Below are 144,179 nucleotides of genomic sequence, written 5' to 3'. Positions count from 1 at the left end.
TATTTAAAATTTCATGTTAAAGTCTTAAGAAAATAACTTAAGAATGATCTTGGTTATGAAAACGGAAAACGGAGAACGTTCTTAGTTTTGGAAACAGAAAATGGAGAACGTTATTGGTTAGTTAAAATCACAGTTTTATTTTATCTATTTAACTTGATAATCAAAATGACTGAAAGTAAATAGAGATAAGAAAGACATACCACACAAAGATATATCGTAGTTTATCCAACTCGGGCTACGTTCAATCCTCACAACTGTGAGATTTTCTACTAAATGTTCAAACGGATAACGTTTTTCGTTTTACACAATTTTTGTCAAGATCAACCTTGATCTGTAACATCAATTCTTTCCCACCCAGAAAGGATTCAATCAAGTCTCCTATCAATCTTGAGAAGATTTTACATTTCACTTTTTAACCATAAAAGGATTTTTACAACAATACTCAAACTATAAACAATCCTTATAATTTTGAGTTTATACAATAATGATTTAGAGATATTGGTAGAATATAACTATGCTCAACTCGTGTTGGAGAATAGATTCTTGATAAAAGAACTCAGTAATATGATCTGGATATATGAAAATAAATTCAGAACTGATTCTTTTCCAAATAAGAAGCTTTCAAGTATGTAAGTGTGTGTGATTGATGCATTTTCTTAGCACTTGAAGTTCTGCATTTTCCTTGAGCTTGGGGTTTATTTTATAGGCTTCAAGGAGGATTATGGCAGCTATTTTGACCATTGAAAAGGTGTCTGTTGTCATGTGTCAGACTTGACCAAAGACCAGACTTTTAGAACTTTAAATGTTACTGTTTTGAACATTGTGCATTTCTACTTGTGTGTTAACCATGTATGATCTGTAGCTTTTCATCTGTGACTGTGATGATCCTTTGTTTATTGCATACAAGCATCCCAGAGATGTGCTTAATCGATTCAGATTAAGACTGTCTTTTTAATCGCGCAAAACAAGCTGGAGAATGATGGTCAGTAAGCTGGAGAGTGTTTGTATCATTATGGATTGATATCATCATGCTTGGAGAATGATCTTGATCATTCTGGAGATAGTTGTTAATCATTCAGGAGAAAGATATTTATTATTGAAGATCATGTGTAACATGTTGGAGAATGTTTATCAATATGGAGACTGATGTTACACTGTTGGATAATGATCATTTGACACTTTTGCTTTGAGTTGTGCCTTTGATCCTTTAATCCTTTTGAGTGATTCTTTTGCTCATATGAGAGTTGTACATTCCTAGTTTATGAACAGGAAATTCATTCGCGATTTGCAAGAGTTTTCTTTGCATTAAAAACTGATTTGATCTTGCTTGTTGAAGAAGACAGAAATGTCGAGAACGTTCTTGGTTTTTCAGATTATGTCAATAACGTTCTTAGTTCAATTTTGTTCATTTTTAGCTTTTTCTTTAAACTGAACTTCTCTTGCATTTGCTTTGTACCTAACTTGAATTATTACACTAAAAAACACATGTTAAATTAACACATAATTTAGAATCATAATTAGAGTCTTTATTTAACTTATTATTTGTTTACTTCCAAACATTTATTTGAGATTTTGCCTCAACAGCGTATTTTCTAGTCATGGACAGTAAATAAGCCTTAGTAATGCATTGTGACTAAGACAACAATATGTCCAAGTGATTCACAGTCCTTCTCTAATAATGGACCACAAATCTAGTAGTCCATTTCCTAAATGTTTTTATTGTGGTAGAAATTGTTGAGACAAAATCTCAATTTAATGTTTTGATGAAAACAAACAAAAAGTTAATTAAGAGTGTTAATTATGATTCTAAATGTTATGTTAATTTAACTTGTGCTTTTGAGTGAATTTAATTAAGAACAGAATCAAGCAAAGCAAAGAAAACAACAACAAGAACATTAAAACAGAGAAAGATCTCCAGCTTAAAAAAAGTTCATCACAGCATGTTGATCAAACTTTTTCTACCTCTTTAACAAAGAGTCTGCCCTGGAAATTTGTTCATATCTAATCAGTACATGGCAAAGAACAAGTAGGATTCATCTAAGCTCAAAAAGGCTATTCGATCTCAAAAATAAAAGGACTCAAAGACAGACAAAAGTCATGACAGTTTGCAAACTCCAAAAATCAAATGTCAAGAAAGTTCGATCAATCTTAACATATGACAAGACAATTGCAAAGGAAATCCAGAATGATTAAAACGGGAACTCCATAATGATTATTGAAGCTCAAGAAAGTTCAAACTGACAAACAAGAACGTTAATCAATCTCCATTTTCTGCACAATAACAGCAGAACTGCATCTCCTCTGAAATAGCTTGTAATTCCTCTCCAAACTTCTCTAGCTACACTCAAGACAGAGAATGTACCATCCAATATCAATGAAGAAACGTCAAGACTACTTTCTAAAAAAGGACAGAACTGCTTTAAATGCTAAACCAATAAAGTCAAAAATCTATTTCAAAGAAGAATTATTTTTATTCTGAAATAATGTTTCAGTCATTTTTTAAATAAAAAATGTTGTTTTCCTCAAAACAACATTTACAAATTTTACACATTGATCTTTTTGGGATTCTCAAACTATGGGTTTTGGTGACAATTATTATGCACTTGTGATTATGAAAAATGAAAAATGACGTTATTGGTTTAGCAAACTTGCTAAGGTTATTCAAAATGAAAAATGTTTAAAAATTGCATCTTTTTGAATTGGTCACATTGAGTTTTAAAATGAGGCTTTTTTTTATGAAAAAAGAATAAAATATACTTTATCTTCATTGAGAACTTCACAAAAAAATAGAGTAGTGGAGAGGAAGAATAGGTCTCTAGAAGAACTAACAAGGTCGATGCTCAATGAAACCAACCTTTCTAAGTATTTCTAGACAGACACGACAAGCAACACATGTTATGTGATGAATATAATCCTTATAAGATCTATTCTAAAACTAACACCCTATAAAATTTACAAGGGAATGAAGTCTAACATCTCCCATTTTCACGTGTTACGTGTTCGAGTACAAATACTTTGTGTTAACCCAATTCAACTTTTATCTTATATTAACACTTCTCGAAATACGAAAACTAAGACCGTCTTCTTCCTTAGATTAATTGGTATTTCATTGCATTGGATGTATAACTCCATACAAAATCTCTACAAAGACACTAAACTTCAACAAAGATGAATATTGAAATGACATGGATTGCATCACATAATTTAGAACACTCATAATACAACTTTGAGCAGGATTGAACGAACACCCATAAAAAGTATATTTGATTCTCACATTGATACTTTGATTTTAACTTAAAGCACAATAAAATAATAATATGATTTCTTGTTTTTACGACCAATAATAATTGGAATACCTAACTACTTAGTAATATCATTTGTAATATTAGTAGTAAAAATATTGTTAATTGAATTTGCAATAATTTGATTAGTGTTATTAGAAAATAAAATCATAGATTTTGAAAGACTTTGAAAGACTTGCTTCTTGACCAGAGTGCATATTAATAAAATCCAAAATATTTTTTCTTGATAGTCTGATCAATAAGCTTCAAGCACATGAATAATATCATCAAACATCAAATGAGACATTGTTGATCCACTGCGGTTTAACCTAATAAGTCTCTATGAATAATCCCTCTTGACATAAAAAATACAATGAATAAACATTTCCATAAAAAGATAAAGTGACAGAAGATCCTCTTATTTGAATCGACGAATAAGAGAAAAAAAAGAGGATCTATCGTATCAATTAATGTTCATTTTAGAGGATGACATGAAAGCCACAATAATCTTGATTATGTGAGATGGCAGTGAAAAAAGATAAGAAATTCTATAATAAAACTCCATTCCAATTTATCATAAGCTTTGACAAGATCGAATTTGATGACCTTTGTTAGATTGCATAGTATGGATGCTTTCCTAAAAGATAATAGTATTGTGAATCGTACTCCTCCCTCCCAACAACTAAACCATGTTGATTGGGCAAAATGATTTTCGACATCTCATCCTTGAGCGTATTATGGATTTGCTTTGGTCATATCCTTACAAATCATATTGCAATGAGTAATGAGTCGAAATTCAACAGTCGAAGAAGCCTCAATAGATTTAGGGATATGAGTTAATTATGTGTTGTTTAACACTGCTATTAATTACATCCTGATTCCATTTATAACTAAAAATATATACTTTCACACTCATTAAATACTACCACTGTCCATTTCTAGAAGCATCAATTACTTTTTAAATTTATATTACAAAAATATGTAGTAAATTTAATTTTTCTTTTTTATATATTGATTTTCATAAAATATCTTTTGTATTTTAATAGGTCTAATTTACCTTTTTATATTTCAAGATAAATTAATAGTATTAATAAATGATATATTTAAAAGAAAAATAAATACATACACTTGATAATTTGAAAGAATGCTTCTTATTTAATGACACGTTTTTATCCCAAAAAAAATATCTTACTACTAAATGAGATTTAGTTATTTATGGGTCTAATAAAAATTGTAACCTTTTTACTTATAATAATTGAATCCAAAAGAGAGTACCAAATATATGGTGAACAATGATTCTACCTTTTAAAGTCAATTGTCCCGAAAATATCACTGGGAAAAATTGGACTATTCTCAGTTCTAACTCCGCATTTGTTGCTCACTAAATTACAAATATTCAATTCATTCCAATCCCCAAAATAACTCAAGAACAGTAAATTCACTCCAACAATTCAGTTAGCCTTCAGTGTGATCTCCCTTATAATTCAGTTGTCCTGCCCAAGTACAAAGACAGAGCAATAGGTGCTTTAGACGATCACTTATCACTCATTTACCTATTCAAAATTATTGAAAAAACTTTCACTAAAACATCTTGCTAAAATGAAATATTCAAATGTCAAATAAATTAATAATTCAAAAATAAATCCATTCACTAATCAATTTTGAATTTTTTTATGGTCTAACTTTTTCAATAATTTCAATTTTTTAAAAAATCAACAAAAATCTCGATCCAAAACATGGATATTTATTCACCGAAAATTAAAAATACAAAGAGCAGCTGAATAAAAAAACATACACTCGACCGACAAATTTAGATCTAATGAAAAGGCTAAACTAACAAAATAGTGAACCGAATTCAAATACTGAGAGTCTATGGAAAAAAATACACATTTTTAAGACTTAAGCAAGACAACGTCTTTCCCAATTATATTATTACTCCGTAATTATTTGCAATAGCAACAATAAATTCCCGCCACGAGTAAATGGTCAAACTGATTATTTATTGACTGTCCGCGTTTTCTATCAAAAATAAAAGTTAAAATACCATTTTGAAATCGTTAACTGGTATTTCAATTTTGCAAATAATACTTTTATTTCATGTTACACCCAAAAAAATTATTCTTATACATAAACTGAATTTCCGTATATTTTTAACAGTTTATGTAGTAAATTCAATTTTCATAAAAATAAGATGCAAAAACATCCCATCATTTGTTCACATAAATTGTTTGGGTGTAACTAAAAATAAAATTAGGTAATTAGCAAATTGAAAACATTTATCAACCCCACTGCCCCGTTCCATTCCATCCCTATCCTGTAACCACGTGCTCCTCAACAAACCAACAAAAGCTAGTTTGATAAGCCCTCTTTCAAAAAGGACAATGTTGTGGAAAGTTTTTTCTTCGGTCATTATTAATTTAAGTAAATAAAAACCACAAGAAAAAAATAGGTTTATAGTGGGGTGGAAAATCCAGAGGAATGAACGCGGTTGAGGACTTGCATTATACCAAGCCCCAACTTGCTTTTCTACACTTGAAATTGCACCAACAAGGCAACAACGGAACATGTATCACCAGTGCTGCCTTCCCTGAGAACTGCCACCACCTTTGTTCTTTGCAAAAAAAACATTCTTGGATTTTGACTTAGGTAACTCATGGATGTCCATCACCTGAATTGTTCTTTGCTTTTTGGCTATAAATAAATAAACAAAACACACGAAAATACAAGTCAGTTTTATTTTATTTTAGATATAAAAGAGAAATTGCATAAAAATGAAAAATTATAGAAAGAAAAATTCAACCATTTTCAGCCTCTTTGTAGTTTGCTTGAAGCCGTTTCCTTGCAGAAGCAAGCCTCTCCGCATCAAAATTGCTCTCTTTCTGTTCTCTCTGTCTCTGCAATCGTTTAACATTATGTCAGTATCTCTTTAGACAATCTTTCGTATTACACAATGACAGTGAATTTACTAGAATCAAAGTAAACAACCGTGCTTTTTGACAATCTCATTGTGATACCAAATATGCAGTAATCTGATAACACTCGGGACATGACAAAACACAAATTTCCACTCTATGGTTTTAGCAACCACATTGAGGAAACCAAAATGGTAATTAAATCATAACCGTACGTTTTGAAGAGTGGAAGTAGGGGCAGTAACTGGGGGTGATGGTTTTAGTTTTGGAGGTGGTTCTTTGCGAGGAACTGGCTTTGGTTTCGGTTTTGGTTCTGCTTCCGAGTTGTTACGGTCAGAACCAGAGCTACCGTCTGTGTCAGCAAAAAAGCATATCAACAAACAAATTGCAAACAAAACAAAATATCAACAAGAATATTTGAATTAGATGCTATTCTCACTATGTGGATTTGGAGAATACGCAAAATCAGGAATCTGCAAAACAAATAAACTAAAATAAACATTAGCAACCAAATGCAAAACTTCAACCCTTTAACTTTCCAAAGGAACAAAAAGCAAATAGAATAAAAATATTTCTATGACCTGATGATGATGCCCATTTTGGTTGGTTTTCTGAAGAGGAGAGTCTCCATCAGCTGCAAACGTTTTAATAATACTATTAATTTACCATGAACGAATTTCACACGAATATTCCAACCCTTTTACTTTCTATTTTTTAACTCTTCGACAAAAAAAATCCCCAAATATTAAGATTACCCATGAGAGTGTTGTTTCCTCCTTGTGGATTCAGCCTCACCCACTCATCTACAATTTCTTTCCACTTCCTGCAAATAACAAAAGCAGCATTCAAAAACTCTACTAAAACCACAATTCTCATAAAAAATACCACATTAATTTCTTCAAACAAAAATAAAATCATGTCTCTTCCATTACTTGACAAGTAGCTTCACCAATCTGCGAACATCGTTAGATGGATGTTTCCGCAACTGATTCACGTTCCTCCCTATATCAGTCTCCTACATGAATCAAAAATTAAACTATCAACAAAAATAAATAAATAAACACGCACATGAAAATAACCGTTTGAAATCATAAATATAATAATAATCACCTTCAACTCTTGAAATGTAATATCAATATCCGCCAGATTTTGCAGTAACTCCAACAATGAATCTTCAGACTGAAAATTAAAATCAAAATGAAAAGTTAAAAATAAAATTAAGCATTCATAATTCATAATTAAATAAAAACATTAATAATTCATTTAACAAAACCTGGCGAGGATCTTCTAGAAGTTCTTTAATTTCTAGAATCTTCTTCTGTTCATCTTCGAACAAACCGCCGTAAGGATCTAATTCCTCGTCATCGTCGTTATCGTTTCCGAGAGATTGCGGCGTTGGAGGTGAGGAAGCACCGCCGCGGCGTTGATGTTGTTGTCGTTCGGGGCTTAGACTCGGACTGCTCTGTTTCTTGATTTGGTTGATGTTTTGACGGTTACCGCCGTCGCAATTTTGGCAAAGCGGAGGAGACGTCGTGGCAGCGTAGAGACGCTCGACGATTCCGTCTCTTCGGCGCTTTAACTCGGCGGCGTTATCTTGAGAAGCAACGGATATTGCGGTGTCGATGAACATCCACACGTCAACGCCCGCCGTATCCAATATGGATCGGAAATCGTCCAAATCCATCGGCGAAGCGCGTGCGTGCGTGGACTTTTTACAGTTACGAAATTGGTTCAATCGGAGAGTCCGATTCAGAGATGAAAACGATTTGTTATTTGTTTTCTCTCACTTTCTATCTGTTTTGGTTTGTGAAGTGAAGAAAACGCTAACAATAAAATCGGAAGATTCGTTGTTCCGTTTTCGTAGAAAGAGATTAGGTTATGATCTTACATCACGAGATCTAAACGTAAACGGCAACCGGTAGATAGAAACGACGAGATAGAAATGAGAATTAAAAAGGGCGTAGATCTAAGGTTGGTGAAATATGTGAAATTGAGATTGATACAGGTAGTGGGTATATTCCAGAAGAAAACTCTTATAATATTTTATTAATATTTATTTAATTGATTTGATTATAAGACTTGTTAATTTGATATGTATGGTATGGTATGGTATGGGTAAGGAGGGAAGAGGAGAGTGTTGTTTTTGTTTATAGCCGGTGGTGCGGTGCAAATTTTCTAATAGATGCAAGCACCCACCCAAAGCCAACTTGGGGCGAATGTTTTTGGTGCGAAGCTGCTTTTTGTTTTTTTTCAATCTTTCGTTTTGTTTTTTTTTGCTGTAACTGTGGGCTGCGGGCTAAGGGAGGTGAACGGACGTAAACAGAGGCATTTTTTACTTTTATTTATTATGATGACATGGGATGTCATTTTTTTATTTATTTATCTCATTTAATTATAGTTTTTATCAATCTATTTTACTGGTTCATAATATTATTTTTAATTTTAAAAGTTAATATATATATATATACAAATATGCAATTTTTTTCTTCATATTTTAAAATTAAAAGATATTAATTTGACTTATTTTAAATAATTTAACGTTTAATTTTATAATATCAAATTATTTAAATTAATTAATTATTTATATATTATTAATTAAATTACAAAATATAAAATTAATTTTTTTTATCAATTTTCTTCATTTAATTCACCGAAGGAAAATTAATTAATTAGATTAAATAGAATCAAAGTAAATCTGTTCCGCGTGGCCACTACTCTACAGACCACATTCGACATACGATAAATGCAGGAATATGGAGACGTGTGCTGATGTGTGTTTTGACATTGAAATTGGCACTAGTCTTCTTTATTGTCCCAAAACAAAAATAAGAGTTGTTTGAAGTTTTTACATAAGTAATGGTACTTCAAAATTTATTAAAAAAAAGAATTTCCATTTTATCAACACATTCTTGTTAATTATTGACATACTTTTACTATTATAAATAACAAGTATCTAAAAGACAGTGTTAAAAAATTGAAAAAAAAATTATATTAAAATTTGGGTTTTCAAATATAAAAAAATTGTTTATTTAAATACATTATGTTTTATTTCCTTAACAAATGTTCTAAGAATATTTATAAACATAATCCAAAATCAAACTTGTGTTTTGGAAATAGCGTATATAATATTAATTAGATGATATAGTTAAAATAAATAATTGAAGTTCGATTAAAATTTTAAAAGACATTCATTTTGAAAAACACAATAATTTTTTAAATTGTCATATAGCTATGTTTGATGGTACCAAAAGACATAGAAAAAAAAAAGGGAGAATAGAGACAGATAAGATGACATTAAGGGGAGAAAGAGACCAAAAAGAAAGAGTAGGGTCAAGAGATTGAGAGAAATAGGAAAAAAATTAAGGGGAGAAAGAGACCAAAAAGAAAGACTAGGGTCAAGAGATTGAGAGAAATAGGAGAAAATATAGAGGGACGGAGATAGGAGACAATAGAGAGAGAGAAGATAATGATAAAGATGTTAGAGAGTAGAGATAAATAATAAATTTTTAGTAGAAAATAAAAATAGTATTTGAGTATTTCTAGTGGTTTGTACTCGAGACAATTGAGACAAACAATTGTCTAATGGTTTAGTGTGGATCAAGAATTCTTATTTATGTTCAGTCATTTACTCGTTGTTTAGTCTTGTTATCTAACTAGTTTCTAAATTAAAAATTAAATATGATACAATAAAAAAAATTGTTATGTCAAATTCTTTATTTTTTTTAATTCAAATCAAACACACTTTAAAAGATTAAAGTTGAGTCATTAATTAACTCAACTCAATTAAAAACTCATAAACTTATTAGTAATTTACTTGTATTTTTCGTTGGTAAGTTTAACTATTGATAGTTGAGTACATGGTGTAAATTTACCTATTACAAGTTTAATTATCATTGATAACAATGTTTGTTTGTCTTTAACAATCCAAATTTGGTTGTGTATAGTAGATGATGATACAGATGCGTTCTGGCAAGGAGTGAGGGTTAAGACTGCTAAAACCTAACATTGCTTATTTGTTTACTTATTATATTCTTTGTTCGGTGTTTATTTGTTGTTATGAAGTTATCTTTGTTTTGGACTTATTATATCCTTGTTCTGCTAATCCCTCTTAGCTAATAGTAGTTTTCTTAATATTTATAGTCTAGTCGAAATTGTTTAGATATTTAAATTTGTTGATTGATTATATATATATATTATTTTTGTGAAATATTAAAAAAAAAAATTGATACTTTCAATTTGATTAAATAAGTTGATCTATATCGACGTTTTATAATGGGTTAAATAAGGCATGCTAACCCATTTTATCATTCTATAGAGAACATATGCATAGAGCCGTTTTTGCCATATCATATACAAGATGGAATATTCATAAGAAATATAATAATTCTATGTGGCAACGTCTTATCTTTCTAAATAATAACCATCCATTATTTGTATTTGATTACTCATACTTTGATAGGTCAAATCCCCTTAACTTCATTCATTTTTCTATTTTTTAACGATTATTCATAATAATAACAATACTTATTATAAAAATAAAATTAAAATTAAAATAATTTGAAAGAATGACAAACTATGGGCTAATACACAAGTGATATGGCAAAAAATATATTGTCATAACCCTCCAATTTTTAAAGAAAATGAACTTCAATAATTTAGAGTTCTTACAAAAAATAAAAGTAAAATCAAACCGATAATAATAATTGTTCACATTATAATTTGAATTCATATTATTCTGAATGATTGGTTTTCAAAGGACACTCATTTAACTCCAATTACTTTCTCATTTTATTTGTTTGATTTGAGTTGTTCACAATTATTAAGAAAATAATTAATGTTATTGTTTTTAATGATAAAATGAATTTCATTTACACAACTACTTTTATTAGTTGAAATTGGTTGAGAAGATAAGTGAATTGAGATACAACAAATATGGGTATATTAATGGAGAAAAAAAGTAATTAATATTATAAAATAATAAATAATTTAAGACCAAAAAAATAACAAATAAAACATGAAATGAAAGGAGTAAATGATATGGCAAATCATTTATTTATACCACTAATCTATAATTTGTGATATTTGATCATTGACCTACACCCACACTATCATTTTAGTGTATTATTATTGTCATTATTAATAATACGCGATTGCGAATAAATTAAGAATATTATTCTAATATAATAGGTTAGTAGTCATTTTTTAAATATAGGCAAAGGAAATCACAATTTATCTCTTATTTAATGATAGTATATAAAAAATATCATTTATTTAATTGAACTCTTTCTATTTTTAATAATCCAATTTATTGATCATGGACATGGAGGGTAATTTAGAAAATAGAATTAAATTTTTATTGAGATCACATAGATTAAATGTAATTAACTATATTTCTTAATATGTGAAATTTGATTTGTTTTCACTTATTATTTATTTAAAAGGGAATAATATTTATTGAATAAACAATATAAATTGGTTTAAAAAAACTAATATAATATAATAGAATACTCCAAAAAAGGTCGTTTGGAATTATTTTTGTTTTGAAATTTTCAAAAATTAAAACTAATTTCAGTTTTGAATTTTAAATTTCAATTCAGATTTTTTAGTTTCAGTTTTTTATTTTTGAGTTTATCTTCACTATACATTTACCAAGATGTAAAAAATATTGACACATAAAAATGACAATAACAATAATAATTATTATTATTTATGAAAATGACGATGATTATTATTATTATAATTGTAATTATACATAAATAATAAAAATATATAGATTTTAAACATTCCAAAATGTCAATAAGTTGATATCACTATAATGATTATTATGTTACATTAAATGCATTCTATAATTGATGAGCTAATCCATCTCAAAAATTGTCATTCTATTGAATTTTTCCCATTTTAATCTTCATCTTTTAACTCAATATTTTTTTTGTGATATTGTCTATATAGAGGACCATCTTGCATCTCCGTTTTAATAAAATTATGAAAAATACAAAATGTAAGTAGTCTTCTCTAGGCATGTGGCAACATTGCTTTCAGAATAAGAAAATGTGCTTTCAAAACTCCAAAACACTTTTCAATCATATTACGCAACCAAGAATACACATAATTGAATAACTTTTTAAGATCATTTGGTGCTTGTGATATGTTCTTCACAATATGGTGAAAAAAAGCCAAACATATTGGTGTATCTAGATTCCACAAAATAATCACATCACAACGGATACAATTGAGAAAGGCTAGGTCACGATGGTTTTGGAGTTTACACTTCAATTGTAAGGGAGAAACGTATTTCTATTGTTTTCAGTTTTGAGTAAAAACCGTTTCAAAATAACATTCAAAACATTTCGACTCTATTTTAAACGAACACCGTTTTGTTTTCAAAATAAAAAATCATTACGACCATCTCCAACATAATCTAATATAATAGAATAATATTAAAATATAAATTTATATAATCAATATCAAAGTTGTACATATTAAGACTCTTTTAATCAATTTATAAATATTAAAATTGTTATTAATTTTTTTTTCAAAATCATTTTTTAATTATGAAGAGAGAGAAAATAGTAAACTTTTTTAATTTTTATATTTAATTAAAGATATTTTTATGAAAAACTAATTAATAATTTTTATAATTTGAAATTTCATATAAAAAAAATTGACTTGTATTGTATGCACGGCTTACTCCAACTTGGCCGACAATGACTCGTGTGTCTTAAATAGTAGATAAGATTGAATTTATTGTCGAAAGAAATTCATATACTTCCTCTAACATGAAGCACACAAACAAAATCTGACATTTATGTTGACTTTGAAAAATTGTGAATTAATTATTTACAATAATTAAATAAATTACATGTGCTTTTTTAGTTATATTAAACTTAAAATTGCAAAAAAAAGCTATTTGAGTACACTTAATAAAAGTTTAATATTAAAAAAAGTTAACAAAATATACACAATTGATTTTAATTTGCTGTCAATAATCTATCTACAATTTTTAAAAGACAATATATAATTTAACTAAACAAAAGTGTATATGAAAATTTGCCGTATTACTTTAGTCTCATATATATATATATATATATTTAAAAAAATACTAACAAAATTTGTATTTAATTCAAAATTGAATCTAAATATATTTATATTTTGGATCAATAAAAACATCATTAAAGAATTTAAATAAATATTAATTTTATTCGATAGCTAACAATTTAAAAAACACTTTTAATTGTTTTTTCGTTCACTACTATCATCCAAAAAAGAAACATAGTTTTCAATTGTCATTCAATAAGAGATAATTTTTCTAATTTAAAAGTAATCATATCATCTAAATGTGAATCATGTACATTATCTACTGATGTTTCAAAAAAATTATCTCGCCTTCTTTATTTCTTTGATTTTAATAGGATATCTATTTACAAGTATCCGTAAAGTATTGTAGAAATATCAAATATTAATTTAAAAATAATAATAATGATACTTTAAAGATATGTATCCGCAAGTATTTAAGAAATATCAGATACAGATATGCAGGAGTAGATCTTTTTAGGGATGGAGGAGACCACGACCACCCCAAAATTTTATTATTAGATAAAGATAACTATATCTTCAATAATATTTATCTTTATTATATGAAATACATAACAAGTATTTCTTTAACTACTTCAAATTGTGAAGTATCTCAATTGTAACATAGGCTTTTATAAACCTTATGTTTGCGGTTTTCTCTAATTTGTCAACATGGGTATTACTGAAATATTTATTAAAGTTGACTAAATTAATAATTTTGGTACATTTATCTATTCAATTTAGACCAAAATATTTAAATAAATTGTTTCTATAATTGAAATTAAAATTATAACAAAAAAATTATTACAAAATAGACCCATAAGATAAAACTTAAAAAATTTAGTGGTATTAAATTTAAAATATGGTCAAACTCATTCGTAGATAATATATATATATTAGTGATTCAATTTGATAATACCAAAACATATTGATTTTCAAATGTACCATAAAATTGTATATAATCTATTTTGTATTGGCTTCTCAATAAAATTTATCAAGATCTGCAACTGCGTGTACGCCTCTATTTTTAGAATATTCATGTTTCATAACCCCTAAATAACTACTATTTATTTGTAAATTAACGAAATCGAATGTATAACTTAAATATTTAGAGGCCTAATGCCCTAGCTTCACTTGTAGTGGACTTGAGCCAACCCTGACGTGATATATATTTTAAATCAGCAATATCAATTTTTTATAAATATTTTTGCATATATTTCATTTTGGAGAGAATAATATATTTATCAAACTTTTGAATTTTATATTGTTTTGTTTATTCAAATAAATATGTGAAAACTCACTGAGAAAATAAATGAATTCACCCGCGGAAGTTAGAAGCCAAAATCCACACCAAGAATTTCCAAAAGAAAATTATGACAAACCAAAAGAAATTATATTCATAATTTTACTTAGAACTATATGCTATATAAAATATCTTTTAGATTTGTCTGACCGATTTATTTAAATAAATATGTGTAACATTTTTTATTAATATTATAATTGTTATATTAAAATTTGGATTTTTTTTTCAATATTAAACTTTTAGTAATTTAAATATATTAGTGTTATTTAATTTTTAAAGTAAGATATCATATAAAATCAAATTCTTTTAAAATATCGTGTTAACTATCAAAATATAACTTAATTTTATTAACATGCTAACTCATTAATTTAATTAAAGATATGTCTGATAATTTATTCAAAAATATTAAAATTAAATAGACTTTTAAGTATAAACTAACATGTCTATCAAATCCTAGTCTCAAGGATAAACAAAAAAAACAAACATATAACATGCTACATGTAGGCTTAAACTTTAAATTTTTTTATTGAATAAACTCAAGTCTTACAAATTTTAGCTTGGTTCAACTTATTTTTACCTTTATTTCCAATTTTGCACCAAATTCTTTTGCGATTTATCATTTATCAAAGCACCATTGTTTACCTCAGCCATCTTTGATCCCGCACACACTTTCATGATTTTTTTTTCCTTTGCCTCATATTTTATCGCATATCCCTAAATTTATACTCCTACTCCATAATCCATACAAATCTCTTGTTTTTTTTCCTCTACCATGACATATGTAATAGATATTATTTGATTATTCCAATTTTTACACATTACTGCCATGAGTTGACTACTATACTCACCTTTTAAGAAACATGCATTCAATTTAATTAAGACTTTACATATATAAGTAAATGTTATCTTACATGCGTTAACACATACATATATTCTTTCAAATATGGGGTCACTATTCCCATTAGCATATTGAATTATAATTTTACTATTTGAATTTGACCACCTTAATTAGTTCTCATACCTACTTTGTAAGTGTGACTATTATTCATTAGTAGCTATTTGAATTATTTCAATTACTCTTCTTTTTGTCTTATATGCTTTGGTCGCGAGTCAATTTAACACCCTATATTTCAACCACTTCATTAATTAAACCTCTTATTTTTTATTTTAGACGTATGCCTTAAAATATCTATGTACTTATTTTCTAACCATTTAGTATTGGCTTTCATATTTTTTAGTGTTCTATGACATGTGTGATCTTTAATCAAACTTACAATTTGTCTAATAATTTGATGAAACCCTTTTACTAAACCTCAAATGAAAACGGCGTTTATTCTCACAATTTACCACTATCCTCATCCTATCATTTTTATTCAAATTCAAATTTTAATTTCCCTCCATAGCATACTATTTTACAACATATTTTACACTGTGTTAAATTTCATTTCTAAATTAAATTTTATCCCCTCGTTACCTTCAGACATCTTAAAATTTGGAAACTTTTTTCCTAAGTCATCATCCTCATCACTATTTGGAGGTGTTTCAAGTTGATTAGATTCATCATCATCATCACAATCTGCTACATTTTTTGCTACTTTTTCAGCATCCTTGTCAACTAAAGGAAATATATTAGTTCAATTGATATCATCTTCACTTTCATGTTGACATTCCATTTCCAACTCATTTGGTCAACATGACCTTGAACATATAACTTGCAAGGATGATTCACAAATATGCCACCATGATATATATTCTTAATCTAACTTTTTGCAGAATATATTGTAAAAAAACAAGCATTTAACTATTCAACCAACATATACCATTTAAAAACAAACAAAACCATTTTTAGCCACAAATGCTAAACAAACAAAACCATTCATTTAAAAACAATGCCATTTTTTTTTATAGAAATGATAAACAAACTAAACCATTCAAGGGGAAAAAACTTCAGTTAAACAAGTGAATAGGTCCCCAGTTCTGTCTCAGAATATCTATAATAGGTGGTTTAAGGTGAACGTAATTCATGATGTGGGTGATAACAATGTTAAGGTTTATATTGATGGGGATCTCAAGTATGATGAAGTTGACACTAACCACTTCAAGTTTTTAAAAAGTAGAGAATAGAATGCTTTTGGTTTGAGTTTAATACTAAATAAATAAAATAAAATTGAATAAGACAGAACAAACCGAAGACTTTTGTTAACATTGATTGACATTTAATAATACTTGAGTTCTGTTTCAAACTATTAAGGTTGCACTTTGTTTCTTATCTTTGCTTAGTATAGGTACGATACGAGATTCAGTATTTAAAATAATAAATGAAGGTATAATTATATCAATAAAAATATAAATTTATAATATAATTTCATTAAAAGAGTTAAATTCTTTATTTGAATCAATTCATAATACAAAATCAAAATCTATAAAATTATAAATTATTTGATAACAAATAAACTGAAATACACAAATATATTATATTAATATATAAAAAAGTTATTAACTCACAATAACATAATACATAAAAACATAATACATATAAATACGGTACAAATATCGATACCAGATAAATATTCAATGTAATTACTTCATCATTTTAAAAATACTTATTCTTGGTAGTTGGTTCGTAACTTTAATATGAATTTTTACAACTAACTTGTAAATATTATAAAAATGCTAAAACACCACAAACGTGTCTATTCCCTGATTTTATGTGTTTATTTATTATTTAAAATGTTTTGTCATAAAAGAAGAAGACTCTTCTACTAAGTATCTTATTTATAAATTAATACTAATTTGTCTCAAATTATTTATCTTTATATAATACTGATTGAAAATTAATTTTTATTAATTTACTAATATATTTTTATTTATACATCTCAACTCATTTAACTATTCCACTAACTACTTAATAAAAAAAACTATTTCACTAACTACTCTAGAAAAATGTCCAAAATTACTTTTTATATTATTAATCAAACATTAATTTTTTTTTCTATCATATTTGTTACTATTTATTACTTTATCTTCTTCTAATTCTATTGATTTTTCTTTTTTATATACCATAATATTTAACTACAAAATTTTAATTTGTGTGAAATAATGGAGTAAATTTAATTTAGGATGGAACAAGTATTAATAAAGATAATATATATATTAGTAAATAAAATTTATTTTATCAACTAAATTAATATAATTAATATTTTTTTACTATAAGATAAATGATTTTTGACAGCAAACATATGTCACTGAAAAAAATATATAATTGTTTGAAAAAATATTTGTCCTAATAAAAAAAATGTCTGCTGCATGTCATTAGGATATGTATTGTTGCGAAAAGTTTACAAATATTAAACATCGTTGTTATAACTAATGTTTATACAATTATAATTGTAGTTACCTTACTTAATATGTCATAATGAATAAAGTTATTGCAATAGAGTTTCTTTTGTTAACAAATAATCTCGTTGTAATAAGTTTTTTTCCTTCAATAGTTATACCTTTATACCTCAACAATAAATGTAGTTGACATAGAACACATATTTCCCAATATTTTATGTCACTTAATAAAAATTTAAATATATATTTATAAACTATTCTTTTTAAAATATGTATAAGTCACATTTAGAATTTAAATTTTCATAACTATTAAAAAAAATGATTACACTAAAAGTCACAATATTATTAATGTAACAAAGTAGTAAATTATAAATAGTCTTATACTCATATTATACAAATTATACAACATCAATAAGATGAAAGAGGTATAATATATTATAAATGGCCTTGTCTTCATATACAAGAGACCAAAAATTGATGCAATTAACAAATATAATTGTAATTCCGACCAGTAGCATTAATTATTAATTTTTCTGTATAACTTGACTTTGAACATTTCTTTATGGAATACAGTTGAAACAACCTGCAATTTTAACAGAATAAAAAGTTATTAATTTAAATTAAAGAAAACATGGATAAAAATAGTTGCGTAGACAAAAGCACCACTCCGAATGGCCACAACTAGCATGATACAATAGGAAATAGAGGAAATAAGAACTAGAATCATGCAATAGAAAATAGGAAATTGGAACTAGAATTACAATACAAAATAGGGGAATACTTATTTTCAAAAAGACAAGAACAATACAATAAAAAATAGAGGAAATTTTCAATTTGAATAGAGAAATAACAACAACCACAAAAATTGCAAATATTTAAGAACCCAAATTTAAGATGCACACATACTATGTGTTTAGATTATTGTTTGCAATTATATTTTTGGAAAAAGCTTCATTGTACTTTTACTTAAAAAATGAATTTTTTCTAAAGTAATTTATGTTAGAATATTTTTCTTATAATATAATATAATATAGCGGAGGAAATAGGGATATTTTTAATCTATATCCATTTTTCAAAAAATGTCAAATATACTTTATTTTGAAATTAATATATTAAATTATTTTTTTTTTTTTTTACCTTCAAGAGGTTGCAAGGTCTGATGCTATCATCTCGAAAGAAAGAAAAAATTTTCCTACTTTAAGAGGTCGCAATGTATTGTTTATTTTTAATTTCTTTTAATAAATGAAAAAATATTAAACTAATAAATAAAATATAGTTAAAATAATTTTAAAAAATCAAATAAATTATATTAAATGAAAAGAAAAAAAACATCAAAATTAATATAGTTTGAGTAATTGTTCCTCCTAGTTTGCAAGTGATTGCCTCTTATTTTACTAGCATGTTCATGTTATTTGTGTTTATGATATACTCAAATTTTGTGTCTTTTTAGTGAAAACAATAAATATACATTTATTTATATTGAAAATAAAATAAACATTAAGAATAACATCCACTAACTATATATGTGCATTTTAATTTTAGATGTACGTTCATTTTTTTTTTTTTGAAAAGAAACACAATTTGAGTGTATACATAAAGATCGGATATGCTAAAAAAAATTGAATGTGTTACATTGTTTAAACAATCATATATATCTTAATTTATATTTTGATAGATAAAATTCACCCTAAAATAGGAGGTAGTCAGCTACAAAATACGTCAGAGTTAATTGTAAAATATAATGGAGTTGTTGATTTAATTTCAACAGACTGAAAGAATTAGGAGGAATTGTTAAAATAATATAGCACAATATTTTCTTTTGCACATTTATTCAATCATATTAATTTTGATGTATTTCGTTTGATTTTATCGATATAATTTAATTTAATTTATTAATTTTATATTTATTGTTTATAAGAATAAGAATAATAATAATAATAATAATAATAATAATAATAATAATAATAATAATAATAATAAAAAATAATATAAACAACACATGGTTGTATTTCTATAATGCAACATTATGACGTAGGAAAAAAAATCAATTGATCGCAATTCTGCTTTATGACTTTAAAGATAACAAATATATATATATATATATATATATATATATATATATATATATATTTGTCCATTGGTTTTAAAATAGTGTATATTAAAAAAAATCAAAAAGGGATATAGATAAAAAAAAAAGTAAAAAATATTTGAGGAATTAGTACATTAACAATTCTTCATTCATATAATCGAAGAACCAGTAGGTGAAGATAGAATGAAGACACATAGCTCATGTCAAAGTCCTTATATATCATTTTACAATTTGGCGTGGGACATTTTTTTAACATGGTATTGAAATTGGATGAACACTCTAGTTTCAGCTTTCTAGACAAGGATAAGGAATGGAATAACGGATAAAATTAGATTTGCAGCTTTGGAACAAAAATGAAGACGAAGAATTTTCTTTATGTGAAAGATGGAAAGACATGAGTGAGAACAAATTGTATAAGTTTTTCTAGCATACAGTGTCGAAAGTAATGTTTTGTTGGTAATAACATCAATTATTGGGTTCAAGTATTAGAAATGAAGTCTTACATTGACTAAAAACATTTGTTGCTATCAATGCTCCCTCAAACTCATCAACACAAATAATGTAATAATGACAGAAAAAAATACTATAAATAATTTAGCTGTGTAGATTTGAATATATTTTATAGGCAAATGTTACTATAGTTATTACATTTGTTAGGAGAAAAAATGTTAGTTGTTACATATTTGAACCCTAAATCCGGACCTCTTGCATGTAACTCTTTCGATGTCATTAACTAATCCCTAGGCTACTCGTTCAATGACAATTTGGATAACATATATATCAAAAATGCTACCCACACCACTCTTTTTTTAAAACAAATTATCCAAAATATCCTTACCTATTTGTTGAATTTCTAACTCTAGTCTCATTCATTCATCTTCAACTTCAAAATCCTAACCTCTCTCAATCTTCATCTTCATCAACATAAAAAAGGAATATAAAAAATTCAGGATTATGCAATATTGATCCATGAACTCAGTTCAAGTACGTTTACGTGAACTCATATCACGTACTACCTGAATTTTTTACAATTTTACAATGTAAGTGAACTCAATTTAAGTAGGCTTACGTGAACTCAATTCAAGTAAGTTTATCTGAGCTCAGTTCACGTACTACCTGAGATTTTTACAATTTTACAATGTAAATGAACTCACTTCATCTACGTTTACGTGAACTCAGTTCACATACCACCAATTAGTCTCAAATTTCATTAATTACGCAATCTTAAATTATGTACATTTACGTGAACTTAATTCACGTATTACCTAAGATTTTTATAATTTTACAATGTACATGAATTCAGTTCACATAATGTTACAACGTACGTGAACTGAGTTTACGTAAAATTCTCAGATTTTGAAAAAAATTATGAGCTCAAAAACATAATAATAAATATACATTTTTGAGTTACTTTAACCACAATGTGAAGAAGGAACTGGTGGAGTGCAAATTATAAGTGAGCGATGTAAGTTTTGAATGATTATGAGTTATGATAGATGAGTTATGGTGATTTTGTGATATGTGAGTTTTGAATGGTTAAAAATGGTTATGAAGGGATAAATGGAGTTAAAAAATATTATAAATATTCTTGAGTATAATTTGACAAGTATTAATATAAGATTATCGTATTCACGAGAAATAATTTGACAATTATCAAACTAATCAAAATTTTATATTATTTAGATTAATGAAAATTATAGTTGATTCACAATCATGAAAGCGCTCTTATCATGATTTCACTTGTAACATCTTACATTCTAGTTTTATATAAATTCTTATTTGTTATCTCAATTTATCAACCTCTTCTAAAATATCAACAAAACTTGATAATTAAATATAATTTTTTTTTTGAAATTAATTATTTGGTTGATCATACAAAAAAATATATTTAAGAGCAAATTTTAAATGATTAAAAGATTATATATCACAATTTTATTTAAATAAAATTATCCTATAAATCTACCGATTAATTATAATTAATCATTAGTTAATTGTGATGAATAAAACAAAATAAAGTTAGAAATTGAAATAAAAATATAAACTACTTTGTTTGATTAAATTATAAGATGCATTATTAAATATTTTCCTCTTATGTGCCACCCTTATTAAAATCGTATTTTATTTCGAAAGCTGAGAAACCTTTTCTCATTAATCAAATATAATTTTATTTGTCCTGCAAGTGCAAGATGAATGGAATAACTGGTCAATTTCATTCAAGTTTAATTTGAAATCGACCAGTTCGACTGCTGGTTCAACCTCAATTAAATTGTACGCTATTCAAACTGAATTTTAATTTGGTTGGTTGAACCAATTTAATTTTTTATTTCAGTTATTTTTTCATTTTATTTAACTTTTATATGTTAAAAATAGTTTGATTATTTGACCCATGCATCACCTACAGTTCTGGCCAATTTAATTTTGTGGTTTTTTTTTTTGTCGTCTCACGGTGTATTAATTTATCGTTTTGGTATGACATTTTATTCGTCATCTTAGTGTGATATTTTGTTTTTCTGTCTTGTTAGGTGTTTTTTGGTTCAGTTCGACAAATCAACTGTGACTAAATTCAATAAATGATTTTGATATAATCAATGTTATAAATCTGAAAATATGAGTATGTCATACAACTCAGATTTATCTTATATGTAGATTTGATCACATCGTTGACATTTCGATATTATGTGCCGTTTAACTTGTGTAATGTGAATTTATTCACATGTTAATTATTTTTTATTTTTAATAATTCAAAATTATAATATTTTCAGTCGATATAATTTTTCTCATATTCGTATTGTAGTAAAAAGAAATTAACTTAACTAATTGATCAGTAATTAGATTGACATGTTACAAGTGTAGGGATATATTTCCTAATTTGAAAATTTCATAAACTATCTTAACCGATGCCACACAATTTACTATTCACTCGCCTAAGTGCTATGCTTCTGCTTTCTCCTCAAGTTGAACCAGTTCCTCCTTATAGACAGTTTATTATATATTCACAATATAATACAAGTCTTAACTAATGTATAAGCTTAATTATAAATTAAATATAAAAACTAATGTATAAGCTTAAACTTCATCAAAATAAAATGAAATAAATAAATAAAAATTAGGTTTATAAATGTTAATATTAATATTAATTAATGCTGGGCGATGCCAATTAATGGTTTCATCAGTTTTTTTCATAACAAATTATCTTAATTAATGCTGATGGTTTATTTTTGTTGTTTCTCTTTCTTGTCAATTGTCATCATATATCAGCTAATGTTTTTATCCGTTCGATGCGCAAGACAAATTATAAGAGATAGATAATATTTTTACTATTTTTAAGAAATTTAAATTTGAAATTGAAATACATGTTTATATAAATAGATAAAATATATATAAATAATAAAGCTATATATATATATATTTAATTAGTAATGTAAATAAAGTATTACGTAAGATATCATTTATGATGGAATAAATGATTTTATCATTTTAACATATAAAATACACTTTTCGAAAAAAATCTAGTGGACACACTTGAAATAAATAACACAAGAAGAAACACATGTTTATTCTTTACAGAGTAAATATATTTTAGACGAAATATATTAGATAATACTTTAAGTTACACCAGTTTAATTTTTTGTGTTTTTAAAATTACAATGTTAGAATTATTTTTAAGTATAATCTCATTTTAAATATTTTTAATTAAGGATTTTTTAAATTTTAATATGAGTTTTGTTATCCATGGAACAACATAATAAATATTAATGTAATTTCATCAACTGAATTAAAAAAAATTTACATTTTATTTCATGAAATTTGAAATGTTTCTCACTTGAAATTTCTCAAGTTAAATTATTTTTTAAAATATTAGTTAAAAATTTATGTTCTTATATGATTGTTGTAATTTAAACTCTTTAAAAATTAAATGAGGTTCAATTAGTTGTTTTGAAATCAAGATGATCGATAAAACATTTACAAATGACTAACTTAAAACACACAAAAAAGATTAATTAAATAATAAATTTTAAAATAAATTATTAATATATTATTTTAACAACTGTATAATATATTTTTTATACACCAAACGCTTTTCTTTCTTGTCATCTTATATGAGCCCACTTCTTTAGAAAATGATTGCATTACCATTCTAAAAGAAAAATCATACGAAAAGATTTAAAATATTTTTTACTTCATCTTCCTTTTGTCTACCATGTACTTGTCATTATTATAATAAATAATAAAGGTAGCTGAGAAATCCATTTATATGATTCACGTATAAAATTAAGAATAAAGGGTTCAGGTATGTGATTGGTCAATGGTACACAAATCCACTTATATATCTTGATCTTTGTAATAATTCACAAACTCTCAAGGTATTTTTGTAATATTATAGATTGAGCGGTTTTTGTTTTTTTTTTTAGCTCTTTTAATTAGTTGTTATTTAGGAGGTTGTTTCATTATAAATTGTTTTGGTTGATTGTATTTTGATTATTTTAACATTTTCTATATTGGTTTTAATTTAATTTTAGCTTTTTTAACCAATGTAGCGTTGAAAAAAAAAATTATTTTAATATTATAAATGACAAAATAAGAATGACGGCGTGTGGTACACATGTGAGTGACATCAATGAGCCAGGTATGAATATTGAGAAACAAAATTGAGGTTAGATTCGAAGTAGGAAATGGTTGGATCAAATGTAGTAAAAAATATATTAAAATTTGGCCCATGCAGGTCTCGAACCTGCGACCTACAAATGTAGTAAAAAATATATTAAAATTTGGCCCATGCAGGTCTCGAACCTGCGACCTTCGCGTTATTAGCACGACGCTCTAACCAACTGAGCTAATGGGCCATTTGATACTTGTTTATTATAAATCACATATATTAATGTAGTATATGTATACTAGCATCGAGTAATTTCAATTTCTAATTAATATCATCATTCAATAAACGTAGCAAAAATAAAAAAATCAAATACAGAAGAGAGGGAAAGGAAATAATAGCATATGTTATATATTATTTATTATTAGAAGACATGACATAACTATATAAGAGTGGAAACTTGAACAACAAAAATTAGTCATTGGACATGATAGGGCCAAGCGCATTAACAGTGACAAATGGTGGCAGCGATTTGTTGACGGATGCAATACCATCGCAATATCCACGTAGGAGTTCAGCTTCTTCAGGTGTGAGGCCCAAAGAAGTAAGCATATTGGGCCAGCATTGATGGGCTATAGTGAGAAGTGCATTGCAACAGCCCGATCCAAGTTTTGTCTCGCCGTTAAGAAAAAAGAGGACAATCTCGCCAGTACAATGTTGAAGCTCAAACATTGTCTCCCAACATTTGTTGTTCTCGCCAACAAATAAACGTGTTGCAAGGGTTGTTGTGGAACTAATTGGCCTAGCCATAACCATTGTTGACAATGAAAGAATAACAAACAGCTTCAAAATGATAGCCTTGGCCATTAGGGATGATGACAATGATATTGGGAGAGAGGGATTGGAATGAAAAGGGATGAAATGATTATGGTAATTTATATAGCATGTGTTAGGCTATTGAGTTCTATGAAGCCTTTTACCACTAAAACGCATGACCATTGTGTTTCCAATATTTATTTTCAGCTAAGAAATTATAAGTGTAACCGTGGAAGTTAGAAGGTGAAAGCAACTCTCGGATGTTATGAGCTCTTTTTGAGCTCTATTTGAATAAAAAAATTAATTAAGAATTTATTTATAACTTGAACATATCATATAAGTAGTATTTTTATTTAAATGATAAATTATCTGACGAGTTATTAAAATTAGTTGCAAATAACTTCTAAATATTTTAAAAATCAATAATCACGCTGTGTCTAAAAAATAACAAGTACTATGATTGCATTTGAAAAAATTGAAAACTCCAAAAGTCTCAATGAAGGTACTCTTATTGTCTCTAATCTTTAACTTTTTTAAACTTAAATATATAGAATAAACAATCATAAAACCAAATAAATTTAGACTCATTTAACCTTGTTTATTATTATTCTAAAACTTTTCACATTTTCCCCTAAAAAAAAACTGCTCCATGTGCACTTAGTTGCTCCACATAAGGAAGAAAAAAATTGTAACAGAAAACAATTAATGTCAAGGAGATTTATTTATTTTATATGGATGTGTGCGCTTTATGTCTTATCGCCATCAGTTGATTATCTTTTACAGGATTGTTTGTGACAATTAAACTACGCGTATCTATTTTCAATTCTTAACACATGGTAAACATAAATTTATTTAATACATAAAATTTGATTTTCTAAGAGTATAAAAAGAATATAGGCATAATTATGTCTTAATTTGTTGAAATGGGATATAAATATTAGAATTGCTATAGTCATTTGAAATGGGATCTTTAATTGTAAGTGTGTTCACTTGCCAAATATTTATGAATATGTAATCATAATTACTAGTAAGTGGTTGTTGTTAAATGTATAGTGGATCTACTGTAACAAACTCAATTTATTAGTATTGATTTGTTGGCTCTTTCGATATTTATAACACTTTACATGTTTTTTTTAATATTTAATTGTAATTTTTGTTCAACTGTTATTATTAATTTATAGATATAATTTTTTATTTTAAAAATCGATAATTTTGATTTTTTTTATATTTTTACATAAAAAAATAACAATTTGATATATTTCAAATGATGTGACATACAATTATCATATATAGAATTATTTAGATACAATAATTATTTATATGTTATTAATTAAATTAAAAATATATGAAGTTGAAAGTTAAATTTTTACGCTGTTTTATTTCAATTTCATGGATGTTAATCATTCTATATTATTGTATTATATATCACGTTATTTAAAAAATCAACCATTATCATTTTTTAATTAAAAAATTAGAGTGAAAAATCAAAATTGTTAACTTTTAAAATAAATGGACAAATTTCATGAAACAATAAAAATAGAAAAACCTAAAACTGCAATTAAATCTTTTCAAAATTTCTATATATTTATTTTATTCAATTACACACACACACATATATATATATATATATATTATAACAATAATAACAATAAATGTATAATTCACCAGAGAGTATAATGCATTAGAGGAGGTCACGTGTAAGAATTTTTTATTTACCTAGTAATTAACCTTACTATAGATAGATTGTCATTTTCAGGATTCACGGTTAAGGGTTTAGGGTTTAGTGTTTAGTGTTAAGGTTTAAGATTTAGGGTTTAGGTTTTTTGGTTTAGTGTGTTACGGTGTTAAGGGTTTAAGAAATCACGTTTAGGGATTAAGGTTTAAGGTTAAGGAATTAGGGTTCAGTTTTTAGGGTCTATGGTTTAGGGTTTAAGGTTAAGATTTTAGGGTTTAGAGTTAAGAGATTTGAGTTTAAGATTTAGGTTTAGGATTAAGGATTTAGGAGTTGGGGTTATTTTCGTTGTGAAATATAACTACAAAACAAATATACTAATAACATATTATAAAATAGAATTCTTTAATAAAGATGTAATTATTACTTTGTTTGAAAATTATATTTTATTATATGTTATATCTTAGTTTGGAAAAACAATAGAAAACGAAAATCATAATAACGTATAATACAATAGAGTTGTCAAATAAATATGTAATTATTACTTTATTTGACAATTATATTTTTATTATATGTTATTATTATCTTCGTTTTATAGTTTTACTTTATAACGAATATAGTAATAACATATAATAAAATAGAGTTGTTATATAAAATAGTAATTAGGTTCAGAATTTAGGATTTTGGGTTCGGGGTTTAGGGTTTAGGTTTATATTCATTGCGAAATGTGATCACAAAACGAAGATAATAATAATATGTAATAAAATATAGTTGTAAAAAAAAGATATAATTATTACTTTATTTAAAAATAATATTTTTTTGTATGTTATTATTATCTGCGTTATGAAAAACAAATACAAAACGAAGATAATAATAACATATAACAAAATTGAGTTTATTTTGTTATATGTTATTATTATTTTTGTTATTAAGTAGAATTACAAAATGAAGATTATAATAACATTTAGTAAAATAGAGTACCCTAATAAATATGTAACTTAATATTTTATTTGACAATATTATTTTATTATATATTATTATCTTCGTTTTATAGTTTTACTTCATAACAAAAATAATAATAACATATAATGAAATAGAGTTGTCATATAAAATAGTAATTATATATTTATTTGATTGCTGAATTTTGTTATATGTTATTATTATTTTTGTTATTAAGTACAATTACAAAATGAAGATAAAAATAACATTTAATAAAATAGAGTTCTCTAATAAATATGTAATATTATATTACTTTATTTGACAATTATATTTTGTTATTATTATCTTCGTTTTATAGTTTTACTTCATAACGAGGTTTAAGGTTTAAAGTTTAAAATTTTAAATTTAGTGTGTTAGAGTGTTTAGGGTTTAAAAACTCATTTTTATGTAGTTTTTTAATACTTCGAGATTTAGAATTTGAACGGATTTGTTTGAATTAAATTTCAAACATGTATAGATAAATATTTATAGAACCACAAATATTTTTAGTATAGATAAATATATTTATTTCAGTTAATATATTTTCTTGACAACTAAATACAATTAACAAAGGAATGATAATTAAATTATAAATAAAAAAATAAACCATTAACATCTATAGAAAGTAGAAACACCAAACACAAACAATATTACCAAATAATAAACCTAAAAACGCAAACAAATATATGGACGGCACCTCTCATAACGGCAAGAATATTGCGTTTGACGGTCAATTGACACATGAAATTAGAGTTTAATTTGTTTGTTTTTTGGAAAAATATATTGTTCGTAAATGGTAGTGTAATATGTAACATGATGGTTAATTTTGGTTCAAAAAAAATCCTTTGTATGAATGATGTAAGTTTATTACTATAAAAAATATTTAAATTTATGCCAACTAATATGTACAGAAAAAAAAGTATGATTAAAAATAGGATAATAATTTAATAAAATTTAAAAAATTAAAGTCGTCATTTTTTTAATAGAAGTTCTCATTAGTATTGCAAATAAAATATTTGTTTTTTTTTAAATAATATATTTGATAAATACAAACCATGAGAATATAAATTTATAAAAAAAATACATTATATATTTATTAAAAAAATTAAAAGTTTGAAACTAATATGAACAGTAAAACCAATTTTTTTAAATAAAAAATCAGATTACATATTAAATCACTTAAATATAAAAGTCACTACACTTTTTTTGAGTCATTTTAGAATTTGTAGATGAGACAATTTTTTAAAATAAAAAATCAGACAACCTATTAAATCACTAAATATAAAAGTCACCACACTTTCTCTTAGTCATTTTAGAATTTATAAATTAACGTTTTCTTTGCCATTGACGATTCTTGCAATCTTATAGAAATATATTTAAAGAGAAATGTTTAATAGTATATTTTAAAAATATGATATATATTATTTACCAAATAAAAAAACAAATAGCCAATATATAACCACCACCTTCGAATCCGTCAAAATCCTTTCAAATGAAGGTGATTTGTGCAGGGGTTTGAAAACAATATAAGAATCCAAAACATCAAAAAATAGAAGAAGACAAAACAGATCATGGGGAGTGCATGTAACATTAGAAATCAAAACAATATAAGAATTGATAACCATTTGAAAAAGCAACATGCATAAACATTTAAAAAATTAAGAATTGTAAAAGAAAATAAAAGGAAATCGAAATAACGTTGAAAAGGGACAAATAAAAACTCGATAGCATATTTCTAGTACAATTGTATCTTTAATTATGATGGAAATTAGGGTTTTAACTATTAGACTCCTATGTGGCCCAATTTAGTTTTGTTTTTGCTTTTTTTTTTAGCTTGTGTCTTTTGATCTTCACAATCTGTATTTTTTTATTTTATTTTAAAAGGTTTATTTTTCCAATTTCCAGAAAACAAAATTGAAAATGTCTTCGTACATTGACTGCAAGTTGTCCAAAAACTCTTGGAAAAAATGTGGTTAATATTAATAAATTATTAATGATGATGTGATTAGGTCAAGCAATTGAAAATTATTAATTATGAATAAAATAAAATGAGAATTACAAAAATTAGTATTTAGATGTGTTTTTGTCTAAGTTCATTTGAAAATGTGATTAAGAAAAAAATATTTATGTGGATTGACGATTATTGTCAAACATGTATTTACAATTATTATCCAAATTCTTTCAACGAAACACGTCATAAGTCACCTTATAGAAAATTAGTTACGACAAATATGAGTTTTTGAAAAATATTTTTTGAATAAGCATAAATTACTTTTTTTTTCTTCATATTTAAACAAGTTTTTAAATTTTTCTAACAATCCTATCTAATATCAAATATTATTAATAAAATAAAAAATACAAAAAGAAGCAAGGAAGCATCATCCAAATCAAAAAACATAAAATAATAATAATAATAATAATAATAATAATAATAATAATAATTAATTAGACAAATCTTATTTCTAAAAAACTTGTTTGCGATGAAATTAAATATTATGCTCTATCACACAATCACCGGTTAAAAATACCCAAATTAACCAATAAATTAGGACAAAAATTTTCCTCCCTTAAAATGCGATAACAATTATACCTCGTTTGTGAGGTAAGAACAATATAATTTTTTCATCTACTTTTAAGTCTCTAAATGACAAATTGAACATTATAAAAAACAACAAGAACTAAACTAAAAGAGCATTCTAACAAAATGCTATGTCACTCTTGCTCAAAAGTTGTATCAATCGCCAATATAGCACTCATTATTTCTAAAGTAAAGCATTGCGAGTATCAAGAGTCGTAGTAAAATGCCCAAAATAAGTGACACTGTATCCTTCAAAAGACTACCACAAATCGAAGGTTCAAGGTTGTCTTTAGCATTTCATTTATACTACACTTAATCTTTTAGTAAAAAAGGAGTTCTCATATGACCTACATAACTCTGATTAAATAAGTGACATATAACATAGAAATAATGCACCACATAAAACTTAGAGAAAGGAATAATATGTGAGCTGAGAGATACATTTTCACATACATAAACACATTAGAAGCAACCAGAAAAATTGCCTATTGAAGAACACTATTCTTGTTGAAAAATATATTGATTCCGACAAAACCAAATACACCATAAGACATTAATCAGGAGATATATGACATCATTGCACATTTGAAGGCTCCAACTAGACTTGCACAATGTAAAACTTTTATATAGAGCAATTTTATTTAGGAATCTATGAATATGAATAAATTTAAAGTTTATATTTTGTAAAACAATATTTTTATCTATGAACATAAATAAATTTAAAGTTTAATTTATATGTAGAGGTGTTGTAAACAAATTATGCCCATATTAAATTAGATCTCGTAATTTAAATATAATTTGATATTACTTAATTTTTTTTAGTATTAATTATCTAGGTAAATAGAGTTAGAGAATAATTATTCTAGTTAAAATTTAAATTTGAGTTCGTTTAAACAAAATGTGTTTAATTGAAACTCATTAACAAAATCAAGTCAACCACTCAGTTACTTATAAAAATATCTATATAAATATCTAAATGATAATAAAATATAGTTTAATATTTGTGTAAAACTATTTTACTACTATACAAACTAAATTCATAAATTAATTTTTTTGTCTATAAATAAGATAATATAATCATATAAAAAATTTATACACAACTGTAATGTTTCAGATTCAAATTCGATATATGACGCTCAACGTAACATTATCGTTATTTGTCAATTATATTATATTATGAGTTAACGACAATTCACAAACTAATTAATTAACAAGAAAAAAACTAATTAGACCTAAGTCTTGGTAGGAAAAGCTCCGTGCTAAAAGAGAGAAAAGGGTAAAATGATGCTTTGCACTTGCAAGACAGTGGCAATGAACTGGCACCCTTTTTGCAGCTAAATGGCCCATTTACACAACATGACAAATATGCTCGAATTTTCTTTATCTATTTCTTTTGTTTCGGATATTTGATTTGATGTTTACTGTAGCCACACAAAGTTCATTTCACTTCACTTGCATGACTTCACCTTTACAACGAATATCAACATTCAACGCAATCGAACTAATTTGCCAGCCCCAGCTGTAGCCTCTCCTTCTTATTGTCCCATTCCAAAATTTTGAATGCATGGGTCAATATGGGTCCCCACACCGCTTGTATCTTGTATACTTTACTTGCTGTCAGAATCTTCGACTGCACGTATTTCTACAGCAATTTCTATCGCAGCATTCTCAATTGTTAGATTGATCCATCGGCTGAGACGTTTAACTTATAGCAAAGTATCAAAATGTATAAATAATTATCCTTCCATCAATCTATGGAGAAATTATGTTTATTTTATTTTTTATTTAATCCTCTGTTTCTCGACGATATAATATAATAATTCAGAGTTCGATAAAAAATAAATAAAAATTATTTTTATTTAGAATTTGGATTAAAATTCTCCAGAACAATGTGTTATTAACTAAAACTTACTTATAGTTCGAATTCAATTACTTGGTTTATGGAGAAATGACATTTAGACACAATTGAACATCGACATTGTATAAAATATAGTTTTTTATTTTTATTTTTATATATTCTATTTTTTATTTCTTTTGATGTTTTTTGTAACTCAAGTCCGACACTTACACTCATGATTCACGGATATATGGTGTCGATTTCATCAATTTTTTTTTTGTTATATGAATCTAAACTAAAGTGAAATAGATTAAACTTAAACATAATTACATAGACAAAATTTATTAAATGTTTGATTTCATCGTTGACAACTTGCATTGTGTATGATACTTAGTTCGAAATTTTTATTGGTGAAAATTTGTCATGTGTATGGTAATTATTTTAATACTTAATTGTAGTTTTAGTTTCCCTTTACTGATTCACGAAATTGATGATCTTATTTTAAAAATCAATAATTTTAGTTTCTCTATATGACTTTTTAACTGAAAAATGATGAAGTGAGATATTTTAAATATCGCGACATCTGATAAAATGATGTATAATGATTAACACCTATAAAATTAGATTAAAATACCATAAAAACATAGATTTCAACTTCAATTTTTATCATATTTTTAATTTAATTAATGCATATAGATGATTCTGTATCATATAATTGCATGCTACATCATTAAAAACATATAAGATCCTTATTTTTTTAGTTAAAACATACAAAAAAGGTACAAAATTGTCGACTTTTAAAATAAGGAAATCAATTTCATGAATTGGTAATAATAAATGGACAAAAATTACAATTAAGCCTTATTTTAAAAAATTTACCAATGATAATTTGTCTCGTGTATCATATGTCAATCTTATAAGTAACAACTTATCCCGAATATGACAATCATTTTGAAATTTTTATCAACAAAAACTTGTTATGTATATGATAGTTCAATCTCGTGAGAGATAAATTGTCATGTCTATGATAATTATTTTAAATTTTTATTAATGATAATTTGTCTCGTACATGATAGTTCAATCTCGTTAGTGACAAATTATTCTTGTGCCTCATAAGTATTTTAAAATTTTTATTATTGAAAATTTTCTCTATGTATAATAGATCGATATCATAAGTGTCAATTTGTTTTTTGATAGTTCAATTTCGTACGCGACAACTCGTATAAAATTGTTATTTTGAAATTTTTTTCGGTAAAAGTTTGTCCTATTTATGATAGGTCAATCTCATAATTGTCAACTTGTCCCATACAACTATTCTATTTGTTTAGGTAGATTATTAAAAAAAAAATAAAGAATAATTAAAATTTTAAATTTTACATTAAATTAGTCTTGTTTAATATTGTTATTAAATATGATGGATAAAAAAAACGAATTTGACTTAAAAATTTAGGGGAATATAAAAAAAATGATATAAATAGATGAAGGAAATTTTTATAGCTATAATTTTTGATTTTCGATAATCTTTCTTCTTGAGTGATCATAAAAAAGAATGAAGAACTAAATTAATGATTAAAAAATAGAACATTTTAATTTTTTTTAATGTAAGGCAATATAGTGTAAATTTTTAAAAAAAGAATATAATAATAAAAAATACTCCTTCAGTGATGGTAGTAAGGTTTATTTTGTCATACTTTAGTTTCTTTTGTTGTTGCTTTTCTATTTTGTTTTCCCTGACTTGTTGGCCAAATACAATAAAAAGATCAGGAATGAGATATTTTTGAATAATTTTTAAATAGAAATATATTTAAATAAAAAATTCATAAGCATAAAGTGTTTTTAGAGAAAAATATAAAGCTCTAATTATTAAAAATAAAAAGTAAATATATGTCAACTTGTCCCATACAACTATTCTATTTGTTTAGGTAGATTATTAAAAAAAAAATAAAGAATAATTAAAATTTTAAATTTTACATTAAATTAGTCTTGTTTAATATTGTTATTAAATATGATGGATAAAAAAAACGAATTTGACTTAAAAATTTAGGGGAATATAAAAAAAATGATATAAATAGATGAAGGAAATTTTTATAGCTATAATTTTTGATTTTCGATAATCTTTCTTCTTGAGTGATCATAAAAAAGAATGAAGAACTAAATTAATGATTAAAAAATAGAACATTTTAATTTTTTTTAATGTAAGGCAATATAGTGTAAATTTTTAAAAAAAGAATATAATAATAAAAAATACTCCTTCAGTGATGGTAGTAAGGTTTATTTTGTCATACTTTAGTTTCTTTTGTTGTTGCTTTTCTATTTTGTTTTCCCTGACTTGTTGGCCAAATACAATAAAAAGATCAGGAATGAGATATTTTTGAATAATTTTTAAATAGAAATATATTTAAATAAAAAATTCATAAGCATAAAGTGTTTTTAGAGAAAAATATAAAGCTCTAATTATTAAAAATAAAAAGTAAATATAAAGCTAGGGTATAGCAAAAGGCAAAAGCCGAAAGATCCCAAATCCAAAATAAAATAGTAAAAGTGGTACAGTGTACATACCTACGATTCGCCACTCCACTTCGTTACAAAGTACAAACTATACGTACTGTATGTAACAAAAAAAACTACACGCACTGTGACTGTAGGCTGTAATGCTGTATAACCTAGAGATAAGAGCTTTTTAAAGGAAAGACATAATTTACATCGCGTGAACAGATCCTACTGCCCGGTACTTCTTTTTCTCTCTCCTCAACCTTCAACCTATACTCAAAATAAAAACCCTACCTAAACACTCCTTTTCCATTTAATCCGAATTTTTAATTCCAGCTCAGCTTAACTTAGCTCGAAAAAATAGTAAATTAATAAAAATACCATACTTGACGTGTTAATTTTGATGAATTCAATTCATGTAGAAAAATGAGTATATTCCAACCAACAATCCAAAAAGTAAAAAGTTTTCACCAAACTCCGTTGGGGGCAAAGCCTGGCCCCCGCGCCACCACCTCACCCTGGGCCCCATCCAGTCTCTTCCCTTCCCCCTCTCTAATCCATGCTTAATTTTTAATTAATTTAATTTAATCATATTAATGTATTAGTTTCCCTCGTCCCTTTTTTCTATAAACCAATAATAATCTCTCTCTCACACTCACTTTCATTGATCCTCCTGGATCGCTTTTCACCATTTTCTCTCTTACGCGCCTTCGTCTCCACACACACACACACACACACACACACTATACACTATTATCTACTCACTCGACATTATTTCTATCTCTAAATTTTCCAGAGAGAACGAGACTTGGCGTGTGAGAGAATCCAAACACAAGCACGCCTAATTCACAAACCCTTGCATTTTAGTTTTAATTTAAACAAACATTCACTCTTTTTGTTTAAATTAATAACAGTCATTTCGGATCCGTTTCGGTTCGGAGTCTTGTCCGCTGTATAAAAGTGGCGGATTATTGGTTTTGAGTTAATTTCGGATACTGTGTTGTGAGTGATGAATACTGGAGGACGACTCGTTGCTGGTTCCCACAATCGGAACGAGCTCGTGCTCATCAATGCCGAAGAAAATGGAAAGGTAACTCCCAAATATCCATCCCTCCTTTTCATCTTCTGGGTTTATCGCTAATGCAAAACCACAATCAATCTCTCTACATTTTTCTCCGATCTGCACGGATATTTCCCTTTAAATTTTATTTATTATTTAATTTTCGCTTTCTTCGCCGTCGGTGGTCTGTGATGCACATGGTTGGGCATATAGTTGTGTTTAGATGGAGCTTCGGTGGTTACTTTACTGATATTTGGTTTTATGCAAAGTTTTTTAACAATTGGGGGTTAAGGGTTTTTCCCATTTGGTTTTTTATTTTATTTTATAACAATTTGGTTTCTTTTACACTTCAAAGCCGAATTGATTGTTGTACAGTTTTACCGTTCTGCAGTTTATAGTGATGCATAAAAGTTTGTGGGAATTTTTTAGTTAAATTTCAAGATTAGTTGATTGGAAAGGGTGAATCGATTGCCATGATTTTGTCACACATATTTGGAGATTTCCTATTTTCCTTGGCAATATATGAGTATAGCTTATGTAAGATCAATGAAGAGTTTGGGCATGGATTTTTCGTCTTCTCTGTCTTACAGTGGACAATTTTATTAATCTTAATTGCAATTTTGTATCATTTTGAACGCATTTGGTAGCTCAGGCATCTAAGGTGCAAGGACATGTATCATTTTGTACTTGGTTTGACTTAGATGCCTTCCTAAGAATGTATATGATATGTATTTGTTTGATTTCACTCATCAAATTTAGATAGAGTACTAAAATACAATCTCCTTAGGGTATCTGTAATTAACAAAACGTGTTTATGTTGGATTTTCCCGATAATATATTTGAATTAATTTTTAATTATAGATTAGTGACTATAAAATTAGTAGGCGTGTATAGATAGAAGAAACGAAATTGGTGGCGAGGTAGTATTTGCCATGGATCTGAAAGGTCATTACATTGATGGTTATGGTTATTGAATGTTCCCTCACAATTAGCACATTGTTTAATTTATGCCTATGGTAATGGCATTCTCCGGATGTCGAATGGCAGGGCATGCTTGTGTGCCAAAAGCCATTCTTAGTTTTTACAAAGATTGGCACTTAGAAAACCTCAGATAGCAGTAACTTCTATTTTTCTTTTGTTTGGTTTTTATCAGATTAAGTCTGTCCAAGAATTGAGTGGACAGATATGTCAGATTTGTGGGGACGAGATAGAGATTATGGACCAAGGGGAGATATTTGTTGCCTGCAATGAGTGTGCTTTCCCTATTTGTCGACCTTGCTATGAGTATGAAAGACTAGAGGGGAATCAGGCTTGTCCCCAGTGTAAGACCAGATTCAAACGTATCAGAGGTAAATTTATTTCTACATTATCCTTTTTGAGTTTTATAACATACTGTCATACTCTACTATAGGCTTACAATTAACAAATAAATGAAATCACAGGCAGTCCCAGGGTTGAAGGTGATGAAGAAGAGGTTCAGACTGATGACTTGGACAAAGAGTTTGGTTATAAAGATTCTGATGCTTCGGGCCAGCAACCTACTTCAGATTCTAATTCTAATACATGTGGCATCCCCACAAATTCAGAACAGGATGCTCATCTTAATCCCAAAATCCCACTTTTGACTTATGGGGAGGAGGTATGTTTGTGAATTGTCCCTTTGCTGTGTTTTGCTTTTCTCAATGTGCATTACTGTATGCTTGTGAATTGTCCCTTTGCTGTGTCTTTATAGGATCCTGATATATCTTCTGATCGACACGCTCTAATTGTCCCCCCATACTCGAATAATGGAAGCAGGGTTCATCCCATGTCTTATACTGATCAGCCTAATTCATGTAAGTCTAACAAAACTGTTACATTCTACAGTTCTACAACTTATATTAATCTGTATAAACCTTATCTTGGTGCTTCTGCTGTCATAGTGAAACCCAAGTCAATGGTTCAGGGGAAAGATATTGCTGTGTATGGGTATGGAAGTGTGGCTTGGAAATATCGGATGGAAGAGTGGAAGAGAAGGCAGAATGAAAAATTTCAGGTGGTAAATCTTGAAGGGAGTAACCATAGTGGAAATTTTGGTGATGAGTTGGACGACCCTGATTTCCCCATGTAATAAATCTCTTACTTTTGTTCCCTTATATCTTTGTAAATTACACTTGTACTCTTTGAAGTTATGAGTTTTAGATAAGGGAAGGAGAGAGAATTACGACCAAAATATGATTATGATTGATGATTAAATGATTCAAAAAGATTAAGCACGTTTTAACAGAGTGCTTCTCTGCATGTGATTCTATTTAATGTTGAGGCAACACATTTTGCCATATACATTTAGTTTATTTGATTTGAAACATTTTTTTTTGTCTATATACTCTATTAGGATGGATGAAGGCAGGCAGCCACTGTCACGGAAGATACCCATCCCTTCAAGCAAGATAAATCCATACAGAATAATTATAATCCTCCGTCTTGTAATCCTTGGGCTCTTCTTTCATTATAGAATTCTTCATCCAGTTAATGATGCATTTGGCTTGTGGTTAACATCAGTCATCTGTGAAATATGGTTTGCTGTTTCATGGATAATGGATCAGTTTCCAAAATGGTGCCCAATAGTTCGAGAAACATACCTTGATCGTCTGTCGCTGAGGTACCTGAGACTTATGCTTTTGTTGCATAGTTTGTTTTAAGTCCTTACTCATTGTTATGCTTAATATTAACATATTTTGTGCTATTTTTCATAATCAAATTCCTAGTGTGTCGCCTCCTTATTTACTTCATATACACGCTGCAGGTATGAAAAAGAAGGGAAGCCATCTGAGTTGTCCAGTGTGGACGTCTTTGTCAGCACAGTTGATCCTTTGAAAGAACCTCCCCTGATAACCGCAAACACTGTTTTGTCTATCCTTGCAGTTGATTATCCAGTTGATAAAGTTGCATGCTATGTCTCAGATGATGGTGCTGCCATGCTTACTTTTGAGGCACTCTCTGAGACATCTGAATTCGCTAGGAGATGGGTGCCATTCTGTAAAAAATACAGTATTGAACCTCGGGCTCCAGAATGGTATTTCAATCAAAAGATGGATTATCTGAAAAATAAAGTTCATCCAGCATTTGTCAAAGAAAGGAGAGAAATGAAGGTTTCTATTTTCTTTCTATTTTAACTTCTCCTCTATATTGAGCCCTAGTCAACTTTTTAGTTCCATTTTTATAATTAATTTTAGCCCCTGCCTTTTCAGTATGTTCACTCTATAAACCTATTGCACCCAATATGGTAAAAAACATTGTCCGATATTTTTTGTAAAATGGTGGCTAGTCATTTTGAAAATTTCTTTCATCTAAACCAATTACATCATCAACTATTGGTGCATTACCATTTGGCAAACCAAATGATATTTGGATCGAAAATCATAGCAAGGACAGCATTGCATGTGGTTGGTAAATTGAAAGAGACTAACAAATTGAAAAACTAAAGACTAAAATGAAAAGATAAAAAATTTCAATTAAACCACACATAGATGTCTATGTCTACAACATGCACTCAAGGTTGTAAATGATAATAAAATACTTGAAACTACTAACCCTTTATTCAATGTTGCTATTACAGCGAGAATATGAAGAGTTTAAGGTGAGGATAAACAGTTTGGTTGCAACTGCACAAAAGGTTCCTGAAGATGGATGGACAATGCAGGATGGAACACCATGGCCTGGAAATAATGTGAGGGATCATCCTGGCATGATTCAGGTAAGGTTATATCTGTCAAATGGATACCTTCAGTGGTTTATTTTAAATTAGTTTTGGGTGCTTGGGATCTGGTGAGATGCTGAGGTTTGGATCCTCTAAAATGCCAGTATATGATTCCTAGAATTATAAGAAATGGGGTAACAAGGGAGAGGCACGACCGTGTGAAAAGTTTGTTTTTCAGAGGGTCTAAATCCTAATGTTAATACAATATTCTATGATTTTTGTTTTAATCATAAGAATTTGCTTCTGTAAAGGTTTGAAAAGTTACATTGTGGTTATCAATGCCCGTTTTTTGTTGTAGTTAAACTGATTTGCAGATTAGACTTAGGGTCTGTTTGTTACGGATTATAAAAAAAGTGATTTTGAAATTCCATAATTATGAATGAAGATTTTTACCTTTACCCCCATTTTGAGTGAGATATCTCCATCAATAATTATTTGAATAAAATTGATAAGAGTAAGATATTTTAAGTGCTCAACGTTTGAAAGAGATTTTGTATATGTATCTAGAGAAAAGTTAATGAAAATAGTTATTTTATTTTCAGCATAAAAATCATTTTTTTAACAAAATGATTTTCAAAAAAAGCTTACACACAAACATTACTAACACCTGAAAAATGATTTTTTAGAATCTTAAACAAAAGGACCCTGATTTAAGCCTTTATTTAGATGACTTGGATTCTAGTAATAACTAATAACATTGCACTGACTTTTGAAGTTGGAAAATTGTAATTTTTTTACAGGTCTTTCTTGGTCATGATGGTGTTCGCGATATTGAAGGAAATGAGTTGCCTCGCTTGTTATATGTATCTAGAGAAAAGCGACCAGGCTTTGATCATCACAAAAAAGCGGGGGCAATGAATTCTCTGGTAAGCCTAATCTTATTTTGGTTCTGATTCTAGTCAACTGACGATTCAGTGATCTCAAATGATGTTTTTTTTTTTGTTGTAAAAATATTAAAAAAATTATTTGAAGATACGAGTGTCCTCGATAATATCAAATGCGCCTTATCTTCTGAATGTTGATTGTGATCACTACATCAACAATAGCAAGGCACTTAGAGAAGCCATGTGTTTCATGATGGACCCTCAACTTGGGAAAAAAGTTTGCTATGTACAATTTCCTCAAAGATTCGATGGAATTGATCGCCATGATAGATACTCAAATCGGAATGTTGTATTTTTTGATGTAAGTTCTAAATTGCTTTGCTTTGATTTTTTTCGGCTTTTCTTTTTATTATGATTTGTTCTAACTCCTGAATTGAAAACAGATCAACATGAAAGGATTGGATGGAATACAAGGACCAATTTATGTTGGAACTGGATGTGTTTTCAGAAGGTATGCACTCTATGGATATGATGCACCTGCCAAGAAGAAGTCCCCAAGCAAAACCTGTAATTGTTGGCCAAGATGGTGTTGCCTATGCTGCGGCTCTCGAAAGAAAAAGAATGGGAGCACCAAGGAGAGAAAAAAGGTGAAGCACAGGGATTCATCAAGGCAGATACATGCACTTGAAAATATTGAAAATGGATTTCAAGGTGAGAAATTTGGATCATCTAGTTGTCTTTGCAGACTTAAACTCTATCAGGTTACAAAGTTTCTTGATGGTAACACTTAGTTGATTCTGTTTTAGGAACCATTGTGGATAAGCCATCCAACTTGACTCAAATGAAGTTGGAGAAGAGGTTTGGGCAGTCTCCTGTGTTTGTAGCCTCCACTCTTCTTGAAAATGGTGGAGTTCCACTTGGCATAAGTCCTGCATCACTCTTAAATGAAGCAATCCAAGTCATCAGCTGTGGTTATGAAGACAAAACCGAATGGGGAAAAGAAGTAATGGCGAATGACTGTTTTTTATTTTTGAAAAAGTATTGTTTATCTAATTATTACATTTCTTCCTTTTTTTTTGTGCTCTTATTTTGGGTTATCATCACCAGGTTGGCTGGATATATGGTTCGGTGACAGAGGATATCTTGACTGGATTTAAAATGCATTGCCATGGTTGGAGGTCTGTGTATTGCATCCCTAATCGGCCTGCATTCAAGGGGTCGGCACCTATCAATCTTTCAGATCGTTTGCACCAGGTTCTTCGGTGGGCCCTTGGATCTGTTGAGATACTTTTGAGTAAACATTGTCCTATCTGGTATGGTTATGGTGGCGGGCTGAAATGGCTGGAAAGGTTTTCATACATAAATTCAGTCGTATATCCTTTGACTTCCATTCCGCTGATAGCTTACTGTACTCTACCGGCTATATGTCTTCTGACTGGAAAATTTATTGTACCTGAGGTATGCTTGCGTGCAGTATCTATTATGTCTGTGCCTATGAAAAGAAACCACTTTGAATTACCCATTCCTTGGGTCTGTTAATAATTTTTGTAGACATATCTACATATTTGTGACTTTGACTTTTCGAGATACCAAGTGCATGCACTTTTCATTAATTAGTGCATTTTTTCTCTCTCAATAGGTTGGTTCCTTTTAACAAAACCCTTTTTCTTATAGTTCAATGATATTGGTTGTTATTCTGTCATTTTTTGGTCCCTTTCACAATTACATTCAACTTAAATAATTAGCTAAATTGTAGGTATGGCTTCTAACATACATTTTTATATTTTGATGTGCAGATCAGCAATTATGCGAGTATTGTGTTCATGGCCCTCTTCATATCCATTGCAGCTACCGGTATTCTTGAGATGCAGTGGGGTGGTGTTGGTATAGATGATTGGTGGAGGAATGAACAGTTTTGGGTGATTGGAGGTGCTTCTTCACACCTTTTTGCCCTTTTTCAGGGTTTACTAAAGGTTTTAGGTGGTGTCGACACTAATTTCACAGTTACTTCGAAAGCAGCTGATGATGGAGAATTCTCAGAGCTCTATATCTTTAAATGGACATCGCTATTGATTCCTCCAACAACTCTATTAATCATAAATATTGTTGGGGTTGTGGTTGGAATCTCAGATGCCATCAACAATGGGTATGACTCGTGGGGCCCACTTTTTGGTAGATTGTTCTTTGCCTTGTGGGTGATCCTCCATCTTTACCCATTCCTTAAGGGATTACTTGGTAAACAGGATAGGATGCCTACCATAGTATTGGTTTGGTCAATCCTACTGGCCTCCATATTGACTCTCATGTGGGTGCGAGTCAACCCATTTGTTTCAAGAGATGGTCCTGTGTTAGAAATATGTGGATTGAATTGTGATGATACATGAATTAAGAGGCAAACAAGATTTTCCAGCTACATTTGGTTGCATCGTGGAAGAAGCAAATTCATTGGATACGGCACTTTTACCGATGTTGCACGAATTTTTGGACGGTAGTTTTATTTTTAGGGTGTGTAGATATGGGGGTGGAGAGCTGAACAAATTGTTACCTATAATTAGAGGTTTTTCATTTATTCTTTCATTACATTACTGTGAGTCCTAAGTGTTATCTTTTTCCTGTTTTATGCATTCTTTTAAGAAAGTGAAGTGAATCATAAGTTATTCCCTCCTCTAAACGAGGGATCATCAGTATCAAGAATTAGTTACGATCAAGTCTTGAGATGTTCTTGCTTAAAAACTTTGAAGTTTAGGAACAATGGCATATAACTTATTCATTTGTGACACCAACAATTATGGATATTAAAGCTTCTCTCTCAATGATGTAATTACCCTTCATGACTTGTATTAAGTTTGCAATTGTAGAGAGATCAAGGTTTTAGACTCTGATCACCTTCACATCCAAGACAATTGTCATTTATATACCAACTTTAATGTAGAATTGGAATTAAAATGGAAAATAAGGGCAAGGTGAGAATGTAATGGTTTCCTATGTAAGCTTGTGGACTGTTGAATTACTACTAACCGAACGAGAGGTGCAATGCAACACATCTACTAGTTAAGCTTGGAGTACTAAAGATGATTACTTATTTGATCAACCAAATTATCAGGAAAATAAGAAGTGGAAAGAAATAAAGTGCCAAAGGTATGTTCACAATGAAAGTCCTAAGAATTTTTTGGTAAACAAGACCGGTCCTTTCCTTCGAAATGATGAATGAATTCACGTTCTCAGCCTGACATATTTTCATTTGTGTGTTAGTACTTTGTTTGAAGTCAATTCAAGCTTCAAAGTGATTTTGTAATAGCGAATGAAGACAATTCAAGCTTCAAAGTGATTTTGTAATAGCGAATGAAGACAAATCTGAATTATCATTGACCGGTCAATGACAATGATACTTTATTCTTACGGTAATAATGGAGTAATAAAAGTAATACCTTCGCAAAGTAAACCTGTAGTGCTTAGCATAGAAGTTTCAATTTGTCTTGTCATTCACTCTAGTATACATATAATACTTGTCTTTATTTTTTTTATCATTTATTAATTACGATACACCTCATATAAATTAGCCATATTAACAATTTTTATCTGCTTTTGTAATTTAAAATCGCTGATATAAGTTTGTATAATTAAAATATAGTTGAACAAAAAAAAAGTTGATTGTTGGTTGGATACTGTTTTTCTGTCACGAGTTTATAATAATTTCTGAAATGTTATTTTCATTACCATTTGAGTTTATATCGTATAACATATTATATTCTCTTTTATTTTTATTTTTATTATAATAATTGAAATATAAACATTAAAAAATAATAATATTATTTTATATTTATTAGCTAATTCAACTATTAAATTTATAATATACTTTAATTTCAATCAATTAATCTATCAGATATGATTTATTCAATAGATTTATTAGCTATTTTTTTTTTACCAATCCGAACTTTGTTTTACCAATTTCAATTTTCAGATTTCTTTCCTTTTTTTATTTATTTAAAAAATGTCAGTTTCAATTTGAAGGTTGCCCCTAGTGGTAAAAGTGGACTGCCATCTCCTCATGAAACCAAAATCTTTTTACTGGAAAAAAATTGAGAGGAATTATAAATATAGACCCACCCATGTCAGACCAATGTAACAAACAGTATTAGAAGCGTTTCCAAATTCTAAAGGCCACAAAATTCCAATTTCCATGACTAACTGCTACGGTCAATTAGGAATAAGTAACATTAGCAGAAACTCTATAGTCTCCTTCCGAAAAAACAATTGACCATTCAGTATTTTTGGCAAAACACTAGGACTAAGTTTTTTCTTTTTAAAGAAAAAATCAGATAAACTAAAATAACACAATTCAGTTTTGTGGCTTTTGAAATTACTTTTAAATGTTTTTTTTTATTGATTTACTTTCAATATTATATCTATATATAAAGAAATAATGCAAAAATTATAAATACTAAAAAGTAAATAAATTAAAAATTAGTATTTAATACATATAATAATTAGTCCAATTGACAATGTCAATATTATTAAACAAGACATTTTTCATAATTATTCAATTTAAATCCAAAATATCTACTTTATACATAATTTTATTAATGATTTTCGCTACATTGTTTTCAAACTCAAAAAAATCTATGTGTACTATCTTAAATACTATTTAAATAAATATTTAATTTATATATATATATATATATATTATAAATAATTTTTTTAATCATTTAAATATATTAAATTATAATTTAATTAACAAAAATCGATATATTTAATTATACACCAAATATATCAATGACTAAATTATAGCACAGCTATCTTTTTTATAAGAAGAGTAGAATAATAATAAAACAAAACAAAAGTTTGATTACTGCCTTAAATAGAAACACGTGTATAATATTCTTTCTTAGAACCAATCTCACAGTTTTCCTTCTTATTTATTTATTTCTCTTCTCACAAATTAACCAGATCAAAAACTGACGAAACACCGTGGAAAACGAAAACGCGGTTCAAACCAAAACCAAAAGCACGCATTAAAAGAGTTGAAAATTAACATCAAGCAACGTTCACTATTCCATCCATCATCATCAAATGGCAGAAGCGCGTTTTAATAATTTACGGAAAAGCACAAACGAGAATGAGATAACTGAATCAGACATGGAAGTTGCTCGGCAACTTATTCAGCTCAGCCATGAAGATAAAATCACTCGCAAGAGAAATAGAACATTGGAGGAAGATTTAAAGGTTGTTCAACAAGGGATAATTAGCACCAAAGCAATTAGTAATCATAAGATTAAATCTCACCCGAAGAATCAGAGGAAATATCGCTCTCTTCTCAATATATACAATGCTACAAAGGAATCAAAACCCTAATTCAAGGTATTGTTAATTAACTTAGTTACTGCTACATTTTTCTTTGTATATATACTGAAATGCTTAAGTCTTTGTTAATTATTAATTAGTTATATTGTTGTTAGTTTTGTGATAAGCAATTAATTGGAAACCCAAAATATCATATTTGTTTCATGAAGAACATAAAATATAACACTCAAAACGGTAACTCGTTGGGTATATGATTCCCCTCATTTTATTCTTCCAAGTTCCAACAATATCTTCTACTAAATGTAAGTTCATCGGTTCAATTTATTAGACAGAAGCTTTTTCGTCCACGTACACTTGAGTCTAAAACTCACATGGAATCTTCACATTGTACTATAGGAGGAACTATTATATTCTATTTGATTTGAACACATCTTCAACCAACTAAAATTTTAAGATATTAGATATATAAATACTGTTCGACAACAGTGCTACTGTCGATGTATTAGGATGTAGAAATATTATTGTTGCTATAATTACCAGTACTTCAGTTTTGTCAACATATGGTTTAGATACATACTTGGTTCTTTACAAACTATTGATTATTGAAGCAAATTATAGCACGTTAGCATAAATGCTGTTAGCCTGTTAGTACTTGATATAGGAGTATTATTACTTTTTTCTCTCGATCCAGTGCATTTCAATCCCATTCACTTGTGTTTTCTGTTTAAACAAGTGTCTAATTTCAAAATATTTCGTGAAAGGTTAATCTCGTACTATTAAGGTGTGGCTATTGAATGAGAATTATGCTACCAAACCAAACCAATATGTAACTTTAACTTTTCAATATAAATTTTGCTATATCTTAGAATTCATGTGAATTAATCCCACCACATCATTATATGGGTTTCAGCTATATTTAGTATAATTTATATGAATTTTAATCAATGTAATGAAATGATTCTTTTAAGATAAATTTTTTTAGACAACTAGAAAAATTAAGATTTAGTATATATAAGTGAAAAAAAAAACAGAAAACTATAGCATAATTTTTGGAGATATTGAAATGGTGATTTGTTCTTATGATTTGATGGACGAAATCTGATCTTTACACTTGGAATGATTATTCTTTCACCTATGATAGATGTAAAAGATCATTGATATATATAATGTATCAAAACCAAGTTACGAAGTTCCTATATAAATTCCCATATAATATATAGTCTTACTATCCCCCACTTATTGTTTTGAAAGTAAAATTGCTTTTCAGAAAGAAAAAAAAAATTGATAGACATCCAATTACCCAATTACACATTGAGTGAGAATAAAATAAAGAGAATTATTCGATAGATGTAATATGTTAGATGATGTGATTAAAAAAGAAAATATATAAAAAATTTAAGTATACATTTATCATTGTTGTATTCTTATTATGATCTTAATTAACTTTTCTAGTTTATAAGGAAAATAATTCATAATAATTTAAATCGTGGCAAGAGTTCAAATTCAAATTCTCTAAACAATCGGTCCATAATTGAATTATCAGAAGAAAAATAATTGGGCACAGATACAAGTTTGCCTCTTGACAATTGTCCACTTCCATGAACGCCATCATATAGACTCCTTTGATCTTGCAGCCTTCACAAATAAAATAGAACGATTAAAAATAATCAAACGGCTGGAATGCAATCTAAAAAGCATGGACCCATTACACCGTCCATATATTATAATAGTATGTATCAGGTACTTTCCAAAGACATGAAATCATGGTTAATTGATTTCTTCCATCATGACGTATAAAGTTGGACCACAACATATAACACCATATTGCAAAGCCTAATATTGACTCAAACCAGTTTGGTATCATTTAGATTTGAAAAAGAAAACATGAAAACAAAAATTAAATAGAAAAACAATGACATTAGTAAACCTATATAAAATTTAACAATATTAGTATCAATATCTTTTAAGAAAAATAGGAGTATCACTTATAAGGTGGTTTGGAAAGTTGAAGTGGTAAAGAAACTAAGTGTTTAATTTCTTTTTCTATCAAAATTAACAATTAATTATTAATATTGACTATTTAGAAAATAACATTTTGAAGAAAAATAAACACTATCTCCAAATTAAAATATAAACAATTTTTTTTAATTAATATATTTTATCTAAAATTTAAACAAATTTTCAAGTAATTTTTTTATTAATATTTCATTCAGGAGTACTAAATTTGACCAAACATACTAGAATGGTTGAAAGACAATAAAAAAACTATGTAATAATCAGTTAAAAAAGGAATACAAGATACGATGTATTAGACTTTGAAGCACACAAATAATATTGTACTCTGTGTGTGATTCAATTATAACCAAAAATACTTACTTTTATTTTTATTAAAAATGATAGTTATGTGTTCCTTAAATCTAGTTCTTTAATTAATGAATATGATTCTAAGTGATGGTAATGCATATAGTCAAACTGAATATCTACTTTGGAATATACTCATAGAACCAAGCTTCATCACGTGTGCACACAAAAAGATATACTATGGGAGATGATCAAACAAGCACATAGTAAAACCCTTAAGAATCATGACGTTCTGATTGCGGCTCAAAAGCTTATGCAACTCAAGAAAGAGAAGACAATCTCTTTTGTACATTTATTTTCTCCCTCTTTCTCTATATGTAGCCTGTAGGAGATAATAACTATTCTTCAATAATAAACTATTGGGTCATCGGCCCACATTTTAACGGTTGTAAAAATCTCGTGTTGCTATGTATTTAGTTGTTTTTAGGGGTGTAGGGGAATTTATGAGAGCACTTTAATTATATATTATTAGCTTAATCATCATCAATTTGAATACCATTATATTTAACAATATGTCTATATGTGTGTGGATATTGTTGTTTTTTTGAGTTTATGGTATATAATAAAACCTTTCAATTTTTGGTTATATTTTATGATTTCCATTTGTGCATAATATGGTCGATTTTCTTGCTCAAAATCTGATATTGGTGATGGCATAGAATACTAGAACTTCATTACTTTTTAGGATGAAAATCAATGGGAGACAACTTATATGTTTATTCATTTCAAAAGTTGAGGTAAAATTGCATTTTGACTAGGCTCATTGTTTGTTGATTTCATCGGTACGTATTGTTAAAGTTCATGTTACTCATGCTGGATTGATCTTTTATAGTGCTATATTCGTCTAATTTAATTATTTTATACAAATTAAAAAAATATATAAATAAAAATTAATATTATTTTTATTAAATTATTATTATAGGTATTGTTACATCATCAATATCGTAACTGTATAACGAAATATATTATTTTGAAAATGATGCAAGTAATATAATTAATTAAATAATATAACTGAAAAAATAAATAAAAAACTAAAAGAGTTGTTTATTTCAAAATAAATTGATTTTGCAAATGAGTTCCTTATTATAGGAGAGAGGGAGGATGAAATATATATGTACATATGCACTTCATCCATATGCGTTGCAAGTTATAACTAACTATCAACTATTAAGTATTATTTATTTTTTTGGTACAAATGAGGGCCGACGACCCAAAGAAAAATAAACGAAAAAAAAATTAAGTCATTAAACCTACGTTTCTAGACATGCAAGCCACGAAAATTTAATTTTGTTGCCTTCACGTCAAATGTGAGTACACTGAATGTGCCTATAATTTTTAATAAATTATTGGATACTAGAGGGGGTTGTGGCTTTTGAAATTTCACTTGTTTGTGACTATGTTAATAAGCACCTTTGAGTCACTTTTCACGATTAAGTGAAATAAACCTCCAACACCGTGACAAGTCTTAGGTACATATCCTATATCTTAGCATGCAAAGAATCACATGCTTGAATCTTTCACCTAAAACCTTGATACATCTGCCATCCGAGTCACGGAGAAAACCGCCACACCCTGCAATATTACCACGCTCCTTACACTCCCATCACAATTAAGATTCATCTAACCATGTTGAGATCTCTACGATCCAATATAGACAATTTCTCGATTTCAAGGAGAACTCTATAGATGAGTATAAATGCTTTCAACAGTAATCCTGGCAAAACTTTGGATGACATTGGTGGAGTTGTTAGGCTGTTGGAACCCTTATTATGAAATGAGAAAAACGAGTCATTAAATTTGGAGGAACAAGTCTAACCCATACATGTTTTGCAAAATTGCAATCACGGAACACATGGAGAACCTTCTCGACGTCTGTCCCACAAGAAGGCATAAGTGTTTGTGTTCTCAAAACTCAAATTGTAGGCATTGTGCACAGTAAAATGATGGTACTAGTGCCTCCCCTTTCTAAAGTGTCTACTGCATTTGCGTCGTTGGGAATTGAGAAAGCTATGATCCTTATCACAATGTTAGTAGGCAAGTTATCAAAAACAAAATTAAAGTCCCAATTACCATAATTATTTACCATATATTTAACAATAAGAGTGGTGCCAAGTAAAGACGAATTAACAACATTGATGAGAAGAGTGTTGCTAGGCTATCATCTATCCAACCAAAAGTTGGTATGAGTACTATCTCTAATTTTTCCCACAACATTCCTTTGAAATTTATCCCGAACCCCTGCAAGAGTTTTTCAAAAATGAGAGTCATAAGTTTGAGAGCTAATATAATCAACCAAATCATTGTTCCTGTCATATTTACTATGAAGAAACTTACACCAAAGTTATCTTGATTAGTAGTGAGGTTCCAAAGAATTTTCATGAGAAAAGCCAATATTCTTGGAGAAATACACATCTGTCTTCTGATAATTAATTTGTTGTCTAGAAGCTTGATATAACATATCCAAATAGTGCAAAATACAATGGGCTTATTCAATACAGACTTATGCAAACAAAAGAAGATCAGAGATTTGGGGACCATTCCTACTTGCAGGAGCAGATATTCTTAAGAGCAGAGGTGACCATGATCACTCCAAAAGTTTTCTTATTCTATACAAATATATCCATACTTACAATAATATTTCTGAATTATATGTATTATATATATGAAATGTTTTACCCAATAAATTAAAATGCGAAGTGGTGCACTGGTAACAAATCATTTTGTAAATTGTAAGTCTACGGGTCAGTAATAATATGAGACAATCTCTAAACGCATATCTAGATGTGTGCTATTCTCTGCTGATCATTGACGGTGGAACATTACTCTATAACGTTATACATAACAAAAGGAATAGACATCAATGATTCAAGGGGTTATATCGTAATTGAAAAGTGCTATTTTCTTATTGATATGAAGAATAAGTGTTTCGTTAATGCATCAAATTTCATACTATCATCTCCGATCTTTTAGATACTCAACTTTCTATATTACTACTTAGCATAAACAGTACTACTTTTGTATCTAAAAATAAGACTTTGTTAATTAAATTATGAGAAAAAATGTAAAATAATTAGAGATAAATTGATAAAAATAATAAATTCAATTGGAAATCTATAGAGAGTCTTATAAAAAGGGACTAGAAAACTTCTCAAGATTAGAATATAATAATTACAGCATGTATATTACATAAATAAGGATCAAGAATATGTATACTTTTGGTTGGATCTATGATAAAGTTTTGATAGAGTAAGCAAGAGGGAAATGTGCTCTAAAAATTGACATCAGCAAGACTTGTGATAGAGTGATTTGAAGTAGTCTCTTAACCTCCATAAAAAGAAATAGGTTTCATTTAGAAATAGATATGTTGGATGAAGACGTGCATCACTACAATGAGCTACTCTATTACAGAGGAGAATGAAGTTCAATCTCTTTGTAACTTGCTTGATATGGTTGCAAGTGTTTCTAGACAATGCATAAACCTTTAAAAATATGATTTTTTTTATAGTAGAAATGTGGAGGCCCACGAAACATGCCATCACTCAGATACTTGAAGCAACATCAAAAAGTGGTACTAGATGGCATGATGAACTCTTTTGGGGGTTTCAAAAAATGGTGCTAGAGGTAGTAATAGGATGAGGTGAGATACGCTTACTATGAGGACGAAGGAGTTTGGAGGTTTTCGTTTTTTCAATTTGAATGACTTTAATCTCGCAATACTAAACAAAGGTTGAAAATTTATGACCTACGTGAATGTTATGGTTACACAGTTTCAAAGTCAAATATTACCCGATAGACTATTGTTGGAGAATTGACAATGATATAAATATGGAAATTTGAAATAATTCTTAGCTTTGGTGTATGGGGATCTATATATCAAAATTGTATCACCTATACATTACCAATATTTGCTAGTGAGGCACCTTATTTATCATGATGTTGAGGGATGGAATGAGCAGTTAATTCAATCTATAATTGTGATTAGAGATGATGAGATTCTTAGAATCCCTTCGCTCAACTTGGCTTACAATAATACTATGCTTTGAATGTTTGACAAACAAGACATGCATAGGGTGAATATCACTTATAAGGTGTATGTGGAGAGGATAGTAAACAGAGACGAGTTGATCTTGCATGTAGTATTTTCTGATGCCACCAAAAGTTCGTACTTTTCTTTGGCGATTTATTCGAAATTGCTTGCCAAGCGTATTTATTTGCAACGTATAGGTGTCCATTGTCTTTATGGTGTGTTGATTGTGACAAGTCCCTTGAAAACCATTGGCACATATTTCTTGTTTACCCTTGTAGTGTTGCATGTTGTCTCATGTTTTTTCAACTGTTTGATAAGGAGCAACTAGTCTTTTTTGCCATGAATTTGTGGAGTCTTTGGAAGATAATATATACAGTTTTGGGAGAGTATAATTGTGGAGAGTCGTAATGCTGATGCTCAAACATCTACCAATTACACTATTCACATGTTTGCCGAGTATTGCTCATTTTAATTGGAAGAATATTTAATGATACGACTTTGATTTTGCTAGCGGAAAAAAACCCAGTGAAACATGGAAAAACTTGCTGCAAATTTGCAATAATTTCTATAAGAGAAAATTGACAATTTCGACTTCTTTTTTTCAAAGTCTAAACATTATGCCTAACTCAACCTGCCGAGCTTTAAATTATAGATGTTACAAAGGAAAGAACTGCAAAAACAAAACTGCAGTGGCAGCAACACTAAACGCTTCAAATGATATATCAAAAGTCCAAAGTAAAAGTAGATCTAACAAATAACTAAGCAGAGAGGCAACCCTCTTCTAACGGAACATATACACGACAACCAACATTTAAGTGATCAAGCAGCTGCTTCACGGCCTGCATTGCGACCACGACCACGGCCCCTTCCCCTTCCACGACCATGGCCTGCACATCATAAAAAAAAAAAAATTACTACATCATCCTTAAGTAACTTGCAGGACAAGTTTAAAATGTTGAAACAAAGCATACAAGAGACAAACAATTACTACAGGGAAAACAATTGGGGAATTCAAATTAAGTAATTTTCCCATGAAGCCTGATTTAATAGGTAGCATCGTGTAATGCAAAAGCACAACAAAATATTAGAGTGGACTACAGGAAGCACAAATCTATTCAAGGCCAACACATAACTGTATTAATCGCATTTGATCAGATAAACAATGGTAATTTACACATAACTTATCTATATATCCTTAAACCTGAATTTAATGGACTCATTGTGCTTACCGCGTAGGGCCGGTGGTGCATCATATTCACCGTAGTCATAGTACGTAACCGGCTGGGCGCCATAGCTTTGTCCTCGTCCCCGAAAAGCACGGCCGCGTCCTCTGCCACCATAGCCGCGTCCACCATCCCAACCATCACCATATTCCATACCCCCGTTGTACATTCCTAAAAAGAATAGATTGGGTAGTAATAAGCATTTTTTTTTAATAAAAACATAAAAGAGTTCAAGAAAGCACTACTGATCATTCTATTATCTATACTGCATCCAGTTACAGTTAGTATGCAAAACAAAGTAAGCAGTACCTCTACCTCTACCCCTACCCCTTCCACGACCTCGCCCCCTTCCTTGCATCCTTGGTGAGCCTTCTGTTTCAAAATTATATTTAAAAACTAAACATGCATAATAATAATAAGTATTCACTCTTTAGAAATATGTAAAGAAAAGGCATTTAATTCACCTCCTTCGTCTTCATACTCGTTCAACGGTTTTACTTGATCAACTGGAAGAGGAGGTTGATATCTGCGTGAGGAAAAACAATTTGGATCTTGCCAACAGAGAATACAATTAAAAATAAAAACAAAAAAAGAAATTTTAAATTATAACATGGAAGCCATCCAAACATGTAAATCATGACTGAGTCTTAATAGTTAACAGAATCTATGCATTAGTATGAGTCAAAAATTGGTAAAGCAAAAAATGAAAAGCGCAAAGTTATAAACACCACAGTGTGATAAACTACAAAGCTAATGAAATCAAACCTATCGTTAGTCAACAACAAAGTCAGGTAACAATAAGTACAGCAGCACAATAGACATAGTATTTACCACACTCCTAGAAGTCAAAGGTCTAACATGTTCCATTGTCCTCAATGCAGTTTTTGAAAAACCAAGTACAAATTAAAAGTCAAATGCAAAAAGACACATGTAGGTAAATCTTTATGAACTTATACAAAGCCACCTTGTTTGTAAAATAACACTCCGATCTCAAATATAAGCAAAAGTACGGTTAAAAAAATTGATGTATCTAGTTTAAAATTTGGACTAGATACATCAATTTTCTTTGACCTACTTTTGCTGATATTTGAGAGCGGAGGGAGTAACATAAACAACACTAGATTTTGAATTTGAAGATACAAAGGGGGATAAGAGATAAAATTTAAGAAAAAACCTCTCATATGTTAGAAACTTGGAAATTGTGATTGAATTATTGAAATAAGGAATTTAAAACCACAGAAATTACATAATTGATTCAAATGTGCTTCAATAAAACCTTAGTGCTTTCTCATTTCTGATTAGACAAGCTATATAAAACTTGTGTGACAATAAAAGGGTAAAAATTATTCTGGACATTCATAGCTAGTTATAATGATGTATTTACTTCAAAAACAATGTAACATAATGGAAGTTACTAAATTTTAGCACTTCATTTCCACCCCCAAAACTTACAGAAGTACAACAGCAAAAAGAGATGCTCACCAACCTATTATAATTGTATTGATTATAGAAACAAATAAACTTTGAATAAGTGATTTAGCACGGGGGGGAGGGGGGCACTTATAAGTGAGTACAACTCAGCAAAATCATGAAGTTCATAATTTCTAGTTAAAAAAAAAAATGAAAGTTTGTAAATTTAAAAGAGACTAATTAAGCCAAACTTAACAAGTGATGAGGTGATTTTCTTCAAAAATAACTAATCGCATTAAAGGATAAAGCATCTAAACACATAACTTAGAGAAAAGATGTCATACAATATCATGAAAACTCTTACCCTGTAGAGGATGTATCCAGCTCTTTCTTTGACAAGGTAATTGTGACCATTGAAACATGACGAGTAGTCTCCAAACTGAGCAAAAAACACAACAAAACAATCACACCCATGCATGCATATATTAAATTATTTGACAAGGCAGCATAGAGGACACAATGACTCATACGGAAGAAGGCCTTCTTCTAGTGGTTCCCATGTGTCGGTTATATCAGTTGATCCAATTTGAGTGTTCTGATGCAGACCAACAATCCTTCTCTGAAACAAGGAGACAGATCAGTTGCAATAGTAAGACAAATAAAATGCCAACCAACTTAATCCGAAGAGATATTGACACTCCCACCTTTATTAGCTCAGTAATCATTACAGTCTTATTGATTGCTCGTCCCATTGCTTTGAGAATGATGTCATCAGATCCTTTCTCCTACAGAAGATACATGTAGGGCAATATTAAATGTCACATAAAATAGTAAAATATCAGTTAACTCTAGATAAATTGATACTTGCATGCATGGATCACAAATAACAAATTATAAGAGAAAAGTGCAGCATAAAATCATTGTAAAATGATTAAGTAAACATTAAACAAAATAAGGATCTGCTAACGAGGATATTGAAAAAATCAAGTCTCACGTCAACTCGAGATAGTTTTTTTTAAGCCGGTATTGATCTTTGTCTGGTGCGTATGGAAAAACATATGTCAGGAGAGGTCAACCCTTTAAGTGGATCTAGTAACCTCGAGGATTTATCTCCGTAATTGTGTGCTGGAATACCTTGTTTACCCAAAAAAAGAAAAACCTAAGATGGTATCTAATCTTATCCAAGATCCGTTGTGGGGTCACCTACCATACTATCCACTTGGGCCAATAGTATTTGACATGAGGGAATTTGTTTAGGGAAGGTATACGGTATACCCCCCCTCCAACACTTACGGCTTTACAAGTCAGGGAATTAATGCCCTCTTCCTACATTCTATCACTCTGGCAATCAGTCTTTGCATTTGAAATTCCACAATAGTCTATTTTGAATATACCTTCACTCAGTCTCTCAATAGTCTATCTCAGACTCCGTATGCTCGTGTTTATCACTATGACTTGTTTGGCCATTTCTTTGTTTTCTCTCTCTTGCATTAGGTTCTTTACCTGAAATTGTTTTTCAATACATTATTTTCTAGGTTTAGGGTTTTATTGTAATTCTAATGACGCTACGTTTCAATCAGCTGGTTTAATATAAACGCGAGTCTTTGTAAACACTCCTCCATTCTGATTCGTTCGTATGATACTCAATTCATAAGCATATAGAACAAAGTATGGAAGTATTAAAAACAGTTATGATAATACTGACTTGAAAGAGAGTGGTGGCATAAGTGATGTAATTTCTCATCCTTCCTTGAGTAGTAATACGGATCTCGTTCTCGCTTATAGGAGTTTCTGGTTTAGGCTTCTCTACCCTTTGATACCTATCCATCTGAACAATCAAACAATAAATCAATCAATTAACGAAAAACATGAATTGAAGCATTCAATCTAGGGTTTATATTATTGTTGTAGAGAGAAAGTGATACCGTTTGTGTTATGCGAGGTTGGGTGGGTTTGGGTGAATATGGCAATGTTACTTAATCAGTTAGTTGACAGGTTTTGGGGATATTGATTTTAATTGTGGCTTCAATTTCAGGCAGAGAAGGAAAAAGAGAGAAAATTACACGCAAACAATTGCACTCTCTTTCTATGGAATGCAAAAGCAGAACAAAAAGCCTGATGAGTAGGATTACGTGGCCGCGGTCTCATCGCCGTTTAGACCGTAATAAGCCCATCTTAAAAATTACCCAATGGGCTCTGATGTACCAGCCCACCAATCACGTCGTACAGTATCTTACTCAACTCAATGGGCTTTTAAACATCTTCCAAAAAAAATGTATCTCAATTCAAGAAAGAATAGTGAAATATTCAATGGAAGCGTATTTTTAGTAGTGTATTTAGCATATTTGAATAAAAATACAGGGCCGAATAAGCAATTACTTAACGATTTGCCCTGGGTAAACTGTCTCCTACAGGACTGAACAAGCACCCAAGGCCCGAATGTACCCAATAAAGCTGCGGCCCAGTTATCCTAAATGGGCGAATGTACCCAATCGCTACTCTCAATTTATTATACTTCATTGTTTATTTATGATAATAATTAATGTATAGTAAATGATAAAAAATCAAATTTTGTTAGGCTCGCCTATTTATTTATTTATTTATTGTGTTTCATGCTGAGAAATATCAAACAACTTAAAAAGTTGTTAGACGGATGAAAACTAAGTGTTATCATGATAGGCCTTAAATCAATTGAAATTGTAAATAATTAAAAATATCTTTTTTATTAGTTATCATTTTCTAAGTTTAAAAACTTACAATATCGTGGTGGCAAATAATTTATGACTGGTTAATTGGGCATTTAGTTAAAGAGACAATAAAATGACCGTACATAAAATTTTGTCTTTAGCAACATTTAGGATCAATATGATAAACTATATATGATTATTTGAGGATAAACAATGATTTCAGTCTCAAAATGTGTGAGGTGTCACCATAGTTTATAAATGTATTAAAATTGTAAATGTATTTACAAATATCTTTTTTATTAGTTATATTGGTCCTCGAATATGTTTTTACAGATCAATTTAGTCATCAAAAATATTTTTCGTCAGTATATTTAGTCCATAAAATTATTAATAAAAATATATTGTGATATGCATTTATAATTTTGATACATTCAAGACTATAGTGACAATATCTCAACCATTTAGAAACTAAAATGGTTATTTATTAAATTATTTAATGAAACAAATGCTACATTTAGAATACCTGCAACATCAGAAGGACTATTAAAAACTAATGCAGAAATATGTTAAAAGTTCGTATAATTGCATCATTATGATAAAATGATATATCATTCAAAATTATTGAACATTATAGGACTATTAATCCTTTCAAAAACAATCTTTTAAATTAAGTTTCACATCTCTAAAATTGGTCCTATGAAGAGACACAAATCTAAATACGTAATTGAAATGTCATTTTTCGATTGATGCAATCAAGAGTAAACTAGACTAAGTTATAGAAAACCGAAGCTTGACATGTCATACAATTTAAGACTTTAACTTAATCTATAAGACTTTTCTTAGTCTTCTGCCCAACCACAATTTTAAATATCATTAACCATGATTTTTAGATTTTAAAATGATATTCATTACCAAATTATGTCCGAATGTACAATTGGAACCGTGAATAATAGCATTTATTAGAGCGTATCAAAAGTTTGTGACAAAAATAAAAGCTTATGCAGCTAGTGAAGAGGAGTATAAAAATTGAGAATAAATTTCATTTGTGGAGTAAAATCAAATTACAACAAACTGGAATGCAATAGTGTAAATAGAGCACAAATGGCTGAAGCTACAACTAAACAGTTGCATACCACGAGACTGCGATGGTCAAATTTTGGGACAGAACAATGCTAAACCTGCCGAATTTAAAATTATAGATGTTACAAGGAAGCAAATACAAAAACAAAACTGCAGGAACATGGCTGCAAAACAGTGAACCCTTCAAATAATACCAAGATAAAAGCAAATCTAACAAATAACTAAGCAGAGAGGCAACCCTCTTCTAACTGAACATATACATGACAACCAACAACCAGGTCATCAAGCAGCTGCTCCTCGGCCTGCATCACGACCACGTCCACGGCCTCTTCCCCTTCCACGACCTCGGCCTGCAAATCATAAAAAGAAAATTAATACAACATCCATTTCAGTTTTTGTAGAAAAAGGGCAAAGAATAATAAGCAAACAGCAGCACTAGTGCTTGCAAGTTTCACGACAACATCCACTTAAGTAACTTGTAGGACAACTTTAAAATGCCTAAACAAGGAAACACAAGGGACAAAAGAAACAAACAAATACGATAAGGAAAACAATTGGGAATTCAAATTAAGTAATTTTCTTCAGTAACTTGATTTAATAGGAAGCATCATGTAGTGCAAATAGCACATAGCAAAACTATTTGACTGGACTAAATACACAAAATCTATTCTGTATGCCAGCAGATATCTAGTATTTATCAAATTTCATCTGATAATACAATTAATCAAATTTGTGCCCTTGCATGCTTACCACGTGGGGCAGGAGGTGCATCATATTCACCATTGTCATAATACCCCACAGGCTGGGCACCATAACCTCGTCCTCGTCCCTGGAAAGAACGGCCCCATGCACGGCCACGCCCTCTGCCACCATAGCCACGTCCACCATCCCAACCATCGCCATATTCCATACCCCCATTGTATATTCCTACAGCATAAATTGTGTAGCAATAAGAAAATTTGGTATTTTAGAGGAAACCATATGGGGGTTCAAGAGAGCATGTATGATCATTCTATAATCTATACTGCATCCAATTACAGTTAAATAAGCGAAACAAAGTACTGAGAAATACCTCTACCTCTACCTCTGCCCCTTCCACGGCCACGCCCCCTTCCTCGGATCCTTGGTGAGCCTTCTGTATTAAAATTTTAGTCAACAACTAAACATACCATAATAATTACAAGTTTTCACTGTTGAAATATAAAAGAAAAGACTATTAAATAACCTCCTTCCTCTTCATATTCATTCAAAGGTTTTACTTGATCAGCTGGAAGAGGAGGTTGATATCTGCACGGGGAACAACAACTAAGATCTTGAGAGCATATAATACAATTAAAGCAAGATATAATAATATATTTACTACAAAAACAAAGTAACACCATGGAAGTTACTATATATTTAGCAGTTTATCAGGACCCCGAAACTTACAGAAGTAAAACAGCAAGGAGAAAATGATTACCAGCCTATAGCAGCACTGGTTATTGTTAGATTGTTCAGATCTCAGTTTTTAAGATCATGGAAGCACAGTAAAGAGATAGAGAGAATGAAGAGTAAAACTTCTAACTGTATTATCTAATCTGTTTTCTCTTGCATGAATAGAAGGGAAGATTCCCTTTAATAGAACTAGACAAACACTAATTGTCCCATTTGAAGGCTATCGTGTAGGCACTTAGGCAGTTTTAACAAACTGTAACTGCTTCAACTAACTCAAGATAAGTACAATTCTATTCTCTGATAATTATAAACACAAATAAACTTTGCACAAGAAGTTGTAGCAAAAGAGAAGAGGGAAACAGTTACTAACGAGTACAACTCACCAAAATTGTAAAAATAATTTATGAAACAAGACAAAGCCACAATCTTAACAAGTGATTGAGTAGTTTGCTTCAAAAATAACTAAGCCTATTAAAAAATAAAGCACCAAACAGCATAATTTAGAAATGCAGATGTCATATAACATCATGAAGTGACATACCCTATGGAGGATGTATCGAGCTCTTTCTTTGACAAGGTAATTGTGATCATTGAAACATGACGAGTAGTCTCCAAACTGAGCACATAAAAAAACACAACCATTAAAAAAAATCACACCCAAGCATATATAAATTATTTGATAGCGTAGCATAGTGGAAAAATAAGCCATACGGAAGAAGGCCTTCTTCTAACGGTTCCCACGTGTCTGTTATATCAGTTGATCCAATTAGAGTGTTCTGATGCAGACCAACAATCCTTCTCTGAAACAAGTAGAAAGAGTGGTCACAACAGTATGACAAACAAAATGCAAACCAATTTAATCCTTAGAGATATCTACCCTCCTACCTTTATTAGCTCAGTAATCGTTACAGTCTTATTGATTGCACGTCCCATTGCCTTGAGAATGATTTCATCAGATCCTTTCTCCTACAGAAAATATACGTATGGCAATATTAAATTTAAACATCATAAAAAATAGCAAAATATTAGTTGATAATAGATATATTGATAATTCCATGTATAGATCACACCAAACAATAAAAGAGAGAAATCCTAAGACCTATGTTGACAGTCTCAGATAGTGGCGTGGAGCACTGTACCCCAAAAATGGGATAGCAGGATGACTGCAATTGTGAAAGCCAAATAAAAGTATATAAACTAAGCATAAAATACAAACAGTATAGAAAAATACTGCAAAAAGCAAAATACACAAAATTAAATGTGTTATCATACTTCATAACCAAAATCCAACATCAAAATCAAGTTCGAAACTCTAATAGTAATCCAAATTAAGTTCCAATAGTAATAATAATAATAATTCACGAAGATGTGTACACGATGCTGGCTGTGAAAAGGGGTTAGTGGGTTTATATATTAATAACATAATTAAGGCTTAAGGGGGGCAAAAAGACCAAATGCCCTTAATGAAATAAAAAATTTAAAAATGTGTTTTTTGAAAAACATAGGAGCGGGTCAGAACGCAGGTTGGGCAACGACAGTGACACACAATTAGGGCACAATTTGCGGCAATAAGCGCCGCACCCATTGAAGGTGTTTCGACGGCCAGACGCATCCCAGCAAGGCCCTCCACCATACAAGGATCCCGGGATCGCGCGCGATCTCACTGGGATCGACAACAGAGCCTAAGACCAGCATAAAACAATGGTGAAGTAAACATTAAACAAAGTAAGAATGAAAATATACCGAGCAAAATATAATACATGTTTTCTTAACTAAATATAATACATCTTAATGAAAGTAATATAGTAGTATTAATAAAAAATATTTAATACATTTATTCACAAATAAAAAATTTACAAGGATGTTAGAGAAATGGGGATAAGGAGAATAAGGTGAAAATGAGGGTTAGTTTAAGAATATGTGCGGCTAGGGAAGATAGAATGGGTGGGTGCTTGAAGCATAAAGCACTCCTGCAGCAGATCTAACATCCTATTGTTCTTCCCATGGTTATAAACCAAACCTTTCTTCACTACCTCGGGGTTAATAAATAGCACCGTAAATAAAAAATATGCTGGTTTGCTTCACCGACAACCCCACCACTTTCGTACTCCTCCAACACGTGAAGGCAAGTTTAGTATACATTAGTTGCAGTGGGAATAAAATTTTGATTTCTGGCATAGTGTGAGTTGAATGGTAGTAAACAAATGTACATGCATATAAATGACTTAATATATGGATTTCTCGTCCGTAAGACAGCTACAAGTCCCACATTGATGACTTAAGGAAGCTACAAGTCCCATATTGATGGCTTAAGGAAGCTACAAGTCCCATGTCAAGTATAAAATGCAGTAGCGAGGCACTTTCAGGTTGAACAGTGACAAACAGGCCGATAGTTGGTTTTGTCCAGCTTTTATGGTTTTAAGCCGGTTCTCTGGTTTTACTGCTAGGCAGTTTTCACGACTAATTGAATCAGATGCATGTTCCTACTAGTCTAATTGGTCAATCCGGTTTCAATTAGGTTGCTAAACATAGTGAAAAGTTTCTCCCTTAAAATTATAAGATTATCATAACAACTGCAACTTTGATGTAAGCACAAGTTTCACTCGGCATTAATCCTATCCAACATATTTACAACAATTATGATTACGATGTGTAGAGAGTAATACTAACTTGAAAGAGAGTGGTGGCATAAGTGATATAATTTCTCATTCTTCCTTGAGTAGTAATGCGGATCTCGTTCTCGCTTATTGGAGTATCTGCTTTGGGCTTCTCTACCCTTTGATACCTATCCATCTGAACAATCAATCAAACAGAGAATCAATCAATTAACGAAAACATGAAATTGAAGCATTCATTTTAGGGTTTATAAAATACTATAGAGAGAAAGAGATACCGTTTGTGTTGTGCGTGAGTGAAAAGAAAGAGAGGCTGGGTGAGTGGGTTTGGGCGAATATGTCAATGCTACACAGTTAACAGGTTTTGGGGATATGGATTTTATTTGTGGTTTCAATTTGAGTCCCAGAAAAGAAAGCAAGTAAGCTACACACGCAGGGTAAAAACGCTGATGAGTAGGGTTATGTGGTCGCGGTCTCATCGCCGTTTAGATCGCTAAACACATCTGGATCATTCCAATTCTAACAATTGCCCAATGGGCTTTTATGCCCCAGCCCACCAATCACATTGTTCAAAAATGTACTACTACCTTTATTTAAAAATAAAAAATACTATCTAAGCCAGCTACTCCATACACCACAAACTGCCGCAAATTTTACAATAAATAATTTAATATTGTCTTAGTTTTTTTAATTTTTTTCAAAAATATTTGGAATAAAGTTTATTGTGATCTGAATTTTTTTATTCCATATTTTCATATTTTAAAAATTGGGAAATACAATTGTGTTCTGCACTTGTTTTTTTTATTAAACATTTGAAATTCTAATTGTTTTATCAAAACTAAATGTATAATGATCTGAATTTTAAAAAATAGGAAAATTCTGGAATTTCGAATTTTTCAAAAGCTAAAAAGATATGGAATAATTTTTCATGTGACCAATGTTATAAAAACCATGAACTTGAAAAAATATGGAATAAGTTAGGATCAATCAAATCACCTTTGATATGAAGAAAGAACTATTCATGGTCATAAGTGAGGGTGCTGTAGATGAAGAAATGACTCGTTACTCTCTTTATTTTTGGGTATCAAAACTTCAAAAATTCTCAAACATATTCTTCTCTATAATTGCGGTATCAAAACTTAAAAAATACTCAAACATATTCTCCTCTATAATTGCCTTCAAAGTCACTACAAAAAGCTTATGCTAAATTTTCAGAATTTACTACAATTTGTAATGATGTATCATGTTATAGATTTATTGTCGATCAAACTGACATGATGGTTGACGTTAATTTTTAACAAAAACACAGAAAAATACATATTTATGTTCTAAATTGTTTAAAATGTGAAATCTTAAACTCTAATATAATTTTTTTTCACTTTTTGTATTTGTTGGATATTTATTATTAAAATATGAGGCGAAAATGGGATTTATAAAAAATATAGGAGCATGAGAACTTCACTCTCGCTCTCATTATTATTATCATTGTTATGCACACAAAAAGGTCTCCCATTCCATATTTACTTTTTCATTGTGTTTGGTGCCCTGGGTTATTTAACTATAGTAATATTATAGGTATTATGTGTATGTGTGATGCTTTTGGAGGCAAGGGGTAAAGTATTCATACTGCAAGGAGTTTGCAAAAATTTCTACTGCTGAGAACTAAAAAGTTAAAAATGAATTGGTAGGAACTTAAGACTTCAAGAGATTCTCAGTGAAAAAAATATTACAATTGGTGTACACTACAACTTTAAAAACTAAAATGATAAACATCGGTCTTTAAATTTATAAAATATCAAATTGATCCCTTAAATTAGTCAAATAAAATGTTTCTTTCGTCAACTATTTTATAAAAGAAAATTGCCTACATGTTAGAAATTTCAAGACACATTTTGACCAATATTATATACAATTTAAGAAAGCAAGTTACTATTTCGAAAAATTGAGAACCCAAATTGACCAATGCTTAGTGTTTAAATGAAACGTCAACTACAACCCAATATTTGAAAAACTTACATCAATAATGTCTATAAAAAGAAATTTAACAAATTCGACTTTTTTTTTCCAAAGTCTAAACAAATGAAATATATCTAACTCAACCTGCCGAACATAAAATTATAGGTGTTACAAGGGAATGAACTACAAAAACAAAACTGCAGGAACATGCTGCAATACTGAACGCCTCAAATAATATAAAAATAAAACAAATAACTAAGCAGAGAGGCAACCCTCTTCTAAGCAGCACTCTTCTAACCAAGCAGAGAGGCAACACTCTTCTAACTAAGCAGGTGCTCCACGGCCTGCATCACGTCCACGACCACGACCTCTTCCCCTTCCACGACCTCGCCCTGCAAATCATAAAAAGAAAATTACCAATACAAGGAAAACAATTGGTGAAACAGCAGCACAAGAAGTGCTTGCAAATTTTACTACAACTCCACTTAGTAAGGACAACATTAAAATGCCGAAACAAGAAGGTAACACAAGGGGCAAAGGAAACTACCAATACAAGGAAAACAATTGGTGAATTCAGATTAAGTAATTTCTAGCTTGATTTTATAAGAAGCATCGTGTAATGCAAATCACACACAATAAAATATTACTATACTGGACTTAAAAACATGAATCTACTATTTCAGCACATAACTCGTATTAATCAAATTTCATTTGATATTTACAATTTTATCAAATTTGTGCCCTCATATGCTTACCACGAGGGGCGGGTGGTGCATCATATTCACCATTGTCGTAATACCCAACTGGTTGGGCACCATAGCCTCCTCGTCCCCGTCCTTGGAAAGCACGGCCCCACGAGCGGCCACGCCCTCGGCCTCCAAAGCCACGTCCACCATCCCAACCATCACCATATTCCATACCCCCATTGTACATTCCTACAAAGAATAAATTGCATAGTAATAAGAAAACTTTGTATTTCAAAAGAAACCATAAAAAGGCTCAAGAACACATTTCAGATCATTCTGTAATCTATACCACACGCTGTTCAGTTATGACGTCATAAATAGAATATTTGATAGAGAAATTATCTTTCTTATTTTCTTCTATGTAAATAGTCCATTTTCTTGCATATATCTCTAATGTAATTAGTTAGATATATACGAGATTTAATTCATATGCTAATGGGATTTCATTTGTATAGTTTTTCATTATCACTACAAAATGCTGAGAGCAAATCTCTCAAACTATTCAGCACCAAAATCTAAAAACTTATTGTCATTTGTCAAGTCATCCAATTACATTCGAATAAGTGAAACAAAGTACTAGGTAATACCTCTACCTCTACCTCTGCCCCTTCCACGACCACGCCCCCTTCCTCGCATCCTTGGTGAGCCTTCTGTATATAAATTATAGTTAACAGCTGAACATGCCATAATAATGACAAGTTTTCACTTTTTGAAATATCAAAGTAATGACTATTGATTCACCTGCTTCCTCTTCATATTCATTTAAAGGTTTAACTTGATCAGCTGGAAGAGGAGGTTGATATCTGCATGGGGAAAAATAACTTATATCATGCCAGCAGAGATTACAATTAAAAAATTAAACAAAAAATCACAATTTTCAAACATAGTGGGAAAGACAACCACACTTGTGTAAGTCGTGACTTGACCTTAATACTTACAGAGTGGAAATTTAACTGAATCTGTCCAATAGTAGGAGGCAATGTTTGGAAACACAAAATTGAAAGAGCAAAATTGTCAATTGGGGATCGCGGAAAATAGTAGTTTGTTTAAATTCCTCTACACAACAGTGCTATAGAGCGCCACTACAGCCTCTAGTGGAAACATTTTGTACTAAATACAACATTGACTAAGCCTGATAAAGCATTTAACAGCATAATTTAGAGATAAATTGTCACACAATATCATGAAAGTTCATACCCTGTGGAGGATGTATCGAGCTCTTTCTTCGACAAGGTAATTGTGATCATTGAAACATGACGAGTAGTCTCCAAACTGAGCAAGTAAAACACAACAAAAAAACAATCACACCCATGCACACATAAGTTATTTGACAAGGTAGCATAGAGGAAACAATGAGTCATACGGAAGAAGGCCCTCTTCAAGTGGCTCCCATGTGTCGGTTATATCAGTTGATCCAATTTGAGTGATCTGATGCAGACTAACAATCCTTCTCTGAAATAAAAAGTAGACAGATCAGTCAAAATTGTAAGACAAACAAAATGCCAACCAATTTAATCCATAAAGGTATCGACACTCCCACCTTAATTAGCTCAGTAATCATTACAGTCTTATTGATTGCACGTCCCATTGCTTTAAGAACAATTTCATCAGATCCTTTCTCCTATAGAAAATAAATGTAGGGCAATATTAATAAAATGTCACAAAAATAGCAAAATGTTAGTTAATTATATAGATTAAAAATAAATTGATACTTGCATGTATGGATGACACCGAACAAAATAAAAGAGAATAGTCCCAAAACAAACATTAAATAATTGTAAAAGCAGAAAAAACACAAGTTACTGGCCATTAATCCAATCCAACCTAATTAAACTAAAGAACAAAGAAAAGCAATGTCGTTGGGCGTTATTTAAAACAGTTATTATACTCTAATTAGAATTAGAAAGCAATAAGATAAGGTAAGATAGTAACTTGAAAAAGAGTGGTGGCATAGGTGATATAATTTCTCATCCTTCCTTGAGTAGTAATGCGGATCTCGTTCTCGTTTATAGGAGTATCTGCCTTGGGCTTCTCCACCCTCTGATACCTATCCATCTGGACGATCAAACAAAGAATCAATGAATGAACAAAAACATGAAATTGAATCGTTCAATCTAGGGTTTATATTTACTATTACAGAGAGAAAGAGATACCGTTTGTGTTGAGCGTGAGTAAGATGGAAGCGAGGCTGGGTGGGTGGGGGTGGGTTTGGGCGAATATGTCAATGCTACTTAATCAGTTGACAGGTTTTGGGGATATGGATATTTTTTAATTGTTGCTTGAATTTCAGGCCGAAAAACTAGAAACAAAGAAAGCTGCACTCTGTATAGGAAAAAAGGCTGATGAGTAGGGTTATGTGGCCGCGGTCTCGTCGCCGTTTAGACCGCTATACTCACCTGGATCATTCCTGTCCTAGCAATTACCCAATGGGCTTTTATTCTCCAGCCCACCAACCACCTCTCTCTCTATATATATATAACATATATATTTAGAGAATTTTTTTCTTCTTTTTGAGACTATTTACAATAAAAGTTTAATTTAAATGCAATTGTCAATATAAAAAGTGTTATGTTGTTAACAAATCACAATAAGTAACTTTTGAAAAATATTTGAGAAAATGACTAATCATAACAAATACTAAAACCGAAAGAAAAAAAAAACTATGATTTTTCACTTTAAGGCTAAAATAATTCTTAACCAATATTTAGTTATTTTATATTTGAATTACTAAATTCTTTTTCTCAAAAATCAAAAGATTAAGACAAAATTTAAGTGAAAAAACAAAAACTATAATTTGTTGAAATATTGATTGTATTATTATAACAATAACCAGGTAGTTTTCCCTCTCCAAGTAAATGCAGACATTATATCCTCTACTCATCTTTCGCGTGAGATTATTTCACAATAATAATTAAAAAAAATAATTAAAATGTCAATATTCCCGTTAAAAAAATAATGTGAAGTTTTAATAGGAAAAACATTAGAACCAAATCGCATCTCGAAACAAATCGATTACAACCAAACCATAGTTAACAATTAACACCGTGGTCATTGCATTTTCCTCATCCCACTTACATTTTCTTCATCAATTTCAAAGTTCATTATTACATTCCATGTATCACTCCGCTCCAAAATATAAACAAAAATGAGTTAAAAAAAAGAAAATTTATGTATTTGATACAAAATTTTGACTAAATACATTAAAATATATATATATATATATTAAATACCACTTATAGTTCTTTAACTTAATTTTAAGTGACAATTTGATCTTTCATGTTTTAAAATATCAACAATGTTATATTTTTTTTTACAAAAATTCATCAAAATTTTCAAACAAAACTCATAAAATTAATTATATTCTTCAATATAATACAAATTATTATTAAATTCGTAACGCAAATCTTCAAATAAACTCATTTCCATTCTTTATTTGATGTTGTTAGAGATAAATGACCAAATCGAAAAGAAAGAAAAAAATAAAGAACTAACACGTTAACTGGAATTAAGTCAAAGGACCACGGATGGTATTTAGTCATATATATAAAAAAATTGTTTATTTTTAACAGGGAGATAATATATTTCTTTCTGCCGGCAAATACAAGTTATAGTAGCCACGAGTATAAATAGGAGACGAAAGATAGTACAACGGTTTAAATACATAGGATACCAAATAGTCAATTATTGATCATGAATGTCACTAGGGTTGAACTTCTGTAATCATACATCTAATGATACAGGTCATGAGCAAGAATTCATAAACTAAAACTCAGTCTGAAACTAGTACGAGAAAAATAAGCGCTTTGTCGTCTTTAAGAGCTACAAAGCCTGCAAGCAGTTCTTCAAACCTCCCCTTTAAACTTAGCTTCATATACCTGAGGTTGCTGCACAAAAAATAGTTATTAAAATTTGTGTTTAAAGGAAAAGGTGTGGTGCAAAAGTTAGGGCATGTTAATGTTATTAATCGTCAATGTACGCAAATTTGAATTTAACTTGACATCAAAAGTTTCCTGTGAAACTCAAATTTGGCATCTATAAGTACTACACAGAAAGAAACAACAATTAGTATTTTGTAGTAACACGGTAGCACATCTCATTTCTATCATGAGTTACTTCCTAGTTTTTATGATCCTGGCTACTATGTCTTCTGGATTCAGAAAATGCAGCGCAAAACTCAAGACCTATGCTTACCATGTAAATAGCTGCAATTAACCTGCGTGCAAACCACCTCATGTGCATTGCACGCTGAGCAGCAGCTGCTGCTTCTACTGTTTCGAACATCAAATACACAAAACCTGCACTTTTTCTGTATACAAAATGAATAAATTAACAAAATGACAACTATGCAAGAAGAGAAATTGGAAGAAAAAAATAATGGAGAATGCATGTATGACTGCTACACATTCATAAAAACATACTTGTCGACATAGATATGCTTCACCCGCCCATATTTAGAACACTCTTCTTCTACATCCTCTTTGATGTCTAGATCAAAATCAGGCTCTGTCTGCAGATCGTAATAATTGAAATTAGTATTGCTGTTAAATTAAAATACTAAATGGTATAAGTGTAATCAATTAGTTAATCCTGACCTCAGTGGTTGGGTCAAACATATTCTTCAACAGTAAACACTCGCTGGGGGTACCAACAGGTTCGGCCACTTGGGTGGGCATAATTTGAGTTGGTAGAGATAGTGCTGGTATTAATCCAGGATTACCGATAGGCAAGCTAATAGCTTGCTGAGCAGGAGCTGACCCATTCATAATGGGTAAACCAATGCTTGCGGCAATTCCAGAGCGATCCAGCTTCTGCATAAGTAATGCTCTTGATTGGGCATTTAAAGCCTGTTTATACAAAAGTAAGAAAAAAAAGGCACAATGAGCAAGAAACTCATAACAAGGAAGAGGGCTGACTGAATGATATAATATATTGAAAAATAAAAAGGGGGTAGGAAAAGAGATCATGGCAGCTCTTAAAACACAAACACCCGGCCCAAGTTAACAAGGGGCAAAATTTGCGGTTTCTTACTGCAGGAAGTGTGGAAGCAGGGAAATAAAATAAAATCTTCAGATCATGAAATACGGAATGCGGGAAGCACCATGTTTAACCTATTTTTAGTGAGTCTACAATAAATCAACACCGAAAACATCCAGAAAAGAGGAAAAACAGTTAAACACTCAATAGAACTAAAACTTCAATACACTTATCAGATCTATAAAAACATAGTTACTAAAATTGAAAATTTGAATTAAACAAAACTTACTGTCAATCAACCCTAACAAGCTGAGTAAATAATCATCCACCTAAACAAATGTACTGTATGACAAAATAAAGATTTAAACAACACATTGTCCTGTGGAAGCTATTTATTTAGTTATATATATATAAACTTACCAATCCACCTTCATCATCATCAAAATCTGCAGACTTTGCTGTCGTATCTTGGCTTCCAACATGGTCTGCCACAGACGAAACCTGGTTGATTAACAGCATTAGTTATTATAAAGATAAGGACAAGCAAATAAACCAACACATACAAAAGTAAAAAAATAAAATAATGGAAAGAGTTCTACCTTGATTGTTCTGCCAGCAATTTCCAATTTTCCATTTAAACTCTGGGCAGCCTTGGCATGCTCTAGATGGGCAAACTGTCCAATAATTGTTATGGAAAAAGGTAAGTGACAGTCTTTTATCAGAAACAACACTTTTTTATGTAAGTTTCAGTAACTAACTTGAATAAACCCAAAACCCTTGCAATGTCCTGTCTCCAAGTCAAGAGGCAATTGCACGAGCTCCACAGTACCAAATGGCTCAAAAATCTAAACAACAATAAGAGTTAGAACCTGGTCAATGACAAATTGTCAAATCAAATATTCAATAATTAGTTAAAGTCTGACAACAGGCTAAAGCATTGGCAGAAGAAAATGATAGAAACCAACTGGTATATTGCCGTAAAATAATTATTACAATTGAATTTGGATATTTGAGAGATCCAAAACTCTTCCAATGCCTTATAGGCCCCCAAATCAATACAAATGCCAAGATAACCAAACCCTATGACTTTCGCTTATTTTATACATAACCATAAGTAACTACCCTATACACATAAACTGTCCATGGCAGTTACCTACCCAAACTGACCAAGTCAGTTTCTTATTCCATCTTAACTACATGCTAATATAATAATAATTTATAATTATAATAATATAATATTTATTTACTAATAATAAACAGTCTAACAGAAATTTACTTTGTTTTAAGGGTATATTTTCATAAAATCATTTGTTAATTGCCATTGCAAATTCCTTGTAATGGATGGCAGTGACAAAAGATTCACTGAACAGAAAAAAACCAAAATACCTCTCTCAACTGACTCTCAGTCATATTGAAGTGAAGGTTCCCCACATACAACTTTCTGTCTACAGCTCCATATGGTCCTACCACACCAGCAGCTCCAGCGGTAGTATTAGATTGAACTAGGTTTTTTTCAGCCTCAGAAGGTTTGACCATTACAGGTTGTCCAAGAAGAAGTTGACCAGAAAGAGCAATTGCCATTGGCACCGACATTGCATCATAAAACTCAATATACCTGCAATCTCATCAAAAACTTGTGTCAACTCTTCAGAGCTACAATGTACAAACAGTTGCAATCAAAACTTACAAAGCATAGCAATGAGATGCAGGGAAACAAAAACTCTAGTGCAGACACCTCAACCTGAGTATCTTTTGATGTATCTGACTCAGATAAAGAAAAAGTTAGCCTGATACAGTAAAAACACAAACTGAAACATATATTTCAATCAAGAAAGAATAAGAAAAGACCAAATTAGAGAGGAAGGACTACATGGAACCACCAATATTGGGAGGAATAGGCAACCAACAATTTATCTTCACTTATGTGTGTGTGAAAAAAATTCAATTCCTAGGAAAAGGAACCAACTTAAAGCTGACCAAGTACTGTGACTCACTTGTCAAACCAATTCTAAGAGTCTAAAAAACTAACTGTTTGGATCCGAGTCCCCGTCCATGTTACCGGGGAAGCTATAACTTCAAGCTTCTACATAATCGGACATTTTTGTGTTTGCGGCCACGGTTCCAAACACACTATAATTCCACGTGCATCCCATCCAACTGGCTATCCCCCTGCCCCAAAAAAAGGAATGCAGGAAAAACTTCTTCCACGTAAAACTTATCACGATAATATACCTCATAGCCAGTTCAAGTGATATAAACTGAAAAGGCTCAACAACATGAGAAAGAAATCCTCACTGTGTGTGTAAGTCAATTGTCAAACATAGAGGAAGCAAATTGGGAAAGGACCAAAAGAAAACCAGGATTATGTCATCTACCTTGAGTACGCAGCATGAATTGATTAAACATGAGTGCAAGGTATTCCCATCATCCCTCATCATTATCGCATTGCTAGTCCATTTAAGAATACAGTTAAACATGATTCTTGAAAATTGAGATCCTAATACCACAATTGTGCATGCATATGAAGAATAAAATATTTTACAATAAAGTGCATACCCAACTCCTTTAGATCGTCTTGAGTTCCTATCCATGATCAGACGAACATCTCTCACCTGGAAATGAGGTACAAGATAAATAAATATAATTGAGGAAATATCACATGACAGAGGAAGACAAGATACAAGACATTCACACTAAGGAACCAAACAATTACATTTACATCCAGGGGTAAAAAATATTAAAATAGCCGATTGTTCAATCACTTCACCAATACAGAATGTTAAGCACAATACAGTCACTAGATAACTTGAAACTGGAGAAGGCGAAGATTATTGATTGTTATCACGCTCACACACATTATTCAAAGTACCATGAAAAACAGTATATGTATCCTGTACATACCACATAGTATATACACTCAGGCGATCGAAGGTTCCAATGGAAACATAAATCATCCCCAACATTTGAAATAGTAAATAGATAATAAATTAATGTAAAAATAAAAATCACACCAAACTGTATGCTAATATTAAAATCAACTAACCTTGCCAGCTTTTGAGAAGAATTCATAAACATCCCTTTCTGTTGCCTTTAAGGGCATCTGTAATCATCACAACACATTGACAATAATCAGAAAAGGATGCCAAATACCTTACCATATCAGATCATATAATCTGAGACATAAACAGAACAGGCCAACCAATTAACCTGATAGGCAAAAACAGTTCTTTGATCCCTTTCTGGATCTGCCTCAGGCTCCAAAGCTTCTTTCTTCTCCCTAAATCTCCTGCAATTCACATTAAAATTCAGCATTAAAAATATGCATAGAAAATTCATAGCCCTGTTAGAGTAATAGACTAATAGTTCATGCTTATGTGTAGCTTATTTGTATACATGCAGTCTTTAACCAAGTGATAGTGTTACTGAGAGCTAATATGCTGAATTGTAAAATTGTAACTGAATTATAATAAAATTAAGTAACAGAAACCGTAAAAGAGAGTTATGCCTCTATATATGTATCGTCTCAAATGCTCTCTTCCAACTTTCACTCAGTTTTTTCTTGATTTTCACTCATTTACTCACTCAAGCAAATTCAAACAAGCACAAACCTACTTATGTACAAAAGAGTAATCTTCGCGGGGGGAATATGGTCCCAATTCGTCAATCTCACCCAGTGGCATGGTTTCTTAGTCCAAAAACTAGATAGATGTATCCATTTGCACAGGATGATAATGCGGTACAAAGAAGTAAACAGGATTTCATATGGATCTTTTGGGTGGTGACGGTTTTCATGGGTATGCTTGTCATAAATTGTACTAAAGAATTGAATAACCGAGATGCAAAAGGAACCACGTCAAGCGGATATATTGCAGTGTGATAAAACTCATTCCAACAGGTATGAGTCGAATTATCAGTCAATTTTAGTTGCTTCATAGCTGATAAATAACACAATTGTTCATTTAGCAATCAAATTTAACAATTTTCACTACAAGCTACTGATCAAAGATTCAAAGCATAAAGTTTATGTACAAAAATTAGGAACTAACAGACAACGATAAAGATTAAGTTGAGGGAAAATGTGTTACCGGCTATCTCTATCGAAATCCCGTTCTCTATCTCTATCGCGCTCAGAACGACTTCTGCTCCTCCGAGACCTCTCTTTTTCCTCCCGTTCTTTCTCTCTGTCTCGCTCAGAACGACTTCTACTCCTCCGGCTCCGGGACCTTTCTCTCTCATCCCTTTCTCTCTCTCTATCTCGCTCAGAATGACTCCCACTCCTCCTGCTCCGGGACTTTTCTCTCTCCTTCTCCCTCTCCCTCAATTCCCTCTCTTTATCCTTCTCTCTCCTCTCTTTCTCTCTATCCCTATCCTTCTCCCTCTCTCTATCTCTGTCTCTGCTACTCCTCTCACTCTCTCTGTCTCTATCCCTATCCCTGCCACTCCTATGACGCTCCTTATCGCGGTCACCATCACGATCTCTATCCTTCTTAGAGACATGTTCGTCATCGTCCTTGGACCTCCTGCTCCTCTTCTCTTCGATGCCCTCTTCGATCTCGTCGCGCTTTCTGTAGCTTCTTTCGGTCTTGTCGCTGCTTTCCTTCTTCTTCTTAGAAGAGTCTCTGTCTTCTTGTTCCTCTACTGTCTTCTCCAAGTAATCGTACTCATCGAAATCCATGGCTGATTCTTATCTCAATCCCTATCTATGAGATTGAGATTTTGAGAATTCTGAATTTCTAGGGTTTTGCAGTTTGGGGGTTTTCTTTCTCGTCGGGATCAGATAGATGCGTATGAAAGAAATGGACACGGCTTTGGATTTTTCATTCGCTCCTCACTCCGTACTCTATGAACCTTATTAAATACTATAAACTATATATTTTTTGGTCTCTAAATAAATATATTCTTTTTTTTTCCCTAAAAATAATAATAATCGTCATTTCCTAAAAAATTAATCACAATTATCGAATGTGGGTCTTAATTTTTTATACCTTTTGAACATTTCTTTTACTAATCTACCCTGTAAACACAAACATAAAAACATCTACACATAATAATATCCTGTCACGTCATTTATTTATTTAATGAGTTTAAAGATAATAATATATTTTTTAGTTTGTACAAATTTTATTTTAATCCAAATAAAAAACCTTCAATTTTAACTCCCCAATATTATTAAGGAAAATTGTGATTTTTAGTAGAGGTATTACTAATTGATCTAAATTATATATTTGTATATTCTTTTATTTCTTGTACAAATCACTAGTACTAATTAATATTACTCTAATTTGTATTAATAATTTTAATTTCTAGTGATAAATTAATTTATACATATCATTCAAAATTTAAATAGTATTTTGTAAATATTTTAAAATATTATAAATATATTCATACAAAAATTTATAATTTTTTTTAACGATAAATTATCTTTTTTTGCAAATATGTGTTGAAAATATTGTAGAGGTTGTTACTAAGAAAATTTTACCCATATCTCTATCATTATAGCCCATAAATATTCCAAAGTTTCAGATTTGCGTTTGACGTTTTTTAAAACAGACTTGAAAAATTCTCATACTAATCCACTAGATTTTAAATGCATTTTGAAAAAATTAAATTTAAATTTTATAGTTTTATGTTTTTAGTTTTTGAAAACGCAAATTAAAACACATTAATTTGTGTTTGTGAAAAACATCAATTTGAATTTCCTAGTACAAATTTATTTGTGAGGGAAAAAAAATATTACGTGCTTAACTTTCTTCGTGTTTTTTATTTAAATAAAGTGTTTACTAATTTTGAGGAGAATATGGTCTTAAGAGTATAATTGGAGGGATATAGGTATAGTCGTTTTTGAGATTTTACCTCTCGTGTCAGTGATATTTAATGTTTTATTCTCTCTCTATGTATATAATTAAATGTAGACGTTTTTTGAACATAAAAACTAAATATTACTCAAGCATTTGAAAAATTCATATCAAATCAAAATTAAAATTAAAGGCTAAATTACATTTGTTATCTTTTAACTTAATTTCAGATAACGTTTTAGTCCTTTATCTTTTTTTTTTCCGACTTGGTCTTTTATTTTAATTTTAAGTGACAATTTGATATTTTATGTTTTAAAATTTCAACAATGTTATCCTCTTTTATACAAAAATTCAAAAAAAAAAAAATTCAAACAAAACTAATAAAATTAATTATATTCTTCAATATAATACAAATTTCATCAAATTCGTAACGCAAATCTTTAAATAAACTCATATTTTCATACTTTATTTGATATTGTTAGGAATAAATGACTAAATTGGGAAGAAAAAAAGATAAATGACTAAAACGTTAACTGAAATTAAGTTAAGGTACCACAGATGATATTTAACCAAAATTAAATTATAATAAAATTAGTTATATATATGTATCCATCCGAATATGTAAGAGTAACTTTCAATATTAACAACAACATTTACCTGTATATCAATTTTTGAATATCATTGTCATTTCATTTTTTTACTGCAAAATCATTTATATTTATGTAGAGTAAGGCTCTTTAAAAAGTTATTTTAAGTTAAAATCAATGCAAACAACACTATTTAATTTATTTTATAACATTGTAGATCGTAAATAAAATTTTAACAATTTTAATTTTAAAAAACTATTCTCCGCAAACATTAGAAAAACTATGAAATATTTAAAGAGATCTCAATATCATAAAATTTGATTTTGATTCAATTGTTAAAATAGAATTTCACTATCAAAACCATAAGAATTACCATGTTTCAAATAAGTTTCAACATTTTTTCAACATAATTTAAAACTTTCATAAAAAATGACATAAATATTTCAATACGAAACAAAAATTTTAAAAATATTTTCATATGTTTTATATTATTTAAATCTTATTTTAAGTGGATCAATTATTTGATATATAATAAATAAAAAATATTGAATCTTAAAATATCGTTTAGCAAACTTAATGTTTAATCATGTCAATTTATAAAGATTTTTCACAAAATATTTTAAAAAATCGATACTCATAAAAATTTAAAGTCTTATTCAACTGCACAACTCGAACACCAATAGGACCCTATGAATATTGGGTAAAATTATGTGCTATTAGGTGTATAAAAGGGGATGTACGGTTAGTAGGACTAAGAAGCTTTTATTTTTTTCATAACAGGACTTAGAAGCTTCTTTGTGGGGACTGATCTGTTCACCATATATATTGTGAGGCAAATATAGTCGCCAATGGTTTAGCTAAATTTGGGTGAGATAAAATGGTCATTCTTTGCTTATTGACTGTCCTCTCCCGCAAAGATTTTAAAGCTAGTTTCTCTTGATGCTTTAGGAGTTTCTACTCTATATTTCGTTCTTCGTCGTTTGTTGGGCTTAGTCTCATATTCTAAATGATAAAAGTTGATTCACTTTTTTTCAAAAACAATTTTCAATAATTCAATTAAAAAATTTTTTAAATAAGCTGACAAATTATAAAAATTGTTGTGTTTTAAACTCAAAAAAATACTACGATGAAATGGTGAATAAGTGAATTTAACATGGAACAATATCTTACTGTTAGAAAAAATGAAACAATATCCCAAAACTGCAAAACAATCTCTCTATGTTCTTCATTTACCCTATCTATTTGTATTTTGTTGATAGAGATCCTACCTCGTAGGATTTAGTGCTATTCCCGTGTATAAATAAAATGAGCTACAATGAATGACAAAAAGCAATGCCTATTGGCCACTTAAACATGTAATTTCTAATTAGTCCGTGTCAAACTCCGAGGATGAATGGAGGCTGGCAAAGAGTATAGCTAAAAGAAAAGGACACAAATATTGTAATAACTACATTGTATTTTGCTCTCTATGAACTTTGATATAAACTGTAAAAATTAAATAACTTTTTTCGTATACAAATTCTAGCACTAGGAGATTCAGAATACAATCTAATCACACCACATGAACCATGCATGGTAAGTCATATCTTAAGCCGCAGGTTCTTTCCTTTAACCAATTCTGTTCAAAGATATTCTCTCATTCGGTCGAGCAGCTCTTTCCACCGGAGATATCAACTGTGGCATTGTCATTCCCCCAGAAACAATAATTTCTGCATCAGCATCAACATTAAGTGTTACACCATGAATTGAAAAAATGCCATGTAAATAATAGTTTAAGAATTTCTACATCCAGACAAATGTAAGATGAGGTAAAAAGAATCTCACATAACAACAATTTCTTCTCGATAGACGATGTTGAACAGGCATAACAAACACACACACAATGTATTTTCCAATCAATATTCAAAAAGAGAACCTACCTATGCCTTCTCGAATGGAAAGATTTGGTCTTATAATATCTTTGGAGTTAACCAAAAATATATCACCAATATACAGATGGTTTGTAGGGACAAAAACACTGCAGAGCTCTTCATCTTCATTTTCTTTCTGAGGTGGATGAAAAAGGATAAAATCAAAAGTTAAATATGTATAACAAAGTGTTGAAATTAGTAGTTTCCTCAGTAAATAACACAATTCATTGGAGGATACACAAATATAATGAGATTATGATGAAGCACCTTTTCAGATGAACATGAGATAAACGCAAGCCTCAAAATTTTGACAGTAAATTAACTCCGGAAACAATGGTTACAAACTTAAAATAAAGCACTATTAACCAGGGATTTAATGGATAAGCTCAAGAAGGAACACGTTAGACAGACTCATATGCTGCTGTAAATCTCAGAGGTGTGCACACACACATAAATGCATGGGTAGATAGTATACGTTTAGGTTGTGTTTGCGAGTTGGTTTTTGGAGGATTTTGGAGGGGAGGGTTTTAAAGGGTTAAATCTATATTTTGATATATATATTTGATATTTAAAAAAAAAAATAAAAGAACAACATGATATTGTGTGTTGTTTGTGTAGGATGTATGGATATTATATGTAGAACAGCCATATCCTTCATAAGCTTATTTCTTTTTCTTCTAATGATACTGTAATAGAGGTTATTCAACGCCGATCTAATGATGATGAACTCCTCGTTATGAGGGACCATGTCACCATATATGTAACACCAATATGAGTGTGGTTGCCAACACTGTAGATGTATTATACAGCCAAGTTAAAGCATTATAGATAATAAACACTTGTTAAGTTTATTTCTTATCAAATTATAAAAAAAGGGAACCCTCAACAACAAGAACCAAAGTCTTTACACATTATTAAGTGGTGTGAGCTACATAGGTCAAACATTACCATAATATCTTGTAAAGAAACCTTAATGATAAATAATTTAAATCCAAATATAGCCTATAATTTTCTTTGGTCTCCATCTACCTCTAACTTTTAGAGTATCATCTATCTGGTCTACTCTCAAGTCTTCTCCATGCATGCCCAACCACTTCATATGAGCTAAAATTTTATGTTGAGCCAACTTTATCTCTACTCTCTACTCTACTCTCTACAATTTTATGTTGAGCCAACTTTATCTCTAATTTTATTCTTAATCTTTATCTTCTCTTATGTGACCATGTATCTATATTCTATATATACATAAATCATGAGCTGTCTGTATGTTTTTCAACTTTCCCGTCTAAGCTAAAATTTGTGTTCCCCCTGCTAAGCCTGCATTCTATATATTCTATTTTACTTCTACTTACACTAATGTGGTATGAAGTTTAATTCTTACCAACTTTCAAAAAGGGAACCATAAAAAACTGTTGAGCAAATATGGCGTGTTCAAAGTACCTGTAGAGTAACAGTTGATGTAATGAAGCCAAAAGCATATTCACCAACACGGGGATGACAGATAATTGCTACCTCTTTAAAGGCAGTGGTATTTTGATCTGTAAAAGAAAAATTTGAAAATAAAAGTTACAACAAATCATCCTTGTCACCAATATTTGAAAATGGTCAATATATCATGTATCAGCTATCGGGAATAGTTAAAATTTACTGATTGCAAAGTATGCAGGCTTAAAAGAAATCACTGACAGCTAAAACTATAGAGAAAAAGTGAAAAAGAAAAACTATTTGAAGTGTGCCTTGAATTTATAAATGAAGAGTCAAACCAATCCAATTTACTAATTACCATGCCATTTAACTTGTCAAAGCTAATAAGATCGATTCAAAACAGTAAAATATTTTCTTTCAACAAGCCAGCCTTTGTTAGGAATAGGTATTTTATTAGAAGATTTAGGGAAGAAGTCGCCTGACCATATAATAGGATGCAGAACTTCAAGAGTCGCCAGGATACAAAAATCCCAACAGGATACATAAATACTCAAAAATACACAAAATTAAAGAGGTAACTATACTTAATAATTATAATTAACTTTGGTCATTTGTCACTAACATTAAAAATCAAAACCCAATATAACTTAACTACTAATCAAAGTTCTAAAAGTAATCAAAATCATGCAGCCACATCTGCCTCATCCTCACTTCAACGCCATTGTTGAGTACTCCTTGCAGAAAACAAGAAGAACAGCTGAAAGTAAACCAACCGGACAGAGAAGAACAGAGCAGTTGGCTTCGCATGCAGAAGAAGGAAAGGAAACAAACAGAACAGAGAAGAACAGAGCAACAGGCTTCACGCAGAGGAAGGAAATTGCAGCTCCGAAATGAAGGAGAAGAATAATCGCAGAAACGTGTTTGCGAAAAAGAAGAATAACTAAATGGGCCACTTAAAATAATTCGAAATGACCAGTATACCCTTAAAAAAACCAGAATGGTTCTATAAAAATGGGTATTTGAGGGATTTCAACCGTGAACCCTAGAAGGCAGTTGCGAAACAGAGAATGCACCGCAATTTGGCCACGTTCACAGCCTGCTGAACGCAGATTGTCGGAAGAAAGCGTTGCACATTCACAGTGGACGCTGAGTGCAATCCGTGAAGCCGCTATTGTGCACAACTGACAACATAGCTATCTAACCAATCTTAATCATTTTTTGAGCTAATCTAATTGGACTATATGGTTATGAAGAGCATACCTGGAGAAATTGCGGCACTAATCTGCTTGGATGCAGAGTATATATGTCTAACAAGGGGCATTTGCTTTATTAGCCATTCTCCAATCCAGAAGACAGTGGCACCCATCCATGACGAAACAAAAACACCAATAACAAATACAAAAGCCAACGATGTAATAAAACCCAGCCCTGCACCACAAACCAAGATCCTTTAAACTTAATACATTGCATCGAGAGGGATTAAAAATGAAGAAATAATGTACAAGATGCTTCCGGAGCCAATAATGTGCATGCACACATGTTTTGATAAGTACAAAAAAAGGCGATGATGCCATATCCTCTACAACATTAAGACTATGATTCAAATAAACTCTGATAAGAAACAAGATGCCTTTATTCTCAATTGATTTAACAACGAAGTAACCTGTTATCTTTGAATTTACAAGCTTATGCACTATAACCGTTTACTCTGCTTTGTATGTTCCCAGATTAGCCACTAAACTCTTAGAAGAAAGTAAAATACCTTCCTGCTCAATTGGTAAAACAAAAGAGTAACCTATTATCTTTTTTGAATTTATGGGTATATGCAAATGCACTATGTTCATTTTCTTTCCTTTTTAAGTTTTGTAACTGTGACATCTAGAACAATGAAAATTCTCGCCATTTGTAACTTCTCAAGCGAGCAAATATAATAGTCAAAGACATGTTTGTTGCAGGAAAAATAAATTACTCACCAAATATTTCAATGCCAAAACTGGAATATAGTGGACTAAAGAAACCATCAACAAACTGAACAAACCACCATGTAATAAAAAAGGTAATTGCAACTGGGAATAGAACTACACTGCAAGTTCAAAATTAAACGAATAATAGTTAGGTTTGTGATAACGGCAACAACTAGTCATCTTTAAAAGTAGTTTAGTCCATTACCATCCGGTCATAAATTTCTTTGAGACCCAACTCTGAAGAACAAAGCAGCAAGCCTGAAATAAATGCACACAGTGAGTCAATAGTGTGACAGACGGATTTTATGTTGAAATAATATGAAACTCGAAAAGTTATATATCATGCCAAACAGATGCATATTGGGTAACAATTGAGGTCCTGTAAACTTCATCTTCATCATTTAGAACTTGAATCCTAAAAATTAAAATGGCTATTTTTATGAGGAAAGATCCAGAATCAGCCTTTGAACTCCAACATCCAGCGGTTAACTGGCCTCTTCCTGAGGCCTATATAATGCAGGGAAACAGGGTTTGGTGGTTCAATTATAATTATGCTTCAATTTTTTATGACTATCATATTTTTCATCTGTAGTATTTTAACAAACTTAGTTATTTTTCTACGCAAGGACAATTAACGGAAACAATGCAAGGATCATTCAGACTCATCTTTTTCAGTTTTAACCCTCTGGTTCCCAAGGGAATGGGCCCCTAGTAATCCACAGTTCGACTAGGAGGTAAGTAAAGTCTAACTAAAATTTGTTCCCGTCTGAATTTGAACTCAGTTCTCTCAATATTCTGGCTCATCTGAGCAAAGAGCAAGAAAAATCCACGAATTCTTAGCAACCACTTGGAAACTTGATGATCATAACCCCAAATAGTTTCTATAGAAATAAATATAATTTCTGAATTGGTGTCACTCAAATTTGCAATATCAATTTCATAAGTGGAAACGGAATTCATAATATATCTGACAGATTCTCAAAGCTGAGATTTGGATAGTTTGTCACCACTAAGAGAACCCTAGTAAAGTCAATTTCATTATGCTCATATTGGAGCATCTTTCTAATTTAATTATGCTAATGAGCACAGACATTAAAGTCCCCAAATCAGTGGTCACAGCAGATCTAACTCATTGCAGCAATAAGACTCTTGATTGACTTATCAATAAGCCCCAAAAATAAATACAATTACAAAAAAAAAAAAAAAAAAAAAAAAAAAAAAACAAGATCAAAGACATAGCCCTAATTTGAAGTGCGAAAAAATAATAATAGGAAAAATAAAAGCGGAATGAAAAGATAAAAAGAAAAGGAAGAGGAAATAGGGTACCCTGCGAGTGGAAGAGTTGGGAGAGGATGGTGGAGACTTGGCTGGATCTTCGGGATCTTCGCAAGAGGCATTGTCAGCTTGACTCAGAGGAATTGACGTTGATTCTTTTTCTTCGGCCATATTCTTCTTCTTCACACTTCAGTTTCTAATGATGTTAATTAATTAATACCATGAAATCAAATAAATTTGCAGATCTTAGAAGTTGAATTTGGGTTCCTTTCTAATCCCTAAGTTATTATTTTGTCTTGAATACTAAGCAACACTTGCTCACTCTTCCCCCTCACCTTACTTCACCTGATAATTCGCAGTCATTAATCCACCCTCAACCAACCCACTGCAGCTAACGTGGCCTTTGACTATCTTTCTCTATCCTTTCCTTAATGGATATTTTTATTTTAAAATAGTAAATACTCAAAATTTTCTATATTAGTATCATCACTCCTTTTAAAAAATAAATAAAGTAGTATCCTTCTATCTTTTTCAATAAAAAATTGTATCACTCTATCTTTGTCAAGCAATTATATTTATGACATAAAATATATGCGGAAAATATATATTTCATTTAGTTATGTTTATTTATTTGTATATTTATTTTTAGATACAAATTTATTGATTTATAAATATTATTATATTTGTTGACAGAAATATAAATATGAAGTGAAAAGCATCATAGGATAACGTTTAATTTATTAAAAGTTGTACAAAATATCATAATAATAGTTGTTAGATATTTAATAAATAAAGTAATTATTATGAACATGTGAGAATTAGTGGAGCCAAAATTTCAAGATCAGGTCAAAAATCTAGTTTAATATATGAAACATGTGATTTTTTTAAAACAAATCAAAATCTACTTTAAATATATAAAATATATTAAATATATTTATAAGTTAAAATTAGGGTTAAGTTATTATCTCTAATTATAAAAAGTCATTTGTATCTTCTGAATGTTTTATGTTTTACGTTACGAGTTGTTTTCTCCTATTTTTCATCTATTTTTCTTTTTATTTTATTTTTAAATATAATTAAGTCATTTGTATTTTACAATATAATATTAGTTTCTAGAAAGAAAACAATGTTATTGTTGTCTTGACAACATAAGTAAGTTTACATAGAATAAAACACGTGATAAAGTGATAAGAAAATCTAATTTCTATGAAGATTGCTTAGTTAATTATTGTATGAAATACATTATCTAAATGAATTGGCAAGAATAAAATAGAAATGAAAATTATCACGTCAACAATTTAATATAAAAATGGCATAAGGAAAATTAGTTAAAGGCTAAGTTTGAATCGGTTAAAAACAATTAGGTTATGTATTCTTTGTAAATTCTAAGTTGGTTAACAATTGTGCTTAGGGATGGGAATATGTTAGGCCGTCAGTTAGGGGTCTATGGCCTAGCTTACTTATGGTCTGGCCTGACCTAACCTATTTAATTGAAAGGCTAGGCTCAGGCTATTTTTAAAACCTATTTATTTAAATAGGTGAGGCTCGTACTTATAAAAAAGCCTATTATGTTTGATAGGCCGACATATATATATTTTATTATTTATTAATATTGTTTTTATTATTATATTAATAATAATATTTCCTATTTTAAATTTTATCAATTAGGCAATCACTCAGTAGTCATTCCATATTCAGTAGACGTTTCATAGTTGGTAGTTGTTCCATATTCGATAGTCATTCAATTAGTTAATCACTCAGTAGTCGTTTCATATTTGTTTGAGAGGTAATAATGGGTGCGTTTGTCTGAGAAAAAAAATATTATTCGAAATCAAAAATTATTTTGTTGGGTTTAAAAGATGTTTGTTTCAGATTTTTTTAAAATTATTTTGTTAGAAAAATTATTTTTTGTTTAACATAATCACAAAATTATTTTTTGTTTAACATATATAGATATGTACATTGATATTGGTATGTGGAGAGCATAATGTGGTATGAGTAGAATATTTAAATGTTTTAATGTGAATAAGCCTTTTAAATAGGCTTTCAGGCCAGACCAGACTTTTAAAAAAGTCAGGCTGAAAAAAAAGCATAGGTCGTAGGTCAGGCTTATGCCTAAAAAATTAATCGTATGACAGGCTCATGCCTTTCAAAACTTGGTCGACCTATTCCCACCCTTACAAAGCACATCCAAATGCACAACAGATGCATTTCATACAACATTGTCAAATTCACATTTTAGTCTATATTATTAACCTAAAATAAATAACGTGTTCATCTGTTAGACTATAATCTTTTGATTTCTATCCATTAAACATTGTCAAATATTTGACAAACTAATATTTGAACTAAATTTATGAGTTTTCAGTGCGACTATATAGCTTAAACCCTTAAGGATTAAAAATAGCAAACACTGCATACCATTTCTCAAGCTATGGTCCACACAACCATGTGGTTACATCGTATGTCCATAAGGGTAAAGTAGTAATTCACATATTAGTGTCAATGGTAATTATGTAATTTTGGTTTGAAAAAAAATTCACTCGAATACATTTGAAGTAACAAAGTTTGAATTGTAAATGCATCTTTTAAAAATTCCTGTTAAAAACTTAAAAAAATTACTCAAGATTGATCTTGTTTGTGAAAACAGAAAACGGAGAACGTTCTTGATTTTAACCAGAAAACGAAGAACGTTCTTGGTTAGTTAAAATCAGTAATTCAATTTATGTATTTAACTTGATAATCAATCAAACTGAAAGTAAATAGATAAGGGAAGAGATACCTGAGTTACGTCTAGTCCTCACAACCGTGATATTTTCCACTAAGTGTTTAAAACAAATAACCTTCTTGGTTTTACAACACCTAGTTCAGATCAACCTTGATCTGCTACAAAGTTAAAACATTTCCACCCATAAAGGAGTTCAATTAAGTCACCAATCAACCTTGATATGATTTCTTACAATCTACCCAAACTATATTAAACTCTTATAGATTGCTTTGTTAGAATCTGAGAAGAATCAACACTTGTTTGAGTTCTGAATCTTTGACATAAAAATACACGAGAATTATTCTAGGAATCGAATGGGAAAAATCAGAATTGATTCTATGTATGTGTGTGAGAGAAATTCAAGTATAATTGAAATGAGTAATGAATTTTCTTAGTACTTGAAGCTCTGATTTTTCTTTGAGCGCTAGCCTTCCTTTTATAGGCTTTTTAGAGCATTTAATATTGGTCAAAAGAACTGTTGGTAGTGTTCTGTCATATTTGACCAAAACCAATATATTTGAACAAAAATATTCCAACCTTTGAACATAATTTGAACTTTGTTGACTGGACTGATTTCTTTGTTCTTGATCAGATTTATCTTGTGTTTAATGATCCTTGAAGCTTCATATGTAATTATTGATGTTACAACTTCGATTTGGAGCATTAATTATGTCCAAAATAGTTTGGTGAATGATTATAAACTTTTGCACAAGTAAGGAGATCAATGCTGAAATTCTCCAGAAATAGAGATTGATCAGAATGCTGTCAAGAATGTTCAAATATGTCTGGTCTTGCTAATTCGTGATTTTTTTTCTTTTTGATTCGAGTATTTTCTTTGAATTTGATTATCTCATATTGTTCTTTGCCAAGTGCTGATGATATATATGTAAAATTCAGAGGCTAAAACTTCTTTTAACTAGTGGAGATTGATTAATTTTGGAGCTGTGATGATCATTCTGAAACTGGAGAACATTCTCCATTTTCTAGATTTTGTTAAGAATGTTCTCAATTCTTGTCTGTTCAGTTTCTTGTCTTTTTATGCTGACTTATTTGCTTTGTTTAAATCCTATTTTTGAATTAATACACTCAAAAGCACAAGTTAAATTAACATAACATTTAGAATCATAATTAACATTCTTAATTAACACTCCCCCCTCGTTCCCGAATCTCGTTATCATCTTTATCGTCGTTGTTGCCTCCATTCGTATCTCTCTTATTTTGTTTATATGATTTGAAAAAAAAACTTGTAATTAATTTGACCACGATCAAACAAAAATAAAAGTAACTTTTTGATTGTATACCATAGGAATAAAAAAGTTATTTTTGATTGTCTTCTTTTGATTTCGAATAACTTATCTAGAAAAAAGAATGAAACTAAGGATTCTTGCACAATGCATTTTTGTGTTGTGAATTAAGTAATCTTGTAGAAATCAATATGTCAAAATACCTTCAGTAAAAACAAAATACAAATATGAGATTTACCCCTATTTTCTTAATTTCATTAGGCACTCTTTAGAAAACATGTAAACACTCAAACTATCATAAAATTATGCATTATTTGAGAGTTTTGTTGAGGAATATTACACCATATTATTTCAAAATTGTATTTAGGTTTCATTTTATATTTAAATTTAGGTTTTTTTTAAACTAGTCTTGTTTAAAATAAACTAGAGTTGTCTTGCTCTACATTACATTGGATAACAATAGAGGCCCTAACAAAGCACATAACCACACCACACATTATTTTGTTTCGGGTTTTGGGGTTTTTCAATTTAGGGTTTGTTTTGCTACGGTTGTTTTGATTGTTTTTTCAATTTTAGCTTAAAAAATCCATGTCTTAAGTGAGGGTTTTTGCATCTACAATTTTATAACAAAAAATATGAGTCTTGAGAAGAGAGTTTATTTAAAATTAAAATAATTACGATTCTCCTCAAAACAAACAAAATATTAATATTGTCGAAAAAGTTATTTGGGTATAAATTACAACTTCTTGTAATTACTGTTATTTTTATGCAATTGGCACTAATAGTATCATTTGATTTGTCAAGCTTTGAGTTTGACAAGTTTGTTACACTAAAGACTCATTTACCTGAATATTCTTCGTCATTTACAAATCAAAATATAATATTTGTTTGAATATATTTGTATTGATAATGTGACTGAAATTTCACATTTTATCGATATTTAAAAAATTAACCATGTGAAATGAAAAACCAATTTTATATGAAGGATTATTCACTGCTATTAATGACTTGTAGTTATTCGTAATTTCACAATTAATTTACATGGTAATAATAAATAAAAGCAACATATTTATGACTTTGTACTTGCAAAGTGGTTGATTTGTGTCAGTTTAATAGAATTTTAAAACTAACCAAATTTATATTAACTACTTTTATTTATGAGTTGGAGTTATTGATTATTTCACTATTAATTCAAAACATGCATAAAAAAAATTCATAACTAAAATTTTATTAATAATAATCTAACTCAACATCGAGCAAAACAAAACTCTATCCACCTTCTATAAAAGATTGTAGAAGACACACACAATCATGTACTAATAAAATAGACACAATTCATACAAAATTTAATACGCCACACCACACAGTAAGGCCTTTCAACCTGGTTACAAAGTAAATACACCATATCCTAAAAACATCACCATCACCATCAAAAAACTAAAAAATAATCTATATATAAGATAACATAAAGACCATTATGCCTTTCATGCCAAAACATGCCGACATTACCACAATTCCACCTAGCTCCAAAGACCAAGTTTAAGCACACCTCATTGTAGCACAACATGCTATCATATTCGAGCATGAGAAATTGTATCGTGCAGCCAAATTACATATAGACAATTTATGACGTGATTATTTTCTAAATAGACTATTGTGTCTTTTGTTTATTGGCTTAGTTTCAATAATTATGAAATTGATGTATTAGATATGTTTGTTTTATTTTGTTATGTGTGACCGCAACGATGATATTCTTGTCTTGTTTTATTTATTTTATAAGATAAGAGAGGAGATAATGTACATTTCCTCATTCTTGACACCATGCACTCACTTCTCTCTCCTCTTTAACACCTTTAATTTATTTTTGAAATGAAGATTATAAATTTAATTATGAATTTTTTTGTGCAATTAAGAGAGGACAACAAAAAGATCATTCTCATTTTTTATATCTCATACATTCATCTCTATCAAACCAAAATTATGATTTTATTTTAATTTTCTACAAAAATAATTCAATGCAATTTTTTGTTTCGTAACTATTAGATAAAAATTTAAAAGGTATGTGATACCGTCTAATTTATTTATTTAATTAAAAGGGGTGGTGTGACACCTGCAATATACAGTGAACTATACTATTTAATCATAATTAACTCATACACATAAATACACACGATTTCAATTGGCTTTGTAACAACCTAATAAAATTAAAGAAATAGTAACCATTGGTAGCATTATTTTTTAATTAAGTGCACTTCAATTTTAGACAATAAATCAATGGTAATATTGTAATGTAAATAGCTATTGAAACCTCCTTACTTTAACAATCAGGATTGCTCCATCTGTTCATACATTTTCATCAGACCCTCTTGCTTTCACACCTATTTATCATTCATATACACTCCCAAAATAATTTTCTAAGTCGTAAATCCCAATATATATATATATATATATATATATATATATATATCTGTGTTGAATTCATCCTTGCCTCATGAGCTATTTCTCGTGCGAATATATAGGTGCTAAGAAAGAAAGCGCCTAATGTAAGGGCTTTCCCTATGCAAAGTTAGACTATATATTAAATTAGTGGTTTGTAAGATATTAATATGATGTCTTGATGTCGTAAAAGAAAAATGTTGATTTTATGTTTATCTTAAGGAATTTAACTATAATGTTTTGACTTTTTGAGTAATATGTTTGTCTTGGTGAAATTAATTATAAGGTTCTATTTTTATTATTATAACATGATAAATATGCTTGTTGTGAAAATGTTTAATGTAAAATTGTGATTTTTTTTGTGTTGTTTTTGGTTTAGTTAATAATAAAGTTATGATTTTGATTATGATATCACGAGTAATATGTTTGTTAAGATGTATTTGATTTAAAGTTTCGATTTTTGTGCTATTTAATTTTAATGTTTTAATTTTTATTAACACTGCACGAGTCTTGAGGGAATTGATGAAAAATTATAATTTTTTATTATGACAATATGACTAAGTTGATTATTGTGATGCGTTTAGCGCTAAATTTTGAGTTATATGCATAAATGTCTAATAATGAGAGAAATTTTATAGTAGAAAAAATAAAATTTATAGTTGTATGTGTTCTTCGTTATTTGAGTTTTAATGTCTTACATTAATATGTATCTAATATGATGTTATAGTTTATAAAATGAAAGTTGTGACTCTAAGACAATTATTCATGTGTTTATGTGTTCTATATTTGGCGTAACAAAATTATTGATTCTTGATTTTAAGCATCCATGAGAATAAAACCTTGATGTCATAAGTGATTAAGAATTAACTTTGAATATTTTATCTTTGTAGTTCCCTTAGTAGCTGGTGAATTGTGTTTTGAATGTGGTTATCTTTGTAGTTGCTTAAGCGACTGGTGATTTGTGTTTGAATATTCTTATTTTTGTGGTTGCTTAAGTGGCTGATGATTTGTTTTAAACATTATTCTCTTTGTGGTTGCCTAAGTGGCTGATGATTTGTCTTTTAAAACTTTTATCTATGTAGTTGCCTAAGTGGCTGATGATATGTGTTTTGAACATTTTATCTTTTTAGTTACCTAAATAGATTGTGACATGTACATTTTGAGCATCATTATCATTTCATGACATATCATATGCATCTTTGTGGACGCCTGTGTGGCTGTGTTACTTCATTAAAATATGTGATTTTTATCTTTTGTTTCTATTAAAGAATAAAAAAATAAAGAGAAAATTAGGAAAAAGAGAAGGAGAAATATTTAAATTCAATTTATGTATGAAAATAAATAAATAAAAGAGAAACAAATAAACAAAGAGAATAAAACTAAACAAAAAAAAGGAAAAGGAAGAGAAGAGAACGAAGAAAGTCAAGGGTAAAAATAGTATAGGAACAGTTTTATATGGTGTAAGTAGCCAGCAGGGGGGTGCATTTGAGTTCGATTGGGTTGTTTTATCAATTTTGATACTCGAAATTGATTAATTTTATTCAAATTGAGTTTAATCCAATGATTTTTTTATCAAATCCGAACCAAATAATCCAATTATGAGTGAATTGAGTTCATGTGTAATAAAAAAAATTAATTGAAAAAAATTAATTAAATTTAAATACTTAAATATTTAAAAAATAATTAAACTATAACGCAAAATATTATTCAATACTTAAAATACATCCATAAATACAAGAAAACACTTAAATTAATAAAATTAGTAATAAATTTTTAAATATATTTCAACAACTAAATTTTAATTATACATCAATAATAATAAAAAATATATATTCACCACATTAATAAATTAAGTTCGTGAATTTAATAGATTGAATTTGAATAGATTGATTCGAATCAAGTTCATTTTAAATGAGTTGAATCAAAATAGATAATAAATAATTTTAGATGACGAAATTTACAAATTTACCTTTATTTATAAATATCTTAGTGTAAGTATTATACTGTAAAAAATGGTGCATCGTACTAAGATTACTCTTTCTCAAAACTAACATGAGCTGATATTCAATTTTTGGGGAAAGATTGAGTTGAAATTTGTGAATGCCACACATTGCAATCATTTAAACGAATATGGGAAAGCAGCGCGCAAATATCAAGTGAGAAGGGTATTTAATGTGAGAGATGAAAGAATGCAATAATAACTTTTAAAATAAATTAGATAGTTGTGATTAAATTTTAAGTGCACGTGACTCTCTATTTGCCTTCCTTAACCAAACACATTCTTCTTCCTGCTTCCTCTTTCCTTTTGTTATCAACGCATTGCTCCTTCTTTCCACCGACAAAGACACATCAATTTGTTTTCAAATACTCAGTTACTATAAGTTTAACTTAAAGTCAAATTGTTTATCTTTTCTCTGCGATATCATTGCCAATAAGAACAAAAAAACCTTTTCAAAGTGACAAGAGGGGAACAGCCCATAAAGAAAGATGATGCAACAAGATGAGATTTACAAATTAAGAAGAAAAACAATTAAAGGCAAAGACAGAGTAACTTGAGATTCTAAAAATAAAATTTAATCACAGCCATCTAATTTAATCTAAAGATCATTGTTCCATCTTTTAATCTCTCACATTAAAAAATCTCTCATTTGAGAGGAATTATACAATAAGAGGGTTTAACCACAAAATCATAGAGAGAAAAAAAATATCATGAAAGTTTTTTAAATGATCATATATCCCTTAGATAAATTTTAATTCTGATTGTATGTTAAAAATTTAACTTTGTCACTAATACTTTTTTCATTTTATTTGTATTATAAAAAAATTAAATTTCATCATAATAGACTTCAACTTAATAACATGTGCATTTGGCAGTTAAATTAAGAATTAAGGACAACTTTATTTATTGTATATATTATAAAATTAATGTGTATACATCGATCTTGTAAATATTTTTTTACAGTGTCAATTAATCTCGACTGTTGGATTGTTAAATTTATGTAATTTTTATTGTAATTACATCAAAAATCACGATTATTAATTTGTAATATGTTGCCAATATAAATGTATAGTAATTAAATTCATATTTTATTGGGGAACATATATTTATTTATTTATAAATTTATAAAAGTAAGGAAAACAAGTTGACAATTTCATTAAATTATATGTCAAAAATGTAAATATTATTAAATTGAATAAAAATAAGTTGATGGTGATGTTGAAATAATTAATTAAATTATTAATATTAAATTAGTATGGTGATGTGAGTGATTTAACTATTGGAACAATCAATAGGGAGTTCCTCCAAATGTGGAGTACAAAACTAATTAAATAAGGTATTAATTTGACAATTATGGGTTGAGCTACTACTTCTTGCCTCAAACCCAATTATATCTACTTAAATGATCCATTTCAGATTCCAAATTCACATTTAGAAGATTTTGTAAATCTTTGATAAGATGAAACGATTTAAAAAAATAAAAATAAAATTATCTTATGTTTTAAAATGTTTAATTTAATTTTGATTTATTGAATCTCAGATAAAATAACTATCAATATCTTGATATTAAAAATGAACATAGAAAATTCAAGTGCATGAAAATATATACTTTTTCAAAAAAGAAAGGAAAAACTTCAAAAAAGTTTTTTTTATAAAGGAAAAGAAAAACTTCAAAAACTCGTACAATCGAAAAACTTGTAAAATCAAAAGCCGGTTTGGCTGACTCTAGATTTTAACTATAAAAAAGTTAAGAATTAGTATGAAACAATTCTCAAATTCGCCACCTGTTGGGGCATTGACTTTGACCTTTGCTCCATGTTGTTATTCATCAAAATATTATTCGGGTATTGACATTGTTATTTTCAAACAGAACAAAACTACGTGCAAGTTGCTGCCAAAATTTCAACCATGCTTCTGAACTTTTAGAAAAACGTTAAATCTTAGTAGCTTACCGTCACTTTTATGTACCTTGGAAGAAAAACAAGAAAAATACATAGCTTGATTATCTAGTATACGTAGACTTCGTCGATTACTAACAAATAAAAATCAAATAAAATACATTATTTAATTTCTTTTCTTTAACCTTTTAAGTCTTACCAGTAAAATACCTGTCTTTTTGTACGGGTACTATGTTATTACTATATTTTTCTCTCAAGTTATAACTAAAGAAAATTAATTAAAAATTATTTTCTTTTTATATTACAGAGAAAAGGATTTAATTTATTTGAATTAATAATGTTTAGATCAAATTGAAAATGATATTGAGTTGTAGTATTTTATTTTTGTGCATTTTAAAGAAAAATATATTTGATCAATAGTTCACTAGATATTGTAATTAGTATTTTGTATATATCTTGAATATTTATTTATAACAAATATTTGTTTCGTATTTTTTTATCAATGAAAAAAATTTGTCTTGTGTTTTTTAATACTTATCAATGACAAATATTTGTTTCGTGTTTTTTATATGTATTAGTTATAAACATTGTCTTGTATTTTATTATATTTATCATTGATAAATATTTATCTTATTTTTTTTATTCATATGATTTTTTTTAATTTATCACTTACAAATATTTGTCTAGTATTATTTTTATGTATCAATTATATATATTTATATCATTTTTTTAATATTTATCAATAACAAATTTTGTCTTGTAATTTTTTATATTTAGTATTGACAATTGAATTTTTTTTAATATTTATCAATATTGTAATTTTTTATATTTATCTTGTGTTTTTTAATATTGAATATCTATCCCACATATATTAAATTAGTTTATGTCTCAATAATTTTATAATTAGTTTTCAATATTTCTCCTATGTTTTTTTTATTAGTATTAAAATTCTTCTAAACCATCACCTCAAAACTGAAGCACTTGATCGGTTCTTTGAAAAGCTATGGAATAAAATATAAGAAAGTGGATGGAATTGTAATTAAAAATGTGCAAGGTTATTGATTTTTTCGTTTTTTATTGGAACTTGGTGACTTTGACTTTTTGTAGTGTACGTAACTCTTGTCTTTCTAACCTAATAGCGTAATACATAATTGTGATCATTAAAATTGAATTGAAAACTTAATTTTTTCTACAATCTTTTCAACTATATGACAAATTATGCAAATAAACACTAACATGTAACATATATCAATTTGACTAAAGCCTGTAATATATCACGATGTTTGTTCATGATATCCTTTTAACTAAAGCCTTATTTGAAAATTCAATGACAGTTGAGCAAAGATTAGATGGATATGTTCCAAAATATGATTAAATTTAATAATTTATACTATAAAATATATCCAAAGACAATAACAAAAATCACTGTTAATTCAAGATATTAAGTCTTGTGTTTGCCCGGTGTTTAGGCCATTGCATTTGCATATACTTGGATAATGCTTGCACACTTACTGCACTTCTATTACTCTTATCTTTCTTTTTACCAAAATCTCAAACACAATTTAGTGTACTTGCATCTACTATTACTTGCACCAAATATAAATAAAAAATAATTATTTCCCACACCCAAGTTTTCCAAATTTCACTAAAAATATGTCATCAACATTTCTAGTTAATAGATACAAATAATTATACAATATGCTTAATTGGATATGTCCTCAAAATATAATTACAACTACACACAATATTATATTATGACAATTATCCACTTTTCAATTATACAATGTTATGAAAAGGGAAACATATAATAATAAACCATAGTATCACAAAGATCTCTACGTAAACAATATTTTCCCCTTTTAAAAAAAAGAACACAAAAGTGATTAAGGAGAGAAAGATGACATAAAATGATGGAGTAGTCTCCAACACCATAGCAACTTTTTCCTCTTCAATTTCCTCTTCAATATTCAATCTTCAATCTCTCAATCTCAATATCTCTCGTGTTGGAGTAATCACATAACAACTTTTTTCTCTTCAATTATTTTGTTTGTTTTGCATAATAAATTTTAAGCAAAAATACATTAACAAATAACTTGATAAATACTTTATAATTTAAAGCTTGAGAAAGGAAAGTGAGACTACAAAAACAATAAAGATAAAAAAGGAAATATGACAATGTGTTAGGAGAAAGAAAGAAAGAGTGATGCTTTTGAATTTATGGGTTTCGCTTAAATTTCTTAAATTTTTATGATGAAGATGAAGATGAGGTTGAAGATAAAAACTAGCAAGAAATTCGTGCTCTTGTGAACAGGTGACGCGTCTTTGGTATTTTATAGCGTATTGTTTAAATTTTAAATAAAATTTTATTTTATTTTATGTATCAGTAAAAAATATTTATTTTGTATATTTTTTTATATTTATCATTGAAAAATATTTGTCTTATGTTTCTATATGCGACAACAGAAATATTTGTACTATTAATATTATTAGTTTCAAATGTTTGTCTTGTATTTTTTATATATCATTTATAAATATTTATCTTGCATTTTTTAATATTTATTAATGACAAATATTTGTACCATATTTTTTATGTATTAGAGATAAATATTTGTCACATGACTTTTTATGTTTATCATTGACTAATATTTGTTATGTGTTATTTTGATATTTGTCCTTTGTTTTTTTTTACATACCAGTGAAAATTTTGTCCCATATCTTTTATGCAGTAATTATAAAATTTATTCTATATTTTTTTTTAATATTTATCAATGATAGATATTTGATGTAACCTATTTGTTGTTTTTTTTACAAATATGATATTTGTAACTTTTTTAAAAATAAATAATAAGTTTTCAATTCCTAACTTCTAAAAATCAATTCATTTTCTCAATTATTATTTTCTAAAAACTTTTTTTCTTTAAAAATAAAACCTAACTTCTTTTTTTTGTCAGAAAAAAATCTTTCAAAGTGTTGGTTTTTTTATTAATTGTTTTTTTATAGGGTAGTTATATTTTTTTTTATATATAAGGTAATTATTATTTTTTTTTGGTTGTTATGACTTTTGTTTTTGGTATATTGATAGTTTATAGACATGTGTATCTCTTAAAGTTTACGATGATTTAAAATTGTATCTCTTACAATATTGATTTTTTTTAATTAATTTTTTTTATATTGATAGTTAATTAATTAAGAATAGTATTTTTAAAGACTATTTAAATAATTTCCACGTAAACTTCATTTTGTACGATAGATCCATATCAGCCACATGTGTATTTTGGAAAGAGTAAGGTTGTACATATTTTATCTTTTCGGCACTTCAAAAGTATGAAAATGTCCATATTTTAATAATTGAGATCAATTTTATTTATTTTGTAATAATTTTAAGTTTGTCTTATTTGAAATTGTAATCATTTTAATATAAATTTAGTTGATGTAACGTGTAAGTAAAGATATTTTATTTTTTAAAATATAGTTTATTTTATAAAAATATAATATAAGTTTAATACAAGACTAAATAATTGTATCACTTACAACTCATTTAGATTTGGAGTTTGTCTTTCTATAGATATGCATTTGTAATCTCACTTAGACAAGTTTTAAAATAAAATAGAGTTTAATCTTTATGTAAATGGTGAATGAGATATGTTAACTCTTTGAGTTATTGAATTATAATTTGTTTAAATCTTATCAATAATTTATTTATAAACGTGGTAATTAATTATTGGCTTATGAATCATTATTAATTTTAACACATTCTCCGTTTTCTCTATCTATCACATGTTTCTTTATTTATTTATTATTTCTTTTACTTTACCACTTTCTTTCAAAAAATTACTTGATAAGTCATTCATTTCTTATAAAATCAACACAAATTCACATCACTATGGCTTAAAGGAAATAAATATTACAAAAAAAAAAAAAAAATTAAATAATTGAATTGATATTTTGGTAAAACTTAAGGAACTACATAATATACAATTTTCTTTTAAATAGTCACTATTTTTCTTATAAAAATAATCACTTTTGAAAGTTTGTATTTTATTCTATTTCGAATGAACATCTTATGAATGAAATAAGAATGAACATTTAATTAATTTTACTAGATATATTGCATTAACAGGTTTTATATACAAGAGATTGGATATTTTTTAATTTATATAAGAAAAGTTAATGATTTTTAAAGTGATTTTAATGTTTAAATTACTTTTATACTTTTATTTAAATTATTTGTTCTTTTAATGATCATTGGGGGAGTTTAAATAAATATTTTAAAAGTGCTGAATTTTAAAAAATTTAATTGTCAAAAACGGATAAATTGAACTGAAAAGTTGCATATGTTTAGAAGAGATAAAATTATAGGTATAATATATTTATTTGATTTGTATTTTTTAAATTTAATGAGAAAAATAATATATAAATAATTAAAAAAAATTTAAATACAACACATATATAAAATAACACTATTGATATAGTCTAATAATTTTATCTAAATGAAGTGAAATCATATTCAAATCAACATAGATTAAATTTATTTAATTCGATTCAAATTGAATTTAGAAGAAAAAAATTTAATTTAATTAATTTTGAATTTTTTTAATTTATTGAATAATTAATTTAATTTTTATATCTCTAGACGAAATTTAAAACACTTATAATTAAAATTTAAATTAAAAAATATAATGTATTTTTCTAATTAGTATTTTTTATAATTATTATATTAATTATTTTTAATAAAAAAATTATAGAAGACATTGGACACCATCCTATGCCACCACAAAACTCGGCTCATGTTAATAAATATTTAATGTCTCACCATTTTTTATAAAAATATATATTTAAAACTAATTAAAAAATTAAATAATTAATGAATACATTAGTTTTGATATTTTATAATTATTTCTTCCTATAAATAGTAATATTTAATTAGCTTATATTTAGGCTCGTACTTATGTCGGCTCCTACCTATGTCGGCTCGATCTCTTTTTAACACCGACTTGGCTCGAATGAGCTGCCAACCGTCAATGAGGTTCTCTCCACACACAACATAAAGTGCCCGGCAAGCTTGCCTTCACATCTCCACTCTCTTAACTAATAATATCATTCTATTAAGTTTGGTATTATTCTCATTTCTCAACCTTTATAGAAAAATTACTAAAGGGTACAGAAAATGAATTATATTTCAAACCGCTTATGTTATATTTATTTATTAATTATTCAATTTTCAATTATTTCGTGCAAAAGTTCTCTACTTCAACATTAAATCACACCGACTGACTCTTCTCTATGGCGGCTACACAACCAATTTGAACCTTTCAATCCTTACCACAAATATATAAATCCACATTCACAATTCTAATGAAATTGGTAATTGAACCATATATTTGCATGCAATACAAACACCAAAAAGATCACATAAACTAAACTAAACTAAACAAGCTTCAAAAGCATATATCTTACATGTGTATGTTAAAGGTGGCGAATCCAAGAGACAAAGTTGTTGTGAAGACTGAATTCAATGATCCTACATTGTCAACGGAAATGGGATTTCTATTTCCAGGTATGAATAGGGAGAGAGAGATGAATGCAATGATTTCAGCTTTGACTCACATAGTCTCTGGAGATGTTCCAATAAGTGGTAGTGATCATAATCATAGTACAAATATTGCTTTCACACCAAACATTAATATGTCTTCTCCTTCTTCTTCATCTTCTAATTATGTTGCTAGTTCTTCTCTCAAGAGAACTAGGGAAGATGAATTCTTACACCATCGTGGTATTGCTACCTCCCCTGCTTTGCCAACAACAACAAGTAAACACTAAATTCAATCTTTCTTCATTTTTTTTTTCTTTCTTTCATAGAATAGTTTTCTAACATAAGAGCATCTATGTGTCAAACATATTACAAAACAACAATCAAATATTTTCTTTAATTTGTGGTTTTTGTAAAACATAACAACATCTCAAATTCTCAACAATATATTATGTATATTAAATAAAATATTTATTTCCTAACTGATACAATATTTATTTCCTAACAAACTTTGAATTACCATAATCTTTAGAAGGGACAAGAACAATAGCTAAATATTTGTATGAACTATGTAATGAATGCAGATAGAGAAAGTTCAAGCAATAGGACAAGAACAATAGCAATAGCAACAAGAGAAATGGGAAATGCAGTATACGAATATAGAAGAACAGAGAGCATAGTAAGAGAAGGTGAAGAGAAGAGAAAATACAGAGGAGTAAGACAGAGACCATGGGGAAAATGGGCTGCAGAAATAAGAGATCCATTCAAAGCAGCAAGAGTATGGTTAGGTACATTTGAAACAGCTGAAGCAGCTGCTAGAGCATACGATGAAGCTGCTCTTCGTTTTAGAGGAAACAAAGCAAAACTTAATTTCCCCGAAAATGTTACACTTCGACAACTACCTCCCACAACAACTCAATGGAACATTTCTAATTCACCAACTTCACTTGTTTCTATTACCACCTCCACTGACCCTATTGTTCACACTCAACCTCTTCCAACTTCTCAACTTTCAACCAACTTTTATCAACATTTTCATATTCATGCAGGGAATGTTTATGATGATGATGATGATGATAAGAAGGTTGTTATGACGTCTACTATGGCTTCTCATCTTCAACCTTCTTCATCGTCGTCTGCTTCTTCTTCTATACAGGCCAATTCTTCACTTTCTTCATTTTATTCTACACACTTACCACCTTGGTCAGCTTCCTCTCACAGCTCTTCTTCCTCTCGATGATATATACATTTTTATTTAGTGTAATTTTCTTGTATTTTAGATATTTGTTTTCGATTAAATACAATTGTCTTTTACTAAATATTTTTCAGAAACCTTTATATATCAATTCATTCATAATTCATGATTTTTATTGTCATAAATGTTTGTGGCAAAAAAATGCTAGACACTGATCATTATTCAAAAGGAAGTTGGATTCCTTACTAATTGGCGTTAGTTAGTAAATCTATACATGAATGTTTCATAACTCTTGCAAATTAAAAATTGTGGCATGTTAGTAATGCATTTGAACATATGTATGACGTCCTCTTTTTAATTATTTTCTTGCTATTTTTTTGTTTTTTATTTTTTATTTTTATCATTCCGAGTCCTTATCTCAGCATGTTATTCAAACATTATTCGGTGCATTTATTAATTTATAACCTTGTTTCAAACCTCTAGATGAAAGACGGTCCAAATGTTCCCGCAAAATACTCGTACACGAATGCCCCACGAACGGAAATTAGAGGTTCATTTGACTTTATAGGTTGATACGAGATTTATTCAAACATGGCCCACTACTATACACAGGTTGGCTCACATTAATGCCAAATATTATAAGCAACATATATACTTATAAAAGAAATATGCATAGATTGAAGGGGTCTTTGAATTCTTTTCGCCGTTATATATATTGTGCAAGTGATAAAGTACACTGCACATTAAGCTTCTCCGTTCATACATAAGAGTTCGGTACGTAATGATATTTTGTGCAACTAAATTCAAGTCTATGCAATAATAATACATGATTAATTATTGACATAATATAGCTTCTTAAAAAATTAATATAGTTTGTAGAAATTACACTTCAGGTTATGATCGTATTTTGACCTTATAAATTATTATTTTCTATGAAACATAAAGATTTATGACAAATTCTATTCTAATTGAATTTTTAAAAGTATTTACAACTTTAACAGCTATATGCATATTTTTCTAAAAGTCAATATTAATATTTTTTTATTTTTATAATTAAGATAATAACTTTAATGATACAAATTTAATATAAAAAAATATACATTTTATATTAAATTAATATAAATTAAATTCTTATTTTATTCATAAAGATAAAAATGATATTAAACATATTATTTCTTATGAGACGACAAATGAGTATTGTCGATTATGTGGTTAATTTTTTTAATGATTTTTAAATAATGACTAACCATATAACTCACCTACCATATACTAGTATTGTATTAGTTCATTTGGACTTTTTATTTAAAAAAGAAAGAAATATTCCGTGAAGTATCTTCAACTTGGGGCACGGTTGTTGAACGAAATAACAGACGGCGTGACGCAAAGTAGTAATTGATTTTGTCAAAACAAAAGTAATGAAAATGATACTTGTAAATCTTTAACGTTTACAATCACCGCAATTTCTTTCATCCATTGACCTCTCTCAATATCTCAACATATATCTAACAAAGGATGAAACATACCAAACAATTATGTAAATCTTTATAAGATTGATTCCTAAAGGGAATGGAGAGTGAAACATTAACTAACAGGGGTATATATGTCTGGATGCAAATAAATTAGGACATTAATTTTCATTACAATCTATCAGGTTTCTCTCTTTTTTACAAAATGTTATCAAATTACATAATTTTTATCGAATATGAAAACCTTACCCTTCCATTCCTATCCTACAAAATTAGTTTCCATCCACTAAATACTATAATGTGTTTTATAATTTCATTTCTAATGAATATTGCTAGAATGCTTGGGAGAACTTATTTGAGCTAATCCTACGATATAAATATTTTTCAATCGGTTAAGTCTTTACAAAAAGATTATGAAAATAGCTTTTACTTTACTGTGTTCACAAGCTATATTCAACTTATTTTATAAGCTTTAGGGAATAACTTCTAGAAAGAGTTGATACAAATCTTAGGTAGAGTTTTCTTCCATTCTCTCTTCAATGATAGAAATTGCTGATAAATAAAGGTTTGTATTTGGGAGTTGAGGGTTTGGAGAGAAGGATTTTGAAGCATTAAGTTTATATTCTAGATCCTACGAGTTCTCTTGCGAATTCAAAAAGAATTGTCAACTCATATTAATTTTTCTCTCTTATTTCTTTTGAGATATATAAGGTTAAATATAAGTTTCTTCTTTGCTCTTTTATCAAATGTTTATTTTCGTCATTTATTTTTTTAAAATAATAAATGTTAATTCTTATCACCATGCCTTTTTAAATCGGTAAGATTATTGTTAAGAATTCTTAAAATTTAATCTTTGATCAATTGTAAAGTTAAATATATAATATTAACCAAGATGATATATCTATATATATACTTCATTTGTTTCAAAAAATGTAAAAATAATTTTTTCAAGTACAAATCTATTATTGAATTAAATGGATATATTTTTGAAACAATATTAAAGTAGATATGTATTGGCTATATTTTTTAGATTTTAATGACTATATGTTGTTATATATTTTGTTGTGATTGTGACAATAATTAAAATACATCACTTATAATCTGTGACTTTTAATTCAAGTAATAAATTCTAATATTGTTACATTAGATATCATATCTTAAGTTTAAATGCGGTATCTCATGGTTGTATGCGATTTTTTTTATTATTTCATACATGGATAAAAAAAAATCACTTATAAAAGATAAAATATAAAAATAAATAAAATACTAAATTGAATATTAACTAAAAGATAAAGTATCAAAATTATATATATATATATTGAAGCTTTGTTTAGATATTTTAAAACAGAAAAATGAAATAAAATGGAACAAAGTGGAGCAATATAACGTAGAATCCAACAAAATTTCCATTCTATTGTTTAAGTATTTTGCGACAAAATAGAATAAAATTTCCATTCATCGGTGGGAAGGTTGATCAAATAGAATGGGTTATAAATTTTTATTCCATTTTTATCCTAACACATTTTTTTTTTGTTTCTAATATTTTAAAAACACTTTATTTAGAGTAAAAACATAATTCTTTCACTTATCCAGTTACATGTGCATAGATTGAAAATTCACTTAAATTCAAATTACAATTTTTTAGTAAAAAAAAAAAGGTTGAAAATTCACCCTAAATTTAAAGATAAAAAATGAGAAAAAATGTCAGAAATACGCTTGAATGAAAGTTCCAATTCATTTTTGAAATAATATAAACTCATTCTATTAATTATTCCATTCCACCTTAGCTATAAAAAGAAAGAATTCAGTTAATATTGAAATACTCTATTCGTACAACTATAACGCCCATTATTCATTATAATTTTAGAGCGACGTAAAATTAAAGTTAATATAATATTTTTTAATGACATTATTAATGAAACAATATGATGCAATTATAGAAAATTGTGCAATAGACATATAGTGTATGGTTTGCAGATTGTTGAAATACATATAGTCTCGTTTTATTTTGATATGACTATTGTGGACAATTATAGGCATTACAAGTTTAATGAGAGTAATTTTATACTCATGGTTTTAGTATGTGGATCATATGACAATTAGATGGTAGTGATATAGGCTTATTATCCCTGAACAAAAGTTTAGTCACAAGATTTTGAAGACATGACGTTTGTATTAGATATTATCATATTTAGAGATTACTCTCAAATAATCGTTGTATTCAACGCGAAAAATGGTATTTTAGAGCGTTTTTTTTAAGCCATTTACAACGCTTTTTAAAAAAAAAAAAAACGCTGTAAAATGATACAACAACGCTCTTTAAAATAAAAAAGCATTGTAAATCCCTTCTAAAAACGCGCTGCTTGTTGTACTAGTTTTACAGCGCTTTTTTTAAAATGCGCTGTAATAGGTGCATTCCTTTATTTCTGTTAGATCCCTTTCTGGGATTATATCAACAATCTCCTTCATGAATCACAATATATAGGATCCGCAATCTATGTTGTTAGTTTGACGAGGGCACTATAAAATAAAACATATAAGTCAATAAATATTTGTGGATTGATTGTTAATGAAATTTTAAAGGTATCTATTTCAAACCTTTATTGGAATCCATGTGATTTATTTAACTTTTGCTTCGACACTGTAACACTCATTTGAGCTCGGAAAACTTGTAAAGCACTATCAAATAAATGTGATTATTAGTATTAACAAACACATTATATATATATATATGTAAGAAATAAATGAATACAATACCTGAAGAGTGCGAAGAAATACGTAAGGTTCGTAGGGTTACAGTTTCGTTTAAGAAGGAACAGTGAGAATGCGCAGAAATACGAACGGTTCGTAAGACAGAGTAGGGCTCGCAATGAAAAGAGTATGTAATAATGTTCGTAGGGATAGTAACAAATATGAAGATGGTTTGCAATGAAGATGGTTAACAATATGGTTCGTAGGGACAGTAGGGTTCTCAATGAGAAGGACACTGAAGCGTAGTGAAGTTTATGTAATGAAGAGGAAACTAAAGGGTTTAATGTTATATATAAAATCCTACGACATCGTTCTTTAAAAATAAAAAATAAGGAGGTATTTTACAGCGCTTTTTAAACAAGTGCTGTAAAAGGCCTCCTTATTTTATTTTTTAAAAGCCTATTACAACGTTTTTTTGAAGAGCGCTGTAAAAAGTCTCCTTATTTTATTTTTTAAAAGCCTATTATAGCGCTTTTTTAAAGAGCGTTGTAAAAGATCTTCTTATTTTATTTTTTTTAAAGCCTGTTACAGCGCTTTTTATAGAGCGTTGTAAAAGACCTCCTTATTTTATTTTTTTTAAAGCCTATTACAGCGCTTTTTTAAAGAGCGCTGTAAAAGACCTCCTTATTTTATTTTTTTTAAAGCCTATTACAGCGCTTTTTTAAAGAGCGCTGTAAAAGACCTCCTTATTTTATTTTTTTTAAAGCCTATTACAGCGCTTTTTTAAAGAGCGCTGTAAAAGACCTCCTTATTTTATTTTTTTTAAAGCCTATTACAGCGCTTTTTTAAAGAGCGCTGTAAAAGACCTCCTTATTTTATTTTTTTTAAAGCCTATTACAGCGCTTTTTTAAAGAGCGCTGTAAAAGACCTCCTTATTTTATTTTTTTTAAAGCCTATTACAGCGCTTTTTTAAAGAGCGCTGTAAAAGACCTCCTTATTTTATTTTTTAAAAGCCTATTACAACGCTTTTTTAGAAGCATTTTGAAGCGCTTGTTCAAAAGCGCTGTAAAAGACCTCCTTATTTTATTTTTTAAAAGTCTTTTACAGCGTTTTTCCAAAAAGCGCTCTAATAGGTCCTTTAATTATGTGAAAGCGCAAGTCTTTTACAGCGTTTGTCAAAAAAGCGTTGTTGTATTCTCCGTTATTTTTAAAATATCATACAACAACGCTTATATAAAAGGCGCGCTATAAAATGTCATTTTTGGCGTAGTGATTATCATAAAAGAATTGTATCAATAAAATCTTAAATATATTTAACCTAGAAGAAAGTAAATAAATAAATATGAAAATTTAGAAAATTACATATGTTTCCTTAGGGGGAGAAAATACTTATATAGTCACAATAAAATAAAAGTAATTTGGACACACAAGCTAAAAAATACACATAATCTATTTATTTAAAAATATATATTATTTAATAATTATTTTCTTTTCCTTTTTTTTTAACTGTTCAAATGCATGTTGTGCGAATTTTTGTGCCCAGATAATACTTTCTCTCTAGGAGGATTCTAGTTTATAATTCAAATCTAAAATGTTGAAAAATGCAACCATAAAAATGGTTAAAAAGAACAAAAGTGTTGATGTTCACATAGACAATTTGGAGATTACTAATGTGTTCAACTCTAATAGTTTAGATGTCTATATAAAAAAGACATTCTGATATGTGAAAAAATTGATGAATTATTTGTCATTTGGTGATCCATTCTACAATAATAAGATTTTCGATTAGTCACCACCTTATATATATAGACTATAGTCTTTGATATACTAAACTTAATGTAATTTTTTTTTTCTCATAAGAAGAACGTTTAAGACATAAAGAATTTTTGTTGAAGAAAAATCATAAACCAAACGTATGATCGTTAATAATCTCTCTTTATTGTTTTAGGATTATCATCAATTGTTCCAAATAAAGGACAATTGTCCTAGCCACCTTTTGCTTCTCTTCCTTTTGATTGCTTCTTATTTTTTCATCTAAGAGGGGTAGTTTATGGTCAATATTTTTGTTTGAAGTCACCCCTCTAAATCGTTTTTTATTTTATTCTATCTACATAAGTTTATTTTTATGTATCTTTAATATTTCTTTCGTGATTTCGTCATCTCAGTGTGGCGTTGTGTTTGTTCATCATCTTGGTGTAACATATTGGTTTCTTGTCTTGTTGTAGTGTTCTTTCATTCAAATTGATACATCAACTTCGATCAAATGTAAATTCAATTAATGATTTTGACGTCATCGATATTATGCTTAAGGAGATATGTGTATTCCGAACACCTCAATTTTGTTTCTTCATATTTATAGGATCTGTCACAGTTGTAGACATTTTGTCGTTGTATACTATTAACATGGGTGTTGCGAGTTTGTTCACAAATTGATGTTTTTTAGTTTTAACAAATTTGAATTGTAATTTTCTCTATTAATGTAATTTTTATCATTTTGTATGAATAAATATTGTTTTTTAGTAAGAAAAATGATTCCAAATATTGTTACTATCTTTCATAAATTAATGTATTCTAAATTCTAAGGTTAGAAAGATTTATTATTTGTTTTTTACTTTCATAGCATGCTTATCGTGACTATTAAATTTCTACAATGAGAAAGCACATATGAATTATTAAACTAGTTCCAATATTATATATACTTTCTTCAATATGACCCTTTTTGAACTTTTTAAGAGAATCAAACTGATATTTGTTTAATCCTCCCATTTTTAAGGAAAAGATTTGACAATAAGATTTTGATAAAATATTAAGTAAAATTCGAGTAGACATCGTTTCAGTAACTATTTAAATTGATATTTAACCTTTTTTTATTATTGTAACTGACATTTATCTTCATTCTATTTTTTCACATTTTTTTATGTGACTGCTGAGTTTCGTTTTTGCCAAAACATTATTGCCGTATATTCTAGTTCTAGATCCAGGTATTATAACATTGTTAATTATAATCTTTGTAAAAAATGTTAACCATGATAATATTGTAATAAAATTCTCCATTGTTATACTATTCTTTAATTTAAAAAAAAAATGAATTTAATTTTTATGTACCGATAATGTAAAATATTTTACATAATAAATCATATGAGTTAATTTATAAATAGTAATAATAAAAATTGAATTTTATTAACAATCTAAAAGTTATAATTAATTGCCGGTGTAATTGTTTTTTACATTAACTATATATATATATATATATATAAATTAAATTCTATTTAACTATTAATAGCGTAATATATTATTGAATACGAGTACAATATTCCATATTACTAGTATATACCAAAAAATTGCTAACTATTTAATTGTGAATCGGTGGTTTCCTTGATGCTGGAGTATAATCCATGGCGAAAACATCAGCGCCAACGTTACCATCCTCTTCTTTTAGTTTAAACTTGTCACCATGCACTTCCCTATGTTGAGCTTTGTTCTTATCCTCACTAGTTTGGTTGCTTATTTCTTTCAATACTCGTGCTGCATATACAATAATAAATGTTAAGAAAAATTAATGAAACAAAAAAACATGGAAAATATATTCTGAATCTAGTGTTTTCATTTTTTTAGCTATGAATATTTGGGGGCAAAAAAGGTACCTCTAGCTTGAATATGAATGGAGAAGAAACAGAGGAGAATGAAAATCACAGGTAGAATATTGCATTTGTTTTTTGTAGTAACCATCTTAATAATAATTATCCAAAATAGACTTGTACTCTATGATTCAGTACTCTTTTTCTGAAGATACCAATGCATATGCTAATTTAGCTCATGAATATATATACACATATTGGGAGCTTCTAGCCACCTAGTTAACTGTCATGTATTATTATTTGGCTATGTATATTAATCAATAGACCATGAGGTAAATTGTACACGACCCTAATGGCCTACGAGGGTCAACGTCATTAATTCATTATTGTCGGGTTTGAAATTGAGTGCCATCTATGATTTTGGGAACATATAACCTAAAAATTATTATCAACCTATGAATTAGTTAATGTCAATTTATGTATAATCAATGTATACATCTAATTTAGTTTTTCTACCGTGTGATTTGCTTCGCATAAATCTAATGTATTAGTATTATTCGATTGGATATTAATCATCGTTTTCATTGAATATAATTTAGAAATAATTTTGTATATTAGATTAATTGTAATATTAAAATACAAATTATAATGGTTTAATTGTAGTTTTGATCTCCTATTTTAGCTGAATCGCAAAAATAGTCTCTCTATTTTGTATCTCTTCAGTTTTGGTCCCTAAATAGAATTTTGGTCCAAAATTTGACAAAATTTTATTTTTTTGCGTTTATTTAAGTCACGTCATGCTCAAGATCTCGTGGTGCAACAATTGTACTTAAAATCTATGACCATAATGTGATGCGGCTTAAAAAAATGAAACTTTATCAAGTTTTGAACCAAAATTCTGTTTGGAGGACTAAAACTGGAGAGAAACAAAATGGATGGACTACTTTTGCGTTTTAACTAAAATAGGGTGACTAAAACTGCAATTAAGTCAATTATAATATGTAACATTAAGTTTAAATACTCGAAAGTTGTTGTAGTAACTCCATTGTCGAATATATATAAATTGCCGAACTCTGTGATCAAACTTTCTATGTTATGTAATTTTTCCTTTAGTTATTGTTTCTTTTGAATTGGACTTATTGTTCTAATAATTTCTTAATTATTGAATTCATATTAGTGAGTGTTAGAATTAACGTGTTAATTGTTAAACTCATATCAAATAATAATGAAGTAAATAAATGAAATATAAAGTAAGAGATTTATATTTACATTGTATTGATATTTTGAATAAACACGTAGTGTTTAGATCCGTTGGTAATTGAAGTTATTAATCCGATGTTGGCAACCTCCTCAATAGTTAGTTACAACGTTTGTCCCTAGTATCAGTTTAATTAATAATGATCGTAATTCATCTGCCCCAATTTTCTTAACAAAATGTCGAAGCAAATTTGAAACTAGATTGAATAACTAAAGTGAAGTTGAAAATTATTTAATGTTGTGGTGACTGGATAATGACATCCACGATTGATGTCGATGTGTTGGCAAAACTTAGAGAAAAAATGTATCAAAAATAGAGTTGGACCATTGGCTATGTGCCGGAATATGCAGACAAGGTAATACCTTGAAGGCCAGCAGCATAGGTGCGGGGCCATATGTCAGGTCTGTAACCTGTTTTCTTACTCTGCCACTCTCACATTCAATCATCACTTCTTAGTTACCTTACCGCATCTTCTTAGAAGAAATTATCATGATCGTGTGGTCACCATTCCTCCGAATAATATTCTCCTTGTTATGTTGGACCAAAACTCTAATTCAAATGGGCCTTAGCCCAGTCCGAGAATACGACCAAACAATGTTTTCAAATTCATGCATTATTTGTGGTGAAGACGATATAAAGATTGATTTACTTTTTTGCTTTGACACTGAAAATGGTGGTTTTGTTTGTTTTCTTCCCCTCGAGTTATATTGCACACATAGGAGAATTGATGAATTAATCATGGAAGCTGAAAAGCATTAATGGATGGAGGGAGAAAAAGCGACACTAGCGATACAAAGATAATTCATAGATAAGGACATTGGACAATGTTTTTCATATTTGGAAGAGTAAGACAATAGACAATGTTTGCATGTATCACATGGGACGGGTGGTGATCACCAATTTGGTAGGCCTGCCTTGTCACCTACAAATTATCAATTGCCCAACATAATTCAAGGCATTTCTTAATAAATAAATAAATAAATAATGAAATATAAAACAAATTACTTTTTAATCTTCTAAGATTATGAAAGTACCACTTTCAAAACATAGATATTGTTTTTGGATTCTTTAACAATATCTTTGAGACATTTATTAGTATTTTCTTAAAAACTGGATTAGTGTGTATAAATGACAAATAATGAATTTGCAACCAAGAGGCTAGCACCTATAAGCTTTAGCTTTTATCATAACTTTCATCATGTAGCCTATAGATAAATTTTGGCCAACCCTAAATACTCACAAGTGTACTTGTTATCGATATAAATATATAAATATTGTATTGAAAATGTATCAGAAGTCTTGAATTAAATTTTTTTTTTTAAATTAATTTTTTTTTAAATTAAATTTTATTATTTTCAATGTAAAATTTTTATTTTTAGTTTTTTAACAAATGTCTTTAGGACAAAATCATTTGTTAACAAGACTCATTAAAAAGAATATTTTTATTTAATTAAATAAATCAATTTGATAAATTAAAAAAAATCAGTGGTCTAGAATTCGAATTTTTTAATTAAATAATTTTTTTAAAAACAAAAACCTTGGCTTAAACAATACAAAAGAAATTATGATTTTATATGAACTGTTGCAGATTAGCTCATATATATCTCATATATATCTCTGTCAATCGATTTGATTTATTTTCACCCTTAGTTTTATAACTTTTAAAAATATACATTTGTATTTTTTGATCCACAATGTATAGTCTAATGGTTGAGTTCAGAAACTAAAAGAGTTTTATAAAAGAGATTTGGAGTTCGATATCTGCTACTAACAAATTTTTCATCCCCTGACTATTTATTAATCACTAAGAATTAAGAGGCAGTTAGTGTATGTTGTAGCAAAATCAAAGAAGAGAAATCGGTGGAAATCCTGGTGTGAGGATATGGGAAGTTTGATTCACTGTCAGTTGTGGTTAAGGGATTTTTAAAACAAATTGAGATTTCAATTACATTCTAAAAATATTTTGTGTTTTAATTTTTTTACATGGTTTAATTTATTTTGATAGGAAACTCTTTAAATAAACTATTGCGGTAGAAAAAGATAAAATGTTACTTAATGTGAAAATACTTCTGAAAATAATCAACAATTTATTAAAATTTTATTCTTTCTACAAACAATGACATGTTTACTTCAAAAAAAACTCTTAATTCTTTTTTTTTTTTTTTCTTTCTATAAATTAGATAATATAATTACTACAAAAAACTCATACGCAACTGTGTGATTTTAAAATATGATATTCAATCTAAAAATTGATATTTTTATCGGTTGAATTTTGATTTAAAGACAACTCTTAATTTTTTATTATAAGTAAAATTAAGACAATTTAAAAAATAAAAACCATAAATATTTTGAAGTACTTCAAAAATGTGTCTGCAGAGGTACTATTAGAAAAATATACATATATAAGATACGTAGATTTATTAGAACGTGAGGATGGTAATAGCTAACCCCAAAGTAAAACACAGGAAAGATTAAAATATGAATTGAGCTCAAAACAAAAACAACAAATGAGGATGATTTAAGCCATGTGGTTTTTATAGAAGATTGACATTGTCGATACTTCTACACTTTGTCCGATCTTTCAGTTAGGATACATCTACATCAATTAAAAAAAATTGCAAATGGATTCAACAAAATCAAAATTTGCACAAAATTAAATATTATTGAATGATTCTGTATTTTTTTTTTAAAAAAATCATCCGAATTTGTTGGAATTTTAGATTTATTTTTAAAAATCAAATCAAACCACATTTATAAATTTTAATAGATATTTTTTTATTAGTATAAGATATAGAATTGTATTATTATTTGTTAATTTCAATAAATTTTTAATAATATTTATTTGTTTAAGTTGATATATTTTTATTACTATTTTATATAATTCAAACATAATCCATCTATAATATTTCGTAACATTAATTTTTAATATATTATATATAATATTTTATAAATTTATTATATTATTATTAAAATAATATATTATAAATTGTAATTTAGATCAATAGAAAGTTGATTTAATTTAAACCGTATTAATTTAGATTGGATGAAATCCATTTTTTTTGAGTTGTCATCCAAACTAAACCGACTAGTGAATATTTTAATTTTTGAATCGAGTAAATTTTTTTCTCAAAATCGGTTCAAACTGTATCGCGAATACCTCTTTTATTTGTATATTTTGACAAATGAATAAACAAACCACTAAAAATATTAATTAATTTTTATTAAAAAATTCAATAGAACTCAAATTTGAGTTTTTCAAAACAAAAATCAATTATATTAAATTCAAATTTGTGTACTTTAAAAGCATGGTTAAGTAAAATTCGACTTCAGATTTTATAAAAGGGTGAATATTAAAAATCATTTAAAATTTTAATAACAATCAATGATATTCTTCAAAACAATTTTCTTTTTTTACTTTATAGATAAGACATGGCTTGATTAATGTAAAAATAAATATATTTTTATCAAAATTTAATTTGTCAAACTGACATCAATATGTTATCGTTTTAAATCTAATGACATAAATAACTCTTACCTTATATTTATAAAAAATATTATCGGTTGTTGTTAATATTTTCAGTAACTTTTAAATATTTATTTATAGTAAATTAGGTCTATCTTAAAATTTATTTGTAAAAATATATTTACAGTGTAAAACTTGAATTTGAGTTTTACAAATTGTATTTTTGTATTTTAAAACTGGAATTTGAATTTAAGGAACATACATTTTTTATTCTTAAAACTCAAATTTGAGTAGACTATATGTTGGAAATAAAAGTGGGGTATATAAATATTTCTTTTGAAAGCTACAGCAATGGATGACTAGGGAGCCTATTTTCCTATTTTAAAATATTTCAAATTTTAGGGGTATAGATATTCTTTTTATTCCATAATTATTCTTCTCACACTCACATATTAGCCAAATTTGAATAATACCTCTTTGTACTCTTGCCTATCTTCCATTTTTACTTTCCTTTTTTTTTTGTACAAATCATCTCAACTCCACCTACATTTTTCCAAATTTACGGAATAAAAATAAGCACTTGTGATATTTATGGAACTTGTATTGTGTTCCATGAAATTTAAATTCTACAGAAATTCTGAAAAGTGTATGGATATTGTTGTCCATTTGTTACAACGCAAGAGTGTAAAAAATGTCAATCGGCTTTTACTTCATCTGATCCAATTGGTCCATTTTATATATTGGCATATTTTTCTATATTGGGCTTAAACTAGCCCGATTATTGTAATTGGGCCTAAGTTAATTAAATTACAATTTTATCATCTATCTATTCATTTTAAAAATCAAAATCAGATAATTAAAATGTCAATATAAAATTAACGAGTATAAGAAAGGATAAATTTTGGGTTACACATGTGTTTACAAATTTTGAAAATATAAATTTTATGATGAAAACTCGATGTCAGAATATATATTATTCCCTTTTTTTATTTATTTTACATTTCAGAAATTTTCTTGCAAAAAATAATTGCATGACCATTTAAATAATTAATAATTATAATTTAGTTTGTATGCATGACGTCTTTTTACACATAAGTCTAATAAAATTTTAATATTTATTTATTTTTTCTTAAAACACGCACTAAATTTAAAAAAAGTGAAGTATCTTAAATTTAAATGAACTTTTAATCATACATAGTATCCATATATTTATTATAATTTAGCAATTAATATTAAATATTGATATTATATTATTTATTTTAGTATATTAACAACCCCCTAAACTTTTATAATTTTTAAAAAAATATTAGTATGTTATTATAATGTTTGGTTCTTATATTTATATTTTAGTGAACTTTATATATGACATTATTTATTGGGTCTTTTTCTATTCAATATATTAGGTCTTAAACACCTTTTAACAAGTAAATTATAAATCAAACCTTTATTACTAAAGAAGACTTTAGGAGAACGCAACATAAGCAATTGATTAAACGTCTAAAATTTTAAAAAGACCTCGACATACATCTTAACTCAACATTAAAGCAGTAAGTATATGAATCATTTATTTTATATATCTAACATTTATTCTATTTATAATTGATATAGAACTAATCAATCACACTTAAATTTCAAAAATAAAAAATTTATTTTATTTTATCTTTTTTGAAACACTAAAATTATAATTTCTAATTTCTTAATTTTCGTGTAAATATTGAACATTTAAAAAATTATTTTTTCTTTGCTAAATTATACTTTTTAAAGTTGTTCCCATACGTTTAATTTCTAACTCTATCCATGCATAGTAGCACTAATTAAATTCTGTAATATGTTTACCAAAAAAAAAAATATGTATTATTATTTCATACTACCTCTTGGCATGTACTACCACAAACTCACGATGATTTCATCTTGGAAAAGATCAACTCAGTAGTCACTAGGGTAGGGTCTCATACTCCACCATCGCTATCTCCTATTGGGGAACAATGTCGACAATTCAAGTACACACATAACGCACCAAATAAGTAGACCTTTTGAGAAATGTACCAAAAAATGAAAAATAATTGTTGCCTTCTTTAAATTGGAATAATTTTCAAGCAATATACAATTTCCCCTTCTTTTCAATTAGACTAGTGAATTGAAATAAGCATTCTTACTAGGACATGGAAAAAAATAAATCCTTGTCTGACCAGCGTTCTACATCGTATCAAGACATTAAGGTTGGGTTGGAGGAGCAGTCCAAATCTTATAGTTTCAATGGTCCAAGCATCGAAGGAGATGTTTTGGCCACTGATGGTAACCCAGAGGTTAAAAGGAGAAAAAGAATTGCATCCTACAACATGTATACCATTGAAGCTAAGTTCAAATCTTCCTTTCGTAGCAGTTTTAAATGGATCAAAAACAAGCTTGTAGACTACCATTAATAGTTTTGGTTCAATTTACTTGTTTTTATTATCTTTGGTCCTTTTGAGTATTTTAGTTTTGCGCGTTAGTAACCTTATTTATATTAGTTAATGATGAAGTATGTTTTAAGGTGAGACCAAAATTATCTTTTAATGAATGGGCTATTTTACTAATTTATCTACAATTATGTGACCCCCAATTAAAATCAATTATGTGTCTCCTGTTAATTATGAGTTCATTTATTTTACATTTTTAAAAAATAATTTCAGTTTTATATTTCTATCTCCACAGAATATTTTCACGGGGACCCATCAACATGAAGTAATAATTATAGAAAAATAACTTTAATCTTTTAGAGGTTTTATATGTGTTTAAATAGTTATAGAAAAATCAAAAGATATAGGCTGTTTATAACATTTGATGATTGTTTTCTAAAGTATTAATATGAGTGATTTATTGTTGCCATATTTTATAGAATTTCGAATGATAAGATACTTTCAATTGTACTAATGTTGTTTAAGGTGAGACAAATAACTAACGATGTAAAATGATTTAACTTAAATGACTAAATTAAAAACTTAACTGACTAAATTAAAAACTTAAATGATCTAAGAAACTAAGTTAAACTTAAATGACCTTTGTGTTAAAAAAATAAATATAAAAAATCAAATTATTACTTTCGTAAAACATAAAATACCACTAAATGTATTTTGTCATTTCAATTTGAAAACATTTTTCTAAGAAACTAAAAGGTTGAGTGAATAATTAATATTATTCTAAAAATGTGCTTGCATTGGAAAAAAAAATCAAATAAATATTTTCAAGTAACTTAATATTATATAATGTAATTTTAATTCATTTGTTAAAATTTATTTAATGACATCTAATTCTTTAAACATAATTTCGTCATCAAAATTAGAAGAATTATAAAATTTTCTCAAGTTTCAAAATGTTTATAGCATGTTTTTAAGTGATTATCAAAGAATGATCAAACTCTTAATATTAGACAACATTAAAATATGATATATACAATATTCTATACAACTCAGAATTTCTATTTAGTGAGATTGTTGTTAACTTTATCATAACTTTAATTATATATTTTTTTATATTTTAATATGATATATCTTAGCTAATATTATTGATGTAAAAAAGATTTGATGCCCTTAAAAAATTTCGGTCTTAGACTGTCGACCATCTCAACCGCCTTTAGGGTCACTACTATCTCAAAGCGATAATATGATCTCTATGTCTGTTTAACTTTTTATTTATTTTATCATTTAAATTGTATTTTACTTTTATAATTAATTTTTAAGTTATATTAAATTACACATGTAGTCTATTAAATTTGACAATTTTCTTGAATTACTATTAAGATCTAATCCAAAACAGCACAATGAATTAACTATATATGCTATTTTACAAGTGAATGAAGTTAATAATATTGATTATGTGGATAATTTTTTACTACCAAGTTTTTAGAGACTCCATATGTGTTTAATGATTGTTTTCTAAATGATTAGTATGAGAAACTTTTTATTGCAATATTTAATAGAGTTTCTAATTATAAGATGCTTTCAATTGAAATATTGTTATTTAAAATGAGACAAATGACTAACTATGTATATATGATATAACTTGAATGACTAGATAGAAAAATTAAAAACTTAAAAAATTTAAGCGGAAATTAACTAAATTATACTTAAATGAGGTACTCATGCATTAAAAACAAATAAAAGATCAAACTATTATTTTAATGAAACATAAAAGACATGAAGATATATTTTTTCAAAATAAAATAGATGAAGAATTTCTTGCAAGTCAATTGTTTTCTTTGTATTCATGTAAAATTATAACTACTTCGCCTTCTCACGGGAAAAAATTATCCGTCCACATAAACTCAATTAAGACCTTTCCCACAATGAGGTTACTTATTCTTTTTGTAATTTTGTCTTCTAATATTTGGCCCTTCATGTGCTAATATTATTGGCGATAACTATTTTTTAGATTATAAACTAAAACTCAAGACTAGCACCTTGCCACCGAAGAAGACAAAGTCTTCTCTTTTGTCTATCCCACCACAAGATTTACTTCGAAAGTCACGAGTATAGCTACCAAGGGAGCCAAATTTGCATGAGGTGTACATCTCATAATAATTTTTCCCATATAAATACAAATACTATACTTTTGCAAGGACAAGTTAGGAATTTGAAGAAAAATGTGATCATAGATCTGGAAGGTGATTTAATGTCATTTAAAAACTAGATAATGGAGCAGTCCAAGCCTAAGCATCCGTGATCCCTTTGCTTCAAAAGGAGAAAAATTCGTATATACGTATTTTGTGATTGGGATCCTTCGATAATTGTTGTGCCTGTCCATGTGCCTTTTAAATAAAATATGTATATGGAGGGTAAAATGCAATATGGTACTATTATATATATGTTTATATATTTTTGAGGGATGACTTACCAAAATGTAAAGGTAAAAGAAATAATAATTAATCGTTTCAATTTGTAAATTTTGATAATGTTATACCAGTAGTGTTTGTTATTTCGACTAAACGAAGATACAAAAGTAAGTTGTGGTAATTGGATTGTTATTCATCACATATATTCGCATGATTTTCCGTTCATCACTTGAAAAGAATTAAAAAATAAGTAACTATCAAAATATAAAAAAACTTAAAACTTTTAAAGAAGAAAACTGAGAATGCAAGGATGTAGGTTTTTATTACTTTTACAATTAGTATCTCTGGAAATAAAGTTCCTAATTAATGTAAGGATTTGAGTTAGATGAATTAATTTTTTACACTTTGCTAGATGAATTTTAGAAAGGGTCTTGCACTAACAAAATTTTCCTATAAAACTTTCAATACACTTTTAATATACAGTAATTTTTTTATATTATATTTTTAAAAAATACTCTAAGAATATTTGTTAGAATTTGTATTTTAAAAAAATTATGCCAATTAAATCAAATTAATAAAAAAATAGAGTAATATTTTTTTAAAATTATATCAAGACGTACTCATTCATATTAAATAAAAAAATATATTACGAGTTTAAATTCACACTTCAACAAATCAGTCTTTATAATTTTTTGCCCGGAACAAAGAGTGAAATTTGATCACAAACAATTAGAGAAATGAGTGAGATAGAAACTGATTTGATTCCTTCAAAAAAAGAAAAGGACGGGCCAATTTCTCATTGGAGAGAGACGTTGAAAGGCATGGCAGAATGACCTAAAAATGACCCCAATGACACCCACTCACGCAAAATGAAAACAACACTCATTCAAAATCCCACTAATTACACTCCCATTATTGAACCTACATTTATATTCAGATGGCCTATCATTTTTCTCCATACTAAACTTAGTATTGTAACAAGTAACAATGACATTTTATTATCTCATCTCATTATTCCATTTCTTTTAAAAACAGTAAACCTTTTATCATTTAAAAAAAAGTAATCAATGAGATAAAAAAATAGCTGTAAACGGGAGTTTTATTTAACACAAATTAGTTAATTAATTAATGATAATAACTTTCTTGCTTAACATAAATTAGTTAATTATTACTACTAATTGAGATGCAGGCATGGGTTTGTGAAGTTGACTAGTATTATTATTCTTAATGACAAACCGTTTACTCTCTTCTGCTTTCCCCGCAACTCACATTTCATCGATCACTGAATCTGGACGTTACTGAAGCAGCCTTCAATTACCACTTTAAAACCGAACACAAAACCCAAACCCAAACTCATACCATACAAGAGAGAATCCAAAAACTTTTCAACCGTGTTCTTTGTTTTTCAGTTCTCTTTCAAACAAAACGACGTCGTTTTTCAACTTTCGTCAACTTCCACTCTATCAAATCACCGTGTTCCTTAAACGGTGCGTCGTTTACTTCTTTCACATATTACATCTTTGTTTATCCGATTCAATACAAAATTACTGTGAACTCGTTTGTTTTTATGTATAATTAGCGAGATTTGTGTGTATTAGGGATTCGTATTGATTAGGAATTGCGGATCCGTGTTTGAAAGTTACTTTTTAGTCAAGTTATTCTTTCAGCTTTGAGAATTGTTGAAGCTATGTGATTTCGGTCCATTTGAAGTTCAAATCTGCTGTTACTTATTTTGTATAATCGAAAGGACTAATGGATCTGATGAAATTTGTGCTATTCTGGTTTGATTTCGCTGGTTTTAGATTTTTATTGCTTGAATTTTATTTTTTTTTATAAAATTTGATTGCAGTTATTTTCGGTTCATTCATCCGTCTTTCTAAATTTTACCTATTTTGACCAAAAATATTGATGAAGCCTCTGATAAGAAATTCGTATTCAAGTGTTTCTAACTTTTTTATGTACTGAGAATGTATTGATGATTCTGCTCTACTGCACATTTCAACCTCTAGTTGGAGATATCAAATATAAGTAAGGGTGGAAAATATGTCAACTTTCTTGTTGTGTTCCTTTGTTCATAAATGTTGTTGTATATGGATATAAATTGATGTGGTCTAATTTTTTCATGGTAGTTTATTCCCCGGCCCTCTCCAATTGCAATAAAAAAGAAACTGTAATTTTAGAACCTTGTTTTTTTCAACAACAAAAAGCCGCTTCTGTAGAGTTTGGAATGAGGATTTGACTTCAATAGAAATATATGTGCTTTTTTTTTATGATTTATTTCTCATACAGATAAAACCGTGCAATTTTGAACTTGTGGTTCAGACCAGTGAAACATCCAGTTTGTGTATTGGAAGCTCTAGTTCAATATGTCTTCTGCAAGCAAAGGTGACAGGAAGGCTTCCCTTGATGCAGCATCATGGTTGTTTAACGTAGTCACATCTGTGGCAATAATCCTCGTGAATAAAGCCCTGATGGCCAAATATGGTTTTAGTTTTGGTATGGTCTTGTCACAAATTTTCCAATTTTCTTCCCCTCTTTTGAGTATTTGGTTTGTCATTCCTTTAATTTATAAATGTGGTGTGGTGTTTTATCCATGTATTGTTTGGATATAAACTACCAATTCCGTGCTCTCCTTTTCGGTATGATACATACATGTACGTGTTTTGTGTATGCGAAGGAGGAAAAAAAAGAGAGCTTTTTAGTATAATTAGACTTGATATTTTAGGTGTATATGTCCCTTTGTCCTTAGTCAGATTGTACAACCTTAATAGCTTGGCGTGGATTACCCTTGAGGTATTGATTTTGTTGAGCTCACTGCTCATTCTAGAATGACCTGATGGACTAGCCCAAACGGGGTTGGTGGAAAACTGTTATATGCACTTTCAATAGTTTACTCCTCAATTTAATTTCATTCTCTTTATACAAATGATACCAATACTTTTAAGTTAAAATGTGTTGGCTATACTGTGTCTGGCTGTGATTGACGATGTGCAGTATAAACTATAAACCTTTTCCTGGGATTTGAGAAATGCTTCCGTAATTTGTGGTAGTAGTTGAATAGGCCAATAGGGGAATAATTGCCATCGATGATGCTTGTAACTTGTAAGCAACACTATATTTTGTAAAAAAGAGTTATAGAAAGAATATCTGAGCTGCAGGTATGCTTTGAGATTACGCCGATGTTGTACAGTTCATACAATTTTTTTGTATTTGCAATGCTCAATTAAAAAATCTGAGCAAAATGTGCTTTTTTCCCAATCTAAAAAGTTTGTTTGGTATTCAAGATAGGCATTTAGGGTTTTCACTAGTAAAGCTTTTTGAAACAACTTGTGATTTTTGGTTTTACATTGACAACGGAAGTATTAATGTTTAATTTATATATTTAATTTTAAAGTACTGAGAATAACATTGGATTATCAGTTAAAAACCGTCTTCTATAATTTCCCAACCAAAGAATAATGTGGTTTATAGTTTCTTCTAATATAACTTGTAAGGCTACAAATTGCTTCTGAACCACAGAGCTAGAGTCCTGACATTCTATATCATATAATGCTATTATGCAGCCACAACTTTAACTGGCATGCATTTTGCCACGACAACCTTGTTGACAGTCATTCTTAAATCATTGGGATATATACAGACGTCTCATCTTCCAACAGCTGATATCATCAAATTTGTCTTATTTGCAAATTTCTCCATTGTTGGCATGAACGTGAGTTTAATGTGGAACTCTGTTGGTTTCTATCAGGTAACTTTTGTGTTTTTTGTATAGTATCAAATTTTTAAACTGTGAAAAAGATAAGCATTTACAATAGTTCTTCACTTTGAAATGAAATTGTCAGATTGCTAAGCTGACTATGATTCCAGTATCTTGTCTCCTGGAAGTTGTCTTAGACAATGTGCGATATTCAAGGGACACAAAGCTCAGTATTTTATTGGTTTTGATTGGTGTTGCGGTCTGTACAGTCACCGATGTCAGCGTCAATGCAAAGGGTTTTATAGCTGCTGTGATAGCAGTATGGAGCACAGCACTGCAGCAGTATGTAAGTAACACACTGACACTATCAAAACAGAATAGTAGTTGGTAGATAGAAACTGATCAATTTGATTTCAATGTCACCAAGGTTGTTCAAGATTGGTAAATATTCTTTTCTAGGTCAGTGAGGCTTGTAAGAATTAATCATGCATTTAAGAATTAATCATCTTGTTACCGTCTAAAAATGACAAATTGGGAAGTCTGCAACAAGTTTTACTTGTTTTTCTGCATTTTTATCACAAGGAGTATTGTCTGGTGCATCCTCTGCAATGGAATTGGATAAGCTGTTTTTTATATTTGTAACTCTTTTATGTTTTTTTTTTGGGTTTCACATGATCTTGGTTTTGTGTGGCTGATATTTTGTATTACATTTGTGCAGTATGTGCATTTTCTTCAGAGGAAGTATTCTATTGGATCATTTAACTTGTTGGGCCACACTGCACCAGCACAGGCAGCAAGTCTACTGCTAGTAGGCCCCTTTATGGACTATTGGTTGACAAACAAACGAGTTGATGCATATGACTATGGTTTGACTTCCATTGTAAGTTTATCTATTTATTTTCCAGTTTACTTTTCTTTTTAATGTTCAGTTATGAGGAAGGAGGTAAGAAGAGTTTGGGGTTTCTATTAAAGTAACTTGTAAGCTTGTGTCGAAAATTTCCTATTTGAACAAAATTTCTCTGACTAATTACCACTGTTGTCGATGGCGGTTCATGGCGGAGAGGACAAAATCTGCTATTTTTGGCCGCCATAACTGCCATCACGTGTAAAATGACCATGGCGGATTGTTGAAATCCCGCCACCGCTTTCCTCCATGGCAGATTGTAACCTATTTTAAGCTTGACAAATTCACTCTGCTTCACAACCAACTCATTTTTGAATTTGTAAGTCGTGTAAGCATGGCATGCAGCCTAAAGTTATAGAAAGTTCCTTCCATTAATAGTGCTTTAAAATTCAAAACTCCAAATTTTCTGGTTGACTAAAAAAATAGTCTTTAAATAGCATTTGAAGTCCAAGGTGTTGTCACATATCCAGTTAACTTCCATTATTGCACATCAATTTTTTTAGAGGGAAACTGCCTTTTAAGTCCTTTTGAAAAGGTGGATGTTCACCCTTTCACAAGTGTATTCTTTAAGCTAATTGTATCTTCTTCTTCCAGAATGTTTAAGAGTAATGAAAGTAATCCTGGAAAGTGGACATCATTATTTCTATATTTTGTACAAATTTGTACTGTCTGGGACATTAGCCAAATATATAAATTCACATAGTTATTCAATTTTAAGTTCTTTGCATTCTTAATATGTCCAATCTATTCTAAAAAAACTTACATGAGATGTTAAATATTCTATTAAAGAACTTAAGATCTATCAGATTTGGTTATCAGGACAAATTCAGAGGAGAATCTATCTTTCTGAAATCACCTTTTTTACTAGCTTCCTGCAAATCTTGAAGATTTTAAATAGTTTTATATACTCATATCACCGAATGCATCATGTTTTCCCATGTATGCCTTCTTGGAGGTTCATGTTTTATCTACCCAGATTTACCAATTATATGCTTCTACAATGATTTCCCGGGCTTATGATGTTGCTGGAGTCTAATGCCAGATATATTTAGTAGTATAAGTGTCTACACACTACCATCCATATAAAATTAATTTTATCTCTACACTGCTGTCATGCATAGCTCTTCATTTTATTCACGAAAGTTCTGTATACTTGACAATTTGTAATCGTGAATATGAATAACTAGTTACTCGCAACTCAATACATACTAAATTTGTGGGGGCCATCCCTGGTCTACCTCAGAACGAAATCTGGTTCTGGTAATAATTCTATTTTCTGTTGGAGTTGGATTCTATCCCATTACCTTTGGACAAAAACTGTCATATTTTTAGAAAACACTATTAATTCTGTGAAGAGACAAACTGTTTACTGTGCATGGACTTGTACTCTGCACCATTTAGCTCGTTTCTTTCTCTTTGATAATGACCCTCACATTTTCCGTAGAAAAATGAGAGGAACCAAAAATGCATACACTTTATGTCAACTTTATAAATGCTGTACAGCGTACCTTCACTCATAAAATCAACCATGATTACTGTTATGACTACTGAAAAACTATTATTAAACTGAGCTGTCCTCCTATTTGCAGTTGTTCATCATTCTGTCTTGCACTATCGCAGTAGGGACAAATCTCAGCCAGTTCATCTGCATTGGTAGGTTCACGGCTGTATCATTCCAAGTCCTTGGCCATATGAAGACTATTCTGGTCCTTTTCTTGGGATTCATCTTCTTTGGAAAAGAGGGCCTAAATATACAAGTTGTTCTAGGCATGGCAATTGCAATAGCGGGAATGGTTTGGTACGGCAATGCTTCTTCTAAGCCAGGGGGGAAGGAACGCCGTAGCTTATCCATTCCTACCACTAAAACACAAGATTATGCTACACTGCCTGTGTCCTCTGAATCAGTTGAGGAGGTATAAAAAATAGTAAGGATCATGAGAAAGGAAGTGATTAAACTTTTGGTGAAGTCCATAGTAAATTCGTGCGCCCTTTAGGCGTGCTGATTCATTTTCTTTATACCTAGAGGGAATTCCCCATTATTTATAGATCATATTGATATATCTCTGCCGTTTGTGTTAAGGAATTGTTTGGGAGGGAGAGAAGATAACAACTTTTTTAGGAGGATCTGCATTATGTTCCAAATTTTTTATAATAGAAAATATTACTGTTACTGTTTCTTTTATAGTAAAGAGTAATTCCATTTATGTCGTCGTGGTTGGCACTTGTCAACTTTCTGCTTCTGATGACTGCACTGTTCAGGTTCAAATGTAGGAATCGTTGCTGGAAGTGACCAATAATTAATAAACTATTTTAGTATATATAAATAACTGGTGGTTAAACTACTCCTTAAAATAGAAATAATTTTTTCTCGCCTTAACTAACACTAAGTAATTTTAAAGTAAAAAATGATTATAAGAAATGTATCATTCAATGTTATTTAAGTATTAAAAATTATAATTTCTTGTAAATATTTTTTATTTATTGATTTTTTTAACCAAAGTGTTGAAGATACCAGAAGTTACTCCATAGATAGTAAAAAGAAAGTAAATGTCCCTCTGTTTTAAAAATATTGCTGTGCTGAAACAGGCTTTTCAGTTACAACAAAGAAAGTCCAGTCTTAAAAGGGATAAGAGTTAGGTGTGATTGTTCACCCGCGTCTGTATTTACTTACATGTGTTAAATATTATATCTCTCGATAGTCAATCTCATTCTATAGGAAAACCAATATCTAGTAAAAAATGATACTGTGAAAAGATAAAAAAATACCGACAAAATGGGGCCTTGAGGATTTGTCTAAGAGCAAACATGGACTAAGTTACTAGTATTAATTATTAAACCAAAATTTGTATTTATCAAAATAGCACTGAAATATTATAGTTTTTTTTCTCTTTAGGAAAAAAAATCATAAATTGTTTATTTTATTTGAGAAAGATATATATATATATATATATATATATATATATAAAATTTAAATGTATTTTTTTTTACTCTTTTGTTTAAAATGAACTTTTAGTCTATTCATTTTTAAAATTAGTTTTTTGGACATCTGATAACTAATTCATGAGATTTTTTAGTCTCCTACCATTTTAATAATTTAACCCTCTCATTAAAGACATGAACTTAGATGACATTTGTGAGTTGAATAAAATATTTTTTATATTATTATTGTTGCAGTTAGTTTTATTATTTATTCTATTTATATATTAAAAATAAAATTTAAATATTTTTATCTAAATATTTTAAAATTTTAGATTATTGTTGGATAAAAATAAATTTTAAATATTTTAATTCATAGATAAAAAAATTACTTTTAATATTTTAATGTATAAATTAAATTAATATAAAATAATATTAAAATAATACTAAAAATAAAATAAACAAAATTTTAGATAAATAAATTAAAATTTTAAATTATTAAAAAAACTTAAATAAATATATAAACTTTAAGTATTTTATAATTTTAAATTGAAATTTAAAATATTTTAATATATAAATTAAATAAATCAAATTTATTATAGCAATAATGAAATAAAAAATATTTTATTCAATCCATAAATACTGTCTAAAAGTCATTCTATTAATAAAAATGTCACATTATTAAAAATAATAGAATAAAAAAAAAAGTCTCAAAAATTAGTTGATAGAAAGAAAAAAAATTAAAAGTTCATTCTTCAAAACAAAAATCATTTAAAAAAAAAAACTTCAATGAAGTTGTACCGTGAATGAGCAGAGCTAAAACAAGAGCAGAATAAATGCTTAACGTTTTGTTAGGTGAGCTATGGGGTAACATAAGGAAGGATTTTGTAGGATTCACTTGTCATGGTCCCAACAACAGCTAGATCTGCAAATTTAACACTTCACTTTTGTTTGAGACAATGGGAAAACAGGAGCTGTTATAAAAGCCTGATTTTCTGAGACATGGGGAATGATGCATTCATGCAAATACAGTAAAAATTAAGTTAAATTTTGACATTTAATACGTCACATACCACACTTTTGTTCTAGCTTCAGCCCAGCACCTGGCTCTGTCCGGACCCAAACATTATGATTGTTTTTTTCTTCCAAGTTAAAAAACCTATTTACTGCTAGTATTTTGTTTTTTTACAGAAGTATATAGTTTTCTTCCTACTACGTTTCATCTTATTTATCAAGAAAAAAAAACATCAAAATCAATATTCATTAATTACTTTTATATTAAGAAATATAAGATATTAAATATTTATTAATAATATTAAAAAATATATTAAATAAAAATATAAAAGTAATTTGAATAATAAATATAAATCAAAATATAAAAAAAAATTATACATAAAAGAAAAGAAAAAAATCTAAAAATCTCCTATATACAAAACTGAAACGAGTAGTAAATAAGTTTTACATGAACACAATTCCAAATTAATATAAATAAATAAACTCAAAAAAATGTAATTTAATTACATCATTTAATATTTTTTATTTATATAATGTCTAAAAGTTTGTGTCCAAAATATTATGCTAATGTAAATATTTCTCCATGCAATTAATACTATTGTTAATTACATGGCTCGCTGGTCTTGGTTGCGAAATATTGTGCTATGTTTGTATTTTTACGCTATTCATTTTAAACGTAACATGCATTTTTAGTGTAATATTTAGGATTGAACTCAGTGAACAATTCATTTTAAAATATAAAATGAGCAATATTAATTATTAATAATTGATATTATAAGAATATATATGATTAATTATAAAATATTATAATATCAATTGTTGATTCAGTTATTTTATTGATTCTCACTTAAATCAAATTTCAATATTTAAAAGTATAAAAATTTAATTATCTTTCAATTTTTGTACGATCGTTTCTATATCTTTTTATTTTATTTTATTTTTGTTGATTTGAAAGTTTATATGGTAGAGATCAAACATGTAAATTTTTTTACAAATCTAAAATCATTTGATAGAATATTGAAACTTGTTGGAACATAGGTATTTTAATATGTGAATTTAAAATTTATTGAAATCCAATTTTGGAAAGCTCATGTGTTGAGTAGTTTTTAACTAACATGTGTGAATTTCTTTACATCATTATATAAAAAATGTCAAACTCTTGCATAAAATAAAACAAAGTTTGATGCAATTTTCAACTTAGACAATGGCGCAAAACGTGAACGATCTAAATCATGACTTAATCTACGTAATTCTTTAAAAATAGTTTTTCGAAATTCAATAAAAACAAAACTCAAAAAAATTGACGGTATTCAATAAAAATGTATAAATTAATTTTGATATATATCTAAATTTATTTGTTTCTCTGCAAGTAAATAGTTAATAAAAATAATACTGAATATTGTACTAAATTTTAAAAATTAAAAATAAATAGAAAATAAAATCTTCTACAAAAGAGGAAGTGCTCCCTTTATTAAAAAATAACTGGCTCATTTGATTTCACACATTAATAAAAAATAATTCAAAAAATATTACATTAAAAATTAAAAATCTCAATTGTTTTAAAACATTTATTTTTGAAAATTTATGGAAAAACTATTTTTTATCTCATTGGAACGTGGGTATATATATATATATATATATTGACTTTGGCTTCCTCTATCATAAAAGATTATCCGATGATGAAGGAGAAATGGTTGTTGAAGACAATATAGAGGAATCCCTGTGGAGAATTCGTTATGGTTGCAGAATCAATTATGACCAATGAGAATCTAATTGCATGTTTGATGGGCTTATCTATGTCGGTAACATTACTGGCTCAAATATACTAATTGCCTTTTTACTATGTTCCTGCAATGTCCAAACATGCTTCAATTGCTAACTTTAAGAATTTTCTTTATACACTATACGTTAATTATGTTGTTTTTGTGATTTCAATTACGTTCATTTGTAGATACTCTCACCCGTAAATGTGTTTCCTTCCTCGGAGGGGCTTCTGTGGTTATTAATGATTGCAATGATACTCCTTTCTTTTTTTAAACGAATGCTAAATATAAATTAAAATTCACATAAACAATTATAAGATTTTGAGATCAAATTCATCATATGATGTCTAATTTAGGTATGATCATAGAATCTGTATAAGTAGATATATGTTGATAAATCGGTGACAGACATAAAACATGTAATTTAAAAGATATATATTAATAAAATAAATTAATACTTATATTAAATGTTAATTAATGAATACATTAGCAAATGTAATAATATTTGTATCAACCAATATTATTAAAATTGATATATTGTAATATATTTTGTTTAAGTGTTAATAAACTAGGATGAGATTTGTGTCTTACTTTGTACGGAAAAATATTGGTTGATAAAATTTAGTTAACATTTAAATTTTAATAATATTGTATATGGCATTTTTGGTTAAAGGTATATACTACAAAATATATTCATGCTAAGTTTAATATTATAATGTTTAAAATAAAAATATTCCTTAGGATAACTGCAATAACTTGAATTAGGTTAGAACCCCATCCAAACAATGGATTAGATTATTTTTTTGACAAAAAAAAAATGATTTAGTTTAGAAAAATATACAAATACTTTTGTTGGTTTGGAAATATATAAATAGATAGACAGATGTGTCTTAGAAATAAATTAGTACAGAACCTTATCTAAACAATGATTTAGTTTATTTATTTTTTAATAAAAATAAAATAAAATTTAATTGTAATTTTGATTTATTTATTTTTATTAATTTATAAAATTGATTTATCTATTAAGTTTTGACTCCAATATAGTCTTTATGATTTACTTGTAAATTAGAGTCTAAGGCATTAAATTTCTTACGTTTAGTGGCTTAAATTGTTGACACTAAAGGTCGAAAGATTATGAAGAACTAATATTTTATTATATTTAAGTATTGTTTCTCAAAAGGATTTTCCATATTTAGCATACGAGCATGGCTGAAAAACATGTAATTTTTTTTTATTATATCTATGTTATTGAGTTTTATCTTTACTATATTAAGAGTGATGTTTTCCAGATAACATATAAAAAAGTTGGAAGTTTGAAGAGTATTCAGATTGTTTGTTAATCTTTTAATGTTATGAATCGGAGTCGGATCACATCTTGAGTTTATATTATAGTTTATAATTTGATTAAGTCTCACTTGAAAGTTGTGTAAAACTATATAAATATTTTAATATTCCATATTATTTAAAGAATTCTATTTATTTATAAGTATTTAAAAATTAAAAAATTCAATTGTATCTGCATTGTATATTTTTTTTTTCTTTCAATATTTAAAGTTAGACTTTAGACACATTTTTTTTCTCAATATTTATAATTAAACTTTAGGTGTTATATTAAAATAGTCACAATATATAGAAACTAATTTAGTCATAATTAAAATAGTCACAATATTTACTAATATTAATATGTAGATATTTGTCAAGAAAACAAAAATATATAGAAACAAAACAATTAAAGATCAGTAGTCGAGTAAATTGTAGGTATTCAAAATAAATAAAGGACAAATCGAAATTAGCTGGTACCAATTAGAAACTAATTTAATTTGCATGTAAATAATAGTTTGATTTTAGTACTGACACATGTATTATGTCATGGGTGAGAGTTGCGTGAGACCTTTGTTAATAAATTTATAAATTTTAGATAGAATAGAAATAGCAATTATTGTACATAATATAGATAGATGTGTGTATTGTATTAATACTAAGATAATAAATTATATTAATTTGTATAAAAATCAATGTGTTTCCAAACTATTTTAATTTAGTTATAATATTTTGTTTTATAAAGGTAATTGCTTTTTTGCTTTATAATGACAGTAACTTTATGAAGAAATAATAAAGGTAAATAAATATCTATAAAAAAATAAAAGTAAATAAAATAAAATAAAATATCTAAAAAGAAAAAGAAATTTGACCTTTATTTTATTTTTAATGTGAAATCAATGTTCCAAGAGTGTAGTGCTACGACATGTCAGTTAGGTATGTAAATGATTAACAATAGAAGTTTTTGTATGAAATATAACATATATAGAAGGTTAACTAATTAACCAATTAGGAACTGATTGCATTATACATGGAAATTTTATTATAATATATATTTGATTAGTTATATTATAGATGTTAATTGCACCCAAAAAAAAATATAGTTGTTAAATAAAATATTTAAATAATTAACTAAAAAATTATAGTAGTAGTTGTTAAACTAACACTCACAATTAATTTGTAACATTTTCTTCTAAAATAAAGATTAAAATTGAATAAATAAAATAATTTGTTATTAAAAATAGACATAAAATTATTTGTAAAGTCTAACTTTATTGATAAATATTTATATTATTAGACAGAGAATATCATTTTTTAAATACGAAACTAGAACTTTGTTATGTAAATTTCTTTACTTTATCTACATACTAAAATAAAAAAATTAACACAAAATTAATTGTAGACTATCACATGAGCAGTGTTTAAGGTATTAAGTCTTTTAGAAATTTTGAATGTAAAATTATTTGTATTTGTATATAGTATTGATAGATCAATAATTTTGTGATACATTTTATTTATATTTTAATATGTTCATTTTGTATGTATGAATATATATTTTTTAAATGGCTTTTTATATATGTATGTGTTTGACTCTCTGATTATTTTATCTCTTAAGATAAATCACTAGGATTAGTAAAAATATATATTTAATTATTTTTAATAATTCAAAATAAGAATTGTATGTAAGAATGTTTTCTCCTCAAATAAGTTATATGTTTAAATGTGTTGGAAGTACAATTCAAATGTTTGTTACATGTATATTTGATATGTTGTGATAAATATTATTTTGTTTATTCATATATATTGTGCCTGTGTGCCGCAAGTTTTTATTTAAAAAAACCTTATATATTTGGATAAGTATGAATCAATATGATCCAATTCTAAACGGTTTAATCTAGATCAATTTTTGGATATTTAAATTATGATTGTACAAAAATATATTAATATTATATAAATACGATAAAATAATATAGTTGATATAAATTATACCATATTAAACTAATAGCATTATTAGAAAGAAAAAAATCCAACAAATAATATAGAAATGTAATTATCATATCAATAAAAAAATAAGTAAATATTAAAATTTATGAAATAACATATAAAAATAGGTTTAAATACAAACCCTTATTTGATTTTGTATTCCGTCTATCAACTTCTATAAGATTTGATTGAATTTCTTCAACACCATAAAGTTGGCTATCAAACATTACATTAGGATAGAATGATACTATACATAGAGAAAAAACTTTCCAATAAATCTGCTCATAATATGTCAAAATTTAGGGTCTAAATTTCTAATACAGCAGCTACGGTCCCACTATTGAATTTATCCGTGGATGAGTGACCAAGAGGTCCAAAACATCATGGCCTAACAATTCGGTGGGAAATGGAAATTATTAGATGATCTTGTAATTGTACTATGTTTTTGTATACTTTCTATTTGTGTTTCTGTACTTATTTATTAAGGAAAATGTTAAATAATAAAAAAGTGAAAATAACTTAAAAATACAAGTTTTAAAATTAACATTTTTTTTTATCTTTACTCCTATGTTTTTCATCAAATATGAGTATCACTTTTTAGCCAATCTATAATGAATTGACAATTCATCATTCTTATATTTCTTCCAAAATTTATTTTGTATTCACAATTCATCATTCTTAAGCTTTGTATAGTAACCACGTAAACATAGGTCTTAACTTTGAATTCAAAATTCTCGACGTATATATATCGCACTTAAGTGGCTATTTGAAAGGGATAAAAAATTGTATTAAACAACTTGCTTTGAATGATAGGTTAATTCCAATCAACAATGTCAAAAAGTTCAAATTTCAAAAATTGATGTAATCGATAAAATACTTTTTCCATAACCTTCATATATGTTCCAAATGATTGATTTGGAGTTGGTCCTATCTATGCATATGCGGGAGGGGCAGAAAGCATTTGGTCAGCTTCGAAACTCATTTTAGAAAGAAAGAAAAAAAAAACTCAAATATTCCTAAATTAAACCACGTGTCACGGTTCCTAATTCAAGTATTATTAAGCTAGTAATAATGTGATCATCAAAGTTAAGTGAAAAAAGCATCCTCTCTGGCATTTACATGTTCATTGCCAAAATAATTGGGTAGGGTCACTTTGCATTGATTTTCATTCTCATTTCTTTTGTACTTGTGGTTATTACTTATTAAATTTTAATTACTTATAATTAATATTATTTCATGCGGTGCAAAGAAATACCAAAATGACGGCGAGACCCACTCACACCCTTTCTCCTCTCCCTCCATATCTCACTTTTTTTTTTTAATAAGAATAAGAAAATGAACCCTCAATAATCATGGAACTTTCATTAACATGCCCTTTATTTTATTTATTTAACTTTATAAAGATTTTTGACCCAATGCGCACGCCCTTAATCCTTATGGTCCACACGCCACCCTCTCTCTTTTATTTTTCTCTCAAATGCTTTTGGCACCCCCACCCACAGCTCCTGTTTTCCTCCAATGTTCTTCCATCTAGTTATCTTGATGCACTTCTTAACTTCTTTCTACTGAGACAAAGTACCTGACCCCACCCAGTCCTTTCATGTGGGACCCGCCCCAACTCTTCAATTATTTTATGCGCGTGCTTGTGCACGTGTGGTGTCCTCTCTATCTCTATCTATCTTTCTCGCACAATATTCATCATTGATCCTTCTTTTCTTTCTCTTAATTGTCTTCTTGGTACAACACCCATACGTATCTACATAAAAGTTAATTAAGATGATGAAATTTAATCATTGTATTATAATTATATTTCGTCATTAATATATTTCACTATAAAATTAAAAGTCTTGCACCATCATCACCATTAAATAATTAATATTTGTTAAAAAATTTAAAGAAATAAATTTTGTATTAAAAAAGTTGAAATTAACTTTTACAAAATTAAGAGATAAAAATGAGATGGATGTTTGTTATAAAAAGGTTGTGTGCGGTCAGGACTCCAGGAGTCTCAATGGTCGATCAATAATAAACAATCTAAACTGAGAGATTGATATTTTAAATTTAAAATTAAAATGAAATTCTGCTTTTAAAATAACCATTTGATTTTGATCAAGCGGGTGATATGTATTATTGCATCTAATCCAAAATAATGTTTGTTAGAAGTAACAGTGAAGAATTGGGCAACGTGTCGGTGACTGAGCAGTCAAAAGCTACGTATCGTTGGTGAACGAAACTGAGTTACCAGTGGTCACGTAATCACACACTTGACAACAGCACGTGTTGATAGCAGCCTCAGGTCCCTCCACTTCATAATCATCACCATCATTAAATTTATTATTTATCATTTATCATTATTCTCTTCTTTTCTGATTTTTCAATTAGTTCAATTTTTAATGTTAATGAAAGTAGTAGGAGGATTTGATTTTAAATCTTGCTAACAAATGTTCTATGGCTATTAGTAAAGAAATTAAAAATACAAGTTTTAAGTGAAAAAATATATATTTTTAAAGTCTTTAAATGGTTGAAAATACAAGTTTCAATTTATATTTAATTAATTTTTTTTAACAAATAATATTGGGACACTTACTAGCATTTATTATGTAATTTGAATCATTTATCTAATGTTCGGTTAATTCATTTATCTTTTTTATTATATTTCGTCATTTAACATTTATAAGTAATGTATTTAAATTATTTTCACAATCGCAATAAAAAATATAATAATTTTTAGCTATTTGAATTTCTTATAACAATTGTCAATATGTGTCTAATATAATATTATTTTAAAAAAATATTAATTTAATCGATTAATATATTGCATTTTGAAAAAGTTATTCTTATATGTTTTGAAATAAAATAAACTCCTTGAAATGGACAATATTTATCAAAGTTTTTTGTATTTTAATTTAATGTTTATTAAGTTTGCATACTAAACTTTATAATTGATTTAATATGAAACTTCAACATATCATGACAATTATTATACAATTATTTGAAACGGTTATGGTGAATATTTATTATTTATAAAAGATAAAATGTGAAAATGAATTATCAAAAATATAAATGAACAAAATGAATATTTGATAAAAGATAAAGAATCAAATATATGTTCAAGCGAAAAATTTAAAATGTGCTTTTTTATTTCTTTTCGAAATTCTAGTTCTTATTTTGTAATTTATTAAGTCTTATTCGCAGATATGTTAAAGGGATTAATTAAAAACACAAAGAATGGATTTATACAAATTTAATTAGTTCAAAAATACATATTAAATTATTTTATAATAAAAAAATATAATAAATTATATGGTACATATTTCAATTTCCCATGTATTGGTACATTTCACTTTTAAATTATTAGGTAATTTCTTTTAAAACAGCTATTCTTTATCTTTTGAAAAATTATAATAACTAAATATTATTTTCTAAAAATATCAGCAAAAGAAAAAAAATATGAAGTTTCATTATTCATAATTGTGAATATTGAATAATATCTACTATAAAATATAAAAAAAAAAATTCGTATAATGCTTAAAAATAATAAAATAATGTTTTTCTTATGAAATCATCTTTTCAAAAATACAAAAATCAACAAATATTATTTATAAAATCGTTAATTTTATATATTTATTTAAGAAAGAAATATACCAAAATATTTTAATTTATGAATGTATTGACTAGAAGCTATATAAATATATATTAAATACACTTGTCACACGCATAATAATCAACTGTTTCAAAAAAATACACATTCTTATTTCACATTTGAAAATAATAAAATATTATTTATTTTAATATAAAAAGGAAAATAATGAAATAAAGGAATAACAAATAATTTAAAGAAACACAATGATAATTGGATAAAAAGTAACATAATAACACTAATAAAAATATGAAAGGAGGCTTAAGGTCTTAACCAACTCAACTCATGATTGATCTTTCTTTTAGTAAAAGAAAAAAAAAAGTAAAACACATTAAACAAACATTATCTCTTAAAAACCCTACTAGCCACTTTTATTTTTTTCTTTCCAATGTTCGACTTTCGTGACACCAAATAAAAAAATAAAAGATATTTTTGAACTTTTTATCAATTAAGTTTTTTAGTGAAACGTAATTTTCATTAACTTTCTCATGAAATTTTATTCTTTGTTTTTTTTATTTTTTTCCTATTGATACATCTATTTAAAAAAAATAGAAAACTAAAATAAAAAAATAAAAAAATAAAAAAAGTGAACTTCAAAAGAAGAATGGGAGATTACTACTATTTATCCTTCATATTAGTTTTTTGTTATTTATCTATTTTTAAAAATCAATAAAGAAAAAAAAAATCATAAACAAATATGAATAAAGGTTTATACTTCTTCCTTCTACTTTTTTTTTCAGCTTATTTATTATCATTTAAAAAAAAGTAACAAATGTAAAAAAACTAAAAATTGAACTTGACAAAGTGTTATTGTTTTTTTTTTATATAGAGTTGGGTGATTAATTTGTCAAAAAAATGCCAAAGTTGAACGATTAACGAAAGATAATAATACATTCACCAAAAAAGAACATAAAGGTAAAAATAAAGAGTAAAATAACAATAAAAAGTAAATATTTGTGTAAAATTACAATAATGATAGTATTCAAAACACTTATATTTTGTATTTTTCAATTAAAGAAAGTGATAGTTTAGTTTTTTCATAGTAAAACTTTTTCTTATATAGAATTTTGTGTAAATAGATTCAAGACGAAAAATGTTATCGGTTGTCACGTCAGAAAAATTTGATAAATTATGTGTCAAGCAATAATAACCAAATTTCTATGTTCAATATTGTCCGACCAGATGAAATTCTTAATTCGTTTGTCTATATCTTTGAGAAGGGATGTCGACCAATAATACATGTGAAAGCTATAAACCAAGATGCTACAAATGACATTTTTCACCACTTGAATTCTACCCACCACAGAGAGGAGAGATTGTTTTCAAGTTGCAAGTTTAGCCTTGATTCAATTAATAGTAGTTTGTAAATAAGCAACTTTAGGTCTTCTATTGAAATTAGGGATTTCAAGATATGTGAAAAGAAGGTAACCTATAGAAAACCCAAGAAAATAAGCCTAGATACTATGTCGTGAGATTGAAACATGTATAATGTAAATTGTAGATTTATTATGATCAATCTGTTGATCAGAGATATTAACATATCTTTCAAAAATACTTTGTAGGAAGTTAACATTGGAAATATAAGCTTTAAAAAAAATCACCAAATCGTCAACTTATTTAACCTGGGAAGGAACATAAATGTCTTTATGGCCATTTATCAAAGAAAGGGAGTTGTCAATTATCTTAGTTACAGCCCTGTTAAGAACCTCTTCAACAATGTAAAATAGAAGAGAAGATAAAAGATTCTCTTGTCGATTGACCCCTCATTTGACAAGAAAAGAAACCACTAGATTTGTCATTAGTAGATATAGACAACTTAATAGACTTGAGAATGACTCGAATGTAATGACAAAACTTGTTGTTGAAGCCAAAAGCTTGAAGAATTTTAATAAAAAAAGTCTATTTTATAGTGTCAAATGTCTTTCTTATATCAATCTTGAGAGCTTGATTCTCAACGAATGTCATAGTTTGAAACATATAAATAGTTTATGAAGTGAGACAAATGCAATCCTCAACATACTTACCTTGAACAAAATTCATTTAACGATATGATGTAATATTAGGCATAATAGTAATCGATCTATTAGTAATAACTTTGGTAATAATTTTTAAATTAAAGTTGACAAAGACATATATGTCTATAATGATTCATATTAATAGGATCAACAATTTTAAAAATGAACACAACAACATTCGAATTATAATTAAGAAGAATTCAATCTTATTACTTAATTTAATTATTAATTAATTAAATATTTTAATTGATAAATAATCAATATAATTAAATATGAATATATACACATAATTATATTATATTAGAAAATATTATAACAAATTAAACTTTCAAGCATTATTTTTGGAGTTTTATTCCGTACTTTCATGAAACTGCCCAACCCTTTCTTCCCTATTTTCAGTGCCCATTTATTCATACCTATAAGAAACTCATCAATATTGGGTCCCATTTGTGAAATCATACTCTTTTGGACCTTTTTGATTACATTACAGAGAGAGGAGTAAAATTTGTGTTCCTGACTTCTCAGCCGTTCATTTCTGCTGAGAGAGGAAATAGAGAAAGTGAACGATGACAAACAAACAACCACGTACGTCACTTCTCACTTACACAAACTTTTTCAAATTTAGTTGTGAAGATTGAGAAAATGAGAAAAAATAAATAAGTTGAAAGAAAGAGATGAAAAATAAAAAATATTTAAGGTATTGATTAGCATAAGAAAAAGAAAAAGAGAAGATAAATGTTAATTAGTTCTAAAAGTATAAAAATGTTATTGATATATATTTTTTAAATTGAATCAAATTAAATTAATTTTATTAAAAAAAATTATTTAATAATTTATTTAATTTTAATTTTAATATCTTAAATAATTATTTTAACTAAATAATAAAAATAAATTTTCCAATCTCTTTATATAAATATAAAATGCATCTGTTTTAAATTAAAAGAAAATTGCTTAAAAACAAAATAAAAAGCAGCACGGAACATTAGAAATAAAACAATGCTATCGAGAAAAAAAAACTTAAGTATTCCTTTAAGTTATTTTCATATAATTTGTAACATAAAACGGATTTTTTGTGGTTATAATAAATTTTGAAAAAAATTATAAATTCAATAAAATTATAATCGGTTAAGTTATGAACTATTCAAAAATTATTTAACAAATTACACTTAAAATTTTATCCTAAAAAAAACAACAAAGTAGTATGTTTTTATCTATTTTCTTGACATGACCCACACTCATTTAGTTTCTTTTATCTATTTCTTTCGTGTTAATCAAGGAAAATGAGTTATTTATTCGCTCTTTCACTCTTTTTTGTTTTTCTTATACTAAACAGACAATAAATGATGCATATGTAGTTCGATCAAAAGGAAATTGAAGAAGATTTAAAGAGGAACTCATTAGTTCAAATATAAGAAATTAATATAACTCTATTAAAATTTTTATTTTCTTTTTAAAAGTCACCTAAAAGGACCAACCACATGGTTGATCTAACACATGTGGAAATCTAAATTAAATTTTTAAATTTTAACTTACACTGCTAAATTAATATAATTGATGTTAAAGTAATTTTTTTTAATTAATTTGATGTTATTGAAAAAATATTAATTTAAAAAAGATTTATATGTCTTAATTTTAAAATATAAGATGTTTTTATTAAGTAAATTTTTTTTTTAAAACCTTTTGATTAAATAAAAATTTTATTTTTTATAGAATTCTAAAGCGTTTGCTGTCTTACCCTCGAATCGATCATGTTTTTTATACGTATAAATTAAAGTTTTTTCTGATTGTTTACAATTGAAACAATGACCCGATCAATATCAATTCAAAAAAAAATTTTAAAAAATAATGAATTTACCTATAAAAATTATTTTTGTCTCAAAAATCTATATCAACCAGTTCAACAGCTAAGTTGTTTAAAAAAAATTGTATAACCCGATCAATATCGAAATTCTAGACGTTCTATGAAGGTTGATCCACCGTATAATTTTAATTATTTAATTTAGTTATTAAATGAAATTTTTAATGGCAATTTTTGTGTACTTGTTGAAAAGGAAATCTAAGAAGATAAATAAAATTTCTACTACTATTCAGTTCAGACGGGTGCCGCGTCACAGGTAATGCACATGTGGGACATCATGGTTAGCAGATGAGGTCAATGTAGGACAGATACGTGAGTTGTGATGACCAAAATTATTTGTACTTTTTTATTTTTCGTATGAATTCCTTTTATAGATGAATAGAGTGACGAACATATTAAAGAGCTCATTGTGTGAATCCTCTTGCTTCTATGCTCTTGTGGCTGCTTTTCCACTACAATGTTTATTGTGTATAGGTGGCTTCTATTTGACACCAATATTATTGGTTTACTTGCTGTATGTGCATGTGTGCTGATTTGAAGTATTTTGGAGCTCTTAATATAATTGCTCTTGATGGTGGAGTATTTAGTCACTTAGGTGTTTGTGCTATGGAATTTTGTGGAACTATGTAATTATGTTAGTGTTTGTTTCATTGTAATCTTGGAATCGGTCTTTATTATTCTTTGAGGTATGGATTGGAGTATTCATTATACTCCTTTTAATAATTTTGGTGTTTATCAAAAAAATTAAATAGATTGTTTTTTCTGCCCATTTTTGTTTTAAATGGTGCAACATATACCATTTTATTGAAGAAATATATTTACTTCATTTTTTTCTCTGTATTTCACAATCTAGAGATTCATCAATTTCATTGATTGTATACTTATTTCTAAAGAAAAGAATCAAAGGAGTTTTAAAATAAATAAAAAATCCAAATTTTCCTTTTTCTTTTTGAATTATGAGTTTGAAGAAATGGGATTCAAGAAGCTTGATTAATTTTAAATTTGGAGTTATTAATTTTCTATTAAATTTATTTACAATTTTATATTTTAATTAAAATTTCATTTGAAGCTGCCAAGTCTGTATCATAAGACCTACCTAAACTTTTTTTAACATTGCTAAACAAATATTCCTAAAAGGGTAACACCATACAAAAATAAAATAAGTTAAAATAGTATATCTCTTCTTAGAATTTGTGTAGAATTTAATTCAACTAGAATAATCGTCTCAACTCAACAGTTTGGAGTTAGATCCAACTATATCCGACTCATAAAATAGAAAATAATTGTCTCAAATAATAATTTTGAGTTTGATTTCAAATTAAAGAGTCTAGTGGTTAAATGGCCACACACTTAGTGTGGAAAAATAAATAAATAAATAAATTGCATTTAAATTTATATTTTAAATCATTTTGCTATTTTAAAAAGGACAATGAAATATTATATTTTACTTTTCACACGGATAATTGTTCACTGCAAAGAGAATTATGATATACATTTTGATTTATAATTAACAATTAAGTGGTTAAACGGCCACAAACTCAACCGGGAGAAAAAGAGCCGTGCAAGTTTGAATACGCGGTTTAAACTATCAAATGTTTCTGAATTTTTTTACATTATAAGTTATGCTTGCGGACGAAAATCGAGGGCTTGTTTGATTGTATTTTAATTTTTAGTTTTTGAAAATTATTTTATAAATAAATTTTAGAAAACTGTTTTTAAAAAAGAAAATTTAAAAAAAAAATCTGTTTGAGTTTGACTAAAAAGTTAAAAGAAATTGAAAAATGAAAAGTAAAACACAATTTATCTGTTTTGCTTTTTTAGTTTTAAAAAGTATAATATTAAAAATAATTTTACATAACAGTTTTTAAAAACAAGTATTCCAAATAAATTTTTTAGTATTTAAATTTTAAAATACTAAAATAGAGTTTTTAGAATGTAAATCAAATAAGCCCTAAATATTTTATTACCAAAAAAAGTATCGATTTGTAATAAAAGTTATGTTCTCGACCTCTAGGATTTTGGTACACTTACTTTTTAAATCAATAAATTGATGATTAAATTGAAGAACTAATTATTAATTTTTATGATTTAAAAATATAATTTCAGACAAAAAAACATAATTTTGTTGTTTATAAATAATATGTTGATTTTTTACATTTTATGATTAAAAATATTTAATATTCACTGTTACGAATAATAAAAAATTTGAAAAAATTAAATTTTATTTTGCTGATATTTTTAATAAATTATATTTAGTTGTTATAATTATATGATATGAAATAATTTTTTTAAAAACAAATTTAACTATTAATTTAAAAGTTAAATATATGGGTAGATATCAAAGTTGAGTTACATAGAGTATAAATTCTCTTGCTCCTACTACATAAAAAAATGTGTTAAGTATAAGTTTTTCAATGCATTGAAGAGTCAAAAGGCTAAAAATATGTTCACGACTTTTGTTTTTTTACTCAAAATATACAAGACTTTTGTTTTTTTTTTTTTACTTAAAATATAAGAGATCTTTATTTATCGTCCTAATGCCTCATCCCAACTAGGGATGAGAATAGGCTATACTTTATGACATCGCCTAATTTATTTAATAAAAAATATTAGATTAGATTATTTTTAAAATTCATTTATTTAAATAGGTCAGACTCAGACTTATAAAAAAACTTATTATGCCTGACAGATCGGCGTTATAAATTTTATTATTTATTAATGTTATTTTTTATTATTATATTAATAATAATATTTCTTATTTTAAATTCTATCAATTATGCAATTACTCAATAGTCATTTCATATTCGGTAATGTTTCATATTTGGTAGTCGTTTCATATTCGATAGTCATTCAATTAGTCGATCACTCAGTAGTCCTTCCATATTTGTTTGACAGATAATAATGGGTGCGTTTATTTCAGAAAAAAAAAAAATTCTTTGAAATCAAAAATTACTTTTTAGGGTTTAAAAGATGCTTGTTTCAGATTTTTTAAAAATTATTTTATTAGAAAATTATTTTTTGTTTAATATATATAGATAAGTACATTTATTTGGTATGTGGAAAGCATTGTGTGGTATTGAGTAGAACATTTAAATATTTTAATGTAAATAAGGCTTTTAAATAGGCTTCCAGGCCAAACCGGAAAAAAAAACCCTGTGAATTGTGATAGACTATATATCAGACTTAAGCCTAATAATTAATCGTATGTCAGACTCAGATCTTTCAAAGTCTGGCCTGATGTGACCTATTTCTACCCTTAATTCTAACTCTCTAAAGTAATATTGGTTTATACCAAAACAAAATAAGTCAGTATTAACTTTTTTTTTTTTAATCAGGTAAAAATAAAATTCATTTTTATGTTTCTACGCGACCATTCATTTGGATTTAGCATTGGTGCATATGAAAAATAAGTATTTACATAGGGTAACTATCTTTTCTATGGAATGAGTTTAATTCATGTTTTATTTATTGAATCATTAACAATATTATGAGGTCAAAGAACAACGAGTGATCATTATTGCAAAAGAGAAGGCACAGAAAAAGAACAAATTTCAAACTCGCATTTAAATGAAAAGGATAGTAATATATACATGTGTTATAGTTGATGAAAGCTTGAAAGAATTGATTGATACTTTTATGTACCAACAATATGCTTCACCGATAGCAATAACTTAGCAACTCCAACGTTAAGTATTATAATAATATAAAGCAATTCTATAATTAATGATACAATGATTTTTCATAGATAAAGTGTGGGGAGAACAAAACAATGTTAGTTTTGAATTTACTCAATACCATATTATAGACTAAAAAGGTGTAAAGTGATAATTAGTATAAGTGACGAGCCACTAACATAAAAATGATACACTTGAAATTTATGTGAACTAATGAATTTTATACCAAAATGAAATGAATCTGAATATTAAGAGGATATATGATTATACAATTGAAGAAAACTTAAAAGAGTTGATTAATATATATATATATATATATACCAACAAAACGTGTTGTTGTCTTTTTTGTAAACTGTAAATTAAAAACTTCAAATCATGCTTAACTTAAAGCCGTTATAAGATAGATCATTTAATAAAACGTGTTTATACGAAACATGTAAGTGAGAGTAAAGAAGAAAAAAAACTAGTTCATAGAGATAGCCAATTTCAAAAGAAATCTACACTATTAGAGAATTCCCGCATAATATAATTATAATATAAATAATACCCATTATTAGAATATATTTTTATAAAAGTAGTTTCAACTTTTCTATGTACACTTAACCGTATTGTCGTTCATTGACAATAGTCTCGTTACACTATGTTTGGTTTTGAAGACATAAGAAAGAAAGAAAGTATGGGAGGGTAAAGACTATCTTTTCATCGTTAAAGAATGGTGGAGCTGGACCCCCACATAAAAATGTTTTCATCCCATACATGGAAGAAACTGGAAAAAACCATATTTTTGAATCATAAGCCAAAATCCACAAATAAGATTATCATTATTATTTTTGTCAATGTATTATTAACTAACTCACTTTTTCAATTTTATAGTGCATATTATTAATATTATTTTCGGAAAAAAACACTGACATTCTTTAATTAAAAGAAAAATATATATTATCATACATAATAACCATTCATTTGATTGACGATTGTATAATGTTAATTATTTTTACCTTTTAAAATATTTTTTTAATAATTTATTTATAAAAAAATTGTGATGTAAATAAAATATTTAACATTTTTATACACGGTTTAGAGAAAAATATTTTCTATTGATGAAACTATATATTATATTTTTATAATTTTATATAAGGGTATGTTTGTCTCTTATTAATTATAATTTTTTTTTTACTATTATTTTTATTTTCTACTTACTTTCTTTCCTTTAATAATATTTTTTCTTATTTTCTTTCCTCTTACTTTCCTTTGATGATCTAATCGAAACCTAAATGACTCGTAGAGAAACTCCTACGCCCTCTCAATTAAGGTTATCACTCATTTTAGAAAAACAATAAATTTAAATCATTAAATGTTTAATCCCTTTGTTCGTCTTCATAAAGTAAATTATTTTTTGTGTATTTCTTGTCACATAATCTATCAACCTTATTTTCAAATTGTTTGTTGTATGTCATTCTTTCTGTAAACATCAAACAACACGTGACTATTTTCTTCCTCGTAATCGTCTCAATGTTTGAACACTCACCGTATAGAATCACCTGGAATAACTTCCACTTGTTTGGACGGTTTAATATTTCTACTCTAATTCATTCATATAAATTAGTGCATTCGTGTTAACTAGTTCTTAAGTTAATAAAAATACACTTTGAGAAATATGTAAAAAGCACTATGAAAATGAAGAGAACCTGAGTGTAGTTTTTTGTT

At 28.3% G+C, this 144,179-nt stretch overlaps 10 protein-coding genes, 2 long non-coding RNA genes and 1 other non-coding gene across 23 annotated transcripts; 4 read left to right on the top strand and 9 right to left on the bottom strand.

The window, feature by feature from the left end:
* Nucleotides 1–5,005: 5,005 nt before the first annotated feature.
* On the bottom strand, nt 5,006–8,462 carry LOC101500455 (probable mediator of RNA polymerase II transcription subunit 26c). Its single transcript, XM_004502835.4, has 9 exons — nt 7,467–8,462; nt 7,304–7,372; nt 7,126–7,208; nt 6,949–7,016; nt 6,775–6,827; nt 6,633–6,666; nt 6,409–6,545; nt 6,082–6,175; nt 5,006–5,972 (listed from the first exon to the last, which is right to left on the bottom strand). Exons 1-9 carry the CDS (start codon nt 7,875–7,877, stop codon nt 5,851–5,853), a joined length of 1,071 nt encoding a protein of 356 aa, XP_004502892.1. The 5' UTR covers nt 7,878–8,462; the 3' UTR covers nt 5,006–5,850.
* Nucleotides 8,463–24,765: 16,303 nt separating this feature from the next.
* Nucleotides 24,766–24,839, bottom strand: TRNAI-AAU (transfer RNA isoleucine (anticodon AAU)). Its single transcript has one exon. It is a non-coding gene; the product is annotated as a tRNA-Ile (tRNA).
* Nucleotides 24,840–25,063: 224 nt separating this feature from the next.
* Nucleotides 25,064–25,456, bottom strand: LOC101501614 (egg cell-secreted protein 1.4-like). The gene has a single exon (XM_004503005.3). The coding sequence runs from the start codon at nt 25,454–25,456 to the stop codon at nt 25,064–25,066; it is 393 nt and encodes a 130-aa protein (XP_004503062.1).
* Nucleotides 25,457–35,604: 10,148 nt separating this feature from the next.
* LOC101500124 (cellulose synthase A catalytic subunit 2 [UDP-forming]-like) lies at nt 35,605–43,414 on the top strand. The gene is made up of 14 exons (XM_004502834.4): nt 35,605–36,050; nt 37,174–37,369; nt 37,463–37,659; nt 37,753–37,855; nt 37,943–38,126; nt 38,395–38,661; nt 38,806–39,151; nt 39,619–39,756; nt 40,500–40,625; nt 40,732–40,944; nt 41,027–41,294; nt 41,390–41,586; nt 41,691–42,041; nt 42,380–43,414. Exons 1-14 carry the CDS (start codon nt 35,970–35,972, stop codon nt 42,965–42,967), a joined length of 3,255 nt encoding a protein of 1,084 aa, XP_004502891.1. The 5' UTR covers nt 35,605–35,969; the 3' UTR covers nt 42,968–43,414.
* Nucleotides 43,415–45,494: 2,080 nt separating this feature from the next.
* LOC113786607 (uncharacterized) lies at nt 45,495–48,841 on the top strand. The gene is made up of 2 exons (XR_003472873.2): nt 45,495–45,941; nt 48,387–48,841. It is a non-coding gene; the product is annotated as an uncharacterized lncRNA (long non-coding RNA).
* Nucleotides 48,842–52,805: 3,964 nt separating this feature from the next.
* LOC101499395 (uncharacterized) lies at nt 52,806–56,995 on the bottom strand. Of its 4 annotated transcripts, none has more exons than XM_004502831.4 (9): nt 56,831–56,995; nt 56,611–56,733; nt 55,610–55,690; nt 55,436–55,524; nt 55,270–55,344; nt 53,960–54,021; nt 53,805–53,867; nt 53,502–53,666; nt 52,806–53,159 (listed from the first exon to the last, which is right to left on the bottom strand). In XM_004502831.4, the coding sequence occupies exons 2-9, from the start codon at nt 56,731–56,733 to the stop codon at nt 53,092–53,094; spliced, it is 726 nt and encodes a 241-aa protein (XP_004502888.1). In that variant the 5' UTR covers nt 56,831–56,995; the 3' UTR covers nt 52,806–53,091. The 4 variants fall into 4 exon arrangements, with proteins under 4 accessions (XP_004502888.1, XP_004502890.1, XP_004502889.1 ...); XM_004502833.4 differs by having other exon boundaries at nt 52,944–53,159; nt 53,811–53,867; XM_004502832.4 differs by having other exon boundaries at nt 52,944–53,159; nt 53,805–53,864.
* Nucleotides 56,996–58,610: 1,615 nt separating this feature from the next.
* Nucleotides 58,611–63,199, bottom strand: LOC101498857 (uncharacterized). 2 transcript variants are annotated; one of them, XM_073368532.1, is made up of 9 exons: nt 63,000–63,199; nt 62,777–62,899; nt 60,992–61,072; nt 60,818–60,906; nt 60,648–60,722; nt 59,898–59,959; nt 59,751–59,807; nt 59,423–59,599; nt 58,611–59,022 (listed from the first exon to the last, which is right to left on the bottom strand). In XM_073368532.1, the coding sequence occupies exons 2-9, from the start codon at nt 62,897–62,899 to the stop codon at nt 58,955–58,957; spliced, it is 732 nt and encodes a 243-aa protein (XP_073224633.1). In that variant the 5' UTR covers nt 63,000–63,199; the 3' UTR covers nt 58,611–58,954. The 2 variants fall into 2 exon arrangements, with proteins under 2 accessions (XP_073224633.1, XP_004502886.3); XM_004502829.4 differs by having other exon boundaries at nt 59,745–59,807; nt 63,000–63,196.
* A 1,477-nt stretch (nt 63,200–64,676) lies between these two features.
* Nucleotides 64,677–67,752, bottom strand: LOC140920604 (uncharacterized). 4 transcript variants are annotated; one of them, XM_073369341.1, is made up of 9 exons: nt 67,577–67,752; nt 67,356–67,478; nt 66,964–67,044; nt 66,787–66,875; nt 66,621–66,695; nt 66,165–66,226; nt 66,011–66,073; nt 65,433–65,612; nt 64,677–65,069 (listed from the first exon to the last, which is right to left on the bottom strand). In XM_073369341.1, the coding sequence occupies exons 2-9, from the start codon at nt 67,476–67,478 to the stop codon at nt 65,002–65,004; spliced, it is 741 nt and encodes a 246-aa protein (XP_073225442.1). In that variant the 5' UTR covers nt 67,577–67,752; the 3' UTR covers nt 64,677–65,001. The 4 variants fall into 4 exon arrangements, with proteins under 4 accessions (XP_073225442.1, XP_073225444.1, XP_073225443.1 ...); XM_073369343.1 differs by having other exon boundaries at nt 66,017–66,073; nt 67,577–67,718; XM_073369342.1 differs by having other exon boundaries at nt 66,011–66,070; nt 67,577–67,718.
* A 1,312-nt stretch (nt 67,753–69,064) lies between these two features.
* LOC101497964 (uncharacterized) lies at nt 69,065–75,242 on the bottom strand. Of its 2 annotated transcripts, XM_027334455.2 has the most exons (14): nt 74,483–75,242; nt 73,605–73,683; nt 73,441–73,497; nt 72,954–73,009; nt 72,773–72,845; nt 72,139–72,158; nt 71,784–72,012; nt 71,156–71,242; nt 70,997–71,071; nt 70,818–70,898; nt 70,016–70,267; nt 69,842–69,930; nt 69,615–69,729; nt 69,065–69,307 (listed from the first exon to the last, which is right to left on the bottom strand). In XM_027334455.2, the coding sequence occupies exons 1-14, from the start codon at nt 75,070–75,072 to the stop codon at nt 69,266–69,268; spliced, it is 1,845 nt and encodes a 614-aa protein (XP_027190256.1). In that variant the 5' UTR covers nt 75,073–75,242; the 3' UTR covers nt 69,065–69,265. The 2 variants fall into 2 exon arrangements, with proteins under 2 accessions (XP_027190256.1, XP_004502883.1); XM_004502826.4 differs by lacking the exons at nt 72,139–72,158; nt 72,773–72,845 and having other exon boundaries at nt 74,483–75,241.
* Nucleotides 75,243–78,099: 2,857 nt separating this feature from the next.
* LOC101497631 (protein LIKE COV 2) lies at nt 78,100–83,776 on the bottom strand. The gene is made up of 7 exons (XM_004502825.4): nt 83,405–83,776; nt 82,284–82,336; nt 82,088–82,197; nt 81,375–81,542; nt 80,130–80,227; nt 78,699–78,825; nt 78,100–78,488 (listed from the first exon to the last, which is right to left on the bottom strand). Exons 1-7 carry the CDS (start codon nt 83,522–83,524, stop codon nt 78,388–78,390), a joined length of 777 nt encoding a protein of 258 aa, XP_004502882.1. The 5' UTR covers nt 83,525–83,776; the 3' UTR covers nt 78,100–78,387.
* A 15,160-nt stretch (nt 83,777–98,936) lies between these two features.
* On the top strand, nt 98,937–100,607 carry LOC101501295 (ethylene-responsive transcription factor ABR1). Its single transcript, XM_004503004.4, has 2 exons — nt 98,937–99,506; nt 99,812–100,607. Exons 1-2 carry the CDS (start codon nt 99,155–99,157, stop codon nt 100,465–100,467), a joined length of 1,008 nt encoding a protein of 335 aa, XP_004503061.1. The 5' UTR covers nt 98,937–99,154; the 3' UTR covers nt 100,468–100,607.
* Nucleotides 100,608–107,825: 7,218 nt separating this feature from the next.
* On the bottom strand, nt 107,826–108,526 carry LOC140920581 (uncharacterized). The gene is made up of 2 exons (XR_012163297.1): nt 108,224–108,526; nt 107,826–108,104 (listed from the first exon to the last, which is right to left on the bottom strand). It is a non-coding gene; the product is annotated as an uncharacterized lncRNA (long non-coding RNA).
* Nucleotides 108,527–118,862: 10,336 nt separating this feature from the next.
* Nucleotides 118,863–124,471, top strand: LOC101496553 (UDP-rhamnose/UDP-galactose transporter 4). 3 transcript variants are annotated; one of them, XM_004502824.4, is made up of 6 exons: nt 118,863–119,175; nt 120,011–120,184; nt 121,252–121,436; nt 121,531–121,731; nt 122,104–122,265; nt 123,879–124,471. In XM_004502824.4, the coding sequence occupies exons 2-6, from the start codon at nt 120,055–120,057 to the stop codon at nt 124,206–124,208; spliced, it is 1,008 nt and encodes a 335-aa protein (XP_004502881.1). In that variant the 5' UTR covers nt 118,863–119,175; nt 120,011–120,054; the 3' UTR covers nt 124,209–124,471. The 3 variants fall into 3 exon arrangements, with proteins under 3 accessions (XP_004502881.1, XP_004502880.1, XP_027190317.1); XM_004502823.4 differs by having other exon boundaries at nt 118,871–119,175; nt 119,978–120,184; XM_027334516.2 differs by lacking the exon at nt 120,011–120,184 and having other exon boundaries at nt 118,922–119,175.
* Nucleotides 124,472–144,179: the final 19,708 nt, after the last annotated feature.

Source organism: Cicer arietinum, chromosome 5 (assembly GCF_000331145.2).
Source record: "Cicer arietinum cultivar CDC Frontier isolate Library 1 chromosome 5, Cicar.CDCFrontier_v2.0, whole genome shotgun sequence".
Lineage (NCBI taxonomy): Eukaryota > Viridiplantae > Streptophyta > Magnoliopsida > Fabales > Fabaceae > Cicer > Cicer arietinum.
Note: the sequence above shows the minus strand (reverse complement) of the source record. Positions and strands in the feature narration are given on the sequence as shown.

Bases quoted from the DNA above. Each gene is read 5' to 3' on its own strand.
- LOC101497964 (XM_027334455.2), bottom strand. From the start codon at position 75,072: ATGGATTTCGATGAGTACGATTACTTGGAGAAGACAGTAGAGGAACAA. The intron at 73,684-74,482 runs GTAACACATTTT...TGTGAATTGCAG, and splicing joins GATTTCGATAGAGATAGCCG to GAGATTTAGGGAGAAGAAAG. The intron at 70,899-70,996 runs GTAGAACTCTTT...TTAATCAACCAG, and splicing joins TTGCTGGCAGAACAATCAAG to GTTTCGTCTGTGGCAGACCA.
- LOC101501295 (XM_004503004.4), top strand. From the start codon at position 99,155: ATGTGTATGTTAAAGGTGGCGAATCCAAGAGACAAAGTTGTTGTGAAG. The intron at 99,507-99,811 runs GTAAACACTAAA...TAATGAATGCAG, and splicing joins TGCTTTGCCAACAACAACAA to ATAGAGAAAGTTCAAGCAAT.
- LOC101497631 (XM_004502825.4), bottom strand. From the start codon at position 83,524: ATGGCCGAAGAAAAAGAATCAACGTCAATTCCTCTGAGTCAAGCTGAC. The intron at 82,198-82,283 runs GTAATGGACTAA...TTGAACTTGCAG, and splicing joins AAGAAATTTATGACCGGATG to TGTAGTTCTATTCCCAGTTG. The intron at 81,543-82,087 runs GTGAGTAATTTA...TTTGTGGTGCAG, and splicing joins TTTTGGCATTGAAATATTTG to GGCTGGGTTTTATTACATCG.
- LOC101496553 (XM_004502824.4), top strand. From the start codon at position 120,055: ATGTCTTCTGCAAGCAAAGGTGACAGGAAGGCTTCCCTTGATGCAGCA. The intron at 120,185-121,251 runs GTATGGTCTTGT...GCTATTATGCAG, and splicing joins CAAATATGGTTTTAGTTTTG to CCACAACTTTAACTGGCATG. The intron at 122,266-123,878 runs GTAAGTTTATCT...TCCTATTTGCAG, and splicing joins ACTATGGTTTGACTTCCATT to TTGTTCATCATTCTGTCTTG.
- LOC101501614 (XM_004503005.3), bottom strand. From the start codon at position 25,456: ATGGCCAAGGCTATCATTTTGAAGCTGTTTGTTATTCTTTCATTGTCA.
- LOC140920604 (XM_073369341.1), bottom strand. From the start codon at position 67,478: ATGGATAGGTATCAGAGGGTGGAGAAGCCCAAGGCAGATACTCCTATA. The intron at 67,045-67,355 runs GTTACTATCTTA...TATTTTCTATAG, and splicing joins ATGCCACCACTCTTTTTCAA to GAGAAAGGATCTGATGAAAT. The intron at 66,876-66,963 runs GTGGGAGTGTCG...TTTTTATTTCAG, and splicing joins TGATTACTGAGCTAATTAAG to AGAAGGATTGTTAGTCTGCA.
- LOC101499395 (XM_004502831.4), bottom strand. From the start codon at position 56,733: ATGGATAGGTATCAAAGGGTAGAGAAGCCTAAACCAGAAACTCCTATA. The intron at 55,691-56,610 runs GTCAGTATTATC...TATCTTCTGTAG, and splicing joins ATGCCACCACTCTCTTTCAA to GAGAAAGGATCTGATGACAT. The intron at 53,868-53,959 runs GTGAATTAAATG...ATTTTGAAACAG, and splicing joins CGAGTATGAAGACGAAGGAG to AAGGCTCACCAAGGATGCAA.
- LOC101500455 (XM_004502835.4), bottom strand. From the start codon at position 7,877: ATGGATTTGGACGATTTCCGATCCATATTGGATACGGCGGGCGTTGAC. The intron at 6,667-6,774 runs GTCATAGAAATA...TTTGTTTTGCAG, and splicing joins AAAATGGGCATCATCATCAG to ATTCCTGATTTTGCGTATTC. The intron at 6,176-6,408 runs GTACGGTTATGA...AAACGATTGCAG, and splicing joins CTACTTCCACTCTTCAAAAC to AGACAGAGAGAACAGAAAGA.
- LOC101498857 (XM_004502829.4), bottom strand. From the start codon at position 62,899: ATGGATAGGTATCAAAGGGTAGAGAAGCCCAAAGCAGATACTCCAATA. The intron at 60,723-60,817 runs GTATGGCTTATT...TTATGTGCTCAG, and splicing joins TTAGAAGAAGGCCTTCTTCC to TTTGGAGACTACTCGTCATG. The intron at 59,808-59,897 runs GTTATTTAATAG...ATTTTAATACAG, and splicing joins TGAATATGAAGAGGAAGGAG to AAGGCTCACCAAGGATCCGA.
- LOC101500124 (XM_004502834.4), top strand. From the start codon at position 35,970: ATGAATACTGGAGGACGACTCGTTGCTGGTTCCCACAATCGGAACGAG. The intron at 37,856-37,942 runs GTAAGTCTAACA...CTGCTGTCATAG, and splicing joins TACTGATCAGCCTAATTCAT to TGAAACCCAAGTCAATGGTT. The intron at 40,626-40,731 runs GTAAGCCTAATC...AATTATTTGAAG, and splicing joins CGGGGGCAATGAATTCTCTG to ATACGAGTGTCCTCGATAAT.